The 144179-nt window shown below is 41.6% G+C and overlaps 1 protein-coding gene across 1 annotated transcript; it reads right to left on the bottom strand.

Annotated features, from left to right (window-relative positions):
* Positions 1–71896: 71896 nt before the first annotated feature.
* LOC126267199 (facilitated trehalose transporter Tret1-like) lies at positions 71897–132005 on the bottom strand. The gene is made up of 5 exons (XM_049972168.1): positions 131936–132005; positions 123743–124059; positions 98117–98518; positions 94139–94465; positions 71897–73366 (listed from the first exon to the last, which is right to left on the bottom strand). Exons 1-5 carry the CDS (start codon positions 131979–131981, stop codon positions 73013–73015), a joined length of 1446 nt encoding a protein of 481 aa, XP_049828125.1. The 5' UTR covers positions 131982–132005; the 3' UTR covers positions 71897–73012.
* Positions 132006–144179: the final 12174 nt, after the last annotated feature.

Here is a 144179-nt window from a genome sequence, read left to right as displayed (position 1 = left end):
ACATTTTTTCCAGCGACTCTGCCATGACCGGTACGCGCCCTGGAAGGCGTCTTCTGGGACCTCTCGCAAGGTCTTCGTCACGGCGGATTGGATCTCGTCTATGGACGAAAAACGGGTTCCTTTCAGGGCTGACTTAATCCTAGGAAACAAAAAGAAGTCAGCTGGGGCGAGGTCAGGACTATAGGGGGGGTGGGGCAGCGTTGGCACCTGGTGTTTGGCCAGGAACTCGCGGACTCGTAGCGCGTTGTGGCAAGGCGCGTTGTCGTGATGGAGTTGCCAGGTAGCGGAGATGTCCTTTCTCGTCCTGACGACCCTTTTGCGGAGTCTTTCCAGCACATCCACGTAGTAGGCAGCGTTAACTGTCTGTCCTTGAGGAACAAACTCCTTATGGACCACTCCTTTGCTGTCGAAAAAGACAATGAGCATTGTTTTCACTTTTGATTTGCTCATTCTTGCCTTTTTGGGCTTGGGGGACTGATCAGTGTGCCACTCAGAGCTTTGGCGTTTTGTTTCTGGGTCGTATTCAAAAACCCAGGTTTCATCACCAGTGATGACGTTGTCCAAATAATCAGGTTCAATTTCAACACGTTGCAAAAGTTCACTTGAAATTTCCGCTCGGTTGGTCTTTCCGTGACACGGTCGGCGCGCAGAGGTTTACAGTAACAGACGTCCTGCCGCTTCCACAGCTCGGAGAGCACTGAAACCGGTTTCGCGGCAAAGCTTAGCGTCCCCCCCACCTACTCCATGTGGCCCGCTCCCACTCCGACTACTAGGAGCGGCGCGGGAAATTCAATTGCATTACTTTCGGAACGTACCCTGTATGTCTATGGAAGCAGAGTTCAACATATCCTGAAGCAAGGATAACTTAGCGCGCGTCCGTATAGTGTTGATGTTTATAGTTGCAATGCGATGAGTTTGAGGTCTATCCACAGCATCCGTGTAGGCCATCAGTACCCCTGTAAGTCTGTCTTGTCACTGTAACTGATGGCGGCAAAGGATCAACACCGGTGGTGTAAATTTCCCCCCGTGTCGTCCGACACGATGGGCAAGGAGTGTGCCTCACAGTCGTCCGCCCAGTCGCCATGAAATACCATCGGCTGTTGGTGGCTGTTAGTGGCTGCTGCGGCACTCGGTGCTGACTCCATCGACTCTGCTGGCTGGGAATCGGCAGCGGCTGTCTGCTTGTGATCCTGCTGTTCTGTGGGGTCGGAGGGGCTGATGCCGTCACCACGGCGATCTGTGGAGTTTGAAGTTACAGCGGCCTCTGTACCGCCGGTACCGTCGTCGGAATTTCCACAGTCCATGTCAGACGATCGCTGCAAACACTCGTCCGATGGAGCACGCCGCCGTCTCTTGTGTTTTCGCGGGGAACGCTGTTTACGGACGTGTGCTTCAGTATCTGAATGTGGGTGGATTTCTTCAGCTGCTCCGGTGTCTGGAAGAAAAGCCGCTGTCGGCACAACCCGTGGGTCAATGTCCATCCTGGCATCCACGCCTTCTTGCAAGGTCGGTCGGTGATTATCTTCAGGTGGGGGTACCGTTGTAGAGGCCGGTTCCTGTACTGCAGAAGCCATTATGGTCTCACCATCGGGGGCGGCTATCGGACTAATGTCGTCAGCATCGGTAAAGGTTGCTGCCCGTGTAACTTCGGCGTAATTGAGAGGAAGGGTCGTCACCGTAGAAGGAGTCATAGATTCACCTGTCGGAATTTGAGTAAGCCGTCGTCGGAGACAATCCGATCGGACGTGCCCTACTTGGCCACAACCAGAGCAAGTGCGTGGCTGACCGTCATACATAATGATCGTCCTACATCCGCCGATGACAAGATATGACGGAACATATTTGGTCAGTTCAATTTTAATCTGTCGTATCCCGTTAAGAACGGGGTACGTTGTAAAGGTGGTCCATTTTTCGGCCATATGGCTGATCACTCTGCCGTAGGGCTGGAAAGCCGCGGTGACTACGTCCGGTGGTACTTCAAAAGGGAGTTCGAAGACGCGTATCGTACGTAGGCCAAGCCCCGCGTGATCGATAGAGACCGCCCCAATATGGCCATCAGAATGTTTGAATTTAAGATCGTTTGCATGTGCGCTCACGATTCTGTTGCACACCTCTTCACTTACTAGCTTGACGTAGACAACACTGCTCGTGATAGAGAGACGGATACCAATTATGTCTTGCGGGTCAATTGTAACGTCGTCACGTAGGAAACGTTCCACTTCAGAAGCTCGCGGTCGTGCATGATCGGGTTGAAAACTGATCTTGATGGTGGTTTGTCTGTATGAATGTGCCATGTTGGGTCGGTAGTGATGGACTCTAAACTAGCGACAACGCAGTAGTAAACAACTACGGGCACTTGCGACCGCGCGGACGGGACGTAAACAAGACGTCCTCGCCGCAGCGCTGCGGAAAGCAGACTGCCCACTCAGCTACCGGGGGCGGACAACAAGGGTAAGAGAGAGACAAAAAGAGTACGGAGTAGGGGAGTGGGGGGATACAAGAAGAAGAGAGAGGCGGTTTTGCGCGAGCTGCGTTTAACTTCCTATATAGGACAGCTTTCATTTTTTCCTTAAGTCGGCGGATAGTGAGCAAAGCTGTGTTCACCTTATCATACGGGATCTATTTTGCTGCAGTCGAAATCCTGATTGCAGATGTAAGAATGAGACATTACCTGCAACTGCCGTAAATGTCATTACCATCTGACCGATAACAGACAATCGAAATGCTCTTATCAACCTTTACTATGAGGGGAGGGTCATTTACCCTATCAGACAACGTTGTTAATCTTTTTTGTGATCTAGATTGATGCGATAACAACAACTGCGACCACTTTGGAGAAGCAAATAACCTCACAGAAGTTAAAGTGGGTGACGGCGACGAATCATACAAGGTCGGCCATTGGTCGCTGAACTGTAGTTACTCGTGAGGTAGTTTCAAGGTAAGAAATTTCACAACAGCCGCGTTAAGCGGGATCTGCTTATGAAACTACCGCTGAAATTTGTAACAAGGAGGACGTAGGCGAGTATTAACTCAAGAGTTTTTCTACGTGCATACTAGTATGGCAAATAAGTATTGCGGTTATCAGAGTGTCTATGACAGCGTTTGCGAATGTAATCTTTCTTTAAAAAAAAACTATTGAAACAAGGATACCTATATTTTACATGACGTATTTTTTTCTCTATTCAATGTCATTTCAAATGAACGTGTAGCGTAAATGGCTTAGCCACTTTGATGACCGAGTTTTATTGCTAGGTAATGTTTCAGGCTGATTGAATACGGTCTTTAAATACACCAAAATAGACCATGTAAAATGAAAATAACGATTTTACCAGGGAGTATACTTTTTCAAACAATGTTTCAAATTTTCTCCCCATATGACATTCACTCACTTCAAAAAATGCAATGTCGCGATGAACAGTGCGTGTTCAGTACGGAACAGGCACCAGTGCAGGTTGTTTAGGAGTAGTGCACACTTCGTATTTGCATTCAGAGGGCGAGGTCGACGTGGAATGGTAGATCTTACAGAATTCAAAAGAGGGCAGTGTGTGGGGGCCCGATTAGCTGAAGCATCAGACACCCAACTTATTAAATGTTTCAAGAGCAACGTCTCAACAGTCATGACAACCTACACAAAAAGTGGGAAGACATAGTGGACGCAAGTCAAAGCTAAACGGCCGAGATAATGGTACGATAACGTGAAATATGTGAAAACAATACAAAACCATGACGGCTAAAGTGACTGCAGAGCTCAAAATTCGTCTTCGAGACCCTGCACCTATCGACACTGTCCGCCAAGCACTCCATAAAGCGAATATTCATCGACGAGCTGCTATACCGAAGCCATTAGTGGCCACAGCCAACGCAAAGAAGCGCAAAACATGCAGCCAACAGCATAATTCCTGGACCGCTGATAAGTGGAAAAACGTTATATGGTCCGACGAGTCAACGTTTTCGTTATTTCCAATGTCGGGCCGGGTTTACGTCTGGGAAGGGCCAGAAGAAGTCTACAATCCTGATTCCTTGAGTTCAACCGTTAATCATGGAGGTGGAAGTGTGCTGGTGCAGGCAGCCATATCACGGTGTTCTGCCGGTTCTATCATTACTCTCAAAGGCTGTGTTACAGCCAACGATTATGTAAAACCTTTAGGAGATCAGGTGCAACCCATGATTCAAACGTCGTTCCTCCACAATGATACCATATATCAGGACGATAATGCACCCATTCACGCAACCAGGACAGTACAATCGTAGTATGAGGAGCATGCAACTGAACTGGAGCGTCTTCCCAGACCAGCACAGTCACCAGACTTCAACGTTACCGAGCCCTTGTGGATGCTATTGGAGCGAAGACGCCGGAGCAGATTATATGCCATTATTCCAAGAAGAATCGCAGCAGTATTACGGGAAAACGGCGGTACAACCCCTTATTAATAAACCATTCCCAAGTAAGTAAAGGTGTACACGTTGTTTTTCCAATACTCTGTGGCTGTAAATACAATACAAAGTCATTGATAACCGTTAAATGAATTTCGTTAGAGGTTTGGGCATAGTGTAGATGGACAACGAATTTAGCAAACAAGAAAATAATTAATTTTAAAGCTGAGACACAGTCGATGACGTAGTCATTAGATACGATGCACTCTCCCCGTTGGACAGGGATGTTGGTTCAAAAAATGGTTCGAATAGCTCTGAGCACTATGGGACTCAACTGATGTGGTCATTAGTCCCCTAGAACTTAGAACTACTTAAACCTAACTAACCTAACGACATCACACACATCCATGCCCGGGGCAGGATTCGAACCTGCGACCGTAGCAGTCGCACGGTTTCGGACTGCGCGCCTAGAACCGCGACACCACCGCGGCCGGCAGGGATTTTGGTATTGTTCAGCGAGCATGAGAGTGAACTGGAGTAAGAACGCAATATTTAAATCATTACGGAATATGAATTTCCTGTCTTAATCATTCTTCAATGTCGCTCTATGTCAATCTACAAAAAAATTGCGTGTTTTTGATAATGGATTACGCATCGAAAACTTTTTATTTCCGCGAGTGCCCCAGTTCTTTTTGCTGACTTAAAATTATTTTTGTGGGACATCTTCGTTTCCGATATTCTGACAGCTTGTTAGTCCTAGAATATTTATTAGGAGACGAACCCTCCATGTTAACTTATGTCCTTAAATGAGCTGAACTAAAAGTAAAAGTTCTTACATTCTTAGAGGAGCACTCATATCTTCAAGTTTATAGTAAATAATGACATCCAAGAAGTCACGTCTCCTAGGTTAAATTAAATGTAATAATAATAAATAATATTAAAAGCTTATTCACTGAGGACTGGGAAGCACCATCTGGTTAATAGAGCACATATAAACTCACTCAGAGGGACTGAAGAAATATTGAGCTAATAGGTAGGGGAACAATAACGGTAAAATAATATTATTCAACATGGACAATAGATTTAAGCACCAAGAAAGACAGAAGGAATGGCTACTAAAACACTTTTTATGGTTAGAAAACTAACTCCTATCAGGATTGTTTCTATTCGTGATAGATTGAAAGTCAGGGAAGGGAGGAACTGAGAGACAGAGAGAGGAACAGAGTGAGTGAGTGTGTGTGTGTGTGTGTGAGAGAGAGAGAGAGGGAGAGAGAAAGAAGGGAGCCTAGAGACGTTTGTTACCACAGTGCTATGTTAAATTACTTGGACGTTGTCAGACTTTACACTGGTCATCAGGGTGACTGTCAAACGTAGCCCATTCAAGACACGTGATATCAGCCGATTTCATCGACTCCATATCGTGGGTGCCCGGTGCATGGTACATTACATCTCCGAAGTATGCAGGCTCTGTGTTTTCCCGTCACGTTTGTGTCGGGGTTTACCGTGAGAACTTCAGTTCTGGTAAAACCAGCGCGAGACCCAGTCACCTGCAAAACGATGTGACACAAATGCAGTGGACGACAATTGCGGACGACAAACAGCGGATGGTAGAGCCACATTATAGAGACTGTTTCATCGGAAACGTCTACTGTTTGAAATTATACATTTCAAGAAGAGAAAACAGCACATTACTTCCTCGCGTATACATGACACAGAGTTAGTATGGCAAAAAAATAAGGTCCAGGTAAGTTATAGCTAATAGGGAGGTGTACAGATTGACATTCCCCTTGCATGCCTTTCGTGATCGGAGCAGGAAAGATAGGAAATGGTACTGGTGACGGGAAATACACTCCACCAACTGTAACTTTCCCCTCACTTATCAACCTTAATGACAGTCAAAAATTAAACCGTGTGCACCTAATGGATATTTGGGAAAAGTAATCGTCACCGAAGTTAATTTGTCGGTAAAGAGGGAGCAAAGGGTTACATCTAAAGGAAAGGAAAAATGCAAATGAAACTGATGAAAATTAATTTTGAGAAAAGGGTAAACTTAATAAAGAAAGTAAATGTGCGGTCGTTACGTTAACAATTAATTGGGGTTAATTAGATATTTGACATTTGGGGAAAATTACGGTCGCCATTCCTATGGACAACCACTATGATAACTGAAAATGAAAGATTAATGCACATATAATTAGCACTAACGGCGTGGCAAGTGAAGGTTGACACGTGCTGTGTAAAAAAACTGAATGTTTGTCGGAAGTAATAAATTTTGCTACACTCTGACTTAATTTAGCAAAAGAATTAATAAAACCGGAAAATTGAAAGTTAATTTAGTGACTGAAATTAATACTGAGCTTTGTTTCTGAAGCACTCCGAAATTCAGTAAAATAAGGTTAGTCTCGGGATTCCTCACAATCATTTCAAAAGCTACTTGAATCTATGCATTTTAGAAATAAGGGATTTAACTTTGAACTTGAATTAAATTGTTGTGAACAATTAACAATAGTAAAATTTAGTACGTACCAAGCTGAGCTGCAGTCACAGGTAAGCTAAAGTATGGTAACAAAATTCGCACTCTTAATTTGTGCTTGTGTAATCTAAATATTGTAGCCAGCTATGAATACTTCAACTGAACTTTGAAATTAAAGCAGGGAAATGGAATGATATTACTTTAATGCTGGCGTCTGAATTTCACCGACACTCAGGTTCATTCCGGAAAAGGAAGGGATCCTGCTTGGTAATGCAATTGAGACAATGAGCAACAAAGGTTAATGCTACGTTGCTGTAATTTTTGAAGTACATTGAACAGTTTGAATAGCTGAGGTCTGCCGTACAGTTCCCAAACTTTACATGCTTCCAGTCTTTCTTGTTGGTTGATTGAAGGTTTGAAGTCGACGATCGAGGAGGTGGCGACAGTTACTCATTGTCGGCCGTCGCTGTTGCAGAAGCTGGATGTTGGCACGCCTTCTTCTCGACATGGTCACCAGGCGAAACGGGGTCTTGATGTGCGCCAGCTAATGCTTCCCGTCCGCGACACCGTGTCAGAAACTATCATAGCAAGTCGAGCGCAATTACATGTTGCCAAACCCCGAAAGCACGGCAACTCACGGGAGCATCACACAACACACCTACTACACCGCCCTACTCCAGTCATACTCCCTCTGTCCGCGCTTCATGCGGCAGAGTTAACCCTACCAAAGATCGTAAACACTTTGGTTCTCCACACGACGTATCGATGTATTTGTTTGATAGCATAGTTTTCCCTAGGCAAGACCTGGCGTAAAAATACAAATAGTATTTACAAAACAATCCAATTATACATCGACATAAATGCATATATATATATATACAAATAGCAAAACAATTACATTATATAGAGACACAGAAATGTCACGTATGATGGATATGCATTTCCGGCATTACACAACAACATGGTAAAATGGGTTGCGGAGTATAGATATATATGTAGACCGAGAATTTAATTGTGGGTAACAACAACGAGTCAACAGTCGTACTAACCATAGCCAACTTTTGTCTGTGATGTACATAAAACCCCACATGTGTACCTCTGCAAACTACATGTAAGTCTGAGAATTTAACAGGGCCATAGGTAAAGCCACAAAGAACGCTTGAAATATGGAGCACTATCCTGGTCCACTCAGGTTGAGGCATACGAGTACATCGAGAACCCTACCGAGAGTATCCAGCGCTAAAACATTTAGTTCTAAATCATATGTGCAGATTTTAAAGCGTACGTTTTATTTCCATGTAATAGGCACATGGACCTGGGTACTTTTGTCCCGCTACTTCTCGCCCCCTCCCCCCGCCCCCTTCAAAAACGCCCCATCTATTCCCTTAACGCCGGACTTGTTTCAGAAAACCAGTTCATGATCTTTCCACATAGCGTCCGAAAAGCGAAAAGTGTTGAATATTCTGGACAATCGTAATTGTACTGTGAAAGAAATAAATAAATAAAACAACTGAAAACGACAAAAACTAAAAACTAAACAATAAATTGATTTACTAGCGAACCTGGCAAAGCCTTGAAATTGCTAAATATATTATGGTAACTGGATGCAGGCCCTAATCACATTCTCCTCCCCTCTCCCTGTCCATCACCTTTTCCTCTTGCTGTCTGCACATCTCCTCCTTCTTCATCCCTCTCTACCTATCACCTCATCCCCCTCGCTCACTCCATCGCTCTGTCTATGTCTCTTTCGCCCTCACTATATCAATTTCCTCCCTCACCCCTCGCTGTACACCAGCCCTTCCCCACTCTTCTGACATTGAGTTTTGTTTGTTGCGATTGCAAACTAAAGCTGGATTGAGAAGTGAGTGGTTAAATCGGTTGCGATGTTGGATACAAGGTACAGCAAGACACCTCTCTGGCTGCTGGGGTGTGTGTATACTTGCTTCAAGGACAATACCGAGCACTGTTTTAATCTGTGAACGATCAACAGATGGCCCTCCATTAGGTACATAAAAACATGCACTTATTCGAGTGCAGTGTGGTGTCAAACAACGATTTTACCTGCCATCTGAGAGGTGTTCGCAAATGCAAGATTTTACCTACAACAAGATGACGCTCCCTCTCGCTACCAGAGATATCAGAGCCTACTTGGATGAAAATCTACCTGGGCGACGAGCTGCTGAGTACCCACCACGATCTCCAGAGCTTCCACGTCCTGACTTCTACCTATGGGGGACATAGACAAACGAAGTGAAACTTCAGGTTTTTGCGGCGCAAAGACTGTTCCATTAAGTTTCTGGAGTGCAGCTGCAATAAATCTCCTTCTTCTTATAAGATTTTGGCTGTATTTTTCTTTATTGATTTTCAATTCCCTTAGAAGGGGGCGGGCTGGCAGCAGCCTAGTACGCCGCTCTACAGGCTACAGACTTTTTTAAAAGCGGAAGAAGAAAAGAAACAAGAAAAACAAGCGATAAAACGGTGACTTAAAGTGTAAAATGACGGAAAACAGAAGGCAAAGGGGTTGGCAATGTCAATAAAATATACAGGAATCAGACAAGTCACATAGTAGACACACAATTAAAAAACATGGCGACAGTCTGGTTTCTGTTCGCAAGAGATAAAAAGAAAACACACCCAGCGACAGTATGATGGCCGTTCGCAACACTTCTCAAAAGACACAACATGGAACACTCACTGTAGGACACTCACTGTAAAACACTGCACGAAAATAGTGGCACAAAATGACACTCCCGAGCCAAAGGCAGATGGGCGGGGGGAGGGGGGGAGGCTGGAGGAGGGGGAAAATAAGGAGGGAGGAGAGGAAAAACCGAAGGGGGGAACCAAGGAGCGATAGGACTCATAAGGGGGAAGAGGGGCAGGGCAGACGCGAGAGGGAATGAGAAGAGGCAGAGGAGGGAAATTCAAAAGGACTCGGGGGAGAGAGGGGCAAAGAGAGGGGAGGTGGGGAAAAAAAGAGGGTGGAAGGGGGGAGGGAGCCTGGGTAAAGGACAGAGGAAAGGAGGGGGAGTGAGGACCAGAGTTGATAGGAGGGATAAATGGAGAGAGAGAGGGCATCATCCGGGAGGGCGAGTTGATAGGAGCCACCTTGGGAAAGGAGATGAAGGGTGTAGAGATGGAGGGTAGGGGGACAACAGTGAAGACATGGCAGGGGGCGGGGATGGGAGAGGAGAGGAGCAACCAGGGGGTGAGGGGGATCAAGGCAGTGAGAGGTTTAGAGGATGCGGATATGTTGGAGGAATAGGAGCAGATGGGGGAAAGGAATGAGATCATACAGGATCCAAATGGGGAACTGGAGGCGCATATGGAAGGCGAGGCAGAGTGCATGACACTCAAGGATCTGGAGGGACTTACAGAATTTGGTGGGGGGGGGGGGCGGCAGATATCCAGGCGGGACTGGCATAACAGAGGATGGGACGGATTAAGAATTTGTAGTTGTGGAGGATGGCAGAGGGGTGCAATCCCCATGTCCAGCCAGCCGCTCCAGTGCTCGCTTCGTCACTTTATACTATTGTACCACGCGACTGCGCATGCGGCCTCAGATGCAAATGCGCCAGAGACGTTGTTCGGCGGCAGAGACGTGCATAATGCGCGAGTTGTATCTATGACTCCGCAGTTGATCTGTGTTGGCATATCGTTATATCATTGTGAGCTGCACTGTGACGACGTCTTTGCGAGTTTATTACAGCAAGTGCCAGATTCCATGATTTATCAAAATTGAAACCACTATCTCTATAAATTAAATTCGTCGTCAACCGAATTTCAATTGCCTCCTTCACTATCGAGTTCCAAAAGGATAATGTAGTTCTGAAACGTCCCCTTAGAAAAATTGTACAAGACTGTGCTTAAACTGACACATATTATTTTTAGCGCAACGCAATCTAACTTTCAAAAATCCCTACAAAAGAATGGCCCTGACTAACATTAACCCATACGTTTCACATATCACTTACCTCACAAAAATCGCGGTTACTCGAACTACTGCAATACAGCACTACTGCCAGCTAAATAAAAGATTCAAACTACGGAAGGCACTAACTACTGATAGGTATTGTTAGCAAATGAAATATTTTAATAGAGAACAAACAATGTATTTACCTTAATAGTCATAATATATATAGCAGTTCATGACATCCATTCTTACAAATTTCAAAACTCCGCCATCTCTCTCCCCACATCCATCACTGCTGGCGGCTGACCTCCAACTGCGCAACGCTATGCGCTGTTAACATGCAGCTGCCCAGCACTACAATGGCGAGTATTACAACAATGCGAACCAGCCACAGACTGCACACAGCACAGCCAGTGATTTTTCATACAGAGCGCGATGTGGCGTTACCAATAAAAAAACCTAAACAGCCTACTTACATAGTTGCCAAAATTTCGACGTTGTTGTACAACATACTGTGACCATTGTCAGTACAGTGCTCTGTCACTGCCGACTTGTTAGGTTGTAAAAGTCGTGTGTACCTCCGGTGTTCTGTACATCTTTCTTGGACAGTACGAGTTGTTCGTCCGATGTAAGAAAGGCCACATTCAGATGGAATTTTGTAAACTCCAGATTTTCGGAGCAGCAAATCACGTTTGACGGAGCCCATGAGTGCAGCTGTCTTGGGTGGAGGACGAAAAATCACTTTTACTTTGTGTTTACCGAGAATGCGTACTATTTTTGATGAGAGGCTACGCAGATATGGCAGGAAGGCCATCGATTTAAAGGTTTCTTCATCTTCTTCTGCTTTCTTTGTGGCCTCTTTCGGTTTCATTTTCAGTACCCTCTGTATTTGTTGTGGAGAGTACCCTTTGTCTTCAAACACTCTTTGTAAGTGGGAAAGTTCATCTTGCAGACTGCTTACGTCAGAAATAATATGCGCTCTGTGAGTCAAAGTTCGGAGAACACTCATTGTCTGGGCAGGATGGCGGCAGCTATTTGCACGTAAATACAGATCAGTGTGCGTCGGCTTCCTATACACTTCATGTCCCGAAGTGCCATCCTCTCTGCGCCGAACCAAAACATCCAGGAATGGAAGGCAGCCCTCCTTTTCAATTTCCATTGTGAACTTCATTAGATCGTGCAGGGAGTTCAGGTGTCTTAAGAAGTCTTGCAAGTTGTCTTCACATGGGGCCAAACTACAAAGGTGTCATCAACATACCTCCAGAATACCGTGGGTTTGAAGTCAGCAGATTCAAGCGAGCACTGGAGCGGCAGTCTTGCGGCTCACCCTGAAGATGGCTGAACGCTACACAGCCGAAATATTAGAAGAAGAAGGAGAATTCTTGCGACTGCACACCCGAGACTTAATGGAATAGACAAACGAAGTTTATCAACAGAAGCCACCCACGCTGCACGTTCTACTAGAAACCAACAAGGCGTCCTGTAGGGCTCTCACACTGGTAACATGGGGACAGTCGTAGGTCTTTCTACAGTTCAGCGGTGTCGACATTTTTGGCTGCTAACGGGGGTCACTTTGAACACTTAAAATAAACTTCCCGTCGTGCAAGGGTTGTAATGGTATGCCATTTTGTTCCATTGATAATATCAATGAGTGTCTATGTTTCTCTGGACCCTTCTTTATACGCAAAATAGGGTGCTCAGGATACACTACATAGTGATCCACCTCCCTTTTCTCTCCTTCAATCAGAGCCTACTATGAAATGAAATAGGCAATTACAATATGCTCACAATTACACACGTCCATCTCCTCTCCACTAATCATAGCGTAGTGTTTAAGTCAGCATTAAAATGAAAGAGCCAATTAGAGTGTATTTCATTTCAGCTGTTTTCAAAAGTTTCTGATCGACTTGGACCATATATTAAACAAATGCGTCAAGTAACTTCCCTCTTCTCAACTCAAAGACCGGGATTAAAATTTAAGAGCTCTATCTGGGCTATCCTCAAAAGTATCCGAAATATTTATCAAAAAATAAGGCAAAGTGCCGAAAAATGTTGCAAACTATGTTTCTATTACTGCCTTCAGAAACATTTGTTTGTAGCATGTTACTGATGTGTTAGTAATACGTAGATATCAAACACGAGTTTTCCTTGAAATACTGTTCTTCAAACCCGGAAAAATGCCTAATAAAATCAAGTGCTGTTTAACATCTCAGTTTCCTGCTCCGATAAATAAGTCAAAAGTTCGATTCTTGTATCATGAGTTACTTATTACCAGCAGCAGATATCTGAGCTGGTAAAAGCGTTAAGCGTTCGCTGTTTCTGCCACACTTGGTGTAAGCCTTAAAATAAGTGTTTTCCATCTCTATGATTTTTTAAAAAGTTGTCGAATATTCTTCCCGAAACTAATATGCCCTAGAAATATGTATGCAACACGCAAAAATGTAATCTTTATATCAAGTACTGTAGTGTTAATTTTTACATACATACATAGGCTCGTGAAATTAGTGCCTAAAATGAGATTGTCATCACTACAGTAACAACTGCCATGCCTACATAGTAGCAGATAACAGTTGATTTTAGAAGTTTGGCATAAGTGTGTTCTATATTGCAAGAGCAACACGACCAGACTTATAACAGAAGAAAATAAGTGTTAGTTAAAATACTACACTAAGCAAGCAAGCACACAAGTGAACTAACAATCTTTATTCTAACATATAGTCATAAATTATGTAGATAAAACAATATGGCATCCGCCAACTGGACACGTGACACTTGTACCCTTTACTTCTAAAGCGTCTAACTTACGACTTACTGCATCTGCATCCCCGTGTTTCTTCCCTGGCTTATAAATTACTTCAAAGTCAAACTTACTTAATTTTAGAGCCCACTGCGTTAATCGACTGGAAGGATCCTTGGGTCCCAGTAACCACCTCAACGCTGCATGATTTGTCACGACCTTTAACTTCCTACCATAAGCGTAGCAACGAAAATACGTTACTCCCTATATTACAGCCAACATCTCCTTTTCTGTTGTGGAATAATTTCGCTCTGCCCTATTTAACTGTCTGGAAGCATACGCCACCGGATGCTCCTGTCCCTTTACCATTAGCCCCAGAGCACATCCTACTGCGCCATTTGAAGCGTCACATGACAAGATGAAGTCTTCTTAAAAATTCGGAGACACGAACACCGGACCAGAAACTAATCTCATTTTTAATTCATCGTAGTCTTGCTTGCATTTCTCCGTTTATTGACATTTAACCCCTTTCTTTAAAATCATTGTTAACGACTCAGCTATTTTAGCAAAATCCTTTACAAATTTACGATAATATGAACATAACCCAATATACGATTGCAATTGCTTCGTTGTATGTTGTGTCGGAAAATTTTTAACTTCCTCTGTTAACCGCGGATCGGTCTGAACCCCTTGTTCACTGATTACATCAACTAAATATTTGACCTGCGGCTGTGCAAAATTACATTTTTCTAAACTTTATGTTAACCGTGCCGACCACAATCTTCTAAGGACTTCTTTTAAATGCAATACATATTCTGGTACATCCTTCGAAAATACTGCAATGTCATCTAGGTAAACCACACATGTCTTTGGTTTCAATCCCCTTAAAATCCCATCTAACAATTGCTGAAAAGGGGCCCGTGCATTCTTCAACCCGAACGGAATACGTATATACTGATAGTGTCCGCCAGGAACAGTAGAAGCTGTCTTTGCTCTATCCTCTGGCGCTACTTCCAACTGGTGGTATCCACTCCGTAAAGCCATCGTCGAAAATACTTACATTGTTATTATTAATGGACTGAGATCCGCCTCGATTGCGAAAAAACACCTAGTGTTTACCTAGGTTTCGGTGTAGATAACTACACCTTCTTCAGAACAATAAACTCAAAAGTGTCTATAAAGACCTTTGTCAATAATTAAAAGCTGCATCGCAATCGAGGCGGATCTCAGTCCATTAATATATTAACAAACGATTGCTGACGCGCTGCAATGTTGAAGGTTCTTAAATACTTACATTGTCCAAGAATATCCAGTGTGTCCATGACATTCGGAATCGGATATGCGTCCGAAATGGTTTTCGCATTCAGGAACCTATAATCACAGCAAAACCTATATTTCCTTGTACCATCCACCGACTTCTTAGGTACGACAACTACAATGCTTGAATACGGACAATCGCTATGCTCTGTGATTCCATCCCCTAGTAGTTGTTGTATGAACTCCTCTAGTAGCGGCTCCATATGACGTGCTACCCTATACGGTTTCCTAAAGACTGTTGTTGTGCGGTGCTTCGTAATCGTTGTTACACGTAACCTACCCGCCGTTACGAATAAGTCGCTAAATTTCAGTAACAACTCCTCCAACGCGACCCTTTCGTCTCCCTGGAAAATGCTGTAGTTTCCCCTCAATTGCGCTGCATCGACGTTTTGCTTCTGGCTACCTTCTGAGTCCTCCCTACCGAGGTCATCTTCATCGAAAAACCCCAATGTGGCCAGTAACAACCCTTTCTACAAGCTAAAATCCGCTCTGCCGAAGTTATCTATACTTACAGGAACCGTATAATCTCCTTCCTCATAACTTGGGAGAACTAAACTCCTCTACACAAAACAGTGGGCATTATCCATCTCCTAATTAATCTACATTTATACTCCGCAAGCCACCTAACGGTGTGTGGCGGAGTGGCTCCATCACGTACAACTTCTCTTTTGGTAAATCCGTATTTATCGAAACCCAGACTACGTTCCCTGTACCTGCCGGTATGTTATCCCGCTGATCGATCTTTAATGAATCCGTTCGTAGTTTAGCTGGCGTCACCTTCGCGTTAAGTGAGCCTTGCGACATTCGTCAATTTGCAACCGTTTCCCCCATCCAAAACATTGTTCCATAGAGTTCCACTGTTTGTTGCCAAAGAGCTATCTTCGCACGATGTTTGTCAACGAAGTCCAGTCCGAGAATCACCGAATACCCCTCACCCACACATGGTAACACCTGTACCTGCTCACTAACCTTAGTTCCTAGAATCACAAATTGAAGTACCGTCGTACCCATTGACTCCACTTTACTATCCCCCGCCCCACGTAACCAATAACGTGGTGGCTCAGGCCTTCTCGTGCTAACTAGACCTAGACTAATAAGAGACACGTGTGTCCCTGTGTCAACCAGAAACCTCTGTTCCCTTCCGTTCACCAAGCCTAATAAGGAGTATTCCGTCTGTGCACCTACAAGCGCATTACCTAATTTCACTAGGATCGCCCTCCGACGGTTGAAGCAGTCCCGTTCTCGTTTAATGGCTGCCGTCACTAAGGTCCCCCTCCCCCCTTACTTTTACTCCTGCAGTTCACTGCCCGCTGACCTACATTCCCACATGAGTAACATCGCAACTGACGCTGACACTGCCTCCTAATATGCCCTTCCTGGCCACAAACAAACCTCAATTTCCGCTGACAGAACTTTATGCTCCACCCTTTGCTTCGTCGCATAATCTACTTCCCCTAAGTATGTGGCAATCATTAAAGCAACCGCAAGATCACTGGGATTCTCCATTCTCACTCGACGTGACAACTCCGGCGGTATGCTACGTAAAAACACGTCTAACGCCCTGTTCTCGGCTTCCCGTAACAGTACGCTATTCGTCTCCCCATTCGATAACAGTTCAAACGTTTGTGCATTCACCTTTCAAACTCTGTCTGACAAAACCTCCACAGTCTCATTTCTCCTCTTAACTAACGCAATTTTTCGCGAAAAAGCCTGGTACAATCCGGTTTTTGGTATCTATGGCGTAACCCAGCCTCAACCTCTGTATACGTCTCCACATTGTTCAACGTTTCATGGTACAGTACGTACCACTTGGCATCCTCTATCAAGTGTAACTTCACCACTCTCAACATTAGACCATTCGACCACCCTTTGGCCTCAGTTATTGTGATAATGTTATTAAGAAATACCTACACATCCTCCGTTGTTTTACCCGAAAAGGGGTCAATCAATATCACGATTGCCAGGTCAAATGGTCTACGACACTCCTTGACCTGCAATTTACTTTCTCCTGACGTGGCTTCCACTACTTGCAATGTCTCAGATTTACCCCCTAATTGTTCATATTTCCTCGCCTCTGACACTACCCGAATTTCCTCAATCAGAGCGGCTACATCTTCCACTGTAGTCACTGCCACAGCAACCATTCTTGGTTATAGCTCCACTCTTACCATGAATTTCACTCTGCTACTCCTTCAACTTAGTTCTTGAGGCGATTCATCTCCCATCGACATTCTGAACAACTGCGCGCCAAATATCCAAATCTGTTACAAATAAAACAACTCTTTGGCACCCACTTCGTTCCCAGTAATCCATGACATCACAGGTTACAAAAATTCCATAGCTTAGGCGCTACGTCTTCAAGTCTCCAATTTCCCCTGAATTCAGATAAATCTACGGGCTCCTCCGGCTTTGCAAGACACCTTCAAAAAGTCACCCTAATTGACACTTAACCCCTTAAAACGCAAAAGAATAATACATAAACAATAAATCAAATAACATTCACCCATCCCCTTCGTGCTCATGTGCAGGTGACAGTCCAGCTTTCCTCCCTATACTAGTATGGACGAATACTCCCCGAATGACAAGACGTAACAAGAAGTGGACGACCACCCGTCACGAACGCAACCAAACTCGTCAACTACCCCTCTACACAGGCACACCTCAACGCTACTTGTTCGACTTAAGATGTGGGAATAAAAATCCGGTACCAGCGTTTTAGCTAGAGAAACTTGATATCAAGAATATAGCGGTCTTCAGCAACGCCTAAGGGAAATGTAAATTCTTCGTAAGAATTAGCACTTCCTGGTCACATTTCGAACTTGAGGATATGTGGAAATAGGCAGTAGACCCGGAAGAGCTCAGGAGACGTGAAAAACTCGTGAGATGTAGTTTGGTGAAATGTGCTTAAGAATTAGACGATACGGGTCCACCAGGCGACCTCAGCGGCTCTGGCCGACTCCCACAGGTACAGCAGAAAGTTTTAATTGGCTGCTTGTGGAGTAGGCCATGGACGACGGGCGTGGTGGGGTCGCAGGCAACATGCGCCCTAGCAAAGGCTCCGGCGAATAATTCTAGAGGACTGTTTAGCTCTCTGTTTATTAGTAAAGCAATGAGGCACATCTTCAGCTAGAAAGTAAGCTCAGCAATTCTGATATTCATATTGCAAGTAGGGCAGAATATCAATGTTACGGGTGCAAAAGCTTTTAACAACAGTATTTTTAGCGTCCCTTCTGTAGAGCGGACTTTTCTAATATTTGCAGCTGTACCATTTGTCTTCCTGCTTACAAAGTGCCCTGCTTCAAGTTATTAAAAGATATACTTTTTCCGTATTTTCAAGATTTTTACATTTTCGTCTATTCCTTGAACTTATTTCCTCGCTTTACGAGGTTCCTTCGAATTCTATCCACTATTTGGTCGTGGTGCACAGAACACTCCATGGAATCGGCAATCAATCTCTGGAGGTAAGTTAAGTCCCATTAGATTTCACATAAACACTGCGGAGGTAAGAGCTGTGGCACTGTCTGAAACTAGCACTCAGCAGGGATCAAATCAACCAGAACTCCTTTTTAAACAATATATAATAGATTGTGTGGTCGCAAACCTAGTAGTAAGCAATCTACAAAACCTCAAAAAGGCATCACTTATGCAAGAGCGTCTTTGATTTCTGCTCGCAATCTCAGAAACAGATCCCCAAAATACTATGTAATCTTTCCCTCTGGTGATACCGGGGCTTCGAAGCTAAGGTAAATCATCAGAACGTGAAGGTAGTCGGGCTACAGCCACGGACGTCACTACTAAATCGTAAATATCGATGTGCTTATCTGACTGGAAAGCATTGAGAAAGATTATAGTTTATATGTCCTGAGAAATAATGGGTCACTAGTGGCTGAGAACAAGCTGAAAAAATTTACGGTGGCTTGGTCTAAAGAAACATCCCGGCATTCGCTCGAATTGATTAAGGAAAGCTACGGAGATTCATTTTGGTGTCTGGATACGAAAGGTAGGCAAAGCTTTTGCCACCTGTGTACCTCGAATGGACAGCTTGAACCCAACATCATTCCTGCACATGCGCTATATTCCTCCACACAGCCCTTGTGCGCATTCTGCTACGGACCTGCTGTCGTCTGCCAGGGCAGTAACATTCTTGACACCAGTGCGACGTGTACCAGTCCCATCTGCGGAAATGACCGAGATAGTGATTGTATGCGGAAAAGTGGATTACAAGGGGAGAGCTGCTTCAACAAGATTGTATGAGGAACGTTTTCCAGACAGACGTATCCTAAATCATTCCACGAACGCGACCATCGAGAAATACCTGAGAGAGGCCAAAAGGTTGCCCTTTGCTATTTTCTGCCTAAGGAGTGACCACTGTACGGTAAAGTATTTGTACTTTGTGCTAGTAGTTGTACTTTGTGCTTGGTGCTTGCGAATACTATCCCCTTTATATTGCTTGTCCTGTAGCAGATGTCGGACGTCCACGCTCGGCTCGAATAGTACAGCTCGAGGGAGACGCTCTGGTAATGATCGAAGAGGATCCAACCACCAACTCACTGCTGGTGGCATAGGTGCTGCACATGGGTAAAAGTGACGTGTGATGCGTTTTCCATGAACACTGCCTCCACCCAGAAAGTCCAGGCTTTACAGAAGGAGAACTACCTACGATAGATACAGCTAACACAGTGATATTTATAACAATACATACTCGAGCCACAATTCCTTAGCTTGGTGATATTCACTGATGAGTGACTATTTACTAGAAATGGCATATTAAACTTGCACAACATGCACGATTGCGTCAGGTGCATGAGGCTTAATAACACCGATGTAGGCTCTCCATTGACGTAGCAAGTAAGCATTTCGAAGCCCGTTTGTAATGTAGAAAACACGATGTGCTAATCATGTTGGATTTATTGACACAATGTGGAAGGCACACCAATCTCAGGTTCCGACTCTGCTCTCCATCGCCCAAGCCGTGTGTTTCCGGATATGGGTTCCTTCTTGAAAACCAAACAATTTGCCTTTCCGTACAACATACTAAGCGTTGTCGGTGTTTTTCGGGGCGCCTATTAGACCGAGAGTATGCCAAATACAAGAGTAATGAGGGCTGGTGAAGGAATTCCGTTAGTTTCGAAGCAAACTAATGCATGACGCACAAATCATGCAGGACATAAGAGGTAGACTAGGAGGGAGAAAGAGGGCACTCATCACGAAAATGGGACTACTAATATCAGACATGGAGACATTGCATTGTACGGAAGGGAATAAAGGACTGCGGAAAAATTGGGAAAGAACAGAATCGTAGCTTTTGAGGTAGGATATAACAGAATGTTGCTGGCATTTATGTAGACTGAAAACAAAGGAGTTGACGAGGGAAGGATTTAGTGTGAAACGCTTGCTAAAAGAACGTAGACATTATTTTGTCAAAAGCGGGGGGGGGGGGGGGGGGGGGTCCAATTTCTTGAAGAGGACCTTAAAAAGCCTCATGTATTTCATTTATCACGAAAACGCATGTACTTCTTTTTTTGTTTTCTGTACATAACTTGATTGAGAGAGGTATTCATAAAAACAGAACTTGGTCTGTAAAGTTAATTAAATTGTTCAGTTCCACGCAGAAACTAGACCAAGAGATATGGAATAATTCAACCACACATCTTCCCAAATTTCTTCATGTAAGTATGCATATGTCACTTGCTGCAAAGTAAGTTGAAGAATGTTCCGGCAGACAAACTCATGAGCCTAAATGAGGAGAATCGTGTGTTTTTGGTGCTGTGATAATGCAAGAATGTATGCATATTTTAAGGTTTAATTATGCTCGGAATTCCTGGATGCCGTTACTGTGGTATTACAGGAGTGGACGAAAGGAACGGCGGGGCGGGAATGCAGGGTGCAGTGGGCTCAAAAAATTGTAGAAGCAAACCAACTGTAGCATGTGCTGTCATCAAATACCCCTTCCGTTCTCCACGAACCGCTTCCCATCGTTCTGTATCGGAAATGATTTTCATAACTGAGTGTTGCCCTGGTGGTCAGATTGGGCGCTATTTTGCCATTTGAGCTACTAATGGGAGAGTGTTGGATAATTTTAATTTTCATTCACTAGATGGCAGAGCACTTCGCACTTGTCGTTCGCCGACCGTTGTGGATGAACGGCTCTAGGCGCTTCAGTCTGGAACCGCGCAACCACTACGGTCGCAGATTCGAATCCTACCTCGGATATGGATGTGTGTGATGTCCTTAGGTTAGTTGGGTTTAAGTAGCTCTAAGTTCTAGGGGACTGATAACCTCAGTTGTTAAGTCCCATAGTGCTCAGAGCCATTTGAAAACGTCGTTTTTATACACAGCTGCAGGCTTTTCCATGTGTGAAACAACCCAAAGCAACAGTAAAATGGCGTTTGCCAAAAACAGGCTATTTCTATACTTAATCTAAAAAGGAGATTCTGAGAGAGAAATATCTAGTTCTGTTAAAAATTATTCAAACAGTGGAAGCAGTTATTGTCCCTTCCGATGAATGTGGTTGTTGTTGTGGTCTTCAGTCCTGAGACTGGTTTGATGCAGCTCTCCATGCTATTCTCTCCTGTGCCAGCTTCTTCATCTCCCAGTACCTACTGCAACCTACATACTTCTGAATCTGTTTACAATATTCATCTCTTGGTCTCTCTCTACGATTTTTACCCTCAATGCTGCCCTCCAATACTAAATTGATGATCACTTGATGTTTCAGAATGTGCCCCACCAACCGATCCCTTCTCCTAGTAAAGTTGTGCCAAAAATTTCTCGTCTCTCTAATTCTATTTAATACCTCCTCATTAGTTATCTGATCTACCCATCTAATCTTCAGCATTATTCTGAAGCATCACATTTCGAAAGCTTCTATTCTCTTCTTGTCTAAACTATTTATCGTCCACGTTTCACTTCCATACATGGCTACACTCCATACAAATTTCGCTTCTTCAGAAACGCTTTTCTTGCCATTGACAGTCTACATTTTATGTCCTCCCTACTGCGACCACCATAAGTTATTTTTCTCCCCAAATAGCAAAACTCACTTACTACTTTAACCCTCTCACTTCCTAATCTAATTTCTGCAGCATCACCCGATTTAATTCGACTACATTCCATTATCCTCGTTTTGCTTCTGTTGATGTTCATCTTACATCCTCCTTTCAAGACACTGTCTATTCCGTTCAACTGCTCTTCCAGGTCCTTTTCTGTCTCTGACAGAATTACAATGTCATCGGTGAACCTCAAAGTTTTTATTTCTGCTCCATGGATTTTAATTCCTACTCAGAATTTTTCTTTTGTCTCCTTTACTGCTTGCTCAATATACAGATTGAATAACATCGGGGAGAGGCTACAATCCTGTCTCTTTCCCTTCCCAACCACTGCTTCCCTTTCATGCCTCTCGACTCTTGTTACTATACAAATTGTAAATAGCCTTTCGCTTCATCTATTTTACCCCTGTCACCTACAGAATTTCCGAGTATTCCAGTCAACATTGTCAAAAGCTTTCTCTAAGTCTCCCAATGATAGAAACGTAGGTTTGCCTTTCCTTAATCTGTTAATGAATATTTATCCGAAAATGACATTGAAACCGGATCATTGAGGCTTAGGTTTGTATCATACAATGGTGTTATTACGTAATTAAAATTACTGCTTACACATAAACTACAATACATCTGCAGGTATCATCAAGAAATTATACGTCTCCTATTAATTACTGCATTATTGATAATAACTTTAATGTTATAAGGCTGCTGCTACAATATATTAATGTCTGTTATGTATGTTACAGTGGCTTTGGTCTTTGTCTTTCTGAATATTTTATTTGACTTGGGATGCTGACGAATGTAAAAGGTCTTCAGAGGAATCACCTGCTGAAACATCGTGAGGCAGCAAAACAGAATAAATATGAATGACTGGAAAAGATTAGAATGTAAACGTCATAGAAATTATGGCAGAGTGTACGTAGCTGATAAAACAGAACAAACTATCGGTACTACAATTCTTGGTCTCGGGTGTAAGCGTGAAAACAAGTTGTTGAGCAACTTGTAGAGAGCAGATGATCCATTTTGCCTGCGTTATGGGTGACTTCAGTTGTGAAAATAATTACCTTCTTGGTAGTATTAAGATGCAACAGGTGCAAACGGGGTAACTATAATTAAAGAAAACCAGAAATGAGATTTTTATATTACATTGCTTTTAAGATAAAATTATTATAATGACTGATTAACATATTTTATTTTCATCAGGTGCCCCAAGAAAAGTGAAAGCGCAGATTCGCCAAGAAGGGTTACTTTTCTATACCAGGTTAAGATTAACAGCTGTAATACTTCAGTATGCAGAGGGGAGTTTTTAAGTGTGCATCGGCACCAGATCAATAAAGGAATCCTTAAGAGCTTACAGAAATGCTTGCGTGATTGTCCCTGCATTTCTCCAAAAGACAGAAGAGGTACCACATCAATCCTGAGACTGGTTTGATGCAGCTCTCCATGCTACTCTATCCTGTGCAAGCCTCTTCATCTACCAGTACCTACCACAACCTACATCCTTCTGAATCTGCTTAATGTATTCATCTCTTGGTCTCCCTCTACGATTTTTACCCTCCACGCTGCCATCCATTAGTAAATGGGTGATCCCTTGATGCCTCAGAACATGTCCTACCAACTGATCCGTTCTTCAAGTTGTGCCACAAACTCCTCTTCTCCCCAATCCTATTCAATATTTACTGATTAGTTATCTGACCTACCCATTTAATCTTCAGCATTCTTCTGTACCACCACATTTCAAAAGCTTCTATTCTCTTCTAGTCCAAACTACTTATCGTCCATGTTTCACTTCCATACACAGCTTTACTCCATACAAATACTTTCAGAAATGACTTCCTGACACTAAAATCTATACTCGATGTTAACAAATTTCTCTTCTTCAGAAACGCTTTCCTTGCCATTGCCAGACTACATTTTATACCCTCTCTGCTTCGATCATCATTAGTTATTTTGATCCCCAAATAGCAAAATTCCTTTGTTACTCTAAGTGTCTCATTTCCTAATCTAATTCCCTCAGCATCACCCGCCTTAATTCGACTACATTCCATTATCCTCGTATTGCTTTTGTTGATGTTCATCATATATCCTCCTCTCAAGACACTATCCATTCCGTTCAACTGCCCTTCCAAGTCCTTTGCCATCTCTGACAGAATTACAATGTCATCGGTGAACCTCAAAGTTTTTATTTCTTCTCCATGGATTTTAATACTTACTACAAATTTTACTTTTGTTTCCTTTACTGTTTGCTCAATAAACAGATTGAATAACATCGGGAATAGGCTACAGCCCTGTCTCACTCCCTTCCAGACCACTGCTTCCCTTTCATGCCCCTCGATTCTTATAACTGCCATCTGGTTTCTGTACAAATTGTAAAAAACTTTCGCTCCCTGTATTTTACCCCCGCCACCTTGAGAATTTGAAAGAGAACACAGTCAACATTGTCAAAAGCTTTCCCTAAGTCTACAAATGCTAGAAACGTAGGTTTACCCTTCCTTAATCTAGCTGCTAAGATGAGTCGTACGGTCAGTATTGCCTCACGTGTTCCAACATATCTACGGAATCCAAACTGATCTTCCCGGAGGTCGGCTTCTACTAGTTTTTCCATTCTTCTGTATGGAATTCACGTTAGTATTTTGCAGCTTTGACTTATTAAACAGATAGTTCGGTAATTTTCACATCTATCAACACCTGCTTTCTTTGGGATTGGAATTATTATATTCTTCTTGAAGTCTGTTGGTATTTCGCCTGTTGCATACATCTTGCTCACCAGATGGTACAGTTTTGTGACGACTGGCTCTCCCAAGGCCTTCAGTAGTTTTAATGGAATGTTGTCTATTCCGTGGGCCTTGTTGTGACTCAGGTCTTTCAGTGCTCTGTCAAACTCTTCACGCAGTATCGTATCTCCCATTTCACCTTCATCTACATCCCCTTCTATTTCCATAATATTGTTCTCAAGTACATCGCCCTTGTATAGACCTTCTATATACTCCTCCCACCTTTCTGCTTTCCCTTCTTTGCTTAGAACTGGGTTTCCATCTGAGCTCTTGATATTCATGCAAGTGGTTCTCTTCAATTTTCCTGTAGGCAGTATCTATCTTACCCCTAGTGAGATAAGCTTCTACATCCTTACATTTGTCCTCTAGCCATCCCTGTTTAGCCATTTTGCACTTCCTGTCGATCTCATTTTTGAGACGTTTGTATTCCTTTTTGCCTGCTTCATTTACTGCATTTTTATATTTTCTCCTTTCATCAATTAAATTCAATATTTCTTCTGTTACCCAAGGATTTCTAGCAGCCCTCGTCTTTGTACCTACTTTATCCTCTGCTGCCGTCACTACTTCATCCCTCAGAGCTACCCATTCTTCTTCTACTGTATTTCTTTCCCCCATTCCTGTCAATCGTTCCCTTACGCTCTGCCTGAAACTCTGTACAACCTCTGGTTTAGTCAGTTTATCCAGTTCCCATCTCCTTAAATTGCCGCCTTTTTGCAGTTTCTTCAGTTTTAATCTACAGGTCATAACCAATAGATTGTGGTCAGAGTCCACATCTGCCACTGGAAGTGGCTAAATCTCTGTCTTACCATTAGATAATCTATTTGAAACCTATCAGTATCTCCAGGCTTCTTCCATTTATATAGCCTTATGTTATGATTCTTGAAAAAAGTGTTAACTATGATTATATTGCGCTCTGTGCAAAATTCTATCAGGCGGCTCCTTCTTTCATTTCTTAGCCCCAATCCATATTCACCTATTACGTTTCCTTCTCTCCCTTTTCCTACTGACGAATTCCAGTCACCCATGACTATTAAATTTTCGTCATTCTTCACTATCTGAATAATTTCTTTTATTTCATCATACATTTCTTCAATTTCTTCGTCATCTGCAGAGCTAGTTAGCATATAAACTCGTAATACTGTAGTAGGCGTGGGCTTCGTATCTATCTCGGCCACAATAATACGTTCACTATGCTGTTTATAGTAGCTTACCCGCATTCCTACTTTCCTATTCATTATTAAATCTACTCCTGCATTACCCCTATTTGATTTTGTGTTTATAACCCTGTAGTCACCTGACCAGAAGTCTTGTTCCTCCTGTCACCGAACTTCACTAATTCCCACTATATCTAACCTTAACCTATCCATTTCCCTTTTTAAATTTTCTAACCTACCTGCCCGACTAAGGGATCTGACATTCCACACTCCAATCCGTAGAACACCAGTTTTCTTTCTCTTGATAACCACATCCTCTTGAGTAGCCCCGCCCGGAGATCCGAATGGGGGACTATTTTACCTCCGGAATATTTTACCCATGAGGACGCGATCATCATTTAACCATACAGTAAAGCTGCATGTCCTTGGGAAAAATTACGGCCGTTGTTTCCCCTTGCTTTCAGCCGTTCGCAGTACCAGCACAGCAAGGTCGTTTTGGTTTAATTTAATATTAATTCCCGAAAAATCCCTAATCATGTTGTATTCTGTTTAATTGTGTCGTTTTTTAAGTATAATATTCAGCCAAAAATTCACTGTGTATCCTTGACTTGAGAATTTAACTTTAAAGTGAACAATTTTTTTCAGTTCACAGGGAAGAAAAAGGAACCCTGAAGGAAAATATCACCAGAATCAGTTCAGACAGCTTAGAGCTTCATAAATAATATACCTAAGTATGCCAATCATCACAGCCACTCACAGAACTCTAAATAGGTGTACTTCGACCATGACATTTCGATCGCTTCATATGTCAAGTACATTATTTAAAATATTGTGAAGAACATAATGCACCACAAGTAAAAGTTTCAAAACTTCGAGACATTTTAAACCACGATTTTAATATTGTTTTTAAACTGCTTCTTTCGACCGCGTATCATGCATGCGATGAATTTCAAATTGAAAATTGAAAATGCACAATTGACGAACTTTGAAGATACGATTAGAAGATTAAAGTTTTAAAGGGACCTACATCGCGCCAAAGCATCTGCAGGACCAAATATCATTAGACAACCTTCCAAATTAACTAGAGAAAATGCTGAGGAACATATTTTCAACCGCCTCTGATCTACAACAAACCTTCCAAACATCGCGACCGACGTCAGGACTTACATTCTATAAGAGGAAATTATGAAGGTATAATTTAAGTACTCATGATTGCAGGTGTGAAAAGGAACATATGGCCAGCTGCTGTGGCCGAGCGGTTCTATGCGCTTCAGTCTGGAACGGCGCTGCTGCTGCGGTCTCAGGTTCGAATCTTGCCTCGGGCATGGATGTGTGCGATATCCTTAGGTTAGTTAGGTTTAAGTAGTTCGAAGTCTAGGGGACTGATGATCTTCTCAAAGAACCATTCTTCACATCATTAGTCATAATTGCACAGGCCAAGGTAAAAGCTGGGCACTTGTAGCTATAGACAGATCGCTAGTGCAATCAAGGAAAATTTAAGGCCGTTGGACATTTGATTCCACCTTTTTGGGCACAGACGATTCCCCTGTGATCAAGATTTCTATTGAATTGAGAAGCTTGTTAAGAACAGAAACCCCATAGTGTTTGCCACTGATGATTGGCCTACAGTACATAAAAACCCCTGTAAAACTAAGCCATTTTGATTTGTAAAAATGAAGCAATGAGCCTTATAGATTTGACACTTTGCACATAAATATTCCAAAGAAGAATAAACGCGATGACGGACCTCAGATCCGATTTTCGGAAGCGACAGTTTATCGTTTAGATGAAGGAATCCCCACACGTTTGGAAGGAACACTGATCTCGAAGAATTTAGAACGCCGAATATCACTAGAAAAGAACGGGCAGATCAGGGGGTTCATCCATTCCAGATACCAACGAAATACTTAAAATCTACTCCAATTTGCGAGAAAAACTCAAAGATGTTATATCACTAACTCCATATATGCCAGATGTTTGAAGGGATTCTTCAACAGTGTGAGTGGAAAAAGGGAAGAAAATGACGTTGAGTTGATTGATAGTGATTATATTTTTAGGGAATATTGTGGTCACTATCGTTATAAGCTACGCTATATGTTGATGTTAACGATTTTGTATACATTCTCTTCTTTTAGTATGAGACAGGCCAAAGCCCAGTGGTATCTTATCCAGCGATAAAATATGTTTTGAATAATGTATAACTTTTTTCACAAAATATCTATGCACACATGTATATTAAGATAGTGAAGAAATGAACTAGTTGTATTGGACACCCATAAAAATGGGTATGTGATTTATGAATTTATGCCAACTTTTAAATGAAGACTCCCTTCTGAGAACTTTACATCTTGTGGCCTGGGAATATATCATTCTCATCCCTTCATATGCCTATATTACTAAAATAATCGCTACTTCTTTCTTGTTACTGACTTATTCACTGCGGACACATCACTGCAGTACACAAAGAGAGAAGGAGACCGAGAGAGAGAGCACTTACATTAAATGCAACTACAAGTAAGAACTGAAATGATAGACTAGGCACAAAGAAGGCAAAAAATATACAGCAATTAGTTTTTGCTAACTAACAGGGACGGGCGACAGCAGACAGTACTATCGACAGTTTAAATCTATTGATGGACTTGTTGACTATCAACAGTGCGTAACCCTTTCTTATCGTATGATTTAAAATCAGAACATCCTTCAGCTTCACTACACAGCAACCTTGCTGACTATCGAAAGTGCGTAGCTCATTTTCATCGTATGACTGAAAATCAAAATATTTTGCAATTTCACTACACGGCAACTACGTTGCGTGTAATTTCATTTAGGTGATATAAGAAGAGTGGGGGAGGGGGTGTTCCGGAGCCCTGCTTGGTTACGTCTTTGACTGAAGAAGGGGCTTCAGGGAAACCTTTCATTGTATTGGGAGCAAAAACCGTATGGAAAAACGGAAATTGCAATTTATGCGCAAAATGGTCGACGACGTTGGAAGTAATGGCTGCTCTGAGGTGGAGCTGACTCAGCGGCGAAACTCGTGGTCAGTCGAGTCGAATCAATCAGATGACTGATGACGAACCGTCGAGATAAATGATGGAATTCATTGGAAGACTAGAATTCCACGTGTGAAATGTGTTGTTCGTTGAGAATTACAACCAGCGTAACTTATAGCAAGTCTGTCGCGACCACTGCAGTTACGGAGATGTTATTATGCATTATTTACTATATTTAACTCCTAGAACAAATTGAGCGTTCAAGAAGATTGCAGTTACATTTTCATTCTATGGAAACATTATAGCTCCAACAATGCGGGGTTAACATTGTACGAAACAGTAGACTAGGGTAAGCGTCCCCAACGTCCTTTGTTTTCGCCCTTAGGTACATCTCCGAACATGACGAAATCAACGCGTCTCCCCTCAGGCATTTTATTTTTCCCTCTTTCTCCTCCTCTGTCTTTTTCTGTCTGCTATACTTGTGAAGCGAACACGTACCGACTTGTCACGAGAATGTCTGTTTCACATAACTGCGTACGTTGTATTCAAAGAAAGACACCAAATGACAAACAAAACCAAAACTGAAACATAAACGTAGCTGTAACAGTGCTGACTGCTCTTTCTCTTGAGTGTTGCTGAGGTATCGATCATTAATGTGGGTGGGCAGGAAAAACAAACATATAATGTTCGGATTGACCATTAGTAGTGTCCTGCTTGGCATAGTCACTTCGATTAAATATCTGGGCGTGTCGTTGAAAAGTGATATGAAATGGAGGGTCCATGCGAGGATTATAGTAGGAAAGACACGTGGTCGACTTGGCATTATTGAGAGAATTTTAGGGAAGTGTGAGTCATTTATGACAGAGACCGCATATAAGACGCTAGTGCAGCCTATCATTGGGTACTGCTCGAGTGTTTGGGATCCGTACCAAGTAGGATTAAAGAAAGACATCGAAGCAGCTCAGACGCTGTCTGCGAGGTTTGACACTGGTAGGTTTGAACAACACGCAAGTGTTACGGAGATGCTCGGGTACTTAGATGGGACTCTCTGGAGGTTAGGTTAAGTTAGCCCATGTTCTTTTGGAGAAACGGTACTGAGAAAATATATAGAACCGGCATTTTAGCTAACTACAGAAAGATACTGTTGCCTCCAACATACATTGCCCGTAAGAACCACGAAAATAAAATACGAGAAGTTACGGCTCGTGTTAATTCATATAAACAACTTTTTTCCTCGTTCTGTTTGCGAGGGAACAGGGAAGGAAATGACTACTAGTGGTACGGGGTACTCTCCGCCACGTGTCGTAAGGGGGGTTGCGGAGTACTTATGTTGGTGTAGATGATTTCTGTGAGACCTAAGTTGCAACCAGGACGAAGGTTAGAGAGTGGAACGGGTTCGTAGGCATAAGCTAATTACAACATCCGACTGTCCGCTTATGGTACGAGTCTCTGAACACCTTTTGGGTTGCTTACTTGCAGACACATTCGAACAGTATTATAAATAGGATAATCAGACTAACAGGCATGTTCATCACTAACCTTTTGCCGTGTTTTACGTGTATTTATTTAAAGGACTCATAAAATGAGACTGCCCCGAAATGTATTTTTAATAAGACTGACGGGAGATTTCCGCTTGTTAATAAACATTGTAAACGATGCTGGAAATTGCCGTCTTTGGCGTCGTTGCAAAGCTGTGCTCTATCTTTTGAACTGTGTCACATCCATAGCAGCACTTCCGGAGAGATATCACCAAAGACGACTCCACTGTTCTGCTGTAGCTTTTCTAATGCTTGTGTGTTATTGGAGTATACCTGAGTCTTCAATTTGACCCATAGGCAAAAATACCTGAATGAGTGATAAGGAGATCGAGGCAATCAGAAGATTGCATTTCATATAATGATTATGGTCAAGGTAGAGTATGCTGTTGCTCCGTCATGTTGAAAACATTCGTACACTAATCGTCTGTGGATTACACAGTTTGACACACCAGTCACCATTAACAGCGTGGTGAAAGAATCGTGCCACGATGCGGATACCAGAAGCTCCACACCTAACACCAATCGTGAGTTTATGAACGGTTCTTCAAAGTACTTGTGGTGTGCATACTGTAAGACGTTCGGTACACACACCATCAGAATATTTGACTTGTCGCTCTAACGAAGTAGACGAGTGTCAGCAATATGTCTCGTGGCCTTATCGTGGCGTGTTTATCTTCTGCCGTTAGATCAGACGATAGAAATGCCACTTGCACGCTTAGAGCAGTAGATTGACGGTGACCAACTTTAAAGAGAACTTGATTAATTTTCACACACATTTATTAAAATAATAAAAAACATAGACATTACGTAACTTGATTCTGGATGCTGTTTACAATTGACAATCTGAAGTTCCTTTGGTCTTGGTACATTAATCTTATTCTCACATATCTCTGATACTTGACAAAGAGTCTATTCATTTCTCTTCGTGGCTATGTACAGGAATATGATAATCTGATTAGGCGCAGACTGAAACTTGTCTATAGACTGGTACAGACAAATGCAGACTAATGCAGACTGGTGCAGATAAATGCAGACTAATGCAGACTGACTAATCGGAGGTCTTTACACTCGTTATAATACCTCGAGCGTTCAGGTATCACTGCGCGAGTGTGATCCGCGAGGAGAAAAGATTCTACGTAATCAGCAATCTCATTGGCTGCGTTACATATTAATACACGGATCGGCGGAAGCAGAATTTGGTCCAAGACATCGCCATCTCGTAGTGCGGAGATTGGCGAACGCTGCGCCTGCGCTGTTGTGCTTGGTGGGGCGCGCTCTAATGGGAAAGTTGTGTACGCGCTGACTACGCAAGACTATGTACACAACGTCCCTCCCTTCCAGGGGAAGAAAAAAATGCTTTTGAAGTTTGCTTGAAAGGCCTTTTTTTCTGCTTCCTTGCTTTTCGGCGTGCGTATATCTGTGAGTGCTCACATGTTGCTCCGTGTGGCATTCGCCCGCGGTCCGCTAGGAAAACCCACTCAAAACCTAACGAACAGGGAACCACAGAAGCAAAAATTTTGTTACGTAATTGCATTTCAACATCGGTACATTGGTCATAGCTTAAATCTAATTCTTCTTCGACGTCCATCTTCTCTGGGGATGTCGGCTGTGGACGGCTGGTGTAGTCGGCTGCTACTGAAGGTGCTGCGATGGCGTCGCGCGGTGGTGGCAGCCGGTGACAGCGTCTGGAATCCTGCCAGCTGCTGCTGGTTGACATCTGCTTCTGAGTCTGCAAAATGAAACAGCCTGGGAGTTCTGCCTATATGTGACTGCTGTCTTTGTTGCCGTAATTGATTAGTATGTCGAATGACTATGCCGCTTTGCGTTCTTATTCTATACATGACATTTCCAATGCATTCTATAATGATTCCTTGTGTCCAAGTACGCTTTCCTCGACTGTAGACAGTTACGAGGACTTCGTCTTTTACGTGGAATCGTCTTCCTTTCGACTTTCGTTGATCGTTTTCTGGATGCATTGTGGGTTTTAGGATAGACATCAAAGTCCTGTGTTGTCGCCCATTTTCTTCTGGTGACTGTGCTTCGTGCAGAATAGCTCTATATTGTGACAGAAAAATGAATAAGGAACTCTCTTTGTTGTACTGTTGCACCAACTTTGTCATGTGTGCTTTGAACGTTCCTACGAATCGTTCGGCGAGTCCATTAGCCTTAGGGTGAAATGGTGCCGTCCTGTAATATGCAATTCCGTTCATCTGACAGAATGACTGGAATTCTTGCGACGTAAATTGTGTGCCGTTATCGGTCACTATTGTTTGAGGCAATCCTTCGATGGAAAAGATCTGTGACAACGCTTGAATTGTTGTCGCTGAAGAAGTTGCACGCATTTTTAGTACAAAAGGGAATATTGAAAATGGCATCAATGACAATTAACCAAGAAGTTCCAAGAAAACGACCTGCATAAGCCATATGCAATCTTGACTAAAGTTCTGTTGCCTGTGGCCACGGAAAATATTGTCTTGGCGGAGCTGATTGATGCGTCTGACATAATTTACAGTTAGAAAGCATTGTTTCAATATCTTTATCAATGTTCTTCCAGAAGCAATGTTCTCTGGCCGTGCATTTCGTGCCCCAATGACATTGGTGTAACATTTTTAACACTTTGTTCATGAGAGCTTTTGGTATAACTACTCTTGTTTTTCCCGTTTCACTGTGAATTTATATGACGCCTTTGTGCACTGTGAGAGCATGTCTAATGTTCCAATAAGATTTCACTTCTGGCTGAGCTAACATGTTCTTATCGGTTGGCCATTCCGTAAGAATATACTGCTTTATCTTTGATAACACTGGATCTTTGGGCACTAACTTAGCTATTAAGGCGGCACTACGTCCTCACTGATTACGTCGATCTGAAAACATACGTCCTCTGATTTGTCAAAATGTTCATCTTGACCCGCCGGTAGACGTGAAAGTACATCGGCATTGGCAAGTTTTGCCGTCGATCTATATAAGATCTCGTAGTTGTAATTAGACAGTAGCAATACCCAAAATCGTAAATACTGTGCTGTCTTAGTGGATACACTATTATGTGGTCCGAATATTGTCAACAATGGCTTATGGTCTGTGAGCAAAATAAATTTTTTTCCGTATACGTAGTCATGAAACTTCTTCACTGCAAAGATAATTGCTAGTGCCTCTTTTTCTACTTGGCTATAGTTTCGTTGAATTGAATTTAATGTTTTCGACACGTATACAATCGGTCGTTCAATTCCTTGATGTTTATGGGACATGACTGCACTGATCCCGTAATCTGACGAGTCCGCTTCAATAGTGATCAACTTTTGCGGGTCATATGTCGTAAGACATTTTGCCTCTACTAAACTTTGTTTCAGTTTATCGAATGCGTGCTGGCATTCTTTGGACCAATTCCACGCGACTCCTTTGCGAAGCAATCTGTGCAACGGTTAGGAAATTTCAGCTGCTTTAGGTATGAATTTCCGGTAATAATTAATTTGGCCTAATAAAGCTCTTAGTTGCCTTAAGTCTTTCGGAGCTGGCAATTTCTGTATTGCTTCTATATGCCGTAGTGTCGGACTGATTCCGTTATTTGACAATATATGTCCTAAATACTGAATTTCCTTGACAAAAAATATACATTTGTCCTTGTTGCACCTGAGATTGGCCTTTCTGAGAACCGTGAACAGTTCTTCCAGGTTATCTAGTAAATCTTGCGGAGTTATTCCCCAGACTATTATGTCATCGAGATAGTTAACTGCGTTAGGACAGTTTCTAATTAATTGTTCCAAGTAACGTTGAAAGATGCTTTGGTTCGCTAGCGATACCAAATGGTAAGCGCTTCTATCTGTACAATCCAAATGGAATATTTATGACCATAAACTTTTGTGTATCTTTGTCTAAGGGATCTGCAGATATGCTTCCTTTAAATCCAGTTTGGCGAAATACACATCCCCTGCTAAATTAGATATCAGTTCTTCCGGTTTCGGAATCGGGTATGTATCTGTAATGCACTGCGAATTGACAGTGTTCTTGAAATCTCCACAGATACGTAACGATCCATTTGGCTTTCCTATTACCACGATTGGTGTTGCCCAGGCGCTACATGTGACTGATTCGATAATACTATTGCCTTCTAAACGGTCAAGTTCTAGTTTTACGCGTTCTTTCATTGTGTAAGGGACAGTTCTGTCCTTGCAAAACTTCGGCACTGCATTCGGTGTCAGCGTAATGTGTCCCTGGTAATCAGTTACACTGCCTGTCGCGGAGGAAAAAAAAATATCTTCGTACTTCTGCAACACTGTTTGAAATTTTCCTTTCGGAACGTCATGTGTGATCTGTTTCGCTACATGGATTTTGAAGCCTAATTCGTTAAGGAGATCCAGACCCAGCAAATTTGATGCCCTATGGGTGTTAACCACTGCTAAAGTAGCTATCTTGGTGAACTGTTTGTAAGTTACTTCCGTCGTCAGTGCACCTTTGACTGGAATTTGTTCATTACTGTAGCTGTACAGTGAGCTGTCAAAATGCTGCAATTTAGGAGAACCTAGTCGTTTATGCGTGTGCAGATTTATGATAGAGATCGACGATCCTGTATCAATCTGGAATTTGATAGGTATTTTGTTCACCAGTAATGTGACACACAAAGATTTGTTCCTGTTTTGTACAATAGCATTAACTTTATATTTAACTTTTGAAACCTGAATGTAGTCTTGCCTATTCATATCGTCGCACGCATTTGAGGTATACTTCTTAAAATTAAGCACCTTATTATTGCTAAACTTATTTCTAGACTGTACACTTTTCTTATTACACACTTCTGTTTTGTGCCCTTAACGTTTGCAAAAGTCACAATGTGCGTTATGATAGTAACAATTGTCTCTGTGATGATTGATTTCACATTTGCGACATGATTTCAACTTAAGTCATTTAGTTTGGGTGTTTGATCCGTTCTTAGATCGCGTAAGCCTAGCCTTGCTGTCCTTTTTACAGCCTTGGGTACGCACGCCGCGTTGCCCCGTGTCGCGTGCCTGTGTCGCGAAAACGTCACAGCAGTCGTCTTGTGCCACACTCACAGAAGCTTGGCTTTGTTCGTGTGCTCGAATTATTGGTAAACAATCTTGCAAGGACGCATTGATTAAACTAAGCAGCTCTTTCCTTAATTTCTCGTCTGTTGAATGCATTATGAGTGTATCACGTATTAAAGAATCTGCCTAGGACTTTTTACACTTTTCGTTTTCACAAATTATTTTGCAGTTCCTAGTTAATCCTTGCAACTGTGTAACCAGTTCTGTGTATGTCTGCTGTGCCTTTTTCTTGCATAAGTAAAATTTATGCCTTGCAGCAGCGACATGCGTTTGCTTGTCGAAGAATTTTTTAGCTGGGAATGACAAATTTGTCGGTTCACAAGTCGGATTCAGTTTTAAGACAAGGTTGTAGATAGCTCCACCGCAATTTGCCAAAAAATAAGACTTCGTTTCTACATCACCTGCTATCTGGTCTGTGAGGAAGTCCTGATCCAGGCGTGCTGCATATTCCGGCCACGCTTCTCCCTTGCTGTTGTAAACGGCGAAAGGTGGTGGCGGAAATTTAATTTGTAGCGGAGACGCTGCTGCAGGCTGCGACTCCAAATGTTCCACTCTTGTAAGCAACGCCTGTTGCGTCGTATTTGTGCCATGAGATTTGCGATCTGCGCCGTGAGATGCATGGTTATCTGAAAATTCCAAGTGCGACTAGATTACTGCAATAATTATTTTTTAGCTGCAAGAGAGCGGGTTAACAGTCAAGTATGTAGCTTCCCGAAGTCCACTGTAATGCTATTTTATTTCAGGCTCACATTGGTCATCCGTAATTGTGCTGAAATCATCTGTTTCCTTCTTACCTCGTCGCCAGTGTGGTGTGCGCACTGTAAGATCTTCAGTGTACACACCATCAGATTATTTGACTTGTCGCTCTAACGAAGTATGCGAGTGTCAGAAATATGTGTCGTGGTCGTATTGTGGCGTGTTTATCTTCTGCCGTTATGTCAGATGATAGAAATGCCACTTGCACGCTTAGAGTAGCAGATTGACGGTGACCAACTTTAAACTTAACTTGATTAATTTTCACACACATTTATTAAAATAATAAAAAACATAGACATTACGTAACTTGATTCTGGATGAAGATTACAACTGACAATCTGAAGTTCCTTTGGTCTTGGTACATTAATCTTATTCTCACATATCTCTGATACTTGACAAAGAGTCTATTCATTTCTTTTCATGGCTATGTACAGGAATATGATAATCTTATTAGGCGCAGACTGGAACTTATCTATAGACTGGTACAGACAAATGCAGACTAATGCAGACTGGTTCAGATAAATGCAGACTAATACAGACTGACTAATCGGAGGTCTTTACACTCGTTATAATACCTCCAGCGTTCAGGTGTCACTGCGCGAGTGTGATCCGCGAGGAGAAAATGTTCTACGTAACCAGCAATCTCATTGGCTGCGTTACATATTAATACACGGATCGGCGGAAGCAGAATTTGGTCCAAGACATCGCCATCTCGTAGTGCGGAGATGGGCGAGCGCTGCGCCTGCGCTGTTGTGCTTGACGGGCGCACTCTAGTCGGAAAGTTGTATAAGCGCTGACTACGCGGAACTATGTACACAACAGTGCTAATACGGATTTTTATGAGTAACTGAGCATGTTCCGTATATTCATATACCCATACAGGCTGAAACAGGCCTCAGCTAAAGAAAAGAAGAGCTGAGGATCTAAATGTCCTAATTCTGCTTCACTCAGAAGCTACCGACTTGACTTACCATGTCAAAGATCTGCTGGACTATTTAACTCATTCACCATATTAATTTGGTAAGGATGCAGATCCAAGTCCTTCTAGATAAAGATTTGACATGACGATCTCTTAATTTCCCTCGCACAGATAAACGGCGCTGAAATTCAATCAGACTTTGTTCCTGCCTTTACTTCATATGAACAATGTTTTCTGGTGTTTGAACACTTTTCGGAGAGTTACTGTTTCTGTTCGCCATACAGGCCGCTTCATGCCAATTTTCCACTACGTTCTACATCACACATTTTGCTGGAGATTTTTCCAAACCACTTCCAATCTTAAAACTGTTGCACAAACTCTTCCACAATGTTTCCAATGAACTGTGCTTCAAATAACACTCGACAAGAAATGCATGCTGTTCTTGTGTGAGCACCATTTTGCGTTGCGTTCAACTGGTCTTTAAGCACATCTGCGTCTCCCACATACTCCGACCTTCCGACACAGCGAGCTACTCAGGACAGTGCAAGTGGTAAATGCTCATGCCAAGACATGTGACAAAAACCAATTAGTGTATCGAAATCACCGTTTCCAGCATATTCTGTGATGACCAATTCTTCCGTTCAATACCAAGAGTCAGTCTCACAAACATTTTCAGAGGCTACTTTATTCTGGCCACCTTGTTAATCACTGTAGTTTATTTGCTGTAAAAAATACGGGGAGTTAGGGGTGTAAGTGCAGATATTGAGATCATCTGTATCTTAATATGTATGCAATTCAGTGTGTTTCTCTGTGGTTAACAATGTCCCACAAAATCGCCGCATTATATGTTACCTCATGTTTACAGCATTGTTTTAACTGCATCACAGTAAATGGACTATGCCTGCAGCACGGACTGACCTGTTTACATCCCTGCAACCAGACATCAACGCCTTAACTGCTGCCCTGGAGGAAATAAGCATTAATGGTTTGCTCTTGCCACATTTACCCAGAGGTACTAAGTAAACTAAAAATACTGTACTCCTAATAGTCAGAATTATGAATCTGAAAATGTAGTAAATAGTGCTGTAATGTTGTTGAGCAGAGTATCCTCAGTCACCAATAAAAGTATCTGCGCTTACGCACCTAACACACTGTATAATATCCCTGATACAACCAAGTGAGACTGGTGTTAGAGTCTGGAGGACGGCGGTTGAAACTCCTGTCCTGACTTTCAGATGTTTCCCAAATCACTCAATAAATACCGGGGGTGTTCTTTAAGCAGGGACACGGCCAATTTCCTTCTCCACTTATCCCAAAAACGAGGTTTCTCTTCGCCTCTTGCGACAACATTGTTAAACCGTGGTCGTCCTTAATTTTATTAGCATATAATGCTTTGTTCATATAACCAGTTAAAATTTTTGTATTCGCGTGATCAAGCGTGATTTTGTACGGGAAATTTTCTTCAAACTTTATCCTTTCATAGGCAACGGCCTTGCCGCAGTGGATACACCTTTTCCTGTGAGATCACCGAAGTTAAGCGCTGTCGGGCGTGGTCGGCACTTGGATAGGTGACCATCCAGTCCGTCATGCACTGTTGCCATTTTTCGGGGTGCACTCAGCCACGTGATGCCAATTGAGGAGCTAATCGGCCGAATAGTAGCGGCTTCGGTCAAGAATACCATCTTACGACCGGGAGAGCGGTGTGCTGACCCCACGCTCCTCCGATCGGCATCCTCCACCGAGGATGACACGGCGGTCGGATGGTCCCGGTAGGCAACTAGTGGCATGAAGACGGAGTGATTTACCCTAAGTTGTCCTTCAGAGTTACGAAACAGAATCCAAGACATTTCCATATTTACTCATGGTGTTTCCTGCAATCTAAAATGTCAATGTGAACATGACTGCAGTTAATATATCTCTTGTTTCCTGCAGTATGAAAGAACGATATGAACATGAATGCAGTTAATATGTCAGAGAACTTCATCTTTAAGATAAAACCTTACGATAATTCCTCCAGTCTGACTCAGTAGAAATACATTATTAACAGGGAAATTCGGGACATAATGGGATAGCAGGGCACATAGGGACTGTGTTGTTTTCTAGACTGGAGAAAAATACTAAAACCCTATGGTAGCGCTTGTAATTATGTCTGTGAATGAAATGAATGGTGCAACAGCGATTCTGACTTCGTTGATGGCTTTATATTGCGACTTCTACGTGCACAGGTATCCTTCATATTTTAATTTGTGTTTTTATAACTCTTGGTGAATTTAAACGCAAGATAAGTTGTTAATTCTTAATTGTATGCCTTTAAATGACAATAACAGTTTTAACAAGCCTCACATTCCCTCTACATTGGTTACATAATACGTTCAAATTCGTCAGTTGTGACGCTCGATGAAAGTTGACAACCTGAAATGTTCTCTTGGGGCGGGAGGGGACGGGACAGAAGGGAAGAGTCTCCCGTTCTGCCCCTTGTTTTGTGATACAGGTAGATTTCCTATCACATATTTACTTTTATTCGTTGCTTTTCCATATGATGTGATCTTAGCTCAGAAAGGCTGACAGTGCCGATGGTACTGTTATCGACGACTGTGCCGCTAAAGCGGAGTTATTGAACGCAGTTTTCCGAAATTCCTTCACCAGGGAAGACGAATGGAATATTCCAGAATTTGAAACACGAACATCTGCTAGCATGAGTTTCTTAGGAGTAGATACCTTACGGGTTGCGAAGCAACTCAAATCGCTTGATACGGCAAGTCTTCAGGTCCAGATTGTATACCGATTAGGTTCCTTTCCTCCCCCCATGAACCATGGACCTTGCCGTTGGTGGGGAGGCTTGCGTGCATCAGCCATACAGATGGCCGTACCGTAGGTGCAACCACAACGGAGGGGTATCTGTTGAGAGGCCAGACAAGCGTGTGGTTCCTGAAGAGGGGCAGCAGCCTTTTCAGTAGTTGCAGGGGCAACAGTCTGGATGATTGACTGATCTGGCCTTGCAACATTAACCAAAACGGCCTTGCTGTGCTGGTACTGCGAACGGCTGAAAGCAAGGGGAAACTACAGCCGTAATTTTTCCCGAGGACATGCAGCTTTACTGTATGATTAAATGATGGCATCCTCTTGGGTAAAATATTCCGGAGGTAAAATAGTCCCCCATTCGGATCTCCGGGCGGGGACTACTCAGGAGGATGTCGTTATCAGGAGAAAGAAAACTGGCGTTCTACGGATCGGAGCGTGGAATGTCAGGTCCCTTAATCGGGCAGGTAGGTTAGAAAATTTAAAAAGGGAAATAGATAGGTTAAAGTTAGATATAGTGGGAATTAGTGAAGTTCGGTGGCAGGAGGAACAAGACTTCTCGTCAGGTGACTACAGGGTTATAAACACAAAATCAAATAGGGGTAATGCAGGAGTAGGTTTAATAATGAATAGGAAAATAGGAATGCGGGTAAGCTACTACAAACAGCATAGTGAACGCATTATTGTGGCCAAGATAGATACGAAGCCCACACCTACTACAGTAGTACAAGTTTATATGCCAACTAGCGCTGCAGATGATGAAGAAATTGAAGAAATGTACGATGAAACAAAAGGAATTATTCAGATAGTGAAGGGAGACGAAAATTTAATAGTAATGGGTGACTGGAATTCGAGTGTAGGAAAAGGGAGAGAAGGAAACATAGTAGGTGAATATGGATTGGGGCTAAGAAATGAAAGAGGAAGCCGCCTAGTAGAATTTTGTACAGAGCACAACTTAATCATAGCTAACACTTGGTTTAAGAATCATGAAAGAAGGCTGTATACATGGAAGAACCCTGGAGATACTATAAGGTATCAGATAGATTATATAATGGTAAGACAGAGATTTAGGAACCAGGTTTTAAGTTGTATGACATTTCCAGGGGCAGATGTGGACTCTGACCACAATCTATTGGTTATGACCTGTAGATTAAAACTGAAGAAACTGCAAAAATGTGGGAAATTAAGGAGATGGGACCTGGATAAACTGAAAGAACCAGAGGTTGTACAGAGTTTCAGGGAGAGCATAAGGGAACAATTGACAGGAATAGGGGAAAGAAATACAGTAGAAGAAGAATGAGTAGCTCTGAGGGATGTAGTAGTGAAGGCAGCAGAGGACAAAGTAGGTACAAAGACGAGGGCTGCTAGAAATCCTTGGGTAACAAAAGAAATATTGAAATTAATTGATGAAAGGAGAAAATATAAAAATGCAGTAAATGAAGCAGGCAAAAAGGAATACAAACGTCTCAAAAATGAGATCGACAGGAAGTGCAAAATGGCTAAACAGGGATGGCTAGAGGACAAATGTAAGGATGTAGAAGCTTATCTCACTAGGGGTAAGATAGATACTGCCTACAGGAAAATTAAAGAGACCTTTGGAGAGAAGAGAACCACGTGTATGAATATCAAGAGCTCAGATGGCAGCCCAGTTCTAAGCAAAGAAGCGAAGGCAGAAAGGTGGAAGGAGTATATAGAAGGTTTATACAAGGGTGATGTCCTTGAGGACAATATTATGGAAATGGAAGAGGATGTAGATGAAGACGAAATGGGAGATACGATACTGCGTGAAGAGTTTGACAGAGCACTGAAAGACCTGAGTCGAAACAAGGCCCCCGGAGTAGACAACATTCCATTAGAACTACTGACGGCCTTGGGACAACCAGTCCTGACAAAACTCTACCAGCTGGTGAGCAAGATGTATGAGACAGGCGAAATACCCTCAGACTTCAAGAAGAATATAATAATTCCAATCCCAAAGAAAGCAGGTGCTGACAGATGTGAAAATTACCGAACTATCAGTTTAATAAGCCACGGCTGCAAAATACTAACGCGAATTCTTTACAGACGAATGGAAAAACTGGTAGATGCAGACCTCGGGGAGGATCAGTTTGGATTCCGTCGAAATGTTGGAACACGTGAGGCAATACTGACCTTACGACTTATCTTAGAAGAAAGATTAAGAAAAGGCAAACCTACGTTTCTAGCATTTGTAGACTTAGAGAAAGCTTTTGACAATGTTGACTGGAATACACTCTTTCAAATTCTAAAGGTATCAGGGGTAAAATACAGGGAGCGAAAGGCTATTTATAATTTGTACAGAAACCAGATGGCAGTCATAAGAGTCGAGGGCCATGAAAGGGAAGCAGTGGTTGGGAAGGGAGTGAGACAGGGTTGTAGCCTCTCCCCGATGTTATTCAATCTGTATATTGAGCAAGCAGTAAAGGAAACAAAAGAAAAATTTGGAGTAGGTATTAAAATTCATGGAGACGAAATAAAAACTTTGAGGTTCGCCGATGACATTGTAATTCTGTCATAGACGGCAAAGGACTTGGAAGAGCAGTTGAACGGAATGGACAGTATCTTGAAAGGAGGATATAAGATGAACATTAACAAAAGCAAAACGAGGATAATGGAATGTAGTCAAATTAAATCGGGTGATGCTGAGGGAATTAGATTAGGAAATGAGACAATTAAAGTAGTAAAGGAGTTTTGCTATTTAGGAAGTAAAATAACTGATGATGGACGAATTAGAGAGGATATAAAATGTAGACTGGCAATGGCAAGGAAAGCGTTTCTGAAGAAGAGAAATTTGTTAACATCGAATATAGATTTATGTATCAGGAAGTCGTTTCTGAAAGTGTTTGTTTGGAGTGTAGCCATGTATGGAAGTGAAACATGGACGATAACTAGTTCGGACAAGAAGAGAATAGAAGCTTTCGAAATGTGGTGCTACAGAAGAATACTGAAGATAAGGTGGATAGATCACGTAACTAATGAGGAGGTATTGAATAGGATTGGGGAGAAGAGAAGTTTGTGGCACAACTTGACTAGAAGAAGGGATCGGTTGGTAGGACATGTTTTGAGGCATCAAGGGATCACAAATTTAGCATTGGAGGGCAGCGTGGAGGGTAAAAATCGTAGAGGGAGACCGAGAGATGAGTACACTAAGCAGAGTCAGAAGGATGTAGGTTGCAGTAGGTACTGGGAGATGAAGCAGCTTGCACAGGATAGAGTAGCATGGAGAGCTGCATCAAACCAGTCTCAGGACTGAAGACAACAACAACAACATAGGTTCCTTTCAGATTACGCTGATACTATAGCTCCCTACTTATCACTCATATACAACCGCTCGCTCACCGATAGATCTGTACCTACAGATTGGAAAATTGTGCAGGTCGCGCCAGTGTTCAAGAAGGGTAGTAGGAGTAATCCATTTAACTACAGACTTATATCACTGACGTCGGTTTGCAGTAGGGTTTTGGAGCATATACTGTATTCAAACATTATGAATCACCTCGAAGGGAACGATCTATTGACACGTAATCAGCATGGCTTCAGAAAACATCGCTCTTGTGTAACGCAGCTAGCTCTTTATTCGCACGAAGTAATGGCCGCTATCGACAGGGGATCTCAAGTTGATTCCGTATTTCTAGATTTCCGGAAAGCTTTTGACACCGTTCCTCACAAGCGACTTCTAATCAAGCTGCGGAGCTATGGGGTATCGTCTCAGTTGTGCGACTGGATTCGTGATTTCCTGTCAGGAAGGTCGCAGTTCGTAGTAATAGACGGCAAATCATCAAGTAAAACTGAAGTGATATCAGGTGTTCCCCAGGGAAGCGTCCTGGGACCTTTGCTGTTCCTGATCTATATAAATGACCTGGGTGACAATCTGAGCAGTTCTCTTAGATTATTCGCAGATGATGCTGTAATTTACCGTCTAGTAAGGTCATCCGAAGACCAGTATCAGTTGCAAAGCAATTTAGAAAAGATTGCTGTATGGTGTGTCAGGTGGCAGTTGACGCTAAATAACGAAAAGTGTGAGATGATCCACATGAGTTCCAAAAGAAATCCGTTGGAATTCGGTTACTCGATAAATAGTACAATTCTCAAGGCTGTCAATTCAACTAAGTACCTGGGTGTTAAAATTACGAACAACTTCAGTTGGAAGGATCACATAGATAATATTGTCGGGAAGGCGAGCCAAAGGTTGCGTTTCGTTGGCAGGACACTTAGAAGATGCAACAAGTCCACTAAAGAGACAGCTTACACTACACTCGTTCGTCCTCTGTTAGAATATTGCTGCGCGGTGTGGGATCCTTACCAGGTGGGATTGACGGAGGACATCGAAAGGGTGCAAAAAAGGGCAGCTCGTTTTCTATTATCACGTTATAGGGGAGAGAGTGTGGCAGATATGATACACGAGTTGGGATGGAAGTCATTACAGCATAGACGTTTTTCGTCGCGGCGAGACCTTTTTACGAAATTTCAGCCACCAACTTTCTCTTCCGAATGCGAAAATATTTTGTTGAGCCCAACGTACATAGGTAGGAATGATCATCAAAATAAAATAAGAGAAATCAGAGCTCGAACAGAAAGGTTTAGGTGTTCGTTTTTCCCGCTCGCTGTTCGGGAGTGGAATAGTAGAGAGATAGTATGATTGTGGTCCGATGAACCCTCTGCCAAGCACTTAAATGTGAATTGCAGAGTAGTCATGTAGATGTAGATGTAGACAGCAGCTGGATCTGAAACAAAGGGAAAGGACAGTTTCAGCCGTTTTATCTCCTGAAATGAGAGGTTAAAGCGTTCATTGATTTTAACGTACCCAAATCAAAGTTGGATGGATACGTTCGTAAAGCTAAGGGTCCGCGCGTGGTGGTCTCGTGTCTGAGGCGCCTTGCCACACTCCGCGCGGCTCTTCCCCGTCGGAGGATCGAGTCCTCCCTCGAGCTTGTGTGTGTGTGTGTGTGTGTGTGTGTGTGTGTGTGTGTGTGTGTGTGTGTATTGTCCTTAGCGTAAGTTGATTTAAGTTAGATCAAGTAGTGAGTAAGATTAGGGATCGATGACTTCAGCAGTTTGGTCCCATAAGACCTTACCACAAATTTCCAAAAATAACTAAGAATAATACCAACATCAGAGTTGAAAAATAAGATGCAAAATTTTATAGTCTGTTCTCTGATGAACAAAAGACGAGTGTAGCGTAACTGAAGTCAGTGGAGAGCAGAATTTTTAATTAAACATCTCGCTAACCTATCGTCTAGCAGAAAGAAACAGCTTACCGCACACGGTGAGTTATCAGATTTGTTACTGGGCATCCTATGACGTCTACTCGCAGCATTGAAAATAGCAGGTGATCAGAAAGTCAGTATAAATTTAAAAACTGAATAAATCACGGAATAATGAACATAGAGAGGTAGTAATTGACACACATGCTTGGAATGACATGGGGTTTTATTAGAACCAAACATATAGAAAAGTTCAAAAGATGTCCGACAGATGGCGCTTCATCCGATCAGAATATCAATAAGTAGCATAACGAAGTAAGACAAAGCAAAGTTGATGTTCTTCACAGGAAATGCTCAATATGTCTACCATCAGTCCTCAACAATAGCTGTAGTCGAGGAATAATGTTGTGAACAGCACTGTAAAGCATGTCCGGAGTTATGGTGAGACATTGGCGTCGGATGTTGTTTTTCAGCATTCCTATAGATGTCGGTCGATCACGATACACTTGCGACTTCGGGTAACCCCAAAGTCTATAATCGCACGGACTGAGGTCTGGCGACTTGGGAGGCCCATGATGACGAAAGTGGCGGCAGAGCACACTATCATCACCAAACGACGCGCGCAAGAGATCCTTCACGCGTCTAGCAATATGGTGTGGGGCGCCATCCCGCATAAACATCGTACGTTCCAGCAGGTGTTTATCAGCCGGGCTGGGGATGATGCGATTCTGTAACATATCGGTGTGTGTACATCTCAGCCGTCACGGTAGCAGTTGCGTTTTGCTGTCCAGCGCCATTTGTTGGACATTTTGTGAACTTCTTTTTGGTTCTATTAAAACCCCATGTCATTCCAAGCTTGTGTCTCAATTTTTACCTCTGCATCTACATTATTCCGTGGTTTATTAAATTTTCAAATTTATACTGAGTTTTTGATCACCTGGTACATCTAGTACACGAGCGATGCTGTTCAATAAAACGACAGTAACAGTAACGTGATACTGAGTATTATTTGAGAATTATTTTAAAATGTCATTAAAATATTTTCATATTGTTAACACCTTTTTAGATTTCATTTCGTTAGTCTAAATTATTCAGTAAACAATTTTATGACTTTTTTAAAGATGAAATTCCTAATGATTTCAATGTTCATGCAATAACTGCAGAAAAAATTGCCTTATCCCAATCTACCCCATGGATGGGGTGCAATGGGAAATATGCAGTGAAAAAATGTAATTGTGCTCCTTTATTTTGCAGAAAATGTTTTTCAAGCATCCCGTCCAGCCCCGGGTTCCCCTATTCTCTAAGCTCAGAGCTATTGAAAAACTTTTGCTTTCTGTTATTTGGTTGTTACTCCCCATCTTTTAAGTGGAGTAATACTTTCTTTCCTTCTTCTCTTTTTTAACGCTTTCATTGTCAAGTATACATTTCGTCGCGAATCGGTTCTGACTGAAGGTTATAGTTAGAGAGAATACGCTATCCTGTAATATCCACTTCCTTTTCTTTTTCATTACTGCTTATTAACACTGTTCTACTGCCTATCATCTTAGCAAATGCTCCAGCTACGTAATGTTCTCGAAGTAATGTAGCCAACCAAGGCGAAACTCGGAAATTTCCGGAAAAACTGTGAATGTTTGAGTGAGAGCTGAGTGAAAGAGATGAGGAAGCCGGGTGGAGGACAAAATAATATTGACGTACTCACGCCTTCGGGCCAACATGTCTCGTATTCATCGCCATTGGCTGCAGCGTTTCTACAAGAACTTAAAAGAAACTTTGTTACCTTCTATAGACCCCACCAATACCAATAACTCATCCAGCGCATAGGCAGGACGTTTCAGTCACTTTCCTCAACACCACCAGCTGCTCTGTAGCCATTTAAATTGTGAATAGTGCCATACTACTCTTGTGTGTAATTTAGAACTCATTTATTTTGTGTCTGTGACGAACTACTTACAAAATAATTCGATACAAATAGAAGTTTCGTCAGTTTCTTAGCGACTCAACCTGTGTAGAAGAAAAATAAAAGCTGCTTTCCTAGAATATAATAGGACACATTGTTCACGGAAGAAAAGAAACTTTGTTCCCATGTTGAAGAGGTAATGCGCTTAGCGTTCGCTGGACTTTGCATTTCTATTAGCCTCCGTTCCTTGCTGCGAAAGTACAGAAATTTCATTTAGAGAAGCTAATAAATTCACGAATCACTACATCCTACCGTGAGTTTTCTTTTAAGTTTTGCAGTTTCAGCGATTCTTTTAGTAAATTTGTTTTAAAAATCCATTATATGTTTTTTACATATAATACTTGAACGTTATAAACGTTATTGAAATAGCGTAGTAATAATTACAGTGTGACTGTGTAGGACTTGATCTATTTTGTAGCTTTACAAAGTGATTTATTGCATTTACTTTGAGTCATTCAATAATATTTCATTCCTGCTGGGTGTTAGGTCTTTCCTAGTTCCTACCTTTCTCGTTAAAAGAACTGCAATTGGTCATATCTTAATGGGTTCACCTCTTTCGGTTTCGAAACCGTATTCTCTTTATCTGCATTAGTTCTTCTGAAAAATCTGTGCGCAATTGCAGTGCTGTTTCCTGATGTTCTCATCGTTCTGTATCACCTGTGTTTTTTCGTTAGTCTGATTTTCTATGTAATAGCTTTCGGGACCGTGATCGTTATATTTCTGATGCCCACGCCAGTTATTCCTTTGTTTTTTCTTACCAAAGGCTTACTGAGTCCATGCAAGGCATACAAAATTTTACATGCTTACCCTTTTATTTGTTACAATCGTTACCCAAGTCTGAAAATAATATTTCTGTATTCAGTTGCCGGCCGCGGTGGTCTCGCGGTTCTAGGCGCGCAGTCCGGAACCGTGCGACTGCTACGGTCGCAGGTTCGAATCCTGCCTCGCGCATGGATGTGTGTGATGTCCTTAGGTTAGTTAGGTTTAAGTAGTTCTAGGGGACTAATGACCACAGCAGTTGAGTCCCATAGTGCTCAGAGCCATTTTTGTATTCAGTTCTACTGCATAGTCAGTTCTTAAATATACCTTTTTTCCTAACCAGCCTGTATCGTATCTGCGCATAAATGAGGCACTGAGCTGCTCTCATCTCGAATAACTCGCCTTCTGCTGTCATACATTTCAGAAGCTGTGCCACAGAATTCTCTATAACTTGAGCCCTTTGTTCGTAGATGAAAATGAAATGTAGGATGCCAAACCAAGTCTCGGCTTATGAAAACAGAAAACAAATTCTGCTCATGACTGAAAAATAAATATTGGGGTATAGGACATCTCAGATTTCACAGATGGATACTTACAAGATACTAGCATAAGCAGATAAACAGCTTTCCTTCCGTAATAAAAACAGAGTTCGTAGAACTCACAGAGCCGTTAAAATCTTTTCTCTCGAGACTCGAGACATTCCTCCTGCAGATCCCTCGACATGTGTTATTGTAAGGTAGGACACAGTTAACCAATGAGATGTTCGGCTGAGGATAAGGGCGAGCGCGTGTTGCCTAGTGAGATGACATAACTGATTCCAACGTCGCGGCAACAGATGAGAATCTATCTAGCAGAACGGTGCGCAGAAGGTGTTGTGCGACAGTTTTAGTTGAGGCTATAAATAAATGACAAGGGTAGTATGAGCCTCATGCTCCACCGCTGATAAAGAGTAACAAACATTTTTTGTATTCGGCTGTGACTGAAAGCTTGACGAAACTCTCCAAAGTAATCACAACCCATTCCACATTTTCACCAACGTTCTCAACACGTTTCTTTCATCGCGGAACCAAGCCAGTTTCAATATTCCCTGTTAGTAAAAGTGCGTTTAGTTGGATTATATCCATCTGGGGACAGCGGATTTCAGTTCCTCATCTGTCGCAATGGGTTGACCAGACAGGAATATGGTCATGGGACCAAGCAGATGAAAGTCCGACGGTGCAAGGTCCGAAATGGATGGTGAATGGTGCAGCACCTCCCACACAAATTCGGCGATTTTCTCACGGAGCAGCAACATGTGGGCGAACATAGTTATGAAGTTGACTCCGTCCTCATTAATGTTGTGGCATTTATCACAAAGGACACGACGCAACTTAACCAAAATTTCAATATAGTCTGCAACACTTACAGTGGTCCTGTGTTTAGCAAAGTCCACCAGTGCTGCCTACGTTCTTAGAGGTTGCTGTTGTTGCCTGCCGCCCGGAGCGTGGTGAATCACTAAGGTTCATATGGCCCTCTTGGAAGAATGCACACCAACTGGAAACATCGCTACGGTCTATACAGTCGACCCTGTGAGTTTCACTCGGTTTATTGCCATTGGACCAAAAATACAGAAGTAGATTTCGCTGGTCTTTGCAAGCTGACGACAGTAACATGCGTGCAATATTTGTTTCGTAGTGAGCTGAAAAAAAAAAATCCTCTGCTGCGCAAACTTCAAACTATATTGTTGTAAAATTTCAACAGTCCAGCTGCAATACCAGGAAAAAAATTGTGCGTTAATTTCCGACACCTACTCGTAAGTATTACTTTGCGTACCGGTTTCCACCCTTGATGCAGATTATCTTCAGATCTTCACAACTGACTAAAGATGAAAAAGAGGTCTACAGTATAAAACTGATAGTATTTTGTCATTACAAATACACAAACACTGGCAGTGTAAAAATAAGCAGTAATGCAATGTTTCGTAGCTGTTACTGTAATGAGCAACTTTTCAACAGAGTGAGAATTCACAAGAAGCTACTGATACTGAACAGATGAATCTAAAAGGGAAGTTTTGTGGCTGTTGTTGTTGTTGTTGTTGTCTTCAGTCCTGAGACTGGTTTTATGCAGCTCTCCATGCTACTCTATCCTGTGCAAGCTGCTTCATCTCCCAGTACCTACTGCAACCTACATCCTTCTGAATCTGCTTAGTGTACTCATCTCTCGGTCTCCCTCTACGATTTTTACCCTCCACGCTGCCCTCCAATGCTAAATTTGTGATCCCTTGATGCCTAAAAACATGTCCTACCAAGCGATCCCTTCTTCTAGTCAAGTTGTGCCACAAACTTCTCTTCTCCCCAATCCTATTCAATACCTCCTCATTAGTTACGTGATCTATCCACCTTATCTTCAGTATTCTTCTGTAGCACGACATTTCGAAAGCTTCTATTCTCTTCTTGTCCAAACTAGTTATCGTCCATGTTTCACTTCCATACATGGCTACACTCCAAACAAATACTTTCAGAAAGGACTTCCTGATACATAAATCTATATTCGATGTTAACAAATTTCTCTTCTTCAGAAACGCTTTCCTTGCCATTGCCAGTCTACATTTTATATCCTCTCTACTTCGACCATCATCAGTTATTTTACTTCCTAAATAGCAAAACTCCTTTACTACTTTAAGTGTCTCATTTCCTAATCTAATTCCCTCAGCATCACCCGATTTAATTTGACTACATTCCATTATCCTCGTTTTGCTTTTGTTAATGTTCATCTTATATCCTCCTTTCAAGACACTGTCCATTCCGTTCAACTGCTCTTCCAAGTCCTTTGCCGTCTCTGACAGAATTACAATGTCATCGGCGAACCTCAAAGTTTTTACTTCGTCTCCATGAATTTTAATACCTACTCCAAATTTTTCTTTTGTTTCCTTTACTGCTTGCTCAATATACAGATTGAATAACATCGGGGAGAGGCTACAACCCTGTCTCACTCCTTTCCCAACCACTGCTTCCCTTTCATGCCCCTCGACTCTTATTACTGCCATCTGGTTTCTGTACAAATTATAAATAGCCTTTCGCTCCCTGTATTTTACCCCTGCCACCTTTAGAATTTGAAAAAGAGTATTCCAGTCAACATTGTCAAAAGCTTTCTCTAAGTCTACAAATGCTAGAAACGTAGGTTTGCCTTTTCTTAATCTTTCTTCTAAGATAAGTCGTAAGGTCAGTATTGCCTCACGTGTTCCAACATTTCTACGGAATCCAAACTGATCTTCCCCGAGGCGTGCATCTACCAGTTTTTCCATTCGTCTGTAAAGAATTCGCGTTAGTATTTTGCAGCCGTGGCTTATTAAACTGATAGTTCGGTAATTTTCACATCTGTCAGCACCTGCTTTCTTTGGGATTGGAATTATTATATTCTTCTTGAAGTCTGAGGGTATTTCGCCTGTCTCATACATCTTGCTCACCAGCTGGTAGAGTTTTGTCATGACTGGCTCTCCCAAGGCCGTCAGTAGTTCTAATGGAATGTTGTCTACTCCGGGGGCCTTGTTTCGACTCAGGTCTTTCAGTGCTCTGTCAAACTCTTCACGCAGTATCGTATCTCCCATTTCGTCTTCATCTACATCCTCTTCTATTTCCATAATATTGTCCTCAAGTACATCGCTCTTGTATAAACCTTCTATATACTCCTTCCACCTTTCTGCCTTCCCTTCTTTGCTTAGAACTGGGCTGCCATCTGAGCTCTCGATATTCATACACGTGGTTCTCTTCTCTCCAAAGGTCTCTTTAATTTTCCTGTAGGCAGTATCTATCTTACCCCTAGTGAGATAAGCTTCTACATCCTTACATTTGTCCTCTAGCCATCCCTGTTTAGCCATTTTGCACTTCCTGTCGATCTCATTTTTGAGACGTTTGTATTCCTTTTTGCCTGCTTCATTTACTGCATTTTTATATTTTCTCCGTTTTGTGGCTAGCCACGTTATAATAAAGAGCTAAATAAAGTATTTATTTGTTTTGTGGCTAGCCACGTTATAATAAATACTTTATTTAGCTCTCTCGCAAACGACGGGCTTTTACTGAGTAATGCAGCAATTTTTTTTCTGAAAGGAGGTTGTTTGTATTCAGGATTCCAATACATCATATTATTCCCCAGTCTTTTGGCTACGAAGGCCTATTTTTCGACATAATCTCCGGTCAAAGCGACGGCCTTGCGCCAGCTTTCTGGGAGGGCTTGTGTGAACGCAGGGTACCACTCTACTGGTCGAGGTCGGAGCCAATACCTTGCTCCATCATAACCTCCCTATCATCAATGTACTATTTCCTACGGAATACATCCTTCATTGGGCTAAACAAGAAGGAGTCGGAATGTCCGAGATCGAGGCTGTAGGACGGCTAAGGAAAATCAGTCCAATGAAGTTTCGTGAGCTCCTCTCGGGTGCGCAGGCTTGCGTGAGGCGTTGCGTAGTCCTGGAGAAGAAGTTCTTTTGCATCTTTTTGGCGACGAACAAGCTGAGATTGTTTCTTCGATATCCTGATGGTAGCACAGTACACATACGAGTTGACCGTTGAGGGAAAACATCAAACATAATACACTACTGGCCATTAAAATTGCTACACCACGAAGATGATGTGCTACAAACGCGACATTTAACCGTCAGGAAGAAAATGCTGTGATATGCAAATGATTAGCTTTTTAGAGCATTCACACAAGGTTGGCGCCGGTGGCGACACCTACAACGTGCTGACATGAGGAAAGTTTCCAACCGATTTCTCATACACAAATAGCCGTTGACCGCCGGTAACTGGTGAAACGTTGTTGTGATGCCTCGTGTAAGGAGGAGAAATGCGTACCATCACGTTCCCGACTTTGATAAATGTCGGATTATAGCCTATGGCGATTGCGGTTTATGATATCGCGACATTCCTGCTCGCGTTGGTCCAGATCCAGAATATCGAATCGGTGGGTTCAGGAGGGTAATACGGAACGCCGTGCCGGATGCCAACGGCATCACTATCAGTCGAGATGACAGGCATCATATCCGCATGGCTGTACGGATCGTGCAGCCAAGTCTCGATCCCTGAGTAACAGATGGGGACGTTTGCAAGACAATAACCATCTGCACGAACAGTTCAACGACGTTTGCACCAGCATGGATTATCAGCTCGGAGACCACGGCTGCGGTTACCCTTGACGCTGCATCGCAGACAGGAGCGCCTGTGATGGTGCACTGAAAGACGAACCTGGGTCCACGAACGGCAAATGTCATTTTTTCGGATGAATCCAGGTTCTGTTTACATCATCATACGGCCGCATTCATGTTTGGCGGCATCGCGGTGAACGCACATTGGAAGCGTGTATTCGTCATCACCATACTGGCGTATCACCCAGCGTGATGGTATGGGATGCCACTGGTTACACGTCTCGATCACCTCTTGTTCGCATTGACGGCACTTTGAACAGTGGACGTTACATTTCAGATTTGTTACGACTCGTTGTTCTACCCTTCATTCGATCCCTGCGAAACCCTACATTTCATCAGGATAATGCACGATCGCATGTTGCCGGTCCTGTACGGGCCTTTCTGGATACATAAAATGTTCGACAGCTGCCCTGGCCACAACATTCTCCAGATCTCTGACCAATTGAAAACGTCTGGTCAATGGTGGCCGAGCAACTGGCTCGTCACGATACGCTAGTCACTACTCTTGATGAACTGTGGTATCGTGTTGAAGCTGTACACGCCATCGAAGCTCTATTTGAGTCAATTCGCAGGCATATTAAGGCCGTTATTAGTGCCAGAGGTGGTTGTTCTGGGTATTGATTTCTCAGAATCTATGCACCAAAACTGCGTGAAAATGTAATCACATGTCAGTTATAGTATACTATATTTGTCCAATGAATACTCGTTTATCATCTGCATTTCTTCTTGGTATAGCAATTTTAATGGCCAGTTGTGTAATACTTCAGAGACCCAGCATACCCTCACGATGACGTTATCGGCTGAGGGTGCGGATTTATACGTTTTCTTCGGAGTTTGTGTGGTGTAATCTCATGGACTCGCGTCTTGTTTCCGGTTCGAAGTTATGAAGCCATGTTTCATCGCCTGTGACGATGTTAGACCAATAAATGTCACGCTCAGCCTCGTAAGGCGCAAGCAGGTGCTCCTTTTTTATTCCTCTTTACGGTCTTCTGTCAGGTGGCTAGGACCCCAGCGGGAACGCGCCTATGAGTAGCCCAATCGGTGGACGAGTTTGTCAGCACAACCAGCACGGACTTCCAATAGAGACCGAGGTGTCTGATCCGCCATACACCCTTACGTATGGTTTGCATGCTGTGCAAAATTCATTTATGAATCTCTCTTACTTATGAAGAAAAGTGTACCTATAGCAACAAATGCAGCCAATAGTGAGCTAAAAAATGAAGAATTTTCCCATGTTAAGAAAATTTATTTTGTTCCTTTTATTAATTTCCACTGCTATGAGTATGAATCCTGAATGTGTGCTCTTTAAATCACGGTTTAAACTTTAGTATCTTTGCCCATGTATAGTTTCTGATCCTATAGATATCTGAATAATGCGAGAACTTCTTTTAACCGCGCTGGTTGTTCGGAACGTAAGGTCAGATCGGTTGTGAAATGGAAACCACAGCGAAAATCAACTTTTTTTCTCAATAGTTAGCCTCACCTTCCAGCTACCTCGCTAAATAGTCGCCGCTCTTAGACATGTATCGTGGCGTTGTCACAGAAAGCAGCCATCTGCACGTTCCGCCTATTCTCTACACTGGTGTGCCTTCCGTTGTTTGTGCCAAAATATTGTAGCCAGCGGTTCATATGAGCAGAGGTGAACAACAGAGGGAGCCAATGAAGGGCTGTATTGTGGGTGACCAAACTCTTCCCATCGAAAACGCTGCAGGAGCGTCTTCATTGCCCCTGCAGATTGCGGCTGAAAATTCTCTTGAACGCAAGACGGTTTTGTTATGTGGGCTACATAGCTTCAGGCGAAATCTCTCACCAGATCCACATACTTCACGGGAGTAATGTGTGTGTCTTGCGTCCATTAAAATTACCACACTGTCAATGGAATAGTGCGTAGCGCTCAGTCTCCCATTTAACTATTGTTATTTGTTGGTCTTTCTCCGCCAATGTCAGGTATTACATAAAGATACAGTAGTTGCACTAGCTTTTTCTGCGTTCAGTGTCTATAATTTTTCATTATAATATTAATTGAAATTTATTTTTAAATGGTTCAAATGGCTCTGAGCACTATGGGACTTACCTTCTGAGGTCATCAGTCCCCTAGAACTACTTAAACCTAACTAACCTAAGGAAATCACACACATCCATGCCCGGGGCAGGATTCGAACCTGCGACCGTCGCGGTCGCGCTGTTTCAGACAGTAGCGCCCATAACCGCTCGGCCACTCCGACTGGAGATACGTTTTCAGCATAATGTATTGTGTATGTGGATTGTAACTGTAACAACAGATTCGATTTTCTTTACTGTTCTTGTGTTGCGTGACGTGTAACTTGTGAGGTATTCTTTTGTTGTCTGTTGATCACATCCGTAAACGCGCCATCTGAAACTCACTAGCGAGTATGGTAGCGTAATGAGTAAACTGCTGATCATGTATTTAGGGAAATTGGGCTAAATCTCATATCGCATATAACGATTTTAGTTTATCGCGATTTCCAAAAATAGCTCTCAGGCAAATGGTAGGATGGTGTCTTCTAAGAGGTCCAGTTCCCTGCTGCATTATTTTACAGTCTCTGTTCCATCCGTAACCACCTCCATGTTGTCAGGGAGTTGTTTCATATTCTTCCCCTTCCCATGCCGCCTTTATTCCTCCCCTGATCATGTGCAGCTTTTACAAACCATTCAGGTGTTATTTTCACTACTGAAGTGTTTTAACGCGATACAGAGAACATATATTTATGATTCAGTGGCAATATAAGGGTTGAATTGTAAGAGTGGCCGCTTTTCTTTCATTATTATTATTACTTCTTTACTTTCGCAGACGTTAAGTCTGGTTAAAAATGGAAAGTAACGCGGACCTTGATCAAGCGTCACTTCCTTTTAACTGTACGGTATATATTATATTGCATTTAGGAACATTCGGGTAATTGAACATGTATCAATAATTACATATTTCTGTAGTTGTATATGTAAGTTTGGATGTAGCTGTATTGCATTGATGTACTGGTGGATATTGTGTGGTATGAATCCTGTAGTTGATAGTATGATTGGTATAATCTCAACTTTATCCTGATGCCACATGTCCTTGAGTTCCTGCGGCAGTTTTATGTATTTTTCAATTTTTTCTCCTGCTTTCCTTTTGTATATTTCTTGTATTGGGTATGGAAATTTCCATTAGTTGTGTTAATTTCTTCTTTTTATTGGTGAGTATGATGTCAGGTTTGTTATGTGTTGTTGTTTTATCTGTTATAATGGTTCTGTTCCAGTATAATTTGTATTTGTGTCTTTGTATTCTATATATGTAAGCAGAAATTTTTCTTCTATATCTAACATGTGCGTCACTTCGTGTTCTATTTGTGCTTGTTCTGGTGGCTGTCTTGAGATTTCGTTTTCCTCTGATTGTTTAATTGATGCGTGTTGTTCTTTGTTTGTTTGCTCTGGGATGTTTGAGTCCCTTACAGTATTTTCTTCTTCTTCTGATTGCACATTATTTTGTTCCAGTATTTATTGTACTTGTTGCTTGATGTTTTCTAATTCTGACTGGGATATCCTGCTATTTTTTATTATTACATGGATCTGATGAGCTGGTCGTTGTTCTGTAAAAATTTTAATTCTGGGTATCTGGTAATAAATGTTGTGTATACTGGTGATCTGTATCCAGTTCTGTTGGTTCCTAGGTTTGTTGCTTGGTAATAACAGAACAAGAGGTATCGATTAACTTCATCTGACCATCTCATCCTCTGTCTTTGTTTTCCTTCTAGGGTGGTTGCAGGAAGCATATCCTGCAAAATACCTCTATTTGGATTTAAATCATTTTCCAGCTGGCTAGCAGTGTCGTTACCATTGTGGGCGGGCATAGGGTTCAAGCGTCGTCCCCGACCATGACGGCGCTTGTCCGAGGCACTTTAGTTCTGTCCTGAACCAACAAACCACACTAAAAGGGGGGTTAGCCCTATTAGTGGTGCTTACCATCGCCTTTTACGACTGGCAGAACATACCGGGGGCCTATTCTTTTCCCGGGCCTCCACTGGTTTTATTATCATTATTATTATTATTATTATTATTATTATTATTATTATTATTATTTGCCATCAGCCTACTGACTGGTTCGACACGAAACGCCATGCCACAAATTCCTCACCTGTGCCAACCTCTTCTCCTTAGATAGCACTTGCAACCTACGTCCTCAGTTATATTGTCATCGAAGTTATTCCGTGATGTCTTAACGCATATCGTATCAACCTGTCCCTTCTTCTTCTGAGTATTTCCCTTATATTTCTTCCCTCGCCAATTCTGTGGAGAACCCTCTCATTCCTTACCTAATTTTCAACATTCGTGTGGAGCATCGCATCTGTTCCGGTTTTCCCACAGTCAGTGCTGAACTACCACACAATACTGCGTCCCAAACGTACATTCTTAGAAATTTCTTCTTCAGATTGAGGTCTCTGTTTGATATTAGTAGATGTGTCTTGTCCAGGAATGCTTTTTATGTCATCCTTTCTCCGTCCGACATGGGTATTTTGCTGCCTAGGTATCACAACTACTCAACTTCATCTGCTTCATGATAATAAATTCTGATGTTAGGTTTATCCTGTTCTTATTTTTGCTACTTCTGATAGTTTTCGTATTTATTACTTTTACTCTCAATCCATATTCTGTGCTCATTAGACTATTCATTCCATTTGGCGCCTCCTGTAACTCACCTCCAATTTCACTGAGAAAAGCAATGTCATCATTGATATTCTTCCACCTTGAATTTTAATTCCACTCTTGAACCTTTCTTTTATTTCCGTCACTGCTTCTTCGATGTATAGACTGAACAGTAGTGGCGAAAGCTTAAATCTCTGTCTTACACACTATTTAATCCGAGCACTTCGTTCTTCGTCTTCCACTCTAATGTTTCGCTCACTGTCTTCCCTATTGTATATCCCTATTTTTCTAATAATTTCGAATATCTTGCACCACTTTAAATTGTCGAACGCTATTTCCAGGTCTATAAATCATATTAACGTGTCTTGATTTTTCTTTAATCTTGCTTTAGTTATCAACCGCAAATCAGAACTGCGTCTCAGGTGGCTATATCTTCCCTAAAGCAAAAGTCGTTGTTGTTTAAGAGATTTTCCATTTTGTTTAACATTCTTCTCTACGTTATTCCTGACAGATATGTGGATGTATGAGCTAGTAAGCTGCTTATGCGGCAATTCTCGCTCTTGTCTGCCTTTGCTGTCTTTGAAAATGTGCAGATGATGTTTTTCCAAACGTCTAATGGTATATCGTCATTCTCATTCATTCTATATGCCTACGTGAATAGTCGCTTAGTTACCATTTTTCCCAATGATTTTACAAGTTCAAATGGAATGTTATCTATCGCTTCTGCTTTATTAGATCTTATGTCTTTGAAAAGAATTGAATTCTCACTAATTATGGATAGTCTGTCTCTCCTATATCGACTCCTGTTTCTCCTGTTACACCATCAGACAAATCGTCCCGTCTCCTCTGCATTTAACAGTGGAATTCCGATTGCATTCCTAACATTGCCACCCTTGCTTGTAAACTGCATATACACTTAACACAGAAACAAAAGCTGAACTCTTTAGGTAACTTTTCAGGCCGCACGAAAAATGATGATATGGATGAAAAGTGTAGTATAAGAGCTCCCTCTTTCTGCGAACAGCGCAGAGAGATACATTTCCACCATGAACGAAGCGAACTACAGATGCGTGGAAGAGATCGTCATTTTTAAGGATAGTAGGGGATCAGTGTAAAAATAAAATCCTAGGTTGTGGGATATCTGTTGATAGCGCATAAACACCAGAAAGAGAAACTGTCGACGAATAACATGATAATCGCGCATCATCGGGAATGAGAAAGTGAGCGAAGATACAATGACAGTTTCACCGGACGCACAACAAATGCAATCCGGTTCTTAGATCGAAGTCACTCGTTGACAACGTTTTCACGTGGACGTTTTTCGAACCAATAAGATTATCATATTTGTCAACAAATATTTTCTGATGATCAAAAAAATTAGACTCAATTATCCGTTTTGGAAGCTTTGGTAGGATGTAAGGCGACTAGGAATTTGAGGCACGTAATTCATGGCAGCAAATATATACAAGATAGTGCCTGTCACAGTCATGTTTTTACAGACAATCCAAAATACTACAGTGCTGGCCTGAGCCACAAGCGCTCTAGCACAGACGACTGGAAGCACATGTAGAAGTATTCTCCAGGAAGTACTGATATTTCCTGCAGCGTTTAGCCTCTTAGTCAGAAGGCAAACCAATACAACAGCTGAAGAATTTCAAAACACATTCTGCTAAATGCCAATCGGCAATCATACCACAATTTCACACATGCCCATCTGAATACTGCTTCAGGTTCCTTTATTAAGAGGCCCATAAAACTTTATACCGCTGTGCCCAGACCAAAGACGCCGATTTCCCATCTGTCTGAGTAACATCGATCTTTACGCATTTGTGACCAATGGCTTTCCCAGCCCCCCACCCTCTAGGATGCCCTAATTACAAGACTCCCTAACCGTTCCTGGAGGAAACGAATATGGAAGTAATAAGAAATTCAATGTAGGCAGTGGTGAATATGAAACGTCCCCTTAGAAAAATTATACACGACTGTGCTTAAACTGACACACAATAGTTTTTAGCGCAACGCAATCTGACTTTCAATAATCCCTACAAGAGAATGGCCCTTACTAACATTAACCTATATGTTTCACAAATAACTTACCTCACAAAAATCTTCGTTACTCGAACTACTGCAATACAGCGAGTGCCACTACTGCCAGCTAACTAAAAGATTCAAACTACGGAAGTCACTAACTACTATTAGTCACAGTTAGCAAATGAAAGATTTTAATAGAGAACAAACAATGTATTTACCTTTATAGTCATAATATATATATCAGTTCATGACACCAGTTCTTACAAATTTCAAAACTCCGCCATCTCTCTCCCCACGTCCACCACTGCTGGCGGCTCACCTCCAACTGCGCAACACTACGCGCTGTTAGCATCCAGCTGCCGCTGCCCGACATTACAATGGCAGACAACAATGCAAACTAGCCACAGACTGCGCACAGCACAGCCAGTGATTTTTCATACAGAGCACTATGTGGCGCTACCAATAAGAAAACCTAAACAGCCTACTTACATAGCCCCCATGCTCCCCACAAAAAAATTTTACAAATTGTTTTGGGCAGTGACCAATAATGATTTGATAAGATTTTTCATAATTACTAGAACAAAGATATCAAATGCATACACTTATTGATACAATGTTGGTCAGAAGCTAAAATTTTCTCACAGTACATAAAGACAGTCCTGATCGTTCATCACAGTAAAATTGCAGTGTTTTTTTCAAAGTCTGAGCAATAAAAGAAATTGCACTTGGAAGTAGTGGATTTCTAAGCAGTCTTGAAGAAGTAGTGTTGTCCTTCCAACGAAAGACAGTGCTGACTCTTTACATAGAGAGAGGTAATGGGCCACAGCAGAGTCAGTCAACGTTGAAGACTATCGGTAGGTAGGTCATCACAGAGCAGATCCACTGTAGTCCTGGTAGAGATTACTTTTGGTGGGCCACCAGAGGTGCAGACCCACTGCAGTCCTTGTAGAAATAATGGTATTGGTGGGTCATCAAAGGTGTAGACCCACTTCAGTCCATCTGTTTGACTGTGCAGGCGCACAATCACCATTGAATAGTCTTGCGGATAATATAGCAAGTCCATAACCCACCACTTGCCCACTCACAAAGTTTTTGGAATTATCAACACACTTGCAAAACACTATCAGTCCCTACTTCTCACATATTGTGCATATACTATGACCAACAGAAATGTCTGCAGTGAAATGTAATTTACAAGTTACTTAATTTGATGAACTGGTATCAATTACAATTTTATAACATAAGAATACAAAAACAAAGGTACAAAATACATCATTAAAAAACATAACAATACAGATAACATTTGCAGTAGTACAGGCTTTACAAAAGAATCGAAATAGCAAATACATCAGTGTAACAAAAATTACGACATAAGTACATACATAAAAGATCAGAATAACTTTTGAAGCGTCAATTTCACACATGAACATTAGAACACAACAGAATAAAAAATTTGTAAACATCTTTACGAAGTAAATAACATGTTATTAATGCAAATTATATTTGAGGATAACAGTATTCCTCATCATAGTGAATGTAGCTTAGTATTAGAAGAGAAAAAAATTATATGAAACAGCACACAGAGACAGGAAGAAAAAAAATACACAAGTGTACACAAACACATAGTGGGATAACACAAAAGGAAAGGACAGGGTTTGTTTTCAGTGTAACATTTGGTACTGAAGTCCATCCCAAAACTTCATTCCATAGATCGTCCCTCTTATTTCAACATTTGCTCCAGCCAAAAAAAATTCTTATCCGAGCATGCTTTCTGTATTCTGTTCACATCCTCTTTCAAAAATAGTTTTTCTCCACTGTACACTACTTTTTCTTTGGCCAAACCATTTCCTTATAGCTTCTCAATGCTTTTCTTCCAATTCATCATAGTTAGTTTCTTATATAGTCTACCCCCTCTTAAGCTAACTTAAAGCTACTGAGCTCAGATGCTAAACTAAGAGACGAGGCAATGCAGCAGCACAAAACAATTAATACAAACAGCAATGACAAAAAATGCAAGTAAGCAAAGCAAGCAGCAATAAATGTAATAACTTATATCTAAACATGACAAACCCACAAGCAGAAAAAATAGTACACTAAAGACAACAATGCAGATAAGGGAAAGTTATAATAACATCTTAATGTCTATGTAATTAAAGAGTTGCACCACAAAAACTTATTGTAAAAAAAAATATTACCATGTACTTGAAAAGAAAATTTTGTATGCAGTTCCTGTGAAGGGAAATGTCTTTTTGTGTTCCCTCGTTTTCTTTTAAGTACATCATAAAGTTATTATTTATTTGATCTATAGGCAGAAAATATTTATATTAGTACATCTATAAAATTTTATTTTAACCAATGCTGCAGTGCAGCTAGAAACTAGATATTAAACAAAATAAGCAATCTCTCAGCTAGAAAGACAACAGATATAAAATGTTTCTCATCATTTCATTTCAGTAAATATCATAAATTAAGAGCTTCACAGTGTAATCATATGTTTTCAAGTTTGGGCGTGTCGTATTTCCGATGCTTTCTACAAAGGAATGTCAATAGCGAGGTTAATGGCCTCCTTTTTTCTGCACCTGTGCCTCTGAAAGGCACACACTAATGACTTTTTCTCAAGGCGGCTGGCACACCTGGATGCTCACAAGGCATTACGTCACGGTCACTTACCTTTCATACCAAAATATTTACGACAGCAGTTTCCGCTACAGTGGCAGTCTCATATAAATATATTTTCATAGGTTGAGAATTTGCGTTACAAATGTGTAGAAAATAAAATCCTATAAATATAACAGTGTCGAAAAACGTTCCGTCGCCATTGTCATACATTTCCGCATTTACATACATTTCATCTCTTAAAGTACGATTCTTGATTTCCAACCACCTTTTTCACAAACCAGAGTCCCTAACCACTAATCATTATTCCTTACCTTATTCGTCGACACTTATTCAATATTTCATCATAACAGGTACTTAGCATAATCAAATAACTCATATAGCATCAGCTTATTGATCATAAACATACAGCAACAGCATAATACACATAGTCATCGTAATAACAGCATCATAACACCTCAGTCAAATCTCAAAAACGTCATGGCTTTCTGCAATAATTTCAAAACCTAAAAAAAATTCTCTCCTCATTCAAAAGTGTCATCTGCCTCAAACGTACTTTAAAAATCATGATTCCATACCAAATAAATCATTCAAAGCTCTCATAATATCACAATGGTTCCGAAAAAATATGAACTGTTCACAAAGTACAGACAAAATACAATTTCATAAGTGTGAAGTTATCCAACGGTGCAATTACGTAAACATCTGTCACTGATGTAGTAAAATAAATGTTTGTCTCTCTCAGTTAAATGATCAGATAGCTGTGTAATTTATGTATTAGAGAAATATAGTACCGATGTGTAAAGTTGTATAAGCAATTACCATATTAGCTAGGGCTCCTTGTGCTTGGCATACACATGGTACACAAAGTAAGCGTGTACACCCCTGAGGATTAATGTAATTATATCCTCAGGTGTTACAGATTGCAGCAATGGAATGAAATGTATCACGGAAAACCTTTGTATCATTGTACTTCAAATATCTTTAAAAATAAATGTTTTAAGTTCAAAATTAATCACGCAAATACGTGTACTGTAGCGCTAAACTGTGCGTCTTGTTGTAAGATAATCTCTGTGGAAGTGTCGTAGTTATCGTCCTCCAAAAGCTAAGTTCTGCAGAAGTAAATGTACTTACCTCATGATAAACAAAAGTATAGATATCGTAGTTACTACGCTTATTGCCGTGATGAAGTAAGTACTGTACTGTAACGTATTGTTGTTCAACAGAAAAGGCTGTCTCGCTGTAGATATACCACAAAGTTACTACTAAAACATGTTTTCCTTTCCAGAAGAATTAAGAAAACTGTGCACATATAAAACAGATACACTGCAAAAGCACAATGTAAATTGTGTCACACATTAGTAGCGTCGTGATATAATCGTATAGCTTTCAAAGAAACCAAATGCTAAGTTAGCTTTAATCTTACAGAAAGTACTTCAAATAAGGAATGTCTTTTCAACTAAACCAAAATGTTGCAATAAAATTTCATTAGCAGTACCAGTATATGTTATGAGTATGTAAGCCTTATAGTCGTTACGTAATCGTGCAACTAACAAGCAAGAAGGTACAAATAACAACACTGAGTCGTCTGTTCACTATAACAATGCATTGGTAATTTCTGTTTAAAAATGTTCCCTAGGTTCTAGACTGGATAGTTAACTTCAAAACATTGTTGCATGTTAACAGTTTCTCAGTGTGACAAAGCATACTAGAAATGTGAAGTGAAATGTTTTATGGCAAAGACAGAGTTAAAAAGCAGATTATCTTCCAATAAACGGTTTTACATGTGAAATGTGGTGCAATCGTTTACTCTTCATAGTACTCAGAGTTTCAACTTCAAAGCAATTATCATGTTGTATACGTCGGTAAGGAATGCTCGAACTTTTCTCAAGGTTAGCGTCTATGTTATTTTTCTCTAAGCCAGCCGGCGCATGTGGCTGCCTGCGGTGCAAGTCGTGGTCTGTTTCTTTGTTGGCGCGCGTCGTTATTGGGATTAGGAGACCTAACTTCTACAAATTCACCTTGCCGAGAGGGCCCTGCTCTGTTTGAATGCCGCCAGTTCTGGTGCAATTCAGGTCTGTCGTTACGATCATATCGTCTGTCGTTATGTCGGTAGATTCCATAGTTTCCTTCTTGTCGGTCACGTGGTGGAGATTTTTCTCTGAATCGTAACTGCGCGCTGGACCGTTGCGTCTAAAGTTATTCTGTCTCCCTTGATAGTAATTATTTTGGTTCCCATATTGTCTGTTTCTCTGGTTGTCTCTGTGATAGTCACTACCGCGGAGAGGTGATATTTCCCAGTAATTATTACTACTCTGCCAACGGTTGTCATACAGGTGGTGTCTGTTTTGATCACGATTTACGTTGTACGAATAGCCTTGTCGTGTATAATTTCTGTCATCGCGGACTTGTGACAGGTGTGACCTGTAATTGTTGTGCTCCTGTTTTCGCGTTCCGTGATTGTCAGTGTCAATTTCCAGTTCTTGTAAGAGCCCCTGAAAAGCTTCAATGTCGTCTTTGCAACGTCCTGCCAAAATAATATGCCGTAAATGTTCCGGTAATTTGATTAAGAAAATGCGGATGAGTTCTGAGGGGCTGTATGGGTTTGACAGATACTGATTCTTGAGCAACATGTTTTCAAAATATTTCACAAAACTGGAAAAATCAAACTGTTCGAAATGTTTCATCATTATGATGCCATGTTTTACTCGGTCTTGTGTAGCTTGAGACCAATATGCTGAGAAGAAGGCATGATAAAATTCTCCTTCACTGTGGCAATCGTGAATGACCGATCGCATTCTTACAGCTGGTTCATCCTCCAAGCAGCCACACATAAATTCTAATCTGTGTTCTAATGACCAGTTGGGAGGAAAACAATGAGAGAATTGATGAAGCCACGCTTGTGGATGAATGTCGTTGCCAGAATTCTTAAAAGTTTTGAATTTACGTGTAGTAATGAACAGCTTATAGTCAAAATCATCATGTCGGCGAGTCGCATGTCGGTCATTGTTACATCGTTTCGGCGGTTCCATCTCAAAATTCAGTGTACCTTGCCAATTTCTTTTATGATTTCCGAAATGCCCTGTGTTAATATTTTGTGGTTGTTCTGTATTGCTATGTCGCTCTTCCCGTACTGGGGCGCGAGTGTCCTCTGAAATATGGAATTCTTGTATTACTTGAGCCAACTGATCTTGTACTTCCCGCATTTCTCTTTTGTACTGTGTGTTGATTTGATTTTGATTCTGTTTGAATTTTCTAATTTGTTCATACTCTTCAGTGCCAGTGAAGACTACAGGTTTTGTGTCATTCAGATCATCATCTACCTTTGTAGATAAGTTAGTGAACTGATCTGAAAGTTCGGCTACTTCATCCGATAGTGAAATTATTTCCTCTGTGTGTCTTTCTGAACCAATTTTCAGAGTATCTACTGTGTCCTTTAAGTTCGCTTGAGTATTTGCAAGTTGTGTAACCGAATCGGTAGATGCAACTGAGTCAATTTTAGCTTGCAAGGTCTCATGATTTTCATGAACAATAGTTTGCAGTTCTTTTATGGCTGCTTCGTGATTCTGTAATGAATTTTCAAGCCGCGAAAAAATAGGTTGGAAATGCTCACAAATGTGTGTTTTTACGTCATTACAGACTTCTTGACATTTCGATTCGATGTTATGTAACTCATTAGTTAAATCTTCACGTGTTTGTTCAAGTGTGGTGTCTAACTTTTGAAGCTTTTGTTCCATTGTGTCTAACTTTTGAAAATTTTTTTCCATTGTGTCTAACGTTTGAAGCTTTTGCTGTGTTTGTCTCTGATTTTGTTCTGTTGTGTCTAACTTTTGAAGATTTTGTTCCATTTTGTCTAACTGTTGCTGTGTTTGTCTCTGATTTTGTTTCATTTGCTGCATTAATTGCAATAATAATGTATTAGTGTCTGGAATCTTTTCCTCTATGCTTTTCGGCAGTGCATTTGCACCGGCAACATTCACATTTTGACAAGCAGAAAATGTGTCTTGACTTATTTGAGAAAACGGTGAGGACGCAAAACCTGAATGTACAGTATTTCCTAAATTGTGTCCTGTCGTTTCGGATTCCTGACACGAGCTGTGGCCGACCGATCGATCGATAATGCTTCCCTGTTCACTAATTGTTTCACTGTCTACACCATTATTTGCAGCCCGCTTCATTTCCCTATGCACTATTACCAAATTACTACTTGGAACATTAGTTAATTCATTACATGGTGGCGCTAACATACTGCTTTCGTCTTCACTGTCATTTCTCAGTTTACTTTGGAGCCTAGTATTACGTTTTTCACACGCCATTTTTGTCACAGAATTTCACACGACAACACTGAAAAACACAATTTTAAGAGCAAAAATAAGAAAACACATTAACATAGCACTGAAAATAATATCTAGTTAATTGCAAGCGCAGCTGTGAAATGCTTGGTGTAAATCTACATGCATGCCACAACTGTTTTACAATTCAACAATGAAAGACTACAACTACAAAGGAGATTCTCTCTACAATTACGCTGTAGCAATAAACAAAATCTACACTTATTACACAAACTACAAGAAAGAAATCAGAAGATTCCAGTGAGGTATCCTCGGCTAAGAGTCGACAAATGAAACGTCCCCTTAGAAAAATTGTACACGACTGTGCTTAAACTGATACACAATAGTTTTTAGAGCAACGCAATCTGATTTTCAATAATCCCTACAAGAGAATGGCCCTGACTAACATTAACCTATATGTTTCACAAATAACTTACCTCACAAAAATCTTCGTTACTCGAACTACTGCAATACAACGAGCGCCACTACTGCCAGCTAAATAAAAGATTCAAACTACGGAAGTCACTAACTACTGATAGGCACAGTTAACAAATGAAAGATTTTAATAGAGAACAAACAATGTATTTACCTTTATAGTCATAATATATATATCAGTTCATGACACCAGTTCTTACAAATTTCAAAACTCCGCCATGTCTCTCCCCAAGTCCACCACCGCTGGTGGCTCACCTCCAACTGCGCAACACTACGCGCTGTTAGCATCCAGCTGCCGCTGCACGAAAATACAATTTCATAGGTGTTAAATCATCCAACTGTGTAATTGCGTAAACATGTCTCACTGATGATGTAGTAAGAAAAATGTTTATCTCTCAGTTAAATGATCAGATAGCTGTGTAATTTATGTGTTAGAGAAATATGGAATCGATGTGTAAAGTTGTATGTGCAAATACCATATTAGCTAAGGCTCCTTGTGCTTGCCAAACACATGATACACAAAGTAGGCGTGTACCCCCCTGAGGATTAATGTAATTATATCCTCAGGTGTTGCAGATTACAGAAATGTAATGAAATGTAGCATGGAAAACCTTTGTATCATTGTACTTATTGCCGTGATGAAGTAAGTACTGTAGTGTAACGTATTGTTGTGCTACAGAAAAGGCTGTCTCATTGTAGCTATACCACAAAAGTTACTAGTAAAACATGTTTTACTTTCCAGAATTATTCAGAAAAACTGCAGATATAAAACAGATACACCGCAAAAGCAACATTGTAAATTGTCACTCATTAGTAGCGTCGTGATATAATCGTGTAGCTGTCACATATACTAACCACTGTGTCATCTGGTATCTCACAGAAAGTACTTTAAATCCAGAATGTATTTGCAAGTAAACCAAAATGTTGCATTAAAATCTCATTAGTAGTACTGGTAAATGTTCTAAGTATGTCAGCCTTATGCTCGTTACATAATCGTGCCACTAACAAGCAAGAATGTACACACACACAATGACACTGTGTCATCTGTTCACTGTAACAATGCATTCGTAATTTCTGTTTAGATAAGTTCTCTTGGTTCTTGATTGGATATTTAACTTAAATATTGCTGCATGTTAAGAGATTATAAGTCTGACAAAGCATACTAGTAATGTGAAGTGAAAAGTGATATGGCAAATACGAAGTTAAAAAGCAGATTATCTTTCAATAAACGGTTTTACATGTGAAATGTGGTGTAAACCTTTATTCTTCCTAGTACGCAGAGTTTCGACTTCAACGCAATTATCATGTGGTATACGTCGGATTCTGTAAGGTCCATTGTAAACTAGAAAGAATTTGTGACTCAAGTGTTTCTTCTTATGTGACAATGGATGAGCTTTAATGAGAACTTTCTGACCAATATATAATTTCTTTGCATTTGCTTTATCGTGTAATTTTTTCCTTTTGTTTGCAGCAGAATTTATATTTTTAATAGCCAAATCAATTATGTCTTTGTGTCGAAGTTTACGTGTATTCGGAAAAGGTACAAGCTCTCTGATTCTGTTTGGTGGTTCTTTATTCTTCAGTACAAGAACAGGTGGTAAAGCAGTGGAGTCATGAGGCATTTCATTCAGCACATTTTGAAATAAGTGTAAATATCTGTCCCAATGCTGATGTTTTCTGTGACAATAAAGTCTGCAAAGCTTATTGATTTCTTTCATAATCCGTTCAGACGGGTTACAATGTGGTGAGTACAATGAAATAAAAACAGATTTGATTTTATGGTTACGAAGCATGCGTGAGCAAACAGCAGATCTGAATTGCGGTCCGTTATCTGAAAATTACGTCTTTGCATCGTCCTGCTAAAATAATCTGTCGTAAATGGTCAGGTATTTTGATCAAGCAAATGCGGATGAGTTCTGAGGGGCTGTATGGGTTTGAAAGATACTGATTCTTATGTAACATGTCTTCAAAATATTTGACAAGACTGGAAAATTCAGATTGTTCGAAATGTTTCATCATCATGATGCCATGTTTTACTCGGTCTTGTGTGGCTTGGGACCAATATGCTGAGAGGAAGGCCTGGTGAAATTCTCCTTCACTGTGACAATCGTGAATGACCGATCGCATTCTTACAGCTGGTTCATTCTCCAAGTAGCCACACATAAATTCTAATCTGTGCTCTAATGACCAGTTGTGAGGAGAACAATGAGAGAATTGATGGAGCCACGCTTGTGGATGAATGTCGTTGCCAGAATTCTTAAATGTTTTGAATTTACGTGTAGTAATGAACAGCTTATAGTCAAAATCATCGTGTCGGCGGGTAGCATATCGTTCATTGTTACGTCGTGTCGGCAGTTCCATCTCAAAATTCGGTGCACCTTGCCAATTTCTTTCATAATTTTCGAAGTGCCCTGTGTTATTATTTTGTGGCTGTTCCGTATTTCTATGTCCCTCTTCCCGTATTGGAGCGCGAGTGTCCTCTGAAATACGTAATTGTTGTATTACCTGTGACAGCTGATCTTGTACTTCCCGGATTTCTCTTTGGTGTTGCGTACTAATTTGATTCAGACTTTGTTTGAATTTCCTAATTTGTTCGTACTCTTCTGTGTCATTAAAGACTACCGGTTTTGTGTCATTCAGATTATCACCTACCTTCGTAGATAAATTAGTGAACTGATCCGAAAGTTCGACTACTTTCTCCGATAGTGAACACATTTCCTCAGTGTGTTTTTCTGAACCAAGTTTCAGAGTGTCCATTTGTGTTGAAATCGAATCTACTGTGTCCTTTAAGTTTTCCTGAGTTCTTGCAAGTTGTGTAACCGAATCGGTGGATGCAACTGAGTCCATTTTAGCTTGCAAGGTGTCGTGATTTTCACGAACAATAGTTTGCAATTCTTTTATGGCTGCTTCGTGATTCTGTAATGTATTTTCATGCCGCGAAAAAATGGGTTGGAAATGCTCACAAATTTGTGTTTTTACGTCATTACAGATTTTTTGACATTTCGATTCAATGTTATGTAACTCAGTAGTTAAATCTTCACGTGTTTGTTCAAGTGTGTTGTCTAACTTCCGAAGATTTTGTTCCATTGTGTCTAACTTTTGAAGATTCTGTCCCATTTGTTTCTGATTTTGTTCAAGCGTTGTGTCTAACTTTTGAAGATTTTGTTCCATTGTGTCTAACTTTTGAAGATTTTGTTCCATTGTGTCTAACTTTTGAAGCTTTTGTCCCATTTGTTTCTGATTTTGTTCCATTTGTTGCATTAATTGCAATAATAATGTATTAGTGTCTGGAATCTGTTTTTCTATGCTTTTTGGCAGTGCATTTTCACCGGCAACATTTACATTTTGATAGCCAGAAAATGTGTCTTGACTTATTTGAGAAAACGGTGAGGACGCAAAACCTGAATGTACAGTATTTGCAAGGTTGTGTCCTGTCATTCCCGATTCCTGAGGCGAGCTGTTGCCGACCGATCGATCGATAATGCTTCCCTGTTCACTACCTGTTTCACTGTCTACACCATTATTTGACGCCCTCTCCATTTCCCTATGCATAGTTACCAAATTACTACTTAGAATGTCTGTTAATTCATTACACAGTGGTGCTGGTAAGCTACGCTCGTCGTCACTATTATTTCTCAGTTTACTTTGGAGCCTAGTGTTACGTTTGTCACACGCCATTATTGTCACAATATTTCACACAACAACACAGAAAACCACAATTTAAAAAGCAAAATAAGAGAACACATTAATGTAGCACTGAAAATAATATCTAGTTAATTGCAAGCGCAGCTGCGAAATACTTGGTGCAAATCTACATGCATGCCACAACTGTTTTGCTGTACAACAATGAAAGACTGCAACTACAAAGGAAATTCTCTCTATGATTACGCGCTAGCATTACACAAAGGCTACACTAACTACACAAACTACAAGAAAAAATTTGAAGATTCCAGTGAGGTATCCTTGGCTAAGGGTCGACATATGTAACGTCCCCTTAGAAAAATTGTACACGACTGTGCTTAAACTGACACACAATAGTTTTTTAGCGCAACGGAATCTGACTTCCAAAAGTCCCTACGAAAGAATGGCCCTGAGTAGCATTAAGCTATACGTTTCACAAATCACTTATCTCACAAAAATCTTCGTTACTCAAGCTACTGCAATACAGCGAGCGCCACTACTGCCAGCTAAATAAAAGATTCAAACTACTGAAGGCACTAACTACTGATAGGCGTAGTTAGCAAATGAAAGATTTTAATAGAGAACAAACAATGTATTAACCTCACTCGTCATAATATATATAGCAGTTCATGACACCAATTCTTACAAATTTCAAAACTCCGCCATCTCTCTCCCCACGTCCACCACTGCTGGCGGCTCACCTCCAACTGCGCAACACTACTCGCTGTTAACATCCAGCTGCCCAACACTACAATGGCAGACAACAATGCAGACTAAACACAGACTGCACACGGCACAGCCAGTGATTTTTTCATACCGAGCGCTATGTGGCGTTACCAATAAGAAAACCTAAACAGCCTACTTACAACTCCTACGCTTGCCCAGTCCCCAGCCAAGCACCAGTCGAACTGAAATCCATCCCCAGGATTTGATACCTTTCAAATAAAATTTTAATTTGAAATACATTATTAATTGCCTTTAACTGTCCGTTTTCTGTGCTTCTCTGCAGAGATAGTAACTGTCTGAACCTTAACATACAAATTCAAAATAGAGTAGTAAATAACTAAAAGAGATATTTTACTACTACAGACATTATTCCAAGAGTTGTTTTACTAAAGGAGCTAATTAACAAAACGTACTTTCCAGGTTATTCAGAATAAACTTTATTCTAACAAGCACAATATAAATACGGAGTAACTTCACACTAACACTTATATCATTTAACTTAGGGAAACAAGTTATAACTTGGCACAATCCAAAATAACAAATAAACACTGACTTTTTAATAAATTTGCGCTGAAATGCTAAAGGGGCTAAGAAGTCCATCAAACAAGTTTCACAGCATTTCTACCTCTAGTAATCATTTTACTTTTTTGTCTTGACGCACGTCACTTTAAAAGTTTTTTTACAACTCAGGCCGGTGTTCCATCACACTTTTGAGATATCTTTTCTTCTATGAATACTATCCTTTTGTACCAGTGACCTCATTGTACGTGATCGTTTTGGAATCTTCACATCGCTGGCCTTGCTTCAGTACTAATTTCCCATCTCTCAGTTGCACCAAATATCTTTTTTCTGAATAACACAAGCGTTGGCGGCTTTAATCCACGAAGCAGAACTTCTATTAGTGTTATTTGTAATAGTTATCATACCGGCTGATTGCTGAAAATCCCTAAAATAATTGTCTTTCATCTGAAAAACTTTAACAGATTCCTTATTGCGACGTGCTGCTATGGTGTTCATTACATCATCAGGAAGAAAATGTTTCCTCACCTTTGATCACATTTTCGTCGCTTTCCTTTAGCGTTACCAGATTTTCTGTTACTTCCCTTTGCTGAATTATTAATATTGTTTTCACTATTCATTCAACCGCCGATAAAGACACGCAAGGATGAGGCTACAAAACGGCAGGAGCTAGTGGATGTGTATAATCCCTATGTCAAGAACAGCTAACTCGTTTAACACAGTCTACACTTACCTTATTTGGCATAAACAAGTCATAGCAGTAATCTCTCGTGCCATCTATTGGTCTTCGTAGCATCGGCCGTCATTGCAGACTGACCTTTTAGCATGTAAAAACCACCTTCACATTCCACTTAACGAAGTAGAACACACACTTCATGCAAAACTGGCTCTCAGCCCTTCAGCATGATAACCCGCCACTTTACTCAGATCTTTAAGAAATCTCAAAATAAAGCTAAACTTGAGTTTGGGTACATATTCTTAGACATTCCTTCCAAACAGAACTGATTCTGTTTGGATAGGTCATTCAAGATTCTTGCGTCAGGTTCTCTATCTTACAGGTACATCTCGTAAAAACTACTGCAGAGCGCTAACATCCTCGAGGCTCGCCTTCCGCGTTAAGGACTCACGAGGGAGTCCTTCCGCTTTAGCGCTCATCTCGGCAGTGATGTCCTCCAGAGAACGGCCTTTAGTCTCTGGGATGAAGAACCACGCAAAGATGACCCCGGCAAACCAAGATATGGAGAAGAACCAGAAGGGGACGTAGGTTCCAAAGGAGTCTTCGACCAGTTGGAACAGCTTGGTGATGCCGAACGACAGCACCGACAACAGGATGCCGACGCAGGAGTTGGAGAATCCTCGGACGGACGCGGGGGTCAGCTCGTTGCTCAACACCCACAGTAATGCGCTGCCTCCCATGTCGTAGGAAATCTGCAACAAGGAAGCCGTTTATGCTTTATATGCACCTACGTTTATTTTTTAATGCATGATGAACCTGAACTCAATCGATAAAATTCCGGAGCCTGTCAGGGAAATTTTCTGATTATTTTGGTGATAGTGACCCGTGGTCGCCGGTAACGTGTTGCAGAGTAACTTCATATGCCTGATTTTATCTGTCACCACAATTACCTGATTCCTGTGCAAATACTGTCATAACAATGTGAAAACATGTACAAATCAAACATCGAATCGTCCTACACAGAACACACTGACGTGACGAATGTCAAGTTGTGCCATGTAACATTGTTCGGACCGCCTTTTGCCCGGTGCAGTAAAAGAACTCGACGTGTCATGGAATCTACAAGTCGCCTGCAAGTTTTGCATAAATATTGAACCATGCTGCCTATACTGGTGTCCATAATTGCGGAAGTGTTGCGGGTGTAGGACCAGCTGAGTTGTCAGTTGTGTCCAATAAATGTTGGGTGGGTGTCCAAATCATCCCTCGGATTGTCCACAATATTCTTCTAACAAATCACGAACAATTGAGGTCCGATGAAATGGCGCATTGCCATGTATAAAAATTCCTTCATTATTTGGGTACATGAAGTAGCCAGACGCAAGCATTTCCAGTCAATGATCCGTTTAGTAGAAACCGAGGACCCTGGCCATTCCACGTAAACACAGCCCATACCATTTTGGAGCCACCACCAGCTTCCACAGTGCATTGTTGACAATTTGGGTCCACTGCTTCGTGGGATCTGCCCCACACTTGAAAGCTGCCATCAGCTATTACCAACTGAAATAGGTGTTCAGCTGATTAGCCCACTATATTTCATTCGTTCTAAGATCCAAATTATTTGGTCACGAGCCCAGGAGAGGCGCTGCAGGCGATGTCGTGTTGTTAGCAAAGGCACTCGCGACGGTCGTTTCTTTTCATAGCCCATTAACGCCATGTTTCGCCGCATTGTCCTAACGGATATATTCGTCGACGTTTCACATTGATTTCTGCGGTTATTTTACGCAGTGTTACTTCTCTCCTAGCACTGACAACTCTACATAATCGCTGGTGTTCTACGTATTTGAGTGAAATCCGACTGCTACTGCGTTGTCGGTAGTGAGAGGTAATGCATGGAATTAGGCATTCACGGTTCACTTTTCACACTGTGGATCTCGGAATATTGAATTCCCTAACGATTTCTGAAATGAAATGTCCTTTATCACTTCCCGTTCAAAGTGTGTCAATTCCCGTCGTATTCACGTCGGAAACCTTTTCACTTGAATTACCTGAATGCAAATGACCGCTCCGTCAATTCATTGCCTTTTATACCTTGTTACGTGATACTACAGCTATCGGTGTATGTGCATATCACTGTCCCTTGCTTTTTATCACCTCAGTGTACAGAGTAAAGCAGAAACCCTCAGGAGAAACATATTTATCACAGTGCGTATACACATTCTGTCAGTGCACAGTACAGTACATAGCAAGAGGCAGATCTCTTCCCTTATGGGTATTGTTAAAACGTCGACCACCATGAACACGAAAGTATGTATAGTGATGGACCTTAGATCTCTTCCCTTATAGGTATTGTTTAAACGTCGACCACCATTAACACGAAAGTGTGTATAGTGATGCACCATTCATTGCCATACCCACTCAAGAAGCTCAGAAGTTTTACTTCGATGGCTGCGAAGACCTTAGCAATCAGGTCCATGTGAGTGTCGACGAGAGTCTCGTAAACCACGCTTTTCATATGCCACAGTTTGTTTTGTACAAAATACACACTGCATATCCTTGACGTTTGCACTGTAGTACGTATATTTTGAGCGCAATACAGACACTAAGATAAACAAGCATGTGGCAAAGAAAGAAAAGATAATAAACGTTAAACATGTCGTCGACGTCAAATTCATTACAGATGGAGCAGTCGTTCGTGTTGGAAATGGGTAGAAAATTGTAGCTGCCCTCTTCAAGGTCCCATCTCAGCATTCACCTTAACCGACTCAGGGAAATCACGGAAAATCCAGATCTGGGTGGTCGGGTGGCGATTCGAACTCCTGAATACGATTCCGGTGTCTCACCAATACGCCATCTCGCCCGATGGGTGTAAGAAATCAAACTAATGCAATCACTCTGAAACGAGCCACTGTTACAAATACGCAGAAAATATTACTGAACGACCTCCGAAAACTTACTGATTATATTGCAAGGCCATCTGCATACTGGAATTTGCGGGAGGTCTGCCGTGTAGAGACTGGGAAACACAGGAGCTATAACAGAGCCTTGAAAGTGGACAGCAGTGAGTACTCATCAGCTCTTCTTTTCACCTTGGGATATTTTAAACTGCCGATTGCTCAAAGTGTTGCTTGAGAGGTTACCTACAGACTTACAAGGTACTGTTCCGAGATATTTCGATATTAGGCCCACGTGTCACAACGTATCATAAGCTCCCAACATATCAACGAGAACTACCCCAACTGGTAGCCTAATTCCATGTGAATGATCAAGGAAAGTATTTACCCAAAGCAGTTCCTACCATGTCTAAACTCAGCAAGTTCAAGTGACACGACAGAGTTAATTTGCTCTTTTATTCAGTCTAAGTTCATTACTTCCAAGAGTTTGTAAGCACAAATCAATAGCGATACTGGGCGGACGTGTTGCTCAGCTGTTACTTCTTTGCCTGCTTTTTCAATATCAATAACTTTAGCTCTATTAAACGTTACTCGCACTGTTCCTGTGTGCGCTGATGACCTCGATGTTGAGCGCCCATAAAGCCCCCCCTCCCCCCCCCCCCCCCCCGGTTCCTGTGTGAAGAATTTCGTCATAAATGGAAACTAGTCGCTTTCGCGTTGTAAGACCACTTTGCAACAAAACCCATATGAACGTGCAGCTTTTCTAAATTTCGTAAGGGTCTGTCTCCTGTACATTTTTTGTAAATGGTGTAGAGAATTCTGGGTTATATAGAAGAGATTTCATAACCCGAGCAAGTTCCTTCTTTACTTGCCTAACATTTGCTTTATTTGCTTGAACCATGGAAACTCTTACTCGGTGACTACTGATTGTGTCGCATGAGACTGTTGAGCTCCTCGCGTTCTGGGCAGTCTTTTCTTCCTAGTTCCGAATCAGTATCCAAGTTTCTTTATGGGAATTTGTGAATTCGAGATCCCGGGTTTCTTTGTGCTATTTTTCCCTTCTTTGTTCATTCAAAGAACTTTGTTCATTCAAGAACTCATGTAATTCGTAGTTGTTTCTTGTTCTCTACTTTACTAAAATTTGTTATATAGTTGGTTAACCTCTTTGTTACAAGCAGTAATGTGCTCTTTACCGCCCCCTCTACGCTTTTCAGAACTTATCTCAATCCGATTTTTGGTTGTCGCAACGGGATACAGGAGCTATGGCAGTGGAAGGATGTGTGGGCCCTAGAAGCCAAGAATGGGACGACGGTGGTTTCTCGGAAAGTCATGAAGGACTCTTCTTATGATCGTTCCTGTATTGCATCCAATACATATTCCGTGTGAATCTTCACCTTACACTGACGATAAGGTTTTTGACGGTGATTTCTTTTTATTTGTACGGAATCCATCAGTAGTTATTTAGTAAATTCTGAGTAGGTTTTCAGGAATAAGGAAGATGGGCATAGCCTTAAACACTAAAACTTTGTGTGCGGTGAATACCGTCTCCAATAAGACACAATGTTCTAAGTCACTTTGTAAGCGCATCATTAATTCAGAATATTTTTCAGGATAGATTCAATTATGCCGTTGGTAGTTCTCTATAAAAAAGAGGTGATTCTACAAATGTCATTAACTACCGCCCAGTGATACTGCTTACATCATTTTCTAAAATATTTGAGTAGGTAATGTACTGCAGGGTTGTAACACAAATTAAAGGTGCAGTATTGTGATAGATAGCCGACCTCAGATTAAATTTCTAAATGGCCACACTACCTAGGTACATATTTGTACATTTACTTAAATGATAAAAATCATCACTTGGGAAGGCATTCCATTATGTCAGTCATAATTACGATTAGATAAATTCATATTTTATGTAATATGTAATTCAGAACATGCCTGGCTTGTTGCTTGTTGAAGTAATAGAATGCAGAAAGCTACCCTCGTCTGCTCGAAAAATATAAAGAAGAGACGCCACTTCATCAGTGTGAGGAAGAAATACAGTAGGGAGTCCATGCGATAGACGATTGGCAGACTATTGTTCTGACTTTGCATTCATGATCTGCCATTTTGTCGAAATCAGACGGCATAATCTGTTGCGTTTTCAGGTCATACAAGCATACAAATAAAAATTAGAAGGTTTCTTAACTAATTTGTAACTATATTATTAAACTTCCTGGCAGATTAAATCATTGTGCCCGACCGAGACTCGAAGTCGGGACCTTTGCCTTTCGCGGGCAAGTGCTCTACCATCTGAGCTACCGAAGCACGACTCACGCCCAGTACTCACAGCTTTACTTTTGCCAGTATGTCGTCTCCTACCTTCCAAACTTTACAGAAGCTCTTCTGCGAACCTTGCAGAACTAGCACTCCTGAAAGAAAGGATATTGCGGAGCCGTTCCCTCAGCCGTCCGTTCCGGCACCTATATAAATGCAGCCCAAGATGTAGTAGTAAGGTTCACTTCGCACTCAGTTACTGCAAGATCCACGTCTGTTGAACGTCGGATGACGTCAGAGCCGGACTGTGACAAATCGCTTATTGCGCGGTAAAAACGGATAGTGAATTCGCGAAGACTGTACACCGTCCTGGATCGCTTAGAATTCGCCAGAGCCACTGTTCGTGTGCCGCCCTAGTGAATTACCAATTCCACGAGGTAGGTGGTGACTTTACTTCCACTTTAATGGCGAGCATTAATTTTGAACATTTATCGCAAACTTTCAATGAGTAATTTTAGTCAGGGTGAAAGACAATACCGTAAGAACGTACCGTAGAGGTTGCTTCTGAAGTGCTAAATGTGCTGTCAGAATAGAAAGACTTGCTTTCAATTGAAAATAGTGAATTTCCAAGTGTTGTATGTGAGAAACTTTACGCAATACAGTTTTGATTTGAACTTTATACTTTTATTTAAAATCATAGTCCTGATCCCGTAAAAGACATAGGAGAACATAAACTTTTCTTTCAGCGGGCTAGACCAGAACATGGCTGTGAAGACTGGAAACTAAGGTCAGTATGTTACTAGCTTTCTGGATGACAACTAAATTAGTTGCCAGGCTCGCGTGAGAAAAACGGCGAACAAACAAATGATTAACTTTTACCCGCCGCCCCACAATTTGTTTTGTTTATATGGCAAGTCCTCCTTTATCCATGTTGGATTTCCAAGTGTAAGACGCAAAATTATACCCATTTATACTGACAGTTTCCATTCCCACAGTTACATGGTGTTCAGACAGACATAGTACATCAATCTCATTCTTATTTTTGAGATCATCTAAATACACTAACAGCTCATCTAATTTATTTTTAATATTTTGAGACAAATGATAGGGATGTTTTCAGATGTAGTTTAAAGAAGTTTTGCTTCAACAACTCTTTCTATAATGTACACGAATTCTTGAATAGGAATAATCAGCCATTTATACCAAAAGAAAACCTTTAAACGACGACAGCAGACTAATACATACTTCTCACATTTAATACGTATCCTATTTTGTTCTGTTTTCACGTTAAACATCGATACCTTCATAGTGAATTAGATTTCCGGAACATGTAAGTAACTACATCTTCATCCACAGTTATTTTATTCTCATTGCACTGTATAACTCAATAAAATTTCGAGTAAATTATAGATTTTAATCAATGGTATGCACAAATAGATACACATCCATAGATAAGGCCCTAATATTTTTACCTCATGTCCCAAGAACAGATTCAAAATTGCTTCGATTTCCCAGCTCCAACAGAAGTTGTAAGAGGTTTATCCTCATTATATCGGAATGTAGGAACTGCAAAACGTTATTATACTAGAGTACACTGCGGATTGAATATGTTGAAACCAAATCCTTCATCTACATGAGGCTGTTAGTTATTTGACAAAAACACTTTATTTCACTGATAATTAGCTGATTAAGCTCCCTTGTGTAGAATCAAGCAACCTGATGGTAAGCACAATAACAAAATCTGCGAGTGATTCCAAACATACACAAAAAAGTACTCGTAGTAAAGGAATATACCAACTATACCATTCTTACTTTTGTTCTTTTGTTTCGGAGCACCTTACCTATGACATGCATCAATAGATACTTTTTATGCATGCTTCTTTCAGATATGATATAAAAAACGACAGAAGTAATAGCTTAGTTACATTTTCGGATTAGAAAGAAGTGTTCATCCATGAAACATTGTTAAAAAAACTAAAAAATTAAAGAAAAGTTACAAAAGTTTGGCAAAGACCAAACGCTGCTAAAAAGAAAACGGTTATATTTTTTTAAAACTTATTTGGCAGTGATCATATACTCGTGAGATATAGAGTAAAATAGGCGAGCAGGAATCTAGAACCGTAGATCACGGAAATTTATCCCATGAACCATGGAGTTTGCTGAAGTAGGGTAGCTTGCATGCCTCAATGATACAGATAGTCTTATCGTAGGCGGAACCACAAGGAGTGTCTGTTGAGAGACCAGACAAACATGTGGTTCCTGGAAAGGGCCAGCGGTCTTTTCAGTAGTTGTAGGGACAAGAGTCTGGATAATTTATATGGCTTGTAACATCACCAACATAGTCTTGCTGTGATGATACTGTGAAAGGCTTAAAGCAATGAGAAATTACAGTCTTCATGTTTCCCGAGGGCATGCAGCTCTATTGTGTGGTTAGTTAATGAAGAAAGCATCCTCCTGGGTAAACTATTTTGGAGGTGAAATTGGATCACTTGGTGTTTTGAAGGATGTCCTAAGGAAAAACAAAAATTTTACTCTATGGGTGTGAAGGTAGAATGTTTGGCCCCTTAATTTTGGAAGGCAAATTGGTAAGGTGAACTTATTTATGTGGGAGGTAGTGATTTGAAGCATGAACACCATAAGTTCTGGTTATATGAAGATAGGATCATCAATACCAAATCAAAAAAGGATAACGCAGGAGGGTGTCTAATAATGAATTACAAAGTAGGAAAGCAGGTAAGTTTGAAAGAACCTGAGGAGTTAACTATAACCAGGTTATAGAAAGAAAGTAACAAGTGAATGAGAAATGCATTGGGAGGTATTATACTGCAAGAAGCATTCGACAGAGCTCTGATGGGCCTAGGACTCTGGAGAAGACATTATAACCTTAGAAATATTGAGATAATTGGGAGAACCAGATATGACAAAAGTATTCCGCCTAATGTACAAGTTAGTTTCTGAATGGAAAAATGCAGGTCTTAGAAGGTTTTCAAGATTATCTTATACTATTATTCCTGCAAAATAGCGGCAAATTCATATGAAGATGATTGAGGTGGAGAACGATCACACACCCTTGTCCCCAAAGTAGATCACAAAGTCTCAATAATATTGAGATCCAATGGCTGAGGTGGCCGCGATAGATCCGATGATTCGTCCTCGTACTCACAAAACCAGTCCTGGACGATTTGAACTGAATGAAAGGGGGGTGGGGGGAAATGGCTCCTGTCTTGTAACACAGCTTCACCATTGGAGAACAAGCAGTGTACCATGGTACGGACGTGAACAGCCCAAATGATCACATGGTCCTTGGCACCAACGCGACTTTGCAGATAACCCGTGAGGTTCATGGAATACCACGATAGGCTATCCAAATCATCACCGAACATAAACTAAGCCAGAAGTTGGAAACAGTGTGACATCAGATTGATCGCATCAAATGACATTCTTCCATTGCTCGACAGTCAAGGTTTTATAGCTTCGGCACGACGGTATCCTATTACGAGCGTCTGCATCATTTGTGAGTCGTTTTGGAATTCCATCTTTGCCTGCAATTATGGGGCTATCGTCATGTTGGTTTGGTGCTGATAAAGTTCACGAAGGGGACATTCAGTTTTGCAGTGACTTCTGCAGCTGTTATCCTTTTATTTTTCGGCACAATCATTTCCAAGGTACGTTCGTGACGATCACTCAAAACACATTTTCTTCCGCGTTGTGACTTAGTGGAAGAGATTTTCCCGCTTTCCTTGTAAGGGGTATAAATCTTCGATGTAGTTCCTCTATAAATACCAAACGGTTCGGTTATCTTGGTTACGTATGCACAATACGAGCACCAACAGTTTGATCACCTTCGAATGCACTGAGCTCCGACGTAATTTGCTCACAACTAGACAGAAAACTATTTTGACCATGACTGACACTTGCAACGTACTTAGAATATCGTGCAAATGCAGTTACTGGTCAAATACAACAGCAACTGTAGGCTTGGGAGGCATCTGAATTTGTGTTTAAACATGCATTTCCAGCGGTATATCCATACATCTGTCCACACTCTCTAGATTTCAAGATTTCAAGAAAAATGCAATAATCCCAAATCCCTGGAAGCTATGTTCTGACGGGTTTGAATATTACAGAACTATCAGTTAATAAATTCATGTTTGCGAAATACTGGCAAAATTTATTTATAGAAGAGTAGAATAACAGATCGAAACTTACCTCGGGGATGATCAGTTTGGATTTCATAGAAAGGAAGGCGCATCCAAGACATTCCAGGCTCTAAAACATTTCTTGGGAGATACGCGGAAGAAAAGGAAACCTATTTCATAGCTTTTGTAGATTTAGAGAAGACGTTTGATTACTTTGACTGGAAAACACTCTTTGAAAAGAAGAAAACATATGGAGCGTAAGGTTATGTAATACAACTTGTATACAAACAGTTACAAGAGTCTAGAGACATAAAAGGGCAGCAGTGGTCGAGAAGGGAGAGAGACAGTTTTACCACCGGTCATCGGTGATATTCAATTTGTGCGTTAAGAGAGCAATAAAAGAAACAAACAGTAAGTTTGAGGAATTAATTGAAGTTGAGGGTGAAGAATTAAAAATTCTGAGATTTGTCGATGATATTCCAATTCTGTTAGAAACAGCAGAGGACTTGGAAACGAGCTTGGATGGAATGGATAGTGTGTTGGGAAGAGGTTATAAGGTGAATATTAACAAGAGTAAAAAAAGGGCAATGGAATGTAATCTATTTAAATCAGAAGCGGCTAAAGGAATTAGATTAGAAAAAGGGGCTCTAAAAGTAACTGATGAGTTTTGCTGTTTGGGCAGCGAAATAACTGACGATGCCCGTAATTGAGACGATATGAAAAATGTTTCGCTATACTAAGAAAAATATTGTTCAAAAGGTAAAATTTTTCAGTATCCAGTACAATTTGTACCCTACTAAGTCCCTTCTGAAGACAAGGTTATAACTTTGTACGGAAGTGAAATGTAAACGGTAAATAGATCAGAAAAGAAGCGAATACTAGCTTTCGAAATGTGGTGGTACAGAACAATGATTAAGATTGTAAGGGTACATGAAATAACTAATTTCGAGGTACTAACTGGAACTGTGGAGAGAAGAAATTTAATGCACAGGTTGACTAAAAGAAGGACTTTGTTGATAGGGCACATCTTGAGAAGCGAAATGGTGGGAAACGTGCATGATAAAAATTATAGAGGAATACAAAGTGATGAATACAGTAAGCAGATTCTAATGGATGTAGAGCGTAGTAGCTACTCAGAGATGAAGAGCTTGACATGTAATAGAGATATGCATAAAACTAGTCTTCGCACTGGAATCCCAACATCTCTCTAATTAGCGAGTTACACTGTATTTAATTATTCAGTCAATTCAGCATTTTTGTGAGCGAAAGTCATGTAGAGACATAAGGTTGAGGCAGTTATTTGACAAAAAATACTGGCGCAATTACGAAGAGAGTAAAATAAAATAAGATATGAAGTGGCAAGAGCCAAATATTAAAGAGTGGGAGAGAGATTCAAGAATACGCCAAGAGAAAAGTGACTGAATATGCTGAATTAAACTGAAAGTTTGTTAGTGCCCTCAAGACGACGTGAGAAGGTAGAATGAAAATGTATTATAAGAGACAAATACAAATAGGAAGAGAAAGAGAAAAAAACTCACAAACTTACACTGGGTGCACGCCACGTTTGATTACTTAAAATGTCGGAAGTACACTGGAAATTATGTTAGTCAGTTATACAGATATAATTTGATTTCAGTAGACATCGTAGTGAAACATCCGATATTGGAAGAACAGTGAGACCACGAGGTGTTATATTACCAAAAAAAATTTCTGCAATTCTACAGTTTTTCATTGTTTAATTCGAGAAAACAAAGGAGGAATATTCCGTAAGGAAAACTGAATCATGTACCTTTTGCTGAAGGCAATTTAACGTTTGTCTAGAATAGTGAAGCTACAACGAGCAGAAGAAATTAAGGTGGCATGTTAGGACGTAGATGCCAAATTCGAATGGAATGAGGCCACAATAATGTAAAACCAAAATGTGGTAATGACAGCAGTGCAAAATGAACAATTAATTCACACAAACAGCTGAGGAGTTTTAACTATGAAGAGGATATCGATCATGCAGCATTGATTCCACAGTAGACCTCAGAAGCTCAATAATATCGAGATCTAGCAACTATGGCGGCCAGGATAAATGCGGTAATTCATCCTAGTGCTCAAAAAAGCTATCCTGGAGGACACGTGGTGCAAGAACACAGCATCGCCATGGGGAACGAACATTGTACCATGGTATGGACGTCATCAGCCAGTAATGCGATTTTGTAGATTACCCATTGAGCCCACGTACTTGCACGATATGGCTGCCAAAATCGTTACCGAACCACCCCCGTGTTTCGCTCTTGGGAGGTAAACGTAGCCAGAAGTTGGAAACAATGTGACATAAGATTCATTACATAAAATTGCATTCGTCTATTGCTCGGATGTTAAATTCTTATGGCTTTGGCACCACGTTTTCCTGTTATAGGCCTTTTTATCACTTATGATTCAATGTGGAACTTCTGCCCGCCCTTCAAGTCCCTACTTACAGAGCTGCTTTCGTGTTATTTTGAGGCTGACTGGTTTCGCGAGTGCAACATTCAGATCTGCATTAACTCATGCTGCTGCTGTCCTTTTAAGTCTCGCCACAATACTCTTCTGTGATCGCCTGTCACAATCAGTCAACACAAACTCTCGTCTGCGTTGAGACTCAGCTGATTATGTTTTCCCGATTTCCCTGTATGCGGTATAAATCTTCGGTACGATATCTCTTGAAACGCCAAACACTTCGCCTACCCTGTTTACAGAATCACTTACCGTACGTGCTCCAACACTTTGCCCACGTTCGAATTCACTTGACTCCGACATAATGCAGTCAGTACACGGAAATGCGCTCTGCCAAAGGATGACCCTTGTAGCGTATTGACGATATTGCACAAGCGCAGTTCCTGGTGAAATAGAACAGCAAAACCTGCAGACTTGGAAGGCATCTGCATTTATATTGAAGCACAACGAAACTTTGTCTCGAAACCGGAAGAATATCGAAAGAGATTGTGGTCGTATGTGAGATACGTTAGCGGCAACACACAATAAATACTTGTCTGCGCCGTAGCAATGGAAATACTCCAGATGGCAGCGATACCAATGCAGAGTTACAAAACACGGCCTTCCAAAATTTCTTCATCAAAGAAGACGAAGTAAAAACTCGTGAATTCGAATCAAGAACAGCTTCTAACATGACTGACGTAGAACTAGATAGCCTTGGAGTAGTGAAGTGATTTAAATCGATTAGCAAAAGTAAGTATTCCGGTCCGACTGGATCCCAGTTAGGATCCTTTCAGGCCATGCTGATACAATAGCTCCATGCTTAACAACCATATTGAACCGTTCGCTCGACGAAAGATCCGTACCCAAAGACTGGAAAATCACGCCAATATACAAGAAAGATTGTAGAAGTGATCCACTAAATTATAGGTTCATATCATTATGGTCGATACGCAGCAAGATTTTGGAACATACTCTCCTGGAAATGGAAAAAAGAACACATTGACACCGGTGTGTCAGACCCACCATACTTGCTCCGGTCACTGCGAGACGGCTGTACAAGCAATGATCACACGCACGGCACAGCGGACACACCAGGAACCGCGGTGTTGGCCGTCGAATGGCGCTAGCTCCACAGCATTTGTGCACCGCCGCCGTCAGTGTCAGCCAGTTTGCCGTGGCATACGGAGCTCCATCGCGGTCTTTAACACTGGTAGCATGCCGCGACAGCGCGGACGTGAACCGTATGTGCAGTTGACGGACTTTGAGCGAGGGCTTATAGTGGGCATGCGGGAGGCCGGGTGGACGTACCGCCGAATTGCTCAACACGTGGGGCGTGAGGTCTCCACAGTACATCGATGTTGTCGCCAGTGGTCGGCGGAAGGTGCACGTGCCCGTCGACCTGGGACCGGACCGCAGCGACGCACGGATGCACGGCAAGACCGTAGGATCCTACGCAGTGCCGTAGGGGACCGCACCGCCACTTCCGAGCAAATTAGGGACACTGTTGCTCCTGGGGTATCGGCGAGGACCATTCGCAACCGTCTCCATGAAGCTGGGCTACGGTCCCGCACACCGTTAGGCCGTCTTCCGCTCACGCCCCAACATCTTGCAGCCCGCCTCCAGTGGTGTCGCGACAGGCGTGAATGGAGGGACGAATGGAGACGTGTTGTTTTCAGCGATGAGAGTCGCTTCTGCCTTGGTGCCAATGATGGTCGTATGCGTGTTTGGCGCCGTGCAGGTGAGCGACACAATCAGGACTGCATACGACCGAGGCACACAGGGCCAACACCCGGCATCATGGTGTGGGGAGCGATCTTCTACACTGGCCGTACACCTCTGGTGATCGTCCAGGGGACACTGAACAGTGCACGGTACATCCAAACCGTCATCGAACCCATCGTTCTACCATTGCTAGACCGGTAAGGGAACTTGCTGTTCCAACAGGACAATGCATGTCCGCATGTATCACGTGCCACCCAATGTGTTCTAGAAGATGTAAGTCAACTACCCTGGCCAGCAAGATCTCCGGATCTGTCCCCCATTGAGCATGTTTGGGACTGGATGAAGCGTCGTCTCACGCGGTCTGCACGTCCAGCACGAACGCTGGTCCAACTGAGGCGCCAGGTGGAAATGGCATGGCAAGCCGTTCCACAGGACTACATCCAGCATCTCTACGATTGTCTCCATGGGAGAATAGCAGCCTGCATTGCTGCGAAAGGTGGATATACACTGTACTAGTGCCGACATTGTGCATGCTCTGTTGCCTGTGTCTATGTGCCTGTGGTTCTGTCAGTGTGATCATGTGATGTATCTGACCCCAGCAATGTGTCAATAAAGTTTCCCCTTCCTGGGACAATGAATTCACGGTGTTCTTATTTCAATTTCCAGGAGTGAATATTGTAATCGAACGTTATGAATTATCTCGAAGCGAACGGTGTATTGACACACAGTCAACTCGGATTTAGAAAACGTCGTTGCTGTGAAAAGCAAGTACCTCTGTACTAACATCAAGTGTTCAATGCCACCGACAAAAGATTTCAAATTGTTTCCGAATTTATAGATTTACAGAAGGCCTTTGCACTGTACCACACAAGCAGCGTGTACTTGAACTGCGTGCTTATGTGACTGGATTCGCGATTTCCTGTCAGAGAGGTCATAGTTCGTAGTAACGGGTGAGAAGTCATCGTATAAAACAGATGTGATTTCGGGCGTTCCCCATGGTAGCGTTATATGCCATTTGCCGTTCCCTATCTATATAAATGATTTAGGAGACAATTTGAGAAGCCGTCTTAGGTTGTTTCCAGATGATGCTGACGTTTATCGTCGAGTAAAGTCATCAGAACATCAAATCAGATTGTAGAACGATTTAGAAAATACATCTGTGCGGTGCGAAAATTGGCAACTGGCACTAAATAACGAATAGTGGAAGATCATCCACGTGAGTGCTACGAAGGAATCCATTGAACTTCGGATACACGATAAATCAGTCAAATCTAAAGGCCGTAAACTCAATTAAATATCTGGGAATTACAATCACGAACAACTTCAGTTGGAAGGAACACATAGGAACTGTTATGGGGAATGCTAAACAGAGACTTCATTTTATTGATAGGACACTTAGAAAATGTAACATATCTACTAAAGAGGCTGCCTAGACCACGATTGTGCTTTCTCTTTTAAAATACTGGTGCGGGATCCTTACCAGATAGGATTGGAGGAGAACATCGAGAAAGTGCAGAGAAGGGGAGCACGATTTGTATTATCGCGAAATAGGGGAGAGAGCGTCACTGAAATGATACAGGATTTGGAGTGGACATCATTAAACAGAGGCGTTTCTCGTTGCTGCGGAATCTTCTTACGAAATCTCAAATACCAAATTTCTCCTCCGAATGGGAAAATATTTTGTTGACGCCGACCTACATGTGGAGAAATGATCATAATAAAGTAGGGGAAATCAAAGTTTCACGTGAAGATATAGGTGTTCGTTTTTTCCACGCACTGTACGAGAATAATAGAGAATTACTGTGAAGGTCGTTCGTTGGACCTTCTGCCAGGCACATAAATGTGTTTTGCAGAGTATCCATATAGACGTAGATGTAGATAAGGCACTCATTTCTCGTAGTGTTTCGTATTTTAGCCCAACGCCTGTGTGTGGAAAAGCTATTACCATAAAGAAACCTAGGTCAGCACGAAAGCGTTACGTTCCTTAGAAACATTTTGATATTGAGGAGTAGGAGTTGTTCCTAGAACAGGGAACGTAGTAAGTTACTACAAAGATAAAGATAAAGTCAAATGAAAATTATTGGGAACAATGAACATCAGAGAACATTGTTCTTCATACCATAAAATGAAGGCAGAAAACCTTCTCTGCCATCCAGAACACAAATGGCCAGCCAAAGATAAGTCATTACTTGCTTACACATCTCAAGAGCGCCAACAATACATAAATTCTGTCTAAGATTTTCGAAACCTAATTTTGCATTCTATCTTACTTTTCAAGTTCAGAAAATGAATGAGTATCAATCTTTGTTGAATAAAGGTGCGGTTTTGTGAGAGTGTGGGCTAGTGAACAAACTGTGTTACGCCTCAGAAAAAGAGACCATGAATTTGTGGAATCTATTCTAGGATTGCAACGGCTATAACCAAAATGTTTCATATGTGGACGTGACACAACTAGTAATACCCGTGTTAGGAGTCACCCGTTCACACTTTCCAGCATGTACAGAAAACTCGACGATTCCGCAACACAATGTAATTGAAGTAATGTTACAGAAATAATCGCCCGTGACCGATGAATAAGCGTTTAAAAGACGCAATGTTCGAAGGTAGAAACAAAGTGTTTTTGTGATAAAATGAACAATAGCTTGAAAATCGGTTATAAGTGGTGGAAGTATACAAAATAAGCCTTTCCTGGCACGCAACACTACTTGTAACAAGATTACAGCACCGGAAATAATGACAAATTGTATAATGTTTAATGCGTGTAAAAGCACTACACAAAATAACTACTACCGTTATGTGAGACATACTGGAACGTGCCCCATAAAGAACGTATATTTTCAAATACTAGAATGCAATGAATTCTGAAACACGATTTGAACCTTCAGGTCTATAAAATTTAATTTCACAAAGGCTAAATCTAAATGATCGTGTAATGTACCGAGCATTTTCTCATTGGGCGCTTTGGAAACAAAGATCGGACGATTTCATCAAGAAAATAATAATCACTAATGAGGCGGACTTTATGCTGAATAGCTTCGTGAACAAAAAAATTACGGAATGCCGGGAACAGAAAACTCTCGAGCCGATGCACCCACAACGAGTGACTGCGTGATATGGTATTCGGGCTGAGGGTGTAACTAGGACCTATGTCTTTTGAAGATGGCAGCGGAAAATCACTAACAATGGTCGACAAACGCTACTACAGTGTATTATGAGAGTTTTGGTGCTTTTAACTGGATCGCATGAACGCCGAAGGGGTTTGGTTTCAAGGTGATGACGCAAGCTGTTTCTTTGGACTGCAGCAATGGGCTTGTTACGGGAGCATACATCATCACAGGTAGCATACACTGCAATAACTTGTAAATTACTTACTTCATCAATAAATTACAGTGTTATCATGTACTCAAAAGTTGCGTTCTTTATAGGACACCCTCTAATAAACAAAATTGCGATAAGGCAGCATATAAAGTGGTATATCCTTTATTAACCCAAAGGTTGGTTTGAACACCAGCCATGGTGCTAAGGAATGTAAGATGTCATTCCTTCCACTGAACTTTGAAGTGACCTGCCTACTCAGTTATTGGGGCATCTACATTATAATGTGACCACCGAACCATGGCATTTATCTCAATGACAAATCATTGCCAGAAGTGAAAGAAGTGACTGGGGACAGATTAAGATCCTAAGACTGACTGGAAATAAAATCTTAGATGTTTTGTATCCAAACTGCAGACGATAGTACATGAAGTACGAAACCATATATATGTAACATATAAATAAACACATTGTAATTTGCATTATCTCTTCACTTTTCTGATATACTTGTCAGTATTATGCATATGAGATCTGTTCTAAATTTGATTATCGCATTGAAGTTCCCCTCTGGATATGTCTCAGTTTGATTTATGGCATTTAACGTGCTCCTTGATTGATAAAGTTTCGTCACATTACATAGTAAAAAATTTCGAGATTTTAATATTTAATTTGTGCTTGGTTTGTGGAAACAAATGTCACCTATCTGATGAAAAGCATCCAGGCACCTATCTCATCTGTGCTGAGAATCTAACCTAGTTGAAAATAATCAATTCTCATTCTTTTATATATGAAATAAACGATCTCTCATCCCTTGAAAAACCGGGAATTGATTTTTAACAGAGAGGGAAATTTTGCAGTTTTACCCTGAGAAGCCATTATGTTTACATATATGTTATTTTTGTGCTTTGAGAACCTATATGCTGTCCTTTCTCAGTAACTCTGCTTTTCAAGTCAGATTTTCACAGGTAAATAAGAAACTCAAGGACAAACCTTTATTATCTTCATGGATGTCAAAGACGTATTCATAGTTAAAATTTTCTTGAGAACTTAATTTCGTTTACATTTCAGGTTAATTCGACATTAGGAAGTCATGTAAATGTTTTAACACTGTGAATAGTTTCCTATAAGCCTGAATTAAATCCAGAATAAAGACAGTATATTGTCATTGCTTCGACTGTAAAATAAACCACGGGCACCTAATGCTTTTTGAAATTCATATACAGTAAATCTACGTTGTTGGTTAAATAAAACAGTAAAGTCAACGCAACTCCCAGAAGATCTGACAAGAAACTTCATATTTATTTCTGTACGGAGCCTCCTCTTAAACATGGAATGCCGAGAAAGAGAAAGCAGACCATTACTCATCAAACTCTGCCATCAGCTACAATAATAGCACCGTATGCAGAAAGCCTACCTGTTCCTATTCCTCCGAAACATGTGTTCCAGTGTCTGATGAAGACGTGGAGGATGAATGCAAATAGCCGCCTCATTCTTTCTAGCAAGATCCAGATTATACACAAGAAACGATCTCGCCCAGCAGGCCACATAAAATATCTCGAGAAGAACTTAAAGATTTTGATCCGCGGGAGTTGCCAAATAGCAAGGCCGAACCTCTTAGCTCCAGATTTCGGCAGTGGAATCTCCTCGGAAAAATGTGATAATTTCTGTATATAGACGTCGATAAAGAGATTCAGCACCATTCTTTGAAATGGAAAACATTCTTATTGCATATAGTGATGTACATAGTCTGATGGCATTTTTGTGAATGAAATATAATCCCGAAACCTGGAGACTTTTCACTGACTCCTCTCAATTTAGCTTGAAATCTGTTTTGCCTTACAACGGAAACACATTCCCGTTTGTTCATGTAAAGTCACTCCCTACATACGAGGGTCATTCCAAGAGAAATGCACACTATTTTTTTAAAAAATCCATCTTTTATTCTTCATGTTTGAAAGTTTTACAATGTGTAGATAGATCCTTTAGGAACAATACTTTCATTTCTCCACATCATTTCCATCCCTCTCAACTGTCTTACTCCATGTTGGAACCAGCGTCTGTATACCCGCATAGTAAAATTCTGGACCAATCTGTTGGAGCCACTGTTTGGCAGCATGCACAAGGGAGTCATCATCTTCAAACCTTGATCCACGAAGAGAGCCTTTCAGTTTCCCAAAGAGATGATAGTCACATAGAGCCAGGTCAGGACTGTAAGGCGAGTGTTTCACTGATGTCCATCCGAGTTTGGTGATCGCTTCCATGGTTTTTGGACTGACATGTGGCCGTGCATTGTCGTGCAACAGCAAAACTTCCTGCTTTTGCCGATGTGGTCGAACACGACTCAGTCGAGCTTGAAGTTTCTTCAGTGACGTCATATATGCATCAGAATTCATGGTGATTCCACTTGGCATGATGTCCACAAGCAAGAGTCCTTCAGAATCGAAAAACACCGTAGCCATAACTTTTCCAGCAGAAGGTGTGGTTACGAATAATTTTTTTCTTGTGTGAATTTGCATGATGCCACTCCATTGATTGCCTCTTCGTCTCTGCTGAAAATTGATGGAGACATGTTTCATCACATGTCACAATTCTTCGAAGAAATTCATCTCCACCATTCTCGTACTGTTCCAAAAGTTCGCTCCATATCGTTTTCCTTGTTTCTTTGTGATCCACTGTCGACATCCTGAGACCCACCTGACACAAACCTTTTTAAAGCCAACACTTTCAGTATTCTGCCAACACTGCCTTCCCCTATCCCAACGTAGAGTGACAATTCGTTCACTGTGATGCGTCTGTCAGCTATCACCAATTCGTTAACTCTCTGCACATTGTCTGGAGTGTGTGCAGTACGAGGCCTGCCGCTGCGAGGACAATCCTCAATATTGTTGCGCGCGCTTTCATCACGTAACCTGCTTGCCCACTGACTAACTGTTCTGCGATCGACAGCAGCATCTACACACACCTTTTCCAACCTCTTGTGGATGTTTCCTACTGTCTCGTTTTCATAGCACAGGAATTCTATGACAGCACATTGCTTCTGACGAACGTCAAGTGTAGCAGCCATCTCGAAGACATGCTGTGACGGCGCCACTCACGGGATCTGTGCGTGACGAACACGGAGAGCCCTTTCGTGAAGACCTTTCAGCAATGTAAATAAGGTATCAGGGCTAGAATAACTCATGTGTACTTATATACGGCTGTTGGAATGTTACGAGAGGGGCAGCAGAAGGAGATTACGAATCAGAAAAAACAGAAGCGCTAAAGCGAGTAATTACGCAGGTAAGGCCACAAAGGGAGACATTTCACACATATTTATATATAAATAAATATCTTTGACCCAAGAGCTAACAAAACATTTCTGGCGCCATATTCTTATTTTTTGCCCTCAATTTGGTTTTAATTGTCTATATTTGTAAAGAATAGAGGCAACTCAGAATTTTTAAAAGAACAGTGATTAGGGGACATTAATATGTGGCGTGTTCCATGAGGTATCTGGATATCTGTATGAGTGGCAGTGCATTATTCAAGAAGAGACGAAACCATAGAAGGTAGTGATGTAGGGTACTGTGCTCTAGAGTGAAGTCGACCCATCCCAAAGGTGTTCATTGGCTTAACGTCTGGTGAGTCCATCTCAGGAATTTTACTGCCCACAAACCATTGCCTCACAGATGCTGTTTTATAGCAGGGCATGCATTGTTACTCTGATACACTAACTGTTCCTCTACTGTACGCTGAATACATTGTTGTATAATGTATTCATATCCTTCCCCATTTAGATTTTTCACGATAACTAGAAAAGGAAAACGGCGTAACATCACCTCCTCCATACTTCACTATTGCCACTACACATGATGGCAGGTAGCCTTCTCCAGGTATTTGCCAGTCCCAAACCCTTCTATCGGACTGCCACAAGGGATTTCTTGATTTAGAACACCAAATCGCTCGTTTCCAGTCGTTCACTGTCCATTGGCGTCACATTTTATACCACTTTAAATACCGCTTAGCACTGACTACACAAATGAGTTGGTCGTGGGGAGCCTCTCTACCATTGTACTCCATTCTTTTCATATCCCAACATTCACGAGTGATTCCTTCCGCTGATTCCTGGATATTTTTTAATAACCATCCTCCACAGCTCTCGACAGGGCCGAGACTTGTCCCTTCGCGTTTCTATTTAATAATCACATCACCAATAATCGACTGTGTCAACACTGGAAGGGTGGACGTGTCTCTGATAGATTTCGTTATTCAAGAAAGTCAAGTTTCGATGTTACTAAACCCTTCTGACCTCCCCCATCTGCTGTGTACTGCTTCTCTACAGCCCACAGAACACTCACTGCCTCTTTTTATACTGGCACCCTTTATACTAGTGAGTGTGCCGTTCCTGACATCTAGTGGCCAATTCCGGATTCCACAGGAGCGACCGGACGCTTTTCATCAGATAGTGTATGTTCGTATGAATAAAAGAAAAATAAACACATTGCGTACTGCATTAGTCAGAATTCTTCTCCACTGTTTTTTAAATACTTCGTAATACTGTGCATGTCAAATTTTATTCAAATTCATAATATCGAATTAAACTTTCCTTTAGGACACGTGGCGGTTTGACTCGACAGGCTAAATAATATATAATTTCCAGATATTATTATATAATGCATACTTGGTTTATGGAAACAGATATATATATGACAGTATTCGAGATGAATAGACGAGAAGATTAATGTTTGCTCACGTAGTACAGAATGAGCGCTGTCAATGGTAACCAGAAGAGGCCGTCGACTGTTCCTTTATTGCCGAACTCCATCAAGTAGAAGTACGTTCCCAGTGCTGCCACAGTTACAGCGCAGCCTCCGAACGAGAAGAGAACGAGGGGTCTCCTGCCCACTCGATCCACGAGGAGGACGCCGAGGATGCTGAAGGCCACCTGGACGGCGCAGAGGATGATGGCCGAGACGCTGGCGTCTAGTGAGCTGCCGGTGGTCTGGAAGATCTGCGTCGAGTACACGCCCATGGTGACGCTGCCTCCCAACACCAGCACGGTCACGTAAGTAATCGACAGCTGTCATAAGGAAAGAACAGTCTCGCTTTACTGACAGGAGGACAAATTTAGCGGATCGATATTCAGCACGAGCATAGAAGTTTTGAAGACACAAAGGAATTAAAGTCATTAGGTGCCAGTGGGCACTGATCTATATCAACGAGACAAGTTTAAAATTTGTACCTGAAAGGGATTCGGACCTGCAACTACCGCTTATTAGGCAGATGGACTGACCACTACGACATACGGACACACTGGTCACCACAAACGAACGGACTACTCTGGCACGCCTCCTGTCAGACGCCAATTCTCATCTGATACCACTTCCTACTGATATGACAACCCTGCTCGTTAGTCTCATTACATGTGCCATTTCGCCAATTCCTGTAAGATCTTGATGTGGATCTAGACTGAAAGTATCATTGGCCGTCTTCACCTTAACTATGTATATGTGTCTCCTCTTTCGGACATGTCCAAAAGAACAGACACCAGTTTGATCCTGCAGCCAGTATGAATCAAGACACAAAGGAATTAAAGACATAAGCATTGATTTATGTGAATGAGGCAAACTTAAAAATGTTGCCGGACTTAGATTCGAACCCAGATCTTCTGATTACTAGGCAGATGCGCTGAAGAGTATACCATCCAGACACAGAGGTTACCATAACCCCAAGAACGACCCTAGCCCACCTCCGGTCAGACCGAAATTTTCAGCTTGTAACACACACTATTGACGTAGTGTTTCTGCTCAGTAGCCGTCGATGTATAACAACGGGGCAAGTAGAAAAGTCCTAAGGAAGAGACGTAAAATATATATATTTAATGTTACGACAGCCAATGGTTCCTTCAGAGCAGGTGTACACCAAGCTCGAACTCTTACATGAATCGGCGAGAAACCGCGAGTTTCTAATGAGCAGGGGCACTATGTTAGCAGTGAGTGTTATCAGCTGAGAATTTTGATCTAACGGGAGATGTGGTACAGTAGTCCATGCAGTTGTGATGGCCACTGACTCTGGATGCCGTAGTCAACAGCGCATCTATCTAGTAAGCATGAGACCTGGGTTCGAATCCCTGTCTAGCTCAAATTTGCAACTGGTTGCATTAATATACATCAATGCCCACTGGCAGATAATGTCTTCAGTTCCTTTGTGCGTTGTTTCATAGTGGCTGCAGGATAAAATTTGTGTCTGTTATTTCAGATATGTCCTAAAGAATATATATATATATATATATATATATATAAGTTTCCTGTTTGTAGTTCCTCATCATATTGTGAGGCAACTGTCAGTGCATAAAACTGACGTTTCAGACACAATTGCAGTGTCCTCCCATTGGGTCTGCTGGTGTACTTTGCTGTCCAGTCTTTGATTGGTTTCCTCTGATAGGGATCTGAGGTTGGCTGTTGCCCCTTACAGTACGTGCCGTAATCAACAATGATAGGTGAGTTGTGTTTGCATTTCTGTTTTTATCAGGTCGGACATGGCACTATTGTAAACGATAACAGACAATCAAAGATCCTCACATCTTTCACCAGAGGAGCCCAGTAATGTGAACGATTTTAGAATTGCGACGTTATGTCGTGCTCAGTAGGGGAGCCGTGATGAAATGTAATGGACGCCAGACGATAAAGTACGCTAGTATACCAATATAATTACTACCGAAAATGTAGCCATAAGGTCTGCTTAGCTGACCGAAATTTGTTTCACGATATGAAGCGACATTTAAACCCAGAAAATATTTATGTTGATAGTCTCAGGCCGCAGAAACCTACGCGGTTATATTCAATACGAAGTCTGGATTAAGCTGCTGGACACACTCTGACGCAAGTTCTTTTGAGTACCAGTCTCCATACTGAAAGTTTCGGCTTAGAAACACAGGGATGGCACTTACGTCAGTTAATAGTCAACATCTCACTAAATACATTAAAATGTGGAGTATATGAAATCAAGATAAAAGAACGTCTTTCAGAAACAGTTTAGATCGTTGCTATGGAATCGAATACAACAGTAAGTTAATCGAAAGATACTGAGAAAATGCCCAGTATCAGAAAATTCATGACAGTTATGTTCACACACCTAATGTTAATGATTAGTAACGTAATGATGACGAAAGAAGAGAGAAGGGGAAATTAGGGACAGAAACCATTTACGTAAAATCCCATTACCGGAAACTTAAAAGAGATTACTAATACGGAATAACGGCAAAAAAGTGCGGCATCCACCACCAATAGCAGAGGTGTATAAACTTCCGTACAGTTGCGGATAAGTGTAAACACAGCCCACATTACTATGGAGCCATCGCCAGCTTACAGAGACCCTTGTTGACACTTTGGGTCCCTGGCTTCGTAGGGTCTGCGCCACAAGAGAATTCTACCTCATGTCGTACGAGCTAAAATTTGAGCGGGCCCTGGTGTTGCACTTATCTAGGATCCAAACGACGTGGTCACAAACGAAGAAGGCGGTGCCGTCCTGTCAGCAACGGCACTCGCGTCGGTCGTCCGCTGCCGTTGCACGTTAACGTCAAACTGCGCCACGCTCTCGTAACGGATACGTTCGCCGTACGTCCGTCATCTATTGCTGCTGTTGTTTCGCACAGTGTTGCTCGTCTGTTAGCACTGACAACTCTACATAAACACCGCTCATCTCGGTCTTTAAGTGAAGGCCGTCGGCAACCACCTTGTCAGTGGTGAGAGGTAATGCCTGAAATCTGGAATTCTCGGCACACTCTTGACACTGTGATTCTCGAAATTCTGAATTCCATAAGGATTTCCGAAATGGAGTATTCCATGTATTTAACTCCAACTGCAATTCCACGTTCAAAGTCTGTTAATTCCTGTTGTGTGGCCATAATCACGTCGGAACCGTTTCACTGAATGCCTGAGTACCAATGACAGTTACGTAACTGCAATGTCCGTTTATATCTTGTGTAAACGATACTATCACCATCTGTATATATGCATATCGCTCACCTCGGCGTAGTTGTAATCGGGAAGAGAAAGGTGTTAAGTTAGATAAAGTGTGGGACGGCCGCGGTGGCCGAGCGGTTCTAGGCGCTACGATCTGCAACCGTGCGACCGCTACGGTCGCAGGTTCGAATCCTCCCTCGGGCATGGATGTGTGTAATGTCTTTAGGTTAGTTACATTTAAGTAGTTCTAAGTTCTAGGGGACTGATGACCTTAGAAGTTAAGTGCCATAGCGCTCAGACCCATTTGAACCATTTTTTGAGATGAAGTGTAGGCTTCAACTTTGAGTCAACAGAATGAGAATCTATTATTTTTGTTACAGGAAGACAATCGAATATTTTAATTCGAGAACGAAAGTGCCAGCCTCGGATAATGTAGCAATAGCCATCACGTGGCAAATAATTGTGCCCTGTATGTAGCTCTATGAATGCGGGACCCATCGAGTCCGTGATGATATTGCCGTTTTACGTCCATGGTTCCCGCAGTACGAGGCGAAACGTCAGAGAACACTCGTTGTCTTATGTATGGACCACACCCCCTCAGACCGGAAGTTTTAACTGAAGTAAACACCGGCCGTGAACACCAATATTGTATGGACAAATAAAATGATTACGACTGCCTGAGAAGTAGGAGAAGACACTCGTGCAACCCGAGAGCTAACGCCTCTAAAGATGATAGTTCTTGACATAAAGCGGGTATGTTAACTTACCAAGAAGGCCCTACGCGCTCCGGGGTTCCTCCGCAATTCCAGAAAGGCGTCCGCGGCGCTGATCTCGTTCTTGGTGCGTTCCTCTAAGGCCCTCTGGATGGCCTCCAACTCGCCTATTAACTCTTTATGTGAGCTTTTCCCACGCAACCGCATCAGGGCCTGCGCTGCCTCCTCCGAGCGGTGTTTGGCAACCAAGAAGTACGGACTCTCTGGCATCCACCAGAACGACGCCACAAACACGATGGGGCAGGCCATCATGAACTCCGTCACGCCGTCGAATGGTGCGTAGGAAGCCACAATCATCATCAGGAAGGCGCCTACACTGGCCATCAGCTGACCAAGCGATACCAGTAACCCTCTGTTGTGGTCCTGTGCTATCTCCACCACGTACAGAGGAAACACCTGTGGGAAAACAGTAAAACGTTTTCAATTTTAACTTTACATACATTCTTATATTTTGTCTCTTAAACAGATGAATATCATTTATTTAATACTGAAATTACAGAGAGAAATAAAAATTAATATTACTACTTATTACGTTTTCTTTAAACAATTAGTGTTTCGAATGTTTGATACGAACTATTCTCGCTGTTGACGACAACGACCGATGTGATGTTGTTTGTTAGTCATACGAGCACACTGCCGCCTGAGAGATCGATCCTCCGGATGCGATTCTCTATATAAACGGAACAGAAGAACGGCTGTGCTATCCAAAGAGTATACAGCCAACCGCAGTACTTACGCTCGCCGCGAGGCGCCGCTAGGCCACTTCATGTGTAGCAGTAGTGTAGTGCAGTTTTGCCAGTCTACAGTTCGCAGCCACGCTTAATGGTCAGCCAGTGCCGATATTAGTCGGTCATCGTCTGTAGGTCAGCCATTGATGCCACGAAGTCCTTGTTGCCCAGTTGTAAAGTTCCGTAATAGTACTACAGTAAAGTCAACAGTACTAAGTGGCAGTTGTAAAAAATTCTACGTTATGTCATGTCGACAGCCAACTTAGTCTTCAAATTCATTGGATTCAACATAGAAGATTACAAGAGATTAACTGGTCATTGCAAGACTTGTGACTTGTAAATTATCTCATTGTACAGACGCTTAGTCTAGTCGCGTCTTCTATCATGGACTACAACAAAGTTAAGTAATAAATACTTTCTTATTTTGTACTATTGTTAATTAATTTTCCTGTTGCAGCTGCCAAGTCTTGGCATAGCTGAACCCACGTTTCCGTCTCCTTGGCTACCTCATGTTTGCTACCTCATGTTGATGGACTTGGTTACGGTCGAACATCGAGAGCCATCAACTGGAATAGCGATGTGGTGATCATATGGGTCATTCCGTGCACTGCGAATCAAATCACAATCACATAAAGAAAATTTGAAAAAAATATTGACAACGTTTTGCTTTATAATTAATCACATGTACTGACTTCGCTTTTAGTGTTCGCTAACATGCGTTAATCTGACAAACTAGTGACTTTAATCTGTATTCCTGGCTGAAAATAGGCCAAAATGGGACCATAATCCCTTCATCATTGATTCCTATTATTCTTTTAACACATTCTCTGACGATGGTGTCGTACGCCCTGAGTGCAAGGGCCACACTGTGGTTAATTGAAGTAGGAGAAATTTTTAAACATAACACAACAGAAACAACCAGCACAGAATGGCTTAGTGGAAATAAACACAATGTTTGGCCGAACCTCACATATTTCTAAATCTATTGCCTGATGCATTTGAAAATGAACTGGGTAGGCTCGAAGTAAGACTGAATTCAAACCACTAGATTTATTAAAAGTTACTTTTGAATGAACGAAATTTGAACTGTGCTACAAGCAATGTGTATAAATGCTGATGTCCCTTACGAAATGAAGACTTGACAATAATTTAACAGACAAAATAATCCGTCTCGGGGTTACGTTTATGGCAACAAGGGAAAGGATTTTATAAACTTATGCGTGACCCAACATGCTGCAACAGAGATACGCGTTGCTGACGGCAAAGAACAAAAGAGAAGGTAGCTGTTACTCATTCTCAGAGACTCGCGCTGCTGCTAACCTTTTTTTTTTTTTTTGTTTTTCGTTAACCGATTTGCACAGGACAAGAAAGGAGCGAGAGAAAAATGGATATGAGCTGCAGTTATTGAAGCCAGAGAACGAGTATACTGGTCAACCTAAAGCAGGAAAGTGTACATAATACGCGGCGAAGATGTCAGCAATTCTGAAAGATTTTGGTACAAGGAATTGTGAATGCAAACAATCCCCGATGGCGACGTAACCGGCAGTACGCCAGTAAGCAGTTGCATTCCGTCTCACTCATTGTCTCGTCGTAGAGCTGAACGGGGTGTCCCCACCGGCCCACAGGATCTCCAACACGTCCAGACTATAGCTCGTCCTGAGTGCAACTGCCTACCGCTCCTCCTCTACATACACGAGGGGTGCACCTCTTACGTCCCGACCAATCACAGGCCTAGCTTCCGGGCACAACACAACCGCGAGTCGATTTGAGTCAAAAAGCGCGTCCTATGGATCCCTTGTTCTTCCGCTTTAAGGGACAGGTTATCTAGAAAGATCTACTGCGAACTTGAAGCAATAAACGAAACAGCTGCCGTCGGATTTTGCGCGTAAGACTGTTCCACCTACACGCCCCAAGCCACGGAAGCAAAGAACACGGAAGGCTCAGATCCTCTGCCGCAATTTCTCTCCTTGTTCTTCGATTTCTCCATCTACCCGCCCCCCCCCCCTCCCTCTTCCCCTTTACTATTGCCCTGTGCGTTTCAAATGTTCAGATCTCCTTTTCTAAGCTCACATAAAGCATAAAATTCACCTTAGCTCACAGCCAAATTAACAGAAAGGATTTCGATGGTGCTGAGCCCAAATCATACAGCATGTTTTAAAGGATATTGCGCCCGCCATTGGAATGCTTCTTGTGTACAGTCTAGATTCAGCTTTTATGTTCTTCTCGTATACAATGATCTTTGACATAATAATATGCTGTATTCCTCTAAGAAGCTACTTTTTCATGATTTATATCATGTTAGACAAATGTGTTGAACCGTGTTTTGTCATTCTGCGTAGTGCATAGCAAAAGATGTTAAAGGTCTAAATTCATTGTACTCGACAAAGCCGTGAATGCCGAATTCTAGGTTGTACACACGAAATACACAGAAATATAGTCATACGGCGTTTTATTCTTTCAAAAAATTATAAATAAGTAAAAATAAAGTAAGAATAAGTAATAAAAGGAATTTCATGCAAGGTAGGTAGTATTCATGAAACAGAGGCTGCAAATCATAAAGGGAAAGTTAGGATTAAATAAAACACATGCTGCACAGATAGCTTCCTATAGGCACTAGTCCAAGTAGAATACGGTAAGGATGGCATATAAAAACGATAAAAGACCGCACCTAATTGAAAGGATAAAGTGTAACGAAATATGTACACAAATAACCGTACGTCTTTCATCAAGGAACAGTTTACACAGTTTGAAATAGTTGAGTGATAGAAGATAATTTATATAATGTGTTCTCATACTGAATAAGGGCAAATTTTAATGCTGTTACACTCTACGTTGTATACTAAAGCTAAATCTTGGACTTCATTCTTCTTTACACTGAATGTAATGTAATTGTATCTTCCTCATCTATTAGTTTTCTGGTATTATTACCCAAGAGTAATGAAAACAATTCCTGAATATACGGGGTCTATCAAAAAGAATCATTAAATTTTAAAAAAATCGTAACTATTATCTTATTTGATATATGTGCGCGAACAACATACTGTTTGAAAGCAGACTCTCGAGTTTTACTCTGCAAGTCAAAAAACATGATTCGATGAGAAACGTCGTAACTGCTGTGTTACTTGAGGTAAGGTGTATGGCCTGTTTTTCTTGCCGAATTTCACTGTTACAGAAAGCACATATTTTGATGTGCTTGAGAACTTTCCTGTCCCACAGTTGGAGACTGATTCGATCGATATCATTTACCAACAGGATGGAGCACCGCCACCTTGGCATCTGTGAGTGTGGAATTTTTAAAATCGAAGGATTACTAAGTGATGGATCGGTCACACTGAACCCAATGATTCAGCCTTACATTACTGACCTCCAAGATCATCGGACCTGACCGTATGTAGTTATTTATTGTGGGGATTTATAAAGGACTTTTTATGTTCCTTCGTTACCAGCAACAATGATGAACTGGAACACCGCATAACAGCAGCTGTAAGTCAAGACACACACGATGTACTGTAGGAACAATTAGAATAGAGCGTTTGCATATGCCGTGCGTCTCAAGGGGGGCATGTTGAACACCTATGTAAAGGTGTGAGAAAAAGATTTTGGAGTTTCCCTTCCATCAAAAAACAAAATATATTGTATATGTTTATTAGTTTCAGAAATAATGACGTGCCAAATCGGATGATTCTTCTTGATATATCCCGTGTAATTGTAGTTTTATTTTCTGTAACTCCTTACGACAAATATATCCAAACGTTAAGTCTTGCAGTTAAAAATGAAATAAAAATTTATGCACCTGCGTCTGATTCCTCTTGCAAAGCTGATGAAGTTCTGTCGCCGTGTCACAATAGTGCGTCATTATACAGGGCGATTCAAAAAGAATACCACAACTTTAGGAATTTAAAACTCTGCAGCGACAAAAGGCAGAGCTAAGCACTATCTGTCGGCGAATTAAGGGAGCTATAAAGTTTCATTTAGTTGTACATTTGTTCGCTTGAGGCGCTGTTGACTAGGCGTCAGCGTCAGTTGATGCTAAGATGGCGACCGCTCAACAGAAAGCTTTTTGTGTTATTGAGTACGGCAGAAGTGAATCGACGACAGTTGTTCAGCGTGCATTTCGAACGAAGTATGGTGTTAAGCCTCCTGATAGATGGTGTATTAAACTTTGGTATAAACAGTTTGCAGAGAATGGATGTTTGTGCAAAGGGAAAAGTTCTGGACGGCCGAGAACGAGTGATGAAAATGTAGCATGCATCCAGCAAGCATTTGTTCGCAGCCCAGGAAAATCGACTCGCAGAGCTAGCAGAGAGCTCCAAATTCCACAATCAACTGTATGGAGAGTCCTACAAAAAAGGTTAGTTATGAAACTTTATCGTCTGAAATTGGTTCAAGCACTGTCTGCCGCTGATAAGATTAAAATAATCGATTTCTGTGATTTTATCCTTGCTCAAATGGAAACAGCTGAATCTTTCGTTTCAAAGATTGTGTTTAGTGATGAAGCAACTTCCGACACTAACAGGAAAGTCAACCGTCACAATGTTTGTATATGGGGCACTGAGAATACGCGGGAAACAACTCAGTATGAACGTGACTCGCCGAAGGTGAACGTTTTCTGTGCCATTTCAGCCAATAAAGTTTTTCATCCCTTTTTCTTCGAAGGTGCTAATGTAACTGGACTACAGTTTCTGGAGATGTCAGAGAATTGGCAGTTCCCTCAGCTCGAACAATAAGCACAACAATTCATATTTCAGCAGGATGGAGCGCCACCACATTGGCACTTATCTGTCCGTAACTACCTAAACGTCAACTACCCGAGGCGACGGATCGGCCGCCAGGCAGCCCGTGACAGAGCACTTCATCACTGTCCTCCAAGAAGCCCTGATCTTACCCCCTGCGATTTTTTCTTATGGGGGTATGTTAAGGATATGGTGTTTTGGCCACCTCTCCCAGCCACCATTGATGATATGAAACGATCAATAACAGCAGCTATCCAAACTGTTCTGCCTGATATGCTACAGAGAGTGTGGAACGAGTTGGAGTATCGGGTTGATATTGCTCGAGTGTCTGGAGGGGGCCATATTGAACATCTCTGAACTTGTTTTTGAGTGAAAAAAAAACCTTTTTAAATACTCTTTGTAATGATGTATAACAGAAGGTTATATTATATTTCTTTCATTAAATACACATTTTTAAAGTTGTGGTATTCTTTTTGAATCACCCTGTATATAAAAAAAATGGTGACACACACGTGGAATGTATAGCAGTAAGTTATCCACGTACTTTCTCTTCGCTTTTGTTACTGGTCACCGGCCGGGGTGGCCGACCGTTTCTAGGCACTACAATCTGGAACCAAACGAACGCTACTATCGCAGGTTCGAATCCTGCCTCGGGCATGGATGTGTCTGATGTCCTTAGGTTCGTTAGGTTTAAGTAGTTCTAAGTTATAGGGGACTGATGGTCTCAGATGCTAAGTCCCATAGTGCTCAGAGCCATTTGAACCATTTTGTTACTGGTCCGTGTTTGGTATAAAGAAGGGCCTGCTGAACATTACAGACGTATGTCATGGGATAGCCAGGATTCTTTTTTCTTACTTCTTTTTCCTTCAGATAAAAGGAGATTTCGTTTCAGAACATAACGTTCTCAAAGTTAGCTAGCTGAAGCCAAAACCATTTGTTCTCCAAGTTTCTGAACTATAATAAGTCTGGGAATTTGATATCAAGTCTAGGGGTTATTTCTTTTCTTGTCTAAGGAAATCCGTTCAACCATTTGGTTTCTAAATTTGCAAAATGGATGTGTCTGATGTCCTTAGGTTCGTTAGGTTTAAGTAGTTCTAAGTTCTAGGGAACTGATGACCACAGATGTTAAGTCCCATAGTGCTCAGAGCCATTTGAATCATTTGAACCAAAATGACCAAAACTGGACTTGATTCCACGTGCTCAGATCGTTTCATACGTCCCATCAAACCGCATCCAAAAGACGCCATTAGAAGAGTGCGACACAGTGGTCGGTCGACCCCAGTGAGCTCGTCTGGACCGGAGCGCGGCTTTGGTTTGCTGTTTTCGTGTTGTTGTTTTCACTCAGACGACGGGATTCAGACATTTGAGTTCTCTAGTCAATCCCGTACACATCTTTTCATCTCTCTCTACTGCCCACGACATCCACTTAACCCTATTTACTGTAATCCTGTCTTAACCATCTACAACTCTCTCCGCACACACAGTTCCCTCCATTACAGAATTAACTATTGGTTGATCCTTCAAGACACGTCCTACCAGCCTATCTCTGCTTTTTGTTAGTTTGCGCTGTTAATGTATTTTCTCCCCGATCGGATTCAATACTTTTCCATTTGTTATCCAGTGAACGTTTTTAACTGAAAGTATTCTTCTGTAGCACGACAATTATGAAAGATATATTTCTTCTTACCCATTCTCTCTATCGGTTTCAAGTTTACGTTCTGAACTAATAGTTTCAGATAAGATTTCTTAGCCTTTGAAACTGTGCTTGATGTCAAAATAGTTATCTTTTTAAGAAAAGCTTTTTGGCTAATGCCATCCTGAACGTTATATCGTCTTCTCTTTGCCTCCATCACCTTCTGAAGCCCAAATAGTAATACTCAGCTATTAATGCCCGCTGAGTTATCTACATCGAGTGCACTCCATGCCCTGTTTTGGCCTTTGTCACATTTCATCTTAACACTTGTTTTCAAGAGACTATTCATTCCGTTCGTGCTAATATTGTTACTTCCTACAGCCTCCAGAATCATATTTTCATAATCTGATTGTTGACTGCCCGTATAATTTTTGCTCAGTAATGCTACTCCCAGCACATATTTAACTGCTCTCTATGTCTCAATAGCGATCATAATTACGTCTTTTTTGCAATAATCATTCTAGTAAGGGTTTCGCTTATACTTCTGTTATTTCACGATCTTTATAGTAAGTCTTCATTTCGTAGTTTATTCGAACAGCTAGAATTTTAATGATCTTTGTAGAATAATATATCAGACTCTTTTTGTGTAGTGTTGCAGTTGCTGCTTGAGAAAATATTTGTTGTTCTCATAAGGTGCTGTTCCGCTTTAGAACATGTTTCAGCGGTATTAGTATCTGTATGTACTTACTCGTATTCAAAGCTGTGTAGCTAAATATGCCCAAAAAAAATAATAAAACTGCAACGACAGGAAGACCAAAAATTTGTCTCGATCGCTATGGCTTGTATCATTGCTACACTGTCATATACTGTGTCCCACGACGAATACTCACTATTCAGTGATATGACAGGAACTGTCAGTCGAAGCTAAACACTCTACAAAGCATGGGATCTAAAATCGACGCCTAAAGATTTATTAGCACTCCTTCATCTTATATACTTTGAAACAAATCTCTTCTACTGCGAGCTATTTGATTTCCGCATTTTGACAGGCCGTACTATGGATCAAAAGAAGGAAAAAATGGTTAGTAAACGTAGGTTATGAAATGAGTGAATGTCAGCGATATCTCGGTCTAAAAACAGTGAAGAAAGCTGCCAGAAGTGGACTGAAGACGAAGCTGTGCATTTCATTAGTTTGTAGGAGGAAAGGCCAGCGTTATGGAGTGTACAGTTACAGGACTACAGGAACTCAAACATTAAACAAAGCTTGTTGACTGAAATAGTGGCAGTTTTAAATACCTCCACAGAAAAATTCACCAGAATATTCACAATTCAAGGCATCAGACAAAGTATTTTTATCGCGCATATTAATTAGCACACAGAAACAAGTGAAGTTATATTTCAAAATAAACGTATTGAAACACGGAAAACTGCCATTTAACTTCAAATATTATAAATGTATCTATAATGTTATGTGACGTGTTATTTGTTGATTAAGTTATTACATCAGCTGTTGAAGAACAGACCTTCACGAATTCACGAGCTGTTCCATAAGTCAATACAAGTAAAAACGTTAAAAAAAATGTACGTCCGTAAGTGCTTCATTTATCAGATAGACGCCCTAATTGGCTTTTGAACGCCTGTGGTTACCGAGATGAAATTGATGTAATGTTATTACTGAATGTTAAAGAGCATAAACGTAGCTGACGCTAGAACTATTGTTGACACAAGCAGTTTATCTGTAACAATAACTGAATTATTAATAGTACTATCTGGACTGGCAGTTTAGCGTCTAATTATAAAGAATATTTCACCCATCTCTATCCCTGTCATAATCGTAAAATTTTGATATTGTCTCGGAAATTCCATTTGGAGCTCTACAATGAATTTGTTTCACGATCCGATAGCATCCCCCTATCTCACCCGCTATCTTATCCAACACGAACACCGTCGTTTCTATTTTTCCTTACCACTGAAGTTATTGAAAGTGCCCCTTCAGCACGACGGTCTTTCATCGCCATTTCTTCCATCAAAGAGCTACGACAGAAAAATCTCGTGGGACATGATCTCTTAGCTCTCACAGACACTATCTCCCAGCTGTGTGCAAACGCTTTCGACAACTGCTCTCGCAAGACACTCAGACACTTACAGAAATTACTGATAAATAACAATCAGACACTATCCATCAGCGAAAATTTTCTCCTAGTGCAAACAACTCCACGAGTATTTTGTGAGAGTACGAAACTGTCTGCAGCTCGTGGTCTCGCGGTAGCGTTCTCGCTTCCCGAGCACGGGGTCCCGGGTTCGATTCCCGGCGGGGTCAGGGATTTTTCACCTGCCTCGTGATGACTGGGTGTTTGTGTCGTCTTCATCATCATCATCAATCATCCCCATTACGGTCGGAGGAAGGCAATGGCAAACCACCTCCACTAGGACCTTGCCTAGTATTGCGGCGCGGGTCTCCCGCGTCGCTCCCCTACGCTCGGTAAACGGAGTATGGGACTCATCATCACGAAACTGTCTGGGAGCGAAAAGCTCTGACTTGTATGTCAGCCCACAGAGGCCACGACAATACTGTCAACATAAACATTTATTATTGGGAGTGTAAGAGTAGTAGTTGGGGCGCCGCTCCAGGCAACCGCGCTTGCAGGTCATGGCAAGCACGCGGCCGCAGCGGTGAGCTGTCGTTAGCCCGGTTAGCGCGTAGCCACTGTAGCGGCGGATGTTGACGTCAGGGGCGGCGCGTGACCGCTGAGGCGGCAGGGCGTTCCCCAACGGCACGTCTGCTGCACTGCTTAGCGGCGACATAGTATATCGCCACGGTGTCCACTGGGACGCACTAGGTCGCTCTAGCCGCCAGCACCGTTGTCCGCCCAGAGGAGCAGAGGCTGGCTGTAGGGGGACAGGTCGCCCAGTGTGGTGGCAGAAGAGCGGCTGCACGTCTTCAGTCTCCTACTGTAGGCCAGCCACCAGGAGGCCCTCTCGACAACAGGCACTACGAGGGGGACACTGCAAGTGCCATAAGCAGATTACCCTGAAATTGCTCTCAGTGGAAGAGGGGTCAAAATAAGCGAATATATGCCTCGCCTTATTCCTAGATACTCGATCGTTCCTGAGAAAATGTAGTTGCCTTTTAGAGAGTAAATGCGCCGAGCGACGTGGTGGCACAAGCTAGCGCTGAGGCGTGATAATTTTATGCCCCGTGTTCAACACTCGTTTATTTATTTGAGTTTTTTCATTTATCTACCCATGTCATAGATCATTACTACACGAATGTTTTCCATGGTATATGGAAATAACGTTGTCCTTATTAATCTTCTAATTGATGGTCAGGTGAATGAATTAAAAAATAAATAAATGAATGAGAAAACTATTTGACATTGCTTATTCTGAAATTCCTGTAGTCTATTTTAATTGAAAATCAATTGCAAGCACTAGTTATTGGAAAAGTGATCCGCTATGCGTGGTTTGCCGCGAAATTAAAGCCAACACGTGAAATACTCAGCAATGGTAACGACGTTTCCTCCACGAGTGAGATTCATACAAAGAAATATCGCAATGGGAAACCTACATTCGTGCAAAGCTCGTTTTATTCGGAAATTGTATGTTTCAAATGTTTCTATGATCGGTATCATCGAAGGAAAAGCACTAAACCTTCCTAAATGATAAACATAAAAATAAAACATTAGAATTAATTAGACAATTCATATTAAAATGAAATAAAAGAATATGAGAATTTAAGAACACTGTAACCCCTGAAAGTACCATACATACACATGTTATATAACAAATGTTCGTCAGTTATTTTGAAATCCAATTATAAATATTACAAAGAAATATAAATTCCTTGTATTCTCTAAGTTCATAAGAAACATTCGTATAGTAACCATCCACGGACATAGGCAGATATATGTTACGAAAAGAAAAAAAAACGGAATTCCGAACACGGGGAGTAAAAATAAAAAAAACTACCAACACTATCCACCATTCCTTCTCAATCTACACTACTGGCCATTAAAATTGCTACACTACGTAGATGACGTGCTACAGACGCGAAATTTAACCGACAGGAAGAAGACGCTGTGATATGACAATGATAAGATTTCAGAGCATTCACACAAGGTTGGCGCCGTTAGCGACACCAACAACGAGCTGACATGAGGAAAGTTTCCAACCGTTGCCTGGTGAAACGTTGTTGTGATACCACGTGTAGGGAGGAGAAATGCGTACCATCTCGTTTCCGACTTTGATAAAGGTCGGATTGTAGCCTATCGCGATTGCGGTTTATCGTATCGCGACATTGCTGCTCGTGTTGGTCGAGATCCAATGAATATTAGCAGAATATAGAATAGGTGGGTTCAGGAGGGTAATATGGAAAGCCGTGCTGTATCGCAACGGCTTCGTATCACTAGCAGTCGAGATGACAGGCATCTTATCCGCATGGCTGTAACGGATCGTGCAGCCACCTCTCGATCCCTGAGTCAACATATGGCGACGTTTGCAAGACAACAATCATCTGCACGAACAGTTCGACGACGTTTGCAGCAGCATGGACTATCAGCTCGGAGACCATGGCTGCGGTTACCCTTGACGCTGCATCACAGACAGGAGCGCCTGCGATGGTGTAGTCAACGACGAACCTGGGTGCACGAATGGAAAAACGTCATTTTTTGCTGATGAATGCAGGTTCTTTTTACAGCATCATGATGGTCGCATCCGTGTTTAGCGACATCACGGTGAACGCACATTGGAAGCGTGTATACGTCATCGCCATAGTGGCTATCACCCGGCGTGATTGTATGGGATGCCATCGGTTACACGTCTCGGTCACCTCTTGTTCGCATTGATGGCACTTTGAACAGTGGGCGTTACAATTCAAATGTGTTACGACCCGTGGCTCTACCCTTCATGCGATCCCTGCGAAACCTTACATTTCAGCAGGTAATGCACGACCGTATGTTGCATGTCCTCTACGGGCCTTTCTGGATACAGTAAATTTTCGACTGCTGCTCTTGCCAGCACATTCTCCAGATCTCTCACGAAATGAAAACGTCTGGTGAATGGTGGCCGAGGAACTGGCTCGTCACAATACGCCTCACACTACTCTTGATGAACTGTGGTATCGTGTTGAAGCTGCATGGGCAGCTGTACCTGTACACGCCATCCAAGCTGTTTGACTCAATGCTCAGGCGTATCAAGGCCGTTATTACGGCCAGAGATAGTTGTACTGGGTACTGATTTCTCAGGATCTATGCACCCAAATTGCGTGAAAATGTAATCACATGTCAGCTCTAGTATAATATATTTGTCCTATGAACACTCGTTTATCATCTGCATTTCTTCTTGATATGGCAATTTTAACGGCCAGTAGTGTACCATGCGGCAAAAGGCACATAAAGTCCCTTTGTTACATTGACCGTCGCTTTCTCGTGAATGGTTCGTTACCTACAAATAAACAAGGTTGTGTTCGCTTATTTCGACTCCACTTCCACTCAGCAAAATTTCTGGGCAATCAGGTTGCGGCACACAGGTGTTCTCGTAAGTACGCCGCATCAGAGTCAGCAAAAGAAGCTTGCAGACTGCCAGATGTCAGCAGGCTGTCAGAGGCTCCTCCTACTTGCTCGACGTTGGTAGGCTGAGCTCATTTGAGAACATCTGAGAATGAGTTTCGGGTTTGCGGAAATATTTATGAGAGTGAGCTGGCGAGAATCCCTCCAACAACAGTATCCCAGCAACGAAATAGGCAGCAAGTCGTTGCAGTCAGACAACGACTAACTGTTGATGACTTCACTCGTTCTGTTGTTGTTTAGTCAGTTCCTGAATGAACGTAGCTCTATGTTGCCCAACTGCACTCTTCAGAGGCACTGGTTAGCTTCTTCCACTTTGTCTGCCTCTTGAATGAGTGTACATGGAGTCTGAATAAGTCTTCTTACTTTATAGTGCGTGGTCATCACATTGACAGATCTCTGTCCATTTGAGGTCGTTTTGCTGCACTGTACGCAAATGGTTCAATGCCTCGCGACAGGTTGTCGCTCATCACTCTTCCATTCTTGCAATACCAGGGAAGTTATCCTAACTTTTACCCAGTTATGCCAAATACATTAGTTGGGTGATAGTACTTCTAAGCGTCAGTATCAGCGACTGTAATCATTGTGAATAATGACAGCTTCCATTATGTGAAAATTCTGTTTTAATGAAGTACACTGCTGGTGATGAAAATTGCAATACAGGGAACGCTGCGTGTAGCTAATGTAAAACTTATGTATACTATTTGTTTGGATACACGAATGATTGGCATTTAAGCACAACAAGCCGACCAGGGTGGCCGAGCGGTTCTAGGCGCTACAATCTGGAACGGCTCTACCGCTACGGTCGCAGGTTCGAATCTTGCCTCGGGCATGAATGTGTGTGATGTCCTTAGTTAGGTTTAAGTAGCTGAAAGTTGTAGGGGACTGATGACCTCAGGTGTTAAGTCCCATTGTGCTCAGAGCCATTTGAGCCATAAGCAGAACTCAACAAAATGGGAGGAAAGATTACACAGTAGTATCCGATTCTTAGATCGCACTTTATGTTGGCTGTTTGTGTAAAAATCGGGTTATGCGAAATGTCTTTCTGCAAGTGTCGAAAAGTGACGACAGAATTCTGGTCTGAGAGACTGCAATTTTATCGTACTGCGATTGCGTTGCTGGTGTTGATCTGGAATTCACAGCTGTCATGCTAATAAGGCATCGATGAGTTCAGTTGGGCCGTATCCAATGACAAGCAGGATTTTATTAGCCACGCTCGACTTGCACATGAGAGGCCTGATACAGTGTTCGCTGGACTGTTCAGGATCATAAAGCCACGTCGCGTACCTTGAGTCAGGACCTGGGTTTGTCTGCAGCACACGGACAGACTGGATACCTCCTTGTCATTATGGTGACCAATGTTGCGGCTTCCCTCAACACAGCAGCAGGCAATGGTGCGTTTAACAGCACGAGACATAGCAGTGGAACCACGTCATGTTTCCGGATGAGTCTGAGCACTGTGTAAGGCATTGCGAAAGATATATGGAGATTCATGGGCTCCGTGGAGACAACATGCCCATATTCCACTCATGATTGTCATACTGGTGCAGCACCTACATCTATAGTATTGGGTTCCGTTGGGTAGACAACACGAGCTTTTTTTCATGTCGAGTGCCGCAGCCACGAATGTATTAAGAGAGGATTTCATTTTCTGCTTGGCTATTTAAGGTCACATTTACTTATTTCACACCATCACGTGATTTCGGCGCATCGTAATTTCTATACTAGGCGTTTCGTTTCTGACGTGGTTTGTGAGTGTACCCTGTGTTGAGTCTAACATTCGGGAGAACGACGGAAAGTCGTCTTGACTTACCTCGAACAGATGGTGTCCGACTGTCACTTTGGCGATCACGTTCTCATAATCTCTCAGCCACTGAATGCATCCCGTCAACCCATTACTTGCCATCAGACATGACAATGAGTCCAATGAACATTGAATGACATACCTGTATGTTTCATCCAAGGACTTGACGTCCATCCGCATTAAATCCGCTGTTTCTGTCAGGGCTGGCATTTCTGTGTACTAAATTTGGCATAGTGCATAACTCCATATCACCTAGAAATGAATCACATCTTGTTTCTTCTGCACTGTGTAGACAATAAGTAAAATTTCGTCAACTCCTATCGTTATTAGTGTTACATTTTTAATGGGCAACATTATAGAATGTGTACAGCTTACTAGGCACTACATAAATTTTGAGAAATAATTATACGTAGGTTTGTAAGACGTTTTGGAGCAGGCTAAACACATTACATATCATCTTTTCATGTTTTCATTCATTTAAAAAAATCCTCTTCCTGTGAGTATGCATACAATCATTAGTATTTCGCATGGGAGCTAGAGGCGTTGGGTGAAGGGGTTTCGGAAAAAGCTTCTGACCTGGACTTGGGATCCTTTTCTCCTCGTCGGCGGTCTAGATTCTATCCCAGCGACAAATAATTCGGCTTAAGGTTGGATGTATTTGGTATCCATACCAGCTAGTGATTTGAGGCTCACGGTTTTTCGCGCACCACCGAAGGCGCAGCCTTTGTGAGATCCTAGACATCGTCGAAAGTACCGCTATCGTCTCGCCACGTGGGTGACACCTGTGGAAGCGGTCTGCGCATAATGAGCCTGCTCTGCAGCGTACAGCCAGAACTGTGTTTGCCTGAATACCGACTACATCTTCTCGCTCTACCGTTCACCCGCTTCCTACTAAGGAGGGGAACATGACAAATGCCGTAACCCGATTTCCCAGAAACTTCGTTCAATGCAAGACGGGGGAAAACATGCAAACACGTGTTACAGCTTATCCGTAGATACTCAACTGTTTCTGAGAAGACGACGGTCAGAGTAATCGAGGTACTTTATACGCCTTTTAGCAAGCAGCTGGTTGACCCGAAGGCCTGCCGCAGTGGCTAGCGTTGCCGCTTCACACTACTTTACGTGTCTTTTACCGGGTGATATTCTGACAGGAGCTGGTGCCACATGGTTAGCGTCATGGCTCCTTACTCTTTCAATCCGTGTTCCAAAGCTGAATAATATTTTTATTTATTGTTTTCATTCATTTAACCATGTTCGCATTAGACTAATGCGCAAATGTTTTCTAATGTATTCTGAAATAACCCTGTCCTTATTCGTCTACTAACTATGTCTCATGAATGAATTAAAAAAAAATGAGAAAAAAATTGAAATTATTTTCAGCGAAATTCCTATAATTTACCTTTATTCAAAATAGATTGCAAGCACCAGTTTTCGATTAAGTGATCTGTTATGCGTGATCTGCCGCGAAATTACTGGCAACGAGTGAAATCTTCAGCAGTGTTAATGGCGTTTCTTCCCCAAGTGAGATTCGTACAAAGAAAGTCACCGAGGCAAACCTGCCTTCACGCAATGCTTGTGGTGTCCGGAGTTTGTATTTTTCGAATGATTCTACGATCAGTATCATCCACGGGAATGCACCAAATCTTCCTGAAGAACAAACACGAGAAAGAAATATAAGAAAAGAAATAAGGATGATATATAAGGACATGAGAATTTATAATTTTGTAACCCCTGAAAATACCATACTTACCCATATCATTTAATAAATGCATTATACTTATTGTGAATCCCAGTTGTTGCTATACAGTTCATATAACGCCATTGTGTCCCCTGATTTGGTAAGAAACATTCGTGTAGTAGCCTTCTACAGCCACGGGTAGATGAATTAAAAAAAATTTAATCAACATGATATAAAAACAATAATCGGGTTTCGAATTCATGGCGCAAAACTTAGAAGGAGACACGCGGGCCACTGTGCTATACATTCGTTTGACATTGCCGCGCGCTACAAGACATCTAAATTACGTCGCACCTTGTGACTGTCGTTTTTTCTGGAACTGCTGAGCATATAAGAAGCATTCAGGAACCATAGTTATTTTCTGTATATTTTAGAAACAGATTTTCTCCGAATGTACTTTTTATACTAGCACTGATAAATTTTGAGCTATTCGCACATTGTTTTCGATGTAGCCTCCTATGTAAGCGCATTTGCCTAAGTGGTAGATCTTAAGACATAAGTACTGCAGTGATCCACGTGAACTATAATCTTTCTTCAGTAGTAAGATGACCACAGAACCCTGGACCTTAACTGAATGCTAAGGAGTTTCGAGTAATTTTAGTACCCCATCGTAAATCAGTAAGTTATGAGTTCCACAAACAGTTGCCTCCTGTCTTCTCGACTGTATTAGAATACTGTGCAGAGACCAGTAAATAACTTGGATGTAAGTTTCGATGAGCGCCTCAACTGGGTAGAAAATACTATCGCCACATTCGGGTGCCCACGCATAAAATAAAAGCATTCGCAATCTCTTTTGCCACCTTTGTGGCCAGCTACCCTGTACCCCGCGCACACTTAAACTCTCTGTCTCCTTTAATAAGACGAAACAATTCCAGCTGTAGTGTTCTTAAAGTGTCCCCGATAAATTAATTCGTGTGATCAGTTTTCCCTCTGTCAAACAGTAAACCAAATGCCCCCCCCCCCCCAATCGTCTCTCAATTACGTTGCTTGCGATTTTTATGTCGCTGTCAGCCACGTCACTTTCTTTTCCCCTGTCGTCGTAACGTGTTTTATAAAGTTCCTTTTTCTCCTTCTCTTTTTTATCCAGCCTTTCTCACATGCTAACAATGGCCTTGCCGCAGTGGATACAGCGGTTCCCATCAGATCATCGAAGTTAAGCGCTGTCGGGTGTGGCCGGAAATTGTATGGATGACCATCGGGGCCTCCATGCGCTGTTGCCGTTTTTCGGGGTGCACTCAGCCTCGTGATGCCAACTGAGGAGCTATTCGACCGAATAGAAGAGGCTCCGGTCACGGAAAACCATCGTAACGAGCGGGAGAGTGGTGTGCTGCCCATACGCCCCTCCTATCTGCATCTACAGCTGAGGATGACACGGCGGTCGCATGGTCCCGATGGGCCACTTCTGGCTTAAAGAATAAGTACTTTTTCTCTCTCTTGCTAACTGCTGCTAGCCGTCATAGTTTAAACTAAATATCTGTACATTTTCTCTATTGCTGTGCTCGCAAACCATGTAAACTCTCCTCATATTCTCTCTCCTTCTGTTCTATAGGAATTAGAAAATGTTTTATAATGTTGTATACTAAATATAATTGATGCCCATCTAATGAACCTGATGTAAAATATGCAGAATTCCTGGTCTGGTGCAAGAGACGGCTGGTAAACCTAATATTGCCAGGCTGCATAAACTAATAAGAAGTCTGACGACGAACTGTTGAAGGTTCATAGCTAACTAATGAACATGTATATAATGTAAGGTATATAACAGTAATTTTTCCTGTTTGATCTTCTCACCATAATATTACTCCCTTTCAACAAAGCAAAATCTACTAGGAACCACTACACAACACTGCCATGTTCTCTAAATTATTTTATGTGTCAGGAGCCCGAATTTGGAACAACCTTCTTAAAAATATTAGAGAAATTAAAATCCTTTTAACTTCAAAACAGAGCTAACTGACCACCTAATATCACAATAGCTATTTCTTCGTGCAGGGCGCTCTCGTCAATCATCCATCCCTCACCACTTTGCACCCTACTTGTCTACAAAGTTCCCTACTGAAGTTCTCATCTGTCATGTCAGGCATTGTTACTTCCACTTCAGTCCTTTCCTCTTTCATTATCCCTTCCATTGTTCTAATACCAAGTAAGGCTTCAAATGTGCAAAACTAATCAATGTCATTCTTAATACCTTCATTATTTTATTACTATTATTATCGTTACATTTATGATTACTATGGCAAATTATTTCTGTTTACCAATAATGCAAATTATTGCTATTGAGTTCATTATTTAATAACTAATTATTATTATTCTTAATTCATCTATTATGTTATCATTGTTATTAATGTAACTATTACTATAGCCAATTATTATATTTCTTTTAATGCAAATAGTTATTAATTTGATTACAATATAATATTTCATGTTTATGTTGTTGCTGGTAGATTTAAGAAAGGATCTTAACGCTTTAGTCAGGTCAGGCCAGCAATAAATAAATAAATAAATACATAATACTGCAATAAGCTCTAAAAAACGTCGCCCATCTACATCTTCACAGGATTGTCTTCCACTATCTGCAGCAAATCGTCATGTTTGCATGTTTGTAACAGAACCTGGTAGAGCTGCCCTCATTTTTCTTGTGAGCCACCCCTGTGTCCGCTGTGAATAGACTCTAGCATGTTTACAACTACTATTAGGAAACAGTTCGAACAGCGTGACGTGTTCACTGTAGATGTTTCCAATATCTCCAGCAATTGAGCTGCTGCGTGTATAATCCAGTCCGCAGTTGTACCATATACATCACTTTCCAGTGCCCGTGCATTGTGCTAGACCTTCTATCGCTTCAAGAATATCCACTCAAAAATAATATTACAGTTCTCTTTCACGGGTACTAATGGCTCTTGTATGCGTTAAATGCCACTGGTTTGGTCAACGTCCTTTATATCAGATGTCTGGCCTTTCTCGATGGACTAAGTGAAGTAAGCAGTTGACTGAATCTATAGCAAGCTCTGGGCTATCTTCCATTGTGTCTTTCACTTTTGCATCGAATAAGACGTCTGTGAAAATCGTAACTAGATTCTTAAATCATCTGCAGTAATTTTGCTTCTAACCATCACCAGTTAGGTTGTACCAGTTGCACAACCTTAATGCATACAGATGACGTGATGCTTCATTCACACATAAGAGGGCCGATCTTACTCAGTCACAATGTTCTCGCTCATTCATACTCATTCATACCAAGGCTTACGTCTATAAGGAAAACATGACACATTATTAGTATTTTCCGTCTAGAATTAGCCTTAGTTTGGTTTACAGTGCAGTGTTAAACAATGTCTGTAAAGGACAAATAAACAAAATCGTAGCCTGCTATGTATTATTTGAAATATCCGTTTTTGTACGACATGTAAAATCTAGCATCCACTCGAAAGCAACTATAAAAAATTAAATCTCTGTTAATCCGTTATGGACCGGGAACATCAGTTGGTTAAGTAATTGACAATATTAATGAAATTAAGTGTCATATATTTAGGGTTCAAACCGTTTCACAAGTGCTTCACTCGAAGACTTGATAGCAACTCAAAGTCTTCGAGCGAAGAACTTGTGAAACGGACTGAATTCACGAAACCCAGGGATATATGAGACTGTATGGCAATATTGTTTATTTTTTGATATGCATATGGGCCCTGAAGATGACATAGTGGTTGCCGAAACTGGTTGTCGTCAAAATAAAGTAAAATAACTTCTTATTTGTACGGCTGTTGGAGAATTTAATTAATAATGAGAGAAGGAATTAAGTTAAAAAACTCGCAGTTTGTACAGTGAAAACATGAATGCCACTCCAGTTGTATTATCTACTGTTTACGTTAGAGTGTATTGGTAAAATAATACAAACATGTGCCAAATTTGTTTAATTATTTTCTTCTCGTCATTGCGTTACATTTTTGTTTTTATCGAAAACAAGTCAATTTTACGGTCACCTCTCCCAACGTGAATCTCAGCTTACTGTAAACAATATTGTAAGTGGTCCATAATTAAAGAATTTGTTGCTAGCGCACTCGAGCTGATGTAATTTCGATGTATTACTCACGCGCTGCCTGCGATATGTAAGCTAGAAGAGAATCTTAGACCAAAGAGCAGTATTGACTGCAGTAAGAAATGTGTGTTAGTAGGAGTAAGTTGTTGCTAGCGAGCAGTCGTGTCTGGTGTATCGTGTTGGCTGGGCCGGTCGTGTGCAGCGATGGCGGAGCCTGAGCGTTGTAGGATAAGGTAAAAGCAGCCTCGCGCATATGTAATATTGTTACATCAAGTCCCACGTAAATGTTTTACAAAAATCTGTTAATAATAATCTTTCTCATAAAAAGTAACTTTTGACATTCATCTCAATTTAAAGAATTCACTAATTTCTCCAATCCTTGGCCATCCCGATTATTGAAAAGAAAAATCAGTTCTTTCCTTTTATATAAAAAAAATCTATCGGCCAGCATTGCACTTAGCTGCGCCAGGAAAAATTTCTTATAGGAGCAGATATATACGCGTTATCCGGCGACCTAATTGAGGTAAGATTTTTCAGTTTATTCAGAATGATGTATCAGGGCCATGACGCAGCATTGCTGACGTCCAAAATTTCCCAGGTTAAATTGACTGTAAATCATTGAAAGGTTATAAGTGACCCACTTTTTTTATTGAGAGATTAGTCACATTTTTTTATTGACACGTTAGGCAATTTTCCTGTTGGTAGGTTATACTGAATGTGAACGACATAATTATATTTTTTTACTGTTGAGAGGTTTAGGAATTTTTCTGTTTTGAGGGTACACTAAATGAGAATATTATTCATATTATTTTATTTTGTTGGGAAGTTACACTTGGTATTTTGTGGGGAGGTTACAATATGTGCATTCCCTTTGTGGCATCTACCTCCGTTGTCAGCTTACGTTAAACACTTACTCTCTCACTGTGACAGCACATTCTTTAGAATCCACGTCCTAACAGTGACACACTTTCCCGAAACATTAGTGACTGTGCTGACAACCGGACACAAAACTGTAGTAATCTACATCTACGTGATTACTCTGCTCTTCATAATGAAGTTCCTAGCAGGGGATTCAATGTACCACCTTCAAGCTGTCTGTCTACCATTCCATTCTCGAACGGCGCGGGAAGAAAGAGCATCTAAATTTTCCTGTACGAGCCCTGATTTCTCTTATTTTATCGTGATGATCATTGCTCCCTATGTAGGTGCGTGGCAACAGAATGTTTTCGCAATTGGAGGAGAAAACTGGTGATTAAAATCTCTTGAGAAGATCCCGTCGCAACGAAACACGGCTTTGTTTTAATGATTGCCTCTCCAGTTCACGGATCATATCTGTGACACTATCTCCCCTATTTCGCGATAATACAAAACGTGGTGCCCTTCTTTGAACTTCTTCGATGTCATCCATCAGCCCACCTGATTCGGATCCCACACTGCACAACAATACTCCAGAATAGGGCGGACAAGCGTGATGTAAGCAGTCACTTCAATAGACCTGTTGCACCTTCTAAGTGTTCTGCCAATGAATCGCAGTCTTTGGTTTGCTCTACCCACAACATTATCTATGTGAGCGTTCCAATTTAGATTATTTGTAAATTCAGTTTTGTGTGACTTAACGCGTAATCAAAATTTAGCGAATTTCCTTTAATATTCATGTGAATAACTTCACACTTTTCTTTATTCATGGTCAATTGTCACTTTCCGCACCAAACAGACATCTTATCTAAATAATTTTGCAATTCGTTTTGGTCATCTGAGGGCTTTACAAGAGGGTAAATGACAGCAACATCTACAAACAATCTAAGACGGCTACTTAGATTGTCTCCTATGTCGTTAATGCACATAGGGAACAACAGAGGGCCTATAACACTTCCTTGGGGAACACCGGATATTACTTTAATTTTACTCGATGACTTTTCGCCTATTACTACGAACTGTGAGCCTTCTGACGGGAAATCACGAATCCAGTCGCACAACTGAGGCGTTACTCCATAGGCACGCAGTCTGGTTAGAAGCGCTTCTGATGAACGATGTCGAGAGCCTTCTGGAAATCTATAAACAAGTGCATCCATTCTGTATTTCACCCGCCGCGGAAAATTAAAGCTTTCTTGCAGAGCAGCGATATTGCTAGTGTTCCTACGGTAAGTAAGCATAAGGTTTTAGCTATAATCTATAAAAAATAAATTCATGTAATCTACCTTTTTTGAGGTACATGTTTTTGCTTCTGGTTCACACAGAAAACCTGGTTTACAGTAGCATGTCACACCACTAGAGCAACCAAGACAAAATAGCGCAGCACATTGGTGAAGCTGAGAATCGTGCTGTGCTCTGTTTTCTTCATTTGAAGGGGACGGTTTACGTAGTTCTATGTTCTAGGGGACTGACGACCTCAGATGGTAAGCCCCATAGTGCTTGGAGACATTTTTTTGAATTCTTGCCATACCCGTCCTAGCATGGCATCGTCGACTGTGAGAGTCGCTTCCCGTATTCTCTCCCGGAGCTCTGCTACATCACGGGGCTACAGGCGGTACGTGCACCAGATATTTAATGTGTCCCCACAGAAAAAAGTAACACGGAGTGAGATCTGGTGATCGGGGAGGTCATTTCATGAAACAACTATCCTCTTCTGTATACTCACCATGTTTGCGACTAGCAGTGACTATCGGCAAATTACCAAACTACGCAGTGCCGGTATAAATGAAAAATGCTTTATGGGTTTCTCTTCAAAGTGACATATTTATGATATGAGTAAAATGTTAGGTTCTTGTGCAATATATAATTGAATGTGCTCACGGACTTTATGTAAACCCCGTACAAATATCCTTCAAGCTGCCAGGTAACCCGAAATATTAGGTCCTTTCTTTTTCATCCCTAGCTATTCGCATTTTTTTTGTTTTTTTTTTTTTTTTTTGCTATGACACAAGCATTTTTCATTCTGCTTCCCACCTTTCACTGTACCATAACTTTGACATAAGCTCGGTAACCGACGTAGATTTTTGTTGACTCGGGCGACGACTGATCCGATATAGGTTATTTATTGTCATTCGAACCATGTCGCTTCTATCGTGGCAACGGGTAAGAGTATCACAAAACAACAGGAAGATCGATAACTACACGTATTTACCTTCATTCTTAAAAAATTTGAACCGATACACACAAGTCTGAAATTTAGAAATGGCGCACTAAAGAAACTCACAGAAAGATATGTTTTCTGTGTGCAAAATCCGAATGAAAAAGTTTTATTTTTCATAATAAGGGTGCATTTTATATTTATTTGTACCAATTTAAACCACTTTGGCGGCCACAGCACGCACTCAATTCTGTAAGAATTATTTTGACGTGCTAGATTTATCTCACCTTTAAACCATCGTATCTCGGCAATGAGTAAAGGTAATCGGATACAAAAATTTTGTTTTGTTTTGTTTTTGTCTTAGTGCAAAGTTTGAACCGATTCTTACAAGTTAGATGTGCAGAAGTGGTGTGCTTTAAAAATCTCATAGAAAAACGTGTTTTTTCGTGTATTTGCACGTAAAATCCGAACGGTGCACTTAGTAATAATGCCATTAGTTGAGCATTAATTTCAGCCAATTAAGAGATTCTGCAAAAGGAATTAATCTGTTCTCACAATCTGCCTTGGTGCCAGCTCCTGTTCGTCTTCAGACCTTCCTTACTATATTGTAACACCCCTACAGTAAGACAGATGTTCGAATGGGTATACAAATAGTCGTTGGTCCAGGCTAAACCGAAAACTTTTTTATTTACTATCATAAACAGACTTGATCACGATTTATTTATCAAGGTGACCGGTTTCGACCACTACTGTGGTCATTTTCAGACCTACAAGTCGTATACAAAGATTTCATTAGAGGGCTACATACATTAAAGAAAATACACGTTTTAAAGAAAATACTACTGGTACTGCACGTACCAGATCAATATTTGGTCAACATCTTGATTGATACAATCATTCTGAGGCTTGCATTTGTAACAATTTGAAAATATTACATACTGTGCGAAAAGGACTACTGCTAAATACTTTAGAAGAAATTGAAATCTTTTCATTTCACAAAAGTAATCCATTATCTGTTTTAAACGAACAACTTCAATTCAAAGACAAACATTTCTTTGGGCCTTTCAATGATCTGCTTTAGAATGTTCACTCCTCTGTCCTACGTTTTTTAAAATTATTAAGATATCTCGGAAATATTTTATCTTTACTTTGTAATTTTATTTCACCAAACATTACTTTCTGACTGATGTCTGTTTTAGAATGTTTGCTTTATGCTTTTAGACTGCATATTGCTAATTCACACCCTTTTATTTTTTACACTACGGCTCATAGTATTATAATTTTAAAGTCCTTCCATTTCCATTATTTTTATTTGTTTATAAGACTGGCATACACCTTAAGGTATACCAATGCCTTTTAAAAATTGTCACATGAATCGCCATACGAACTTCATAGACAATATTTCATAAATATGGATAGCTACTTCGTATCGTACTTGTGCAGTATGTAGTATACATGTCAGCTAAATATTATTTCAGCCTATTCATTGAAAATCGTTTCAATAAAGACATGTTACTGCTCAATAATACTTCGTCGGACGAGACAGCTTCGCCATTCCACTTTCGCAACAACTTCGTTAGAAAGAAGCCTGCTGCCACATCTTTGCACTGGCGTTTATCCTCACCTTGGCAACCACTGCTTTGCCTGTCGACATAACAAGAACTTCAGTGGAAAGAAGCCTGCTGCCTCATCTTTGGAACGGCGTCCAACTTCACCATGGCAACCAATGGTTCCAAATGGTTCACTAACACGCCTTGAGAGGGCAACCCATGTACTGAAAAATCGAATTTCATTTATCCAACATATTTAAATATTTTTAATGCTCTTTGATTGACAATAGCTGTTTAATAAGCTAAGTTTAGTGTGTGTTTATTTTTATTTCTTGACAGTGTTCTTTTAACAAAGAAAATTTCCATGGTAATTCATCGTTTTATAGCTTTATAACTTTATGTATTTTCTTTAATGTATGTAGCCCTCTAGTTAAAGCTCTGTATACCACTTGTAGGTCTGAAGAAATCGGTCACCTTAATAAATAAATCGTGATCAAGACTGTTTTTAGTAGCAGATATTTGTAACACTGTCACTCCTATAATGTATTCAAAGGTAACCAAAATTTTTTACGTCATGTTCCTAGCTGAAAGAGGAATCAAGCACTAAGACCTTCCCCGCTAAACATTGTACCTGCGCGCGGCATTCTCAAACATATTTGCTAATGATGTTGGATTTCGATGACGGGTTTATGTCCACCATTACGACGATATCGCTAATCAAATCAGATGGATGACATCGGTAGGTTCGGTGTGCGTTTTGTACTCACGGGGATGATGAAGCCGACCGCAATGCTGGAGAGGATGTTGCTGGCGAGCAGCTCCCAGAAGGAGGAGGCGAAGCGCTGCCAGACGGCGGTGACGAGGAAGGGCAGGGCGCAGGCGAGCAGCATGGTGCGGCGGCCCACCACGTCCACCAGCACGCCGGCCAGCAGCGACGGCGGCGCCGCCACCAGCCCGCCCGTCGACGCCAGCCACGAGCCCTCCTCCGCCGTGATGACGATGTGCGACGTGTTCTTCTGCAGCCGGGGCACCAGCGGCGAGCTCCAGCCGATGGACACCCCGGCCACCAGGTACACCAGCGACGCTGCACATACACACACGACCGTACTCAACAGACCTCATTTACTATGCTGATAAATTTATCCCTCGTGAGATAGTCTTCTTTGACGATTACAGTTGTTGTTGTTCTGAGACTGGTTTGATGCAGCTCTCCATGCTAATCTATCCTGTGCAAGCTTCTTCATCTCCCGGTACTTACTGCAACCTACATCCTTCTGTATCTGCTTAGTGTATTCATCTCTTGGTCTCCCTCTACGATTCTTACCCTACACGCTACCCTCCAATGCTAAATTTGTGATCCCTTGATGCCTCAGAACATGTCCTACCAACCGATCCCTTCTTCTTGTCAAGTTGTGCCACAAACTCCTCTTCTCCCCAATTCTGTTCAATACCTCCTCATTAGTTGTGTGATCTCCCCATCTAATCTTCAGCATTTCGAAAGCTTCTATTCTATTCTTGTCCAAACTATTTATAGTCCATGTTTCACTTCCATACATGGCTAGACTACATACAAATACTTTCAGAAACGACTTCCTGATCCATAAATCTATATTCGTTGTTAACAAATTTCTCTTCTTCAGAAACGCTTTCCTGGCCATTGCCAGTCTATATTTTATATCCTCTCTACTTCGACCATCATCAGTTATTTTGCTCCCCAAATAGCAAAACTCCTTTGTTACTCTAAGTGTCTCATTTCCTAATCTAATTCCCTCAGCATCACCCGACTTAATTCGACTACATTCTATTATCCTCGTTTTGCTTTTGTTGATATATCCTCCTTTCAAGACACTATCCATTCCGTTCAAGTGCTCTTCCAAGTCCTTTGCTTTCTCTGACAGAATTACAACGTCATCGGCGAACCCTAAAGTTTTTATTTCTTCTCCATGGACTTTAATACCTACTCCGAATTTTTCTTTTGTACCTTCAATGCTTGCTCAACATACAGATTGAATAACATCGGGGAGAGGGTACAAACCTGTCTCACTCCCTTCCCAACCACTGTTTCCCTTTCATGTCCTTCGATTTTTATAACTGCCATTTGGTTTCTGAACTAATTGTAAATACCATTTCGCTCCCTGAATTTTACCCCTGCAACCTTCAGAATTTGGAAGAGGGTATTCCAGTCAACACTGTCAAAAGCTTTCTCTAAGTCTACAAATGCTGGGAACGTAAGCTTGCCTTTCCTTAATATAGCTTCTAAGATAAGATGTAGGGTCAGTATTGCCTCACGTGTTCCTATATTTCCAAGGAATCCAAACTGATCCTCCCGATGGTCGGCTTGTACCACTTTTTCCGTTCGTCTGTAAAGAATTCGCGTTAGTATTTTGCATCTGTGACTTATTAAACTGATTGTTCGGTAATTTTCACATCTGTCTGCACCTGCTTTGTTTGGGATTGGAATTATTATATTCTTCTTCAAGTCTGAGGGTATTTTGCCTGTCTCATACATCTTGGTCACCAGATGGTAGAGTTTTGTTAGGACTGGCTCTCCCAAGGCCGTCAGTAGTTCTAATGGAATGTTGTCTACTCCCGGGGCCTTGTTTCGACTGGTTCACTGCCTACAAACGCTCTCGTTTGAAGAGACGACAATTTAACATAGCCTTCACTACGTCATTTGCTACTACCCATATTCAGTAATTAGAATGAATTCTCAGCAGACAATATTGTGAATCATGTACCGTCAAGCGCGACGTTCATCATTAATGAATTAAAGTTAAGTATCAAACTAATTCCGTCCGCTTTCTGAAATCTAATTCCTTGTCATGTTCCACACCTCACGTCAGTATAGTCTTCCCTCCTCACGCCAGCCTGCGTGTGTTAAAACGCGGCTTCCATTCGCAACACGGTGTTGGCTCTTCTGCCAAGCCAACACTTAAATCCTATGCCAATGAATCATTTTCCTTGCATGATAAAGAAAACGTATGGAAGTCGACAGAGTGTATAAAGGCAAATGCTCATGTAGAAAACAGACACACAAAGTGCTCGAAAGAAGTTTCCAACAGTTAAGCTAAATAGAACATTTGAAAAGGACCGGTCAAATGTTTTGTGAAATGGTACGTCTAAAAATTGGAACAATATAGGGTAGAAAAACATCTGCCGCGCCAATGAATGATTCTTCAGATCATACATGGCAAGTGGGCTTCATGGTCCTCATAATCGAGTAAATAAATATCCTCTAATATTCTTTAAAATTTTTAGATTCTAAGTGACACAGTGAGCTTTAAATTGTCAATCGGCGCCTCTTTCGCTGCACGTGATTCCGAGCACAATTCAAAGGTGCGTCAAATGTTTCTCAAACCTATTTCAGCTTTACTTTAATAGAAATCATTTTACGTGGGATTTGACCGCCTTTCTCATTTTGTCAAAAGGGTCACTAATCACTAGGGGACTGAGGTCATCAGATCTTCAACTGTGTGTGAAATCTTATGTGATTGCTAAGGTCATCACACATATCCATGCCCGAGGCAGAATTCGAACCTGCGACCGTAGCAGCAGCGCTGTTACGGACTGAAGTACCTACAACCAGTCGGCCTCACATACCGGCATCTCAGTTTTTATTCACCAATAAATATTAGTAAAGTGTAACTTTTTATGTGCAAAACACCTAGGCCGTGAAGAGATGAACTTTTGACACTTCATTTATGTAACAATTAGCAGATAATCTTAAAATATTTCAGTTTTTCCTCAAATCACTAGTCAAGCTTATCTGAATTAAACTGAAAGCTCCACCCCAACAGTTCATGAACCCTCAAAGGTATTGACTGGCAGCAGAGTCATCCTTAGTTCATAGGCATCGTCACTGGATGCGGATATGTAGGGGCATGTTGTCAGCACAGTAAGTCAGTTTCCGTGACCGGGGCCGCTATTTCTCAATCAAGTAGCTGCTCAGTTTGCTTCACAAGGGCTGAGTCCACCGCGATTGCCAAAGCGCTCGCCAGAGCAGATGGTAAAGGATCAAAGTGCTAGCCCAGCTCGACAGCGCTTGTCTTCAGTTAAACATTTTAAATAAAATTGCACCACATATTGGGCAGTTTGAAACGCCATTTCACATTTCCCACTCTTCGTCTAGGTATGAAAATTCGGGCAAAAGTTCATTCTATAGCTTCTAGTAAGTCTTGTTTTTACTGTTCTAAAATACTTGACAAAAAAACACAAGAAGATCTACCAGAGCACAGCGACTGACCTCAACCAACTGTATAGACTACCATCCGGCGGACAAGAAGTCTTTAATGAGCACTCGACTTGCTTCACGAGAAATGGATGTGCATATTGATAAGACATAAGAAAAATTCAGAGATACCAGTCAGAGAAAATTCACGCTTTAAATCTTGATGATTTTGAGTCCAGTATCATGAGTGATGTAACACTGTATGAATGATCCATATTTGTCTTAGTGTACAATTTCATTCATGAAACGTAGTTCAGCAGAATTGATCATGTACATGAATTATGTATATCACTGTGATACTGTGATATGATGGCACCTCTACGCCATCCCCAAAAATTTCTAGCATTCTCATGGAAAAGCTGTATATATATGTATAGAATTTCCGTACACAGCATTTCCACGAGAATAGCAGAACCTTTCTGAGATGGCGCAGAAGAGCGAGCATATCCCATTTATAAGGAAAAATTGTGAAACCTCCTGCATGTGCAATGTACCGTGACGCAGAAAACTAACGAAGAGCTAGTCTCCCTTTTAAGATCTGAATTACAAACTGTGTGCGTCGCTTAATAGATGATGCAGATTATTAAAGGTCCTAGGTACAGTCCCTAATGTGCAAGTTTGGACGGATAAATTATTGTAATATGAATGATAGGTGTTTAACAGAAACAGTCTCTCCATTAACACAATAATTCGTTGGGTAAAAACATAACTATTCACAGATATCATGAACAGGATGTGAAATGCTGTACACATTTTGTATGCAAACCACAAGTAATGGGTAAGATTGATTTTTAGTGTCACATGTTGTTAGTTCCGAAGGGAAAACAGTGACTGTTGACCAGATAGCAACTGAAAAACTCATTCATTCACCACAGCAATGCGGAAACTGAAGAAGCTTGATCTTACTGATTTGCGAAGGACGGAGGAAGAGAATGTCCTAACGCACTGGTTCTGCTAATTATGTTTACCATAATTATTTACCGTCAACCTTGAAAAATGCCACCGCCGTGTGAATGGCAGCGGTAGAGGCCAAGGGGTCCCACCATAGTCACAACTACTATGGACCCCACTCGTCAGCTAAGAAGCATGCTATTGCGCATTTCCAACATTTGAGGCGATTTGCTCAGGAGGGAGACAGTTCCACATCACTGAACGAACCTAAAGATACTCTCATTAGCGTGTTGTAATGGTCCTTTATTTAAGTGACCATTACGGCACTCCAACCCTATTTCTCGATACCAGTAATATCGTACTACTTTTCTGCGAGGTAACAGACATATTTTTGTGACAATATTCGCATTTGGTGGTATTAATGTACAGGTACTCCGACGTATCGATATATTACAGTGATATGGTTCTTGTGTGTATTCATTTCTGTGAGACTGTCATAATTTTTGACTTACTGGTAACCGTTTTGGCGTGAATGCTCAAAGGACAGTCTTTGTTTCACTTTGCGGAAGTTAAGTTGTTCTTTATATTTGTAAAAGAACAGCCAAGCCTTCTGTTTCGTTAAAGAGGAAATTAAAAATATGAAGATTGATATAAAACTGTTTTCTTGATGATGTGACAATTAAGAAGAAGTATATGAGAATTTACAAGACGTTTAATACAAATGTGCATCGTGAACACAAAGTCAAAAATTATTTCTACCATACCATTGTTCTGACCTGGGATTGTTTGATCATTAAGAATTTGCTGAATAACACATTTGTTAGGTCTTCAAATACTGCTAAAATACAGATATGGACCTTCTAGCAGTCAAAGTGGAATCATCCTAGGATCAACAAGATGAGCCATAACAACTTCGACGAAATCTACGCGGGAATCCATTCAAGTGCCGAAGATAATGACTTTTCTTACAGTGACTTCATTATTTCCAGTCTGATGATACCATCCACACTCAATAACTTTGTTGTTGCCCGATAATGCGAACATATGCTGCGTGAGCAACATTATTAATCTGATTACTAAATTACTCTGCAAGTGGTGGTATTGTAAGAGTGTTCGGCCGTGGAATCCTATGCACAGTCCTTCACGTGTACCAACAAACTTATTTAATATTTTTACACAATCTTATGGCGGGCCATTTATTCGCACCAAACAGTACATGCCAGCAATAGCAGAAAATGCATACGTGGCTACCCAACTGCGGTGTTCCTTCAATCGCACAAAATCCCACCAACACAGTGCGTCGATATAAAATGCTAATCACACTGCACAATGTCCTTCTACGTCTTCGAATCTATGCCATTTCAGTTCCATCTCTGTGACATCACTGACAAAATTGGTAATGGCGCATTTTCCTGTACAGCAATTAGCCTCGCATCAGAGGTTCTCTGAAATTGGAAAACTGCTCATAAGGCTAGCCCATTGTTTTCGGCAAACTGTGTTTCTTCTAAAACTGTAAGGTGTTTGTATTAAACCACGATAAAATGTTATCGAGCTGCTTGAGTCGCCTCCTGCCCTCAGTTTGTCCATTGGGCAGGCTGTGGTTGCAAAAGGCAAATGGTGGGGGTTTGGTGTCAGTGAAATGCACACTACATGCTGTGTGGCTACAAGCTCTGCTTGAAGTAACAGATTTGTAACAGGTCGTTGTGTCACTGTGGTGCCACCTGCTGCTCAGATTGCTGCTGCAGATGCAGTACGATGCGCCAGTGCCATACGCCAGACCCTATGGTCTCCTCTCTCGGTAATGCAAGATGGCCGTCTGGAGCCGGTCTTCCTGCCACCGTACACTCACGTGACTACCCCTGCCAGCAATTACATAGAGTGGCTGATTTATTGCCAAGTCTGTCTGCAGTATCGCAGGAGGAACATCCATCATCTTATAGCCTTATTGCACGACCACGTTTAAACTCAGTCAGTAGCATATCCTTTCCCGAAGGTAAGTAATGCTCATGACCGGTACATCAAACCTGATTTGTATCCGTACAGTGGCACTAGTCTTATGTGGAATTAGAATGAGTTCCCAGGCAATGCCAGATTTGTCAGCTAATATATCAGTTTGTGTTGTTCGGGCCACTTACATGCTGTGCGCATAGACTGTGTTCTGTCACTATGAGAAATTGAGCGTGTAAATCTTTCTCTTCCTTGCTAAAACTGTGTTTTGCTGTGTAGTCCGCGCTGCTTCTTAGTAATCTTGTTATGATAGAACATCGAAATAAAGGATGTTAAAGTTAAAAGTCAACCAAAAATCCGAATGAAATGTATTTTAATCAAGATTTTGATTGGACGCCATCCTCTTGATGCTGATGTCAAGATAAATACTCGTATTGCATTTTCTCTTGGAGTGTTATAGCCAAGCCTACCTCATTGCAGTGTAAGAGAATTACTTAACTAATAAGCTTGTTTAGAGTAAATAAATCTTAATGCAACTTAAGTCCGTTCTAGCAGTACTCTAACTTATCAGCGGGAATGCATGGAAAACAAAATGTGCTCCTGAATTTCATGCCATATTACATCAGTGAAAACGTTAGTGTGAGAGGAGAATAAGGATGGATGAAGTACTGTATTAGGGTTTCTCATCTTGCGGACGATAAAGTTATTCAAGACAAAGGTGTGAGGGACGACTGATTTCCAGGGTCATTCAAACAGCCCATTCGCCTTTCACCTTATTTCAGTTAGAGGAAACCTACATTTGCATGATCAAGTAAGTCAGAATTCAACGTCAATATCTTACTGAATGCACCACGTCACTCGGTGAAAACTATGCAAAAAAAGTAAATAAAAATAAAAACAATAATACTAATAATTTCTTGCCGCTCGCGGAGTGGCCGTGCGGTTTGAAGCGCCATGTCACGGATTGCGCGGCCCTTCCGCCGGTATTTCGAGTCCTCCCTAGGGCATGGGTGTGTGTGTTGTTCTTAACGTAAGTCTGATTAAGTTAGTTGAAATTGTGTGTAAGTCAAGGGACCGATGACCTCAGCAGTTTGGTCCCTTAAGAATTCACACACATTTCACAATTTTTTGAAAAATCGTCTTGTCAAATTACAGCTGCGTGCCGGACCAGGAATGTAACCCAAAATCTAGCCTATCAAGGGTTACCCTCTTACCTACTGATCTAACCAGGCAATCTGGATCATTATTTTGACATCTTTAGCTATGAATTCATACCCCGCTCTGGTTCAAATGGCTCTGAGCACTATGGGACTTAACACCTGAGCTCATCAGTCCCCTAGTCCTTGGAACTACTTAAAGCTAACTAACCTAAGGACATCACACACATCCATGCCCGAGGCAGGATCCGAATCTGCGACCGTAGCAGTCGCGTGGGTCCAGACTGACGCGCCTAGAACCGCTCGGCCACACCGGCCGGCGTACCCCGGTCTGGCACAGAGTTTTAATCAGTTATGAAGTTCCGAAAACGTGCATCCTCCATTACAGAGTGAGAGATTCATCCCACAAATAGATAAAGAGTAGAAAATGGCAACTATTAAGTAGCCTTGTAAACCAGTATGACGCACTTTCTGGAAGCAGTCGTGTTATAATCCTGCTCTGGTATTTACCAGAATGGAAGTCGAAATACAGTCGTAACAACTGAGGCGGAAGGCACTGGCGAGGAGAATAAAAATAGACTAATATGCTTAATAGCGTCTTCTTCCACGGATCGAACCACATGAGCAAGCACACAAATCAAGTGGAAAAGTGACTCTATCATATAGAATTGTGATAGAAATGGTTTTCAAAATGTCATCAATTCGAATGCTCTGACTTTACGTGAGATCTTCCTTACCTGCTAGGGCAGCTGGTAGCTGCAGGGGAACGCGACACCCCAGCATTCTGAACGTCGCACACGTATAATGGCTTACCTTTCACATCCTTTTAAGTGTAGCTGTATCGCTACTTCACTTAAAGTCGACGATAAGACAAGAAACAGGTGGTATTCCTTACATCATGCATCGCGTTATCACTCATTGTTCTTCATTTTGAATGGAAGAAGGAGGGCAGGAAGAGTAAGATGAGCAGGACACATCTGCCTCAGCATGAGAATTTTACTGATAAGAAAGAAACACAGTAGCTCTGATACAGTGTGATAGCGCTCGAATGGAGGCTGAAATCGTGCCTATATAATTGAAATATGTGATGACCTCAACCCACAGGAAAAATAATTATCAAAATCTGAACTGTGAAGTCATCTACACTCTTTGTTATACTTCTCAATTGGTCACGATCCCACTTTGTTTATGAACTGAAAACTCTAACATTCACGAGAAACTGCTCTGAAATTAACCTGAGCCGACAAAATTGAGTACATATTCTCTGAAACTTCAAAGACATCTAATACAATATCTGAAAGGAATTAGAAAAAGTGACAAAATTTCGTGAATCACACATAATACTGTCAATAATTGCATGAATACCGGGGGGGGGGGGGGGGGGGGGAAGGGAGGTTCACCATACATCTACCCACATTTGAGTATAACCAGTGTCTCTTAATATTACCACTCCTAGCAATACGATATCAAAAACTTTTATTACTGGGTAAACAGTCCCTACGTGATTTGACACCTGACATTTATAATTCACGATCACGCCAGGAAATGCACCAATACGGGAATAGCAGCTTTTACGTTATTAGTCAGAACGCAAGCACATATGGCGGTCACCGTAATTTACGCGCGACGCCATATTTCGCGACAAAATACTCCTATTAGTCGCTGTCATAGATCTTGTCTCATAACAATACATAAAACTACATAAAATAACTACAATAATTTCGACATGCAAGGAGAATTATTTCTGGAAGGAGTTTATATTTACTGGTATTTCGACAATAACTACCAGGCAACTTTTAATTCACTGATGGCAATTTTATTTTCGTTAGCAGAAAGCAAACATAAACTAAACAAAGAATTTATTTGAATAGAGTCTGTAAATCTTATACTTTTAATAGAGAAAGAAAGTTTTTAGGTCAGGGGATAGAGTTCGGCGAAATCTCTTAACATTTTTGTTGCATACGAAGCACGAAGCGTTGCGTTGGGCAGCACGATGTCGGCGGGTTACGATGATGAGAGCAGGATACAGGCAGTTCCGCTGGTTAATCTTCTCCGGCGAAACGCAAATAAAAATCCGGCACAACTGTATTATTAACCCCGTGATGATTAACAAACCACAAGACGCCATATACGACCGTTGTTGGCATGTCCTCTCTTTCAAAGTAAATTACATAAACATCGCTCGTTTTTACACTTTATGTACTTTCCGGGACGCTATCGTACATAATAACACAGTCACATTCATATAGTCTTAGCCACAAATACACAGTTCATAGAATTGTTCTTGTGTGTGAAGCACACCGTAAACAATGTCCACTTAGTTCGCACTTATGGCAGTGAACTGATTGCTCTGTACGGAGAAGTTACTCTGTAACTGCAAAATATGATCTGAAGATGGGCAGCTAGCCCGAAACCGGTAATTGAAAATAAAGAATAGCAATCGAAGACTGAAACTCCATATTTAATTTAATGAACGATCGCGAAATTCCCATTGAGACAATCATGTCCAGTTTTGAATAATAGTTTTTTTCTTTTCTCGTTTAGCAGTTACCCAAGCCTCTGTGCCACGCGTTTTCTGTGGGTACCACTATGCTATAGATTCTCATCTTAGCGTTCGCTGATATTGATCTTGAGCTGAGTGTCTCTCAGAGGGATTAGATTAATTTCATTCCCACTGATATTCTTTTCTCGATGTCCATACGCCGGCCGTTGTGGCCGAGCGGTTCTAGTCGCTTCATTCTGGCACCGCGCGACCGCTACGGTTGCAGGTTCGAATCCTGCCTCGGGCATGGGTGTGTGTGATGTCCTTAGGTTGGTTAGGTTTAAGTAGTTCTAAGTTGTAGGGGACTGCTGACCTTAGATGTTAAGTCCCATAGTGCTCAGAGCCATTTGAACCATTTATTTGATGTCCATTCCTATGCTGTGGTCACTGGTAGCTAAGGTCCCAAGTATTTAAAGTATTGAGCTTTCTTGAACCTCATGCCATCTATTTACAGAAACAATCGCCGCTCTTGCCTCCTTCCTAATTGCATGAACTCCTTTTTCTCTTGATTCAGCTTTAGTCCAACTTTCCGTGAGTAGCTGTCCATTTTCTGGCTCATTCATTCAACTCGTGGTTCGATTCCCTTAATAGTACTATATCATCTGCGTATGCGAGATGACTGAAATTATCATACATCTGTACTCCTGTCCGCTCTTACTGCCTACATTCCCTTATTACTTTCTCTAGAACACTGTTGAATAGAACACGTGAAAGCATCCACTTGGCAGAGAGCTGTCTCAACCTTGAAAGTTTTTCATGTGACTCCTCGGAAATCACAATACAATAGCATATTTCATTGTTGATCTGTTCAACGCTGATAGCTCCAAATTGCAAAAATCTGAGTCGTGGAAGCTATAATATCCAAGGATGGTCGTTTCAGGACGCTGTGTGGTTTGTCGGTGCCTGTGATACCAGAAATGCTCCATTAACAGATGTCATTTATCTCATTGAGATTCTCAGGCAATGGATGCCGGTGCCGACTCGAAGGCGTACTTAGGCCCCCAGGCAGTCGTGAATACATCAGTAAAGCACAAAATAACGATCCTGGCTCGCAGTAGGTGATAACCACATGATGTCTGTGCACTGCCTCAAAGAAGAAGAGCTGGCAAGAAGACTTTCTGAGGCTAGATTAAGGTCAAGTCTGACAAACCGCGGGCTTTGCTGTAGAACAGTTGGCCGCTTCCGTGGGTGGTGAGGCGAGTGGCACGCTATGGCGCTAATCAGGAATCCAAGACCCCTGGAGGCACCCAGAGGCCGCTTTGAGTCATATGGGAGGTGACTCCAGCAGGATGGTGCTGGCTCTCGCTCCGACAGTATCAGGTCTAGCAGTGGCTCATGGACCACCAGCTATGGGAGTTAGTGGACCAGGCTGGTAGCTCACTTCGGGCGTTCGGTTGGTGTAGACTACGACTCGGAGTCGGTAGCAGTCGAAGACAACCTACAGCTGGCTCTGGACGCCGAGAACGTATACCAGATTTGTCCATCTTTGTTATGACCAGGCCGCTCCTCAGGTCAAGTAGCGACTTAGAAAGTGCAACTTTAGGCCACTGCATAATTCTGCTCACCACAGTGGCGGAATGAGGTATTGCACCATGATGCCTCAACAGTAGTGTGGTCCTGGCGGGGAAATTGCACAGGCAGTTAGCTGGTCCGACCGGACAGGGTTTTGAAATCTGTCTGGAGCGGTGTTGACGCAACACGTAGCTTAGCAGCCCCATTGTTGACCAAGTTTGTACTTGCCCTTAGTCTAACACATCAAATGACCTGGTTACAACATAACAGCGTTCTGGCCCGGCTTCACGGGGGTAGAATTGTCTGGCATACTATGTTACGTCGTTTTCATATAACTTGTTTTTTCCCTCATCAGTGTTCTGACTGATTTGGTGCGGCCCGCCAGGAATTTCTCTCCTATGCCAACCGCTTCCACTCAGAGTAGCGCTTACAGCCTACGTTCTCAATTATTAGCTCGATGCATTTCAATATCTGTCTTCCTCTACAGTTTTCACCCTCTACAGCTGCCTCTACTAACGAGGAAGTTATTCCCCGATATCTTAACCGGTATCCTATCATCCCATCCCTTCTTGTTGTCAGTGTTTTCCATATATTCCTTTCCTCAAATATTCTGCTGAGTACCACATCATTCCTACCTTATCAGTCCACCTAATTTCCCACATTCTTTGTTAGATCATTTCTCAAATACTTCCATTCTCTTCTGCTCCGTTCTACCCTTAGTTCATATTTCACTACCACATAATCCCGTGCTCCAAATGTACATCTCAGAAATTTCTTCCTCAAGTTAAGGCCTATGTTTCATGCTAGCAGACTTTTCTTGGCCAGGAATGCCCATCATTTTGTGATATATTGCTTTTTATATCCTCCTTGTTTCGTCCATCATGCCCAGGTAGCAGAATTCCTTAGCTTCATCCACACTCATGCTCATAAATTAAGGATAATTGCAGAATATGGTGCCACACAACGTGGCACTACACAAAACTGGCGCTAATACCATAGGCACATAGTAAAACCACACGACACAGATTTGTAAATCCACAGTATTGGTGATAAGTTGGGAAAACCGTCCCAAAACACATGTGCTGCTAAACGCCACTGCTTCTGGTGCATGTACCCCGAAATCAGTATGGGATATGATCAACATACATACGTACACAGGCCGCACCACGGGTTAGCATACTCTGGACCAGGTAGCCGAGAAACCGCTGGTGTGTAGCCTCCCATTCTTGCACCAGTGCCTGTCGGAGCTCATGAAGTGTCATAGGGATTTGAAGACGTGTAGCGATACGTCGACCGAGAGCATCCCAGACGTGCACTATGGGGCTTAGTTCTGGAGAACAGGCAGACAACTCCATTCGCCTAATATCTTCTGTTACAAGGTACCCCTTCACGATGACAGCTCGGTGGGGCCGTGCGTTATCATCCATCGGGATGAAGGTGGAACCCAGTGCACCCCTGAAAAGGAGGACATACAGGTGCGAAATGACGTCCTTATACACCTCACCTGTTACAGTTCCTCTGTGAAAGACATGCCGGGGTGTGCGTGCACCAATCATAATTCCACCCCACACCATCAAACCAAGACTTCCTTATAGGTCCCTTTCAAGGGAATTAACAGTTTGGTATGTGGTTCCTGGTTCGCAACAGATGAAAACCCTGGGAGAATCACTGTTCAGACTATACGTGGACTCGTCCATGAACATAACCTAGGACCACTGTTCCAATGACCATGTATTGTGTTCTTGACACCAGGATTTACGGGCTTTCGTGAGACCAGGGGTCAGTGGAATGCACCTTGCAGGTCTCTGGGCGAATAAATCATGTCTGTTCAGTCGTCTGTAGACTATGTGTCTGGAGGCAACTGTTACAGTGCCTGCGGTAAAGTCCCGAGCAAGGCTTCCTCCAGTACTGACTGGCTGTCTGCGGGCACTGATGGTGAGAGATCGGTCTTCTTGTGGTGATGTACACTGTGGACGTCCCGTTCTGTGGCGCCTGGAGACGTTTCCTGTCTGCTGGAATCGTTTGCAAAATCTTCAGATTACATCTTGTGGCACACGGAGCTCCCGTACTACGATCTTCTGTGTTTGACCGGCCTCCCGTCTCCGGTCGCAGGTTCGAATCCTGCCTCGGGCATGGATGTGTGTGATGTCCTTAGGTTAGTTAGGTTTAAATAGTTCTAAGTTCTAGGGGACTGATGACCAAAGCAGATATGTCCCATAATGCTCAGAGCCATTTGAACCATTTTTGAAATACTGCCAGCGCCACCGTGCGACGACCGCAGTTCAGATGCACCGCATGGTCATCCCCCTAGGTGAGTTAATCCCGAAAACCGCCCACCAGATAGTTGTTTCACCATGTATCAACATTATCCTTAATTTATGAGTATGAGTGTACCTCATGAGTGTACCTCGTGATCTTTGATTTTAATGTTAAGTTTCCCTCGGTTATAATATCTGCTACTTCTCATTACTTTCGTCTTCTATTTACTCTCAATCCATATTCTGTACTTATTATTCTCTTGATTTCACTCAACAGATCCTCTTATTCTTTTTCACTTTCACTGAGGATAACGATGTCAGCAGCGAATTTGATGTACATTCACTGTGAAATTTAATTCCATTTTTCAACCGTTCTTTTATTTCCGTCATTGCTTCTTCGACTTACAGATTCAACAGAAGGGGAGAAAGGTTACATACCTATCTTTCTAATCCGTGCCCTTCCTTCTTTGTATCCCAGTCTTATTGTTTCCGCTTGGTTCTTGTACATATTGTATGTTACCCATCTTTCTCTATAATTTCCCCTTACTTTTATTTAGAATTTCTAACATCAAGCACCATTTTAAATTATCTAAAACTTTCTCCAGATCAAGAAATCCTTTGAAGGTATATTTATTTTCCTTCAGTCTTGCTTCCATTGTAAAATGAAACTTCAGAACAATCAATCTGCTGCCTTTTCCATTCCTGAGGCCAAACTGATCGTCATTTAACAGGCTGTCAATATTCTTTTACATTCTTCTGTATAATCTTCCTGTCATCAACTTGGATGCATGAAATATTAGGCTGATTGCTCCTTAATACTCAAGCTTGTCGGTTTTTGCAGTCTTCAGAACTGAGTGGATGACGTTTATGCGAAAGTCTGATGGTATACCGACAGTCCCATACACTCTGAAAACCACATGAATGGTCGTTTTTTTGTCACTTTCCCCAGTGATTTTAGAAATTATGATGGAACATTATGTATTCCTTGTGCCTTATTTTATCTTAAGTGTTCCAAAATTCTGATTTTAATACTGGATCTCCAATCTCATACCCCCTCGACCGCTGTTTCTTCTTCTATAACTTCAACAAGCAAGTCCTACCCACCATAGATACTTTCAATGTACTCCCTCCACATACTCGTTCTCTTCTCCATTTAATAGTGGAATAACCACTGCACTCTTAAAGTTACCGCTCTTGCTTTTAATTTCACCAAAGGCTGTTTTGATTTTTTTTATTCTGAGTCAGTCTTTCCGACAAACAATTCAGTCATTTCATTTTCTACTTCTTCATATTTTTCATGTGGTCATTTCGCCTTAGCTTCCCTGCGCTTCCAATTTATTTCATTCCTAAATGACTTATACGTCTGTGTGTACCAGAACGTTTCTGTACTTCTTTCTTTCGTTCGTCCACTGCAGCATTTCTTCCATTACCCATAGTTATCCATGGTTTCTTCGCAATTACCTTCCTGGTACGTATGTTTTTCTTCCCCACTTCTATGACTGCCTATTTAGAGATGTCCATTGCTCTATAACTGAACCACCTAGTGAGCTACTCATTATCGGAGTGTTTGTAGAATCAGGGAACTAAATCGTATCTCTTCTTTCCTTAGGGATTCCATATCCCATTTCTTTACGCAATAGTTCTTCCTGACTAGTCTCTTAAACTTCTCCCACTCTTCATCATTACTAATTTGTGATTTGAATCGATATCTGCACATGGATACGGTTTAAAATTTAATGTCTGATTTCGGAATCTCTGTCTGACCATGATGTAATCTAATTATTATCTTCCTTTATCTCCGGGATAAGTACACCTCTTACGCTTGTGATTCTTGAACAGAGTAATTGCTATTACGACCTGAAATTTCTTTCAGAACTCAATTAGCCTTTATCTCATTCCTACTACAAAGTCCATCTTGTATTCCTTCCCCTACGTCGTATTCCAATCTCCAAGACTATGAGATTTATATACTTAGTTACCCGTTCAATGTTGTCATACAGTTTGTGTATTTTTATATACCACCGAGCGGAGGAGGGAAAACTTCCCGAGGAGGAGAGAGCGTCAATTCTTCACACTTGATAGGATTTTAGACGCATAGTTTTCCGGAGAAGAACAAATGGTTCAAATGGCTCTGAGCTGTATGGGACTTAACATCTATGGTCATCAGTCCCCTAGAAATAAAAACTACTTAAACCTAACTAACCTAGTACATCACACAACACCCAGTCATCACGAGGTAGAGAAAATCCCTGACCCCGCCGGGAATCGAACCCGGGAACACGGGCGCGGGAAGCGAGAACGCTACCGCACGACCACGAGCTGCGGAGAAGAACACTCCAATGTCTAGAGAATAACCGGTGCTAGAAGTGGCAAAGGAGTGGATCAATTTGTCATTGCAGTAACGTGCCAACTCCGGGGTGGGTTAAGAAAGACACGACAAAGAAAATTAGAGAAAAAATTGTCTGTATGTGGGATCACGAGAAATTGCACAAAGTTGTTAAGGAAGTGGCAAAAATCAAGACCATTTTTCTCGCTTTCAGGAAACAAGTAGTGAACTGCGTGTCCACAAATCCACTTCAAGGAGCTCGCCTTCGTGTGTGGGAAATGTGCTGAGTTCAGAGAGAGGGGCAAGTGGGGAGATATCTGTTGAGGAATCTTAAGGATAATTAAGGCCAGCATCTGTAGTACCAAGAATCATACACCCATAGCTGATCCGCATGCCAGGCGATGCTCATCCGCGTCTAAAATATCACAGGCGACACACAAGATGAATCCTGTGAAGGCATGGCCGGCATACATGCTTCCCATTGCCCATAAGGTACCATGCAGACTGGACAGTAGTGGATCGCCAGAGGCCACTCCAGTCGACGTGTCGATTCAACCACATTCGGTGACTTGCTCTACTGTAGAAAGTCATAGATCCGCATTGGCAATATCGAGTTACTGACGTACCTCAGGTTGAGGAAAATATGGTGAAAGCAAAAGAAAAGAGATGGGATATCCGAAAGCTGGATAGGGACTGAGAGAGAGCGAGGAGCAAGGGCCTCCAGCAACAGGTTGGTAAGGGACGTATGACAACGCCGCCAAAGTGCCATTTGAACTCCGATGAAAAGGGCTGCCACTCTGTCACGGACATGATACAGCCATAAATCGCCCATGCACTGCGGGAGGGTGAGAGTATCGTATTCATCTTGAACAGCAAGCCGTGGCAAACGGGCGACTAACATGTGGCGAGTCATGGATGACGGAATGAGGAGTGTCTGTGCCACATAGGGGATGTGTGACGCCAGATACGCATTTACATATTGTGTCCGTTGCAGAAGATCGAGGGGTCGTAAACGATCATCCCGAAGCCCAGCCCGTAATTGAGACTGTAGGAACCGGCACCTGGGTCGAGTGGTGTGCAGCAGATCACACGCGAATCGAGTCCTAGGCACCCGATTGGAAGTAGCAGCTACATGCAGTGGAACAGCTCTGTCCTCAGGAAGCCTCACACCTAGAGCCATAGCCTTCGATTTGTGAACGTTCAGCTACCAAAAGCTTTGCCGTAGGTGGTAAACCATGACAATGACTCCCTGACCTCATCTCCGCTACGGAGAATGAGGACAGGATCGTCCGCATAAATAGCGCAGCAAAACATAAGGCCACCGAGAGACAGACAGTAGATCATGGGTGTGCGAAGTATGTAGCACAAACCAGGAAAATTGTCTGGGGGCATACATTTTATGTGTTAAATACTGAATTCGCATTTTAGTGGCATCTGATGGCAATGACGGGAGCAAATGGCTATGTAAGAAATATGTTTACAACCATTGTAAATAAGATACGTAAATCATGAGTGGACGTGTCACAAATTAAATAAAAAAAGAAGAAGAAACATGAATGATCTGCATGTTTAGCTCGTGTTGCAGCAGTCCTCTTTCTGAACCTTAGAACGCACTGTGATCCATTGTTGAGAATTATACCACAGTTCTTTGTCCTAGGCTCTTTAGGCAGACATCTCCGTCTTGAATCGCAAAGAATCGTCTCCACATATAGGTTTGATTCAAGGAAAGGAGAAAACTGAAAGTCTATTCACCTGCATTGTTATCTGCAACGGGCAGAAGACGTGCTTTATATGTGCTGCACATATTTGCGATTTTGATCGAGGTAAACTCACGCCGCAGTGACTTTCACGGCACGGCAGTGTAGAACTAGCACAGAATCAGTTAAGTGAAAAACCGTGTCTTAACCACGTTTACTTACACAGGGTGTCCAATTTATATTGACTACACTAAGTAACTGTTTGTCCAGATGTACATTAGAAAATGTTATTTAGCCGCCATTGCCATCATTGCCTTCGTTGTAGCTTTGGTTTTTTTTTTTTTTTTTTTTTTACAGAGACGTGAACAGCAGTATTACTATTTTAAATGGCACTCTGTACTTTTTATTCGATAATTCATTTCGTCTCCTAAAGTCCTATTCAAAAATGTATCACAGAATACCATTCACTAAAAGACAACGTTATTAATTACGTAACACAAAATTAAAGGAAGAAACCCTAATAACTGGGACGTCGGCATACCCACTGCCACACACCTCATTGTAGTTTGCAGAGTGTAGCGGTAGATGCAGTGTAGATGTGGATTCTGCGCTGCTGGAGGAACGTACTGTATGTAAACGAAGCAAAGTTGTTTTCGGAAAACGTTTTACTTTAAGCATATAGAATACAACACCAGATATTTTGGATCCTCATTGTTTTCCCTAGGAATTTGGACTCAAACGACTAAGCTTAAAATACTGATTAGTAATATCTGATTGTTTCAAATAGTGTCGCATCACAACCTGATGCTGAGGTGGTAATCTTTGAGTTATTGGTCATGTTTACAGTGACATTTCAAAGTTGAGTAACCAAGTGCCCAATGTTTGAAACATTTGGAGTGAATCCAGACTGCGAATTACGACTGGCAATCTGATGGTCTCAAGTTATCGTCTTGTTCACCATCTGTAGAAGTATTTTGAAACCTTGTATATTCATCTGCAAGAAATTTCCGTACTGCATTCAAGAAAATCGTGACCATATTTTTCTCATGGTCGAAAGGCCAAACAAATAATATATTTCGCTCCAAAAAGCGGAGAACTGCGTCCGAACCTATGTTTGACTCAAGGAAAGCAGGAAGCTTTGAGTCATTTGGTGCTCAAAAATGTCACTTGTACAAACACACCAGAGCCGCATCCAGTACCGCATTTTACTCTATGCATAATAACTGAACGTCACAGCTTTTGGACTCGCAAGATTTTTCGCTATGCAATTGTTCAGAAACGATTTCAATCAGTCGTTTGTCATTTAGGTAACTTGCATGACTCTAACCGTTTATCAAACAGAAAAAAGAAATTGCACAACAACATGGAATCAAAATACAGTAGCGGTTTGTGTTGTTGACCTGTTAAATACTGGTAACTCCAGATTGCAGAAACCAACAGAACACACAGATTTGAAATTCACTTCCCCTGCCAATAAAAAAAAGTGTTATGAGTTTCATTAGTCGTTGATGTTGTCTCTGAAATTTACAATCATAGCACTAGAAATAAGAGGGTTAATGTGCCACTTATAGAGAATTCAATGTAGGTTCTTGAAGAACGTAGGTTCTTGATAGAACCTACGCTCCTCCCAGAAGCTGTCTTTAGTTTAATTACTTAAATTCGTTTTTTTTTTTTTTTTAGCGACAGATTGGTTTCGACTCCATGTATTACAGGTGATATTGCAATTGCTTACAGCATGAACGACAACATGTAATGCGTCCCTGATAAGAAAGGCAGGATAATCATAAAAGAGTGACACATATTTAATTCTAAAGAATGACTGTGATCTCCAGCGTTAAAATTTAGGAGGCTGTACAGGGAAACTTTCATGTATAATTTAGTGTGTGAATGCTGTCGTATCTGGTGACTTGTAAAGAAGTAAATAAATTTCATTTGATCTTTTTGTACCCCCTTTACTTTTATATATGTACTGCTCTGAAAATGCGCGCAGCTCCGTTTTACTTTGCGTTTGTTTTTCCAGCAATGTTAGTTGCACGTTTACAGCGATAGCCAGCAGTATTGTTATGTTTACTGAAGATGTGTTGGCCGATATACACCTCAAATGTGGGCTTAGGGGATGCATTGGTACAGCGCTACAGCGGCAATGCACTGAGCTGATCCCGCTGTGACGATACCGCTTCGCAGTACTTTTCTATCTGTCTGACGGTTGTTGCATTAAACTGCCTTTGGAGTTGTACATTTTTGGTTTATCCACTGCTGTATGCCGTGAACTGTGGTATATTGGTATATCCTGTTACTGGCGATGAGTGTTCAAATTTATGTTTGGTAGCGGAACATGCGATAGATCACGAGCAGAGCACGCCATCACGGTCGGCGAAAGAAGTTCTCCACAAAGAACATATACATGTTTAGAAGGTATAGATTAAATACACTACGCTGTAGAGTGTTCATTGCTGTCAGAAGTACTATACTTGTAGTGGAACTGAAGTAGATCGTTCCTGCCAGTTCGTATAGGCAGACCTTGCACTTGACTTCTGGAATAAATTTATCATTGGTTCCTTTTACTGAGACCGAGCGAGGTGGCGCAGTGGTTACACACTGGACTCGCATTCGGGTGGACGACGGTTCAATCCCGCGTCAGGCCAT

The sequence above is a fragment of the Schistocerca gregaria genome, chromosome 4 (genome assembly GCF_023897955.1).
Source record: "Schistocerca gregaria isolate iqSchGreg1 chromosome 4, iqSchGreg1.2, whole genome shotgun sequence".
NCBI classification, from domain to species: Eukaryota; Metazoa; Arthropoda; class Insecta; order Orthoptera; family Acrididae; genus Schistocerca; species Schistocerca gregaria.
The sequence above is the reverse complement of the archived record's forward strand: the minus strand, read 5'-3'. Positions and strand labels throughout refer to the sequence as shown.

Excerpts from the sequence above, each read along its gene's own strand:
- LOC126267199 (XM_049972168.1), bottom strand. The coding sequence starts at position 131,981 with ATGCTGGGGTGTCGCGTTCCCCTGCAGCTACCAGCTGCCCTAGCAG. Across the intron at positions 124,060-131,935 it reads GCTACCAGCTGCCCTAGCAG|CGTCGCTGGTGTACCTGGTG; the intron begins GTAAGGAAGATC and ends GTGTATGTGCAG. Across the intron at positions 94,466-98,116 it reads GAGCGCGTAGGGCCTTCTTG|CTGTCGATTACTTACGTGAC; the intron begins GTAAGTTAACAT and ends TCCTTATGACAG.